Below are 120679 nucleotides of genomic sequence, written 5' to 3' on the forward strand. Positions count from 1 at the left end.
ATTTTTGTTTGTGTCATCTGGAAATGTTTTTCTGGTTTGGTCTTATGCAAGTAGACACCTAAGAATCACATTTCTCTGTCATAATTTTATATAGCTCTATCATATCTCATATCTCATATTGCTAGCCATACAATAAAGCCTCGTGACGTCACGGCGTCAACAAAATCTCTATTTATAATTTTTAACATTTTTTTTCTCACAAATATGACTGGTTTTTACTATAAAGGATGCAAACAACGGAATTTATTATGAAAATACCACGTAATTTTTCATGTATGGAAACTTGATTTTCAGTCGTCCATTTCTTCGAATTTATATCAAAATGGCGGGATATTTTAGCTGTAATAAAACATTGAGGTATGAAAGAAAAATACTCTTTCATAAGTGGATATGAAGGATAGGGATATTCCACCCTCGGGATCACAAAATGTTGCAAAACCCTCGGCAAGCCTTGAGTTTTACTACATTTTTTTATTCCGAGGGTAGAATATCCATATCCTTCATATCCACAAATGAAAGAGTCTTATAATATAGGGCTGTGCGTGTTGTCAGATCCATGTATATTCCATAGTCCGCCTGATTACCTCCATTATGGAGTTGGCCTTGTTGAGTTTTTCAGATATATGAACATCGAAACTATGTTACAAGCACTGTTTTGTGCTTATGTAGATAAAGCTAAATTCACCAAAATGATGTTTTTTGCATGAAAATCAAAACTATGTTACAAGCACTTTCCTTCTTCGTGACCTTCGTGATATGATAATTATTTAAACTGAATATAATGTTTTAAAGAGTTTAGGGATTCCACTGGAACTGGCCCCTCTTATCCAAGAGAGCAACTTCGCTAGCCAAGGGTATTAAGTCCGACTCTCTTCCTAGAAAGAGAATCGGACTAATACCCTTGGCTAGCGAAGTTGCCCAGAGAGGGACTCCACTGGAACTGGCCCTTTTTATCCCAAAGAGGGACTCCACTGGAACTGGCCCCTCTTATCCCAGACTGGCCCCTCCTATCCCAGAGAGGGACTCCACTGGAACTGACCCCTCTTATCCCAGAGAGGGACTCAGTTGGAACTGGCCCCTCTTATCCCAGAGAAGTAAGTCCTTAGACAATGGGTGATCCTTCTCATCAATATCACTAATTACAGCCAGGCACAGTCAGCACAAAATCATTGATAAACATCAGAACATATCAGTAGTATTATTAGTAGTAACAAGTTTCACTCAGTTACTTTATTGGAAGCTAATCTCGATAATTAACTCAGTTACTTTATTGGAAGCTAATCTCGATAATTAGTTAAGTAGTAAAGTTACCCACTAAGGGACAACCGTTACTACAACCAGTCGAGATAATCAAGAGGCATAATCACAAGCTTCTACTATCTTCCTTTGATGCAAAGTTCAGTCGAAGTGTAGTAAGCTTGTGTCTCAGAGTGAGACTACGATACAAATTGTCATATTAGTATATTTATCTATCAAAGTATGTCGATATCGTCCATCAAACCTGTTAAACGAAGTCACTGTCCCAATACATGTATGATAACCCATCAGCGTCTAAAGTTATGCTGACCTTGGTTTTTTTTACCGACTCCACTTCAAAAGTTGTTCAGGACATCCATTTTACCATCCTTATGCCCATCATTAAAGCAAGATCACAGGACTATAATGTTTGGTCTCTGGAAAGTCAAAGTAATTCATTTCAAACCTAACTCAGACATCCTTCCTCCAAACATGGGTTCTATGTTTATGGAGAAGAATCCTTTAAAGATAAGCCTCGTGTTCTGACACCAGCAATCTTTAATGTCATGTTTTGAAGAGTAAAAGTTTATGCCAGAAACAGAATGAATATTACATCATTATTACTAAAAATTGGCCCCACCAGTTGTACAATTTTGAATCTCCATTCCATAAGAAGTGCTATCCAATGCTTGGTTTTTGAGAAAAAGTCAGTTTTATGGGAATAGTCAAATCGACGCTTTTGGCCCCTTCCCCCAGGCTCCCGGGTTTCAGCCCCACACTTTGTACAATTTTAAATCCCCGCCCCATAAGGATGTTTACAATGCAATACGAGTGCATTCTAATACTTAGTTTCAGAGGAGATGCATATACCGTTTATTATAATATAGAAATAGTCAAATGGACACTTTTGGCCGACAATTTGCACTATTTTGAATTCCCACGCCGTAAGGATGCTACCATTGCGATATGAGTGCTATCCAATGCTTAGATTCAGAGAAGAAGTCGTTTATATGGAAATAGCCAAATTGGTCCTTTGGGCCTCTCCCCTCGGGCCCCCAGGGGGTCAGCACCATAACTTGTACAATTTTGAATTCCCACCCATAAGGATGTTACCGATGCAATATGAGTGATATCCAATGTTTAGTTTCAGAGAAGAAGTTGTTTATATGAAAACAGTTAAATTGGCCCCTTTTGGCCCCATCGCTCGGGCCCTTGGGGTCAGTCCAATAATTTAAACAATTTTAGTTAGTGCCCCATAAGGATGCTACCAGTAAAATTTTGTAAAATTCCGACCAGCAGTTATAAAGTAGTCGATTGTTGACGGACGGTTGGACGAAGCAGTATCGCTTAAGCTCACCTTGGTTCTTCGGACCAGGTGAGCTGCAAAATATAAACCAGTACAAAAATTAAAGTTTAAAAAAATGAATGAAAATTGTGTTAATGTAGGGCAATTATTTTTTTGAATTAGCTATATCTATATAAGCCCATAACATGGTATTACATGAACGTATCAACTCCTATTACATAGGTCATCCACCAACAGTATTTTAGATAAACAAAAAGTATTGCTCTCTCAAGTCTTACCAATATCCTGACTGCTAGCCCATCATTTACAAAAATGCTTAACATATTTGAGCTCCAATTGTTTCAAGTATCATGTAATTAGTTACAAAAAAGAAAACAATATATATATTGCTAAGGAAATCATGTTTATTCCTTTATTAAATTTGAAGTCTATTGTATAACCTACATGTAATATCAGATACATTGAAATTGTTTTTCCTATCTTGTTAAACTGAAAAATACATGTAGGCCATAATATTGGCAAAATGACATGAAAAGATTTCATTTACAACGTAAATAACCCCATATCTGTACTTAGATTGGAATATAAGACTCTTTCATATGTGGATATGAAGGATAGGGATATTCTACCCGAGGGTCACAAAATGTAGTAAAACCCGAGGCTTGTCGAGGGTTTTGCAACATTTTGTGATCCCGAGGGTAGAATGTCCCTATCCTTCATATCCACTTATGAAAGCGAATTTTTCTTTCATACCTCGATGTTTTAATTGCAATTTTACAACAATAATTTCTCGCCATTTTGAAATAAATTCGATGAAATCCAAGTCAATTTTTCATACATAGAAAATTGCGTGATATTTTCAACAAAAAATTCGTTGTTTGCATCTTTTATAGTAAAACCAGTTAAGCTTGTGAAAAAATGTTAAAATTTTACCGAGGAAATAGAAATTTTGTTGACGCCGTGACGTCACGAGGTTTTATTGCATAGGTAGTCATGTAATACAGCCTCATGCGGCATGAGAGTATTGCCCTAGACCAGCCAGTATTACACCTGTAGGTATGAAAGAAATATCTTTAGATGATCTAACCTTATAGACTGAGGGAATCATGATTACACTAACAAATAAATAAGTCTATGAGTTTAACTTTACCTGGCTCTGTGGTTTAAGAGTTGTGTGTGTTTGTTAATGAGATTCGACTATTTAATTAAAACCTGATTATGTTTATCTGGCTAACTAAAGAATACCATTGTTATATGTTCCCAGGACATTTATATCTCACAATGCTTTTAAGTAAATAAGATACAAAATATACACACAATCTAACTCAAAACCTTTCTTAACAACATTTGAAAATCAAATCTACGCACCTAGCATTAATAAGCATTTCACAAATTTGACAGACCAAACTTATAAGGCAAATAGAGATACAAGATATTGTATGACCGAATGGGAAGGGTTTTTTGAAACAAGTGATTACATTCATTAGAAAGATTCTGTAAAGCAGCGTTATTCAATTTACTACATGCAGTTTAACATCATTTACTTTATCAAGTTACAGAAAAAGGGTTCAGGTTATAAATTCTTGTATATTTAGTATCTTTTATTTTAGTATCTATTCAGTTTGAATTGAACTTATATATATTTTTCATTCCTTATTTAAATATAATAAATATGTCAATTGTTATACATGGATTTCTTTCTATATGAAGTTTTGAATACCTTTAAATACATGTACTTTTAATACTAAACGAGTTGAGACTCACGCCAACAAATAGATAACACTGTACACACTTTATATCCATGTATACAAATATACTATACTTTGTGTCTTAATTAATCCCAACATATATTCGGAAATATAAATATCCATGTTAATGTTATATTTTATGATAAGTATTTGCCTAAAATGACATGCTTTAATAGTAAGCACCTCCCTCTTATAATATGGTGAACTTGATAAAATTAAAACAACGTTGCAATAAATCTCTAGGGACCAAGAAAACAGCATACTTTGTAATAAACCTATTCCAAACAACTTAACGGAACACATATGGGAATTATAACCACGTTCTACTGTACTTTATTCTGACTTCCTGTACTACAACTACCTGGCATATAAAAACCCTTCCCAGTTTGGTCCCTGTTTACATACTGTGGAATGGTGATGATAAAAGTTATGGTATATACAACGCATTCATAAAAAATGTAACTAATTGTAATCATATACATTATGGGACGGAGTCAATAAATAGAGTAAAACTTTCATGGCATCAAAGAGGTATAAATGTTAACCAAAGCAAGAAATTTGATTACAATATACTAAAAACCACATATATATAGATACATATACACATTCTCTTACTTACAAAATCTTACATACATTTTCTCACTGAACAAGAATATACAAAAATACAAAATCACTCCCTCAACAATATATTTACATGATATGTAGTGAACTTGGACGGTTAATTGTAATCTTATCATCATTGTATACAAGACTGATTAGAAGTACCTCTTATCTATAACAAACAAAATTTATTCACGACCTTTTCTAATCTATCTCTTCATCTATTCAAATTTATGGATGTAAATATCCACAGTGTAACTTGAATATGTAATATATCACATTCAACAGTTATCTTATAATGTAAGACTTCTCCTCTGTATGTGTGGGTATATTGCCATACATCAGTTATCTTATAATGTATGACTTCTCCTCTGTATGTGTTGGTATATTGTCATGCAACAGTTATCTTATAATGTAAGACTTCTCCTCTGTATGTGTGGGTATATTGCCATACAACAGTTATCTTATAATGTATGACTTCTCCTCTGTATGTGTGGGTATATTGTAATAAAACAGTTATCTTATAATGTAAGACTTCTCCTCTGTATGTGTGGGTATATTGTCATACAACAGTTATCTTATAATGTAAGACTTCTCCTCTTTATGTGTGGGTATATTGTCATACAACAGTTATCTTATAATGTAAGACTTCTCCTCTGTATGTGTGGGTATATTGTCATACAACAGTTATCTTATAATGTATGACTTCTCCTCTGTATGTGTGGGTATATGTTAGACTTCTCCTCTGTATGTGTGGGTATATTGCCATACAACAGTTATCTTATAATGTATGACTTCTCCTCTGTATGTGTGGGTATATGTAAGACTTCTCCTCTGTATGTGTGGGTATATTGTCATACAACAGTTATCTTATAATGTAAGACTTCTCCTCTGTATGTGTGGGTATATTGTCATACAACAGTTATCTTATAATGTAAGACTTCTCCTCTGTATGTGTGGGTATATTGTCATACTTCAGTTATCTTATAATATAAGACTTCTCCTCTGTATGTGTGGGTGTATTGTCATAACTGAAATGTGGGATCAGTAATACCGAGCACTAGTTTATTATAATCGCTGAAATTATTTGATATTCACACAAGCTCTTATTTGTATTTAACATCGGGTATTCATGCAGGCCTTAGTTTCTGTAGGTTTTACATCTAGTATCTATACGACTGTGCGGGTTTTTTTAAACAGATACATAACAGTGGTATTGAATTTTGGACTAAATCTTAGCAAGTGTAACAAATCTGATTTCTGGCCTTAAAACAATGCAAATTCTGTAGTCATTATATATATACAATGCTGTAGTTAATTATGAAAGAATGATGAATTTTTTAAAAGACAAAAATCATGGGATTTGTGTGTTTTGTACATACGAGTATACATCATAATACATACCCCCAGTACTTCGTATTTCAACCAATTATCAGGGCAATTATAATCAGATGTATGTAACAACAATGGAAATAAATGTGTATTGTATATCGTTTTTAGTAATAATACTAAAGAGATTTTTTCTTCAAAATAATTTCATAGAAACATAATTGTTTTACTGAACAGAAAGTTATTTACCTGGTAAACAAAAATTCACTTTTCAAAGCGTTTGGGCCATCCCCAGACTCTCAGTCCCATCCAAACACTCTGAGGACCTTCATTCTTCACCAGTAAGACTATTGAATCAATGCCATATTTATGACCACATGGTGCATCTCCACTGACTGGATTATTTGCATCCCTTCTTCAGTATTTCAACATTTATCACTGGTAAAGTAAAGAAAACTTCAAGCCTTGTGTAGCTATATCTTGTGAATCTGGAATCCAGAAATCACAAACCAATTTCCAATTATAGTACAAGATTTATCATTGGTCTTGGTGGACAGGCAAGCTGGGACACAAGTAGGATATTACAAAGCTTTTGATTGGTTTATATAAGGAATCGCTCATCTACTAAAGTTTTCTTGGCCAAGTTCTTTTCTCCTCCACTGCGCCTTATAATGGCAATTATCTGTTAAAAAATATAAAATCAAGTCAGAAACTCTAAGAGTAATCAATGTTTATCTGAACACATGGTATGTATCCGTACCTGTATATATATATATAATAACCCTATTCATTTTTCAGCAGCAAGAATGAAAATTGTCAAAATACCAAGCTTATATTTCTGTTAACTTAAAATGGTAACTTGACTCAATGTTGATTTATCTTTACTGATCTCAATGGTTAATCCTACAATAACTAACATCTTTTATTTATTATTATGATCTGTTTCCATGGTAACACAAACTCATCATGGTAGAATAGTTTCTCACCTCGATAATAATGTATGTTAAGACACCAGCAAGGACAAAGTTGGTAGTGATGAGATCGATGATACAGAAGAGGAGAGTATCAAACAGCAACAAGGTGCCTTCATTGCCATAAAATATGCAGTTGTCAAAGGAATGGCCGTCATCTGAAACAGGAAGAGTTTTCATAGTACTACAGAAGAAATGATACATACAAATCACTAGCTGGTATTCTTCTCTTTTTGTTTCCCCCTCAAGAAGCAAGAGGCCCTAAACATTTATCTGTCATATAGCAATAATTAACACTAAAATCAAAGTGGCAGAAGGAAAATATCTCCACAACTCCAAACCTTATCACTAGGCCTAATATTTATTACGGTACAAATTAGTGCTTTTATATGAATTTGTCCCTACTAAAGCCACAAAAAAGAGAAATTACAGAACTAAAAGCTGTTTCAATATACTATAGTAACACATACAGTACCAGAAGGGTATTTGGTTGGTGGTATTATGATACATTATTATTTCTTGAATATATCTTGGAATTTTAGAGGAAAAGTTTAGATAATAATATGAAATTGCTCCAGTGGCAATTTGAAAGAGAAAAACAAACAATCCAGTAATCACCATTATAAAAGATGCCTTTCTCTGAGGCATCAAAAAACTCTGTGTCCATGATGCTTTCCATCAATGTCTTGTCCTTCACAACATAATCAAGATCTTTCAAAGACTGAAAAAAGTACAACAAAAACATCTGAATAATACATTGTGATCATAAGATATGTAAAATTGGTAAATACTATTGAATGCATTTGTCAGAAAGGCACTCCATACTGCATTATTTTCAAAACTTAAGATTTGACTTCTACAAACTCATGTGATCAGTATATACACAGAGAATAACCTTCAGGACTTAACCTTTGACCTCTGGATACTTACGTGATCAATAAATGCTGAGAGAAACCTATTTATCACAGAGTAGGCCTCCACTTGTTTCTCATTCGCCGAGCTTTTTCCTTTAGGTGCACCCACAGCCCCAGCATTCTGAAAAATGTACATATTTAATCTATGAAGGTTACAATGGGAGAATTGTTTTTTTATCTAAATAAGATGTAACCTATACGGGCCTCCTTGATAAACTACTTATGACCAAGCATGGGGCTACACACAGTAAGTCACTTATACACTAAAAGTACTATTAAAATGACCCTCTTCCTTGGGAAAAATCTGAGATCCCAGGGTCAAGAAATTCACAAAAGGATCCATTGAAATTTAAGCCAAAATGACACAATCTTTTGCCTTTCTCTCACAGTCCCAAAGCGGAATGGACCATCTATCTTAGGCCACAGGTTTTTTTTGAAAATTAATTGAGATTGGTACAGTAGTAAGTTGACAATGTAATTTTTCATTGACACACAGCACACAATGCATGATGACGTAAAAAAATTATTTGAATAGTGACAGGTGACCTCCTAAAGATGAATTGGAAATGCAATTTATTGTAAAAAATCAAATGAAAAAATTGAGTGAACTAGGCAACTTACCTCTAAAGCCACAGGTAACATGACTTGTTCATACTTGAGACGGAGCTTACGTGGCAGAGACATCATAAATGTCTGGTTGTCAGTGTTAGGTACGAGGCCTCTCTGTCCACATAAATCTTCCTACAATCGAAGTAAAATTCACATACACATGTATATGAAACTTTCCATTTTGTTAGAGTTTAAAAAGGGTTTGGCAATAAGCTTTAAGCAATGAAGAACTACAGTACTGTCTTCAGAACAGTGCATTGGGTTAACAAACATTCCAAATTGTTTGGTTAAGGAGAACTCCAAAATGACAAGTTTTTGAAATTAAGAATTCTAGTATTTTCTGTGGTTCTTTCAATTTCTTCTATTCTTCTTTAGTTCAAAAATTATACCTGGTATTCAGTAAAATTTTGTGGACAACTTTTAAAAAAATGTTTGTATCCAATATTTGTGTCTACATTATTTTCAACATATTCGTGAATACATTAATTTGTGTTCAAGGTCTTTTACTGACAATTGTGTATATCATTATTTGGATAACATTTGAATCATGCTATCACAGAATGGCAATATCTATGTCAATGAATATTTCACATGTCATGTAAAAGAGAAGGTAAATATGTCGTTGGATTGTCCTGAAAGTATTGCTATGTCAATACAAGAATTCCACGGAAGTGGATGTGTCGCCTGCACAGCATCACAAAAAATAGTTATTTACAGTTGAAAATATTGATTATAATTTAGGTGAAGAAATCAAGTTCCATAACTCTTGCAAATATTGATGGATTTTGAAAAGTATTGAACCCATCTAAGATCTCATTGATATAAAGCAATATACCAAATTTGGTTGAAATCGGACTATAAATATTTAAGTTATCGAGCAGAAACCATGGATTTTTCTGTTTTGATGATTTTAAAGTCCCGTAACTCTTGAAAATATTGACGGAATTTGACCATTATTGAACTCATCCAAGGTCTCTTTGATATAAACAATATATGAAATTTGGTTGAAATTGGACGATAAATATTTAAGTTATCGAGCGGAAACCATGGATTTTTCTGTTTTGATGATTTTAAAGTTCCGTAACTCTTGCAAATATTGACGGATTTCGACCATTATCGAACTCATCCGAGAACTCATTGATATAAAACAATTTATGAAATTTGGTTGAAATTGGACGATAAATATTTAAGTTATCGAGCGGAAACCATGGATTTTTCTGTTTTGAAGATTTTAAAGTCCCGTAACTCTTGTAAATATTGACGGATATTGACCATTATCAAATTCATACGAGATCTCATTGATATAAAGCTATACACCAAATTTGGTTGAAATCGGACAATAAATACGGAAACCGTTTCCCGGACGCCGACGACGCCGACATAGTGATACCTAAGTGTCGCCCTTGCGTTGCAGGCGACACAAAAATGATTATAAACAATGAACAAACCTCTTCTCTCTTCATCATCTCAAACATCTCCTTCATGTTAGTGTCAGCACGACCATGGACGGATCGGCCGTGGATGTAGTACCCAAACTGGGCATGGGCCATAACAAATACACTGATATTACTCATAGAGCACAAGTCAACAAACTGGCGGATGGAGTCCTCCACGAACCGCTCATAGATAAAGGTGAAAAAGATCCACTGTACTACCCCTGTGTATAAAGATGAGGACAATTTTCAGGACTGTCAAGCAGTTCTTGAATAATATTTATATAATGCATTATTTCAAGCACATCTAAATCTAAAAGAATATATTTCATGATTAAAACATTAGAGATTGATTTATGAAAACAACCTTTATTGATTCAATTGAAAAGAAATATGCAAATTACATAATAACACTTTTGTTTAATTTTTATTCCTCATTATCATTGTTCACAACAAAGTGACTTATATACGTGCACATGTGTATGGCAATATTCTAAATAGTTTATACATATAAATGAAATAGAACAATATTTGTTTTAAATAGTTACTCTAGAGTAAGAGAATTTATGGTAAGTTTTACATACCTACAATGAGGTAGACTGAGGCAGCGATACCATACCGGAACATTGTACTCATCGCAGCCATGTACTCCGACGAGTCTTTGATGACACTTCCATTTGGATCTTTTGTAGCTACGTTTTCAAAACCCACAACATACAGGAAAAACACCACTGCAAAAATCTGGAAAATGTGGTTCACTTTTCTTGTCGTCTGAATTTCATTCCATTCATTTGCAATGAAGTACGTGCGCCAGATTGACACTGTGCCTGTTGGTTTCTTGGTGTCGGACACCTGGCCGCTTCCTCTGGGCCGCTCCCAGTCGATGAAGAATACATCAGCTGTGCACTGGATGATTATCAAGTGGATTATCTGAAGGGCTTTGAGTGCAAATGCCGAACCAAACAGAGCCAGCCATTCTTCTTCTGCCAGGTCACGAAGGTGAAACAGGAACAACACATCCTGGTCCTAAAACACAATCAATACCATATATATATATGCTGTAAGGTTCCCAAATCTCCGATGTGGTGTGCTAACATGATACATTTTATCCAGTTATTTCAACCTTTAATTATTATCAAAATCTACCTCAGGCATTAGTATCTCATTCAATCTGGAATTTAAGAAAAATGTTTCATGTCTACAGACCACATTAAATCATAATATTTCATCTACTTAAGCTGATTTAATCAAAATCAAACCCTAAAATACATATTACCGACTTCTATTTCAATTCAATGTACAGTCTGAATTTTGAGCATCAATTTACACCAACTAAGACTAAAAACATTACAAAGACATGCAATATATATATTTCTTACTTTGTAGAAAACGAGGAAATAGAAAGCGATCCCAAAAGATATGATGAAGAAAACATTGGCCAAGGAGCCAGCAGCAAAGAAGATGAAATTGAGGATAGTTCCAAAGTCAATGGCAAGTTTGCCAGCACGTTTGGACCAAACCCAGGCCCTGTAACCGGCATACAAAACACCTAATGTGGATAGGGTGCCTGTCGCAATCTGGAAGTCTCGTCGGAACTGAATTTGTGTCATCCAGTATGTCACAGTGAAGGTTGGCTGCAGATAAAATAAACATTTCAATAATGGTTGAATATATGTAAACCAGTATATTCCATCAAACTTTTCCATAACATGGCAAAATTCTTTCCCAATTTAGAAATTGTTTTGCATTTGTAATCAAGATATTTTAGCAGCCAATAACTCTAATCATCAATAGTTGGTTTCCAATAATGATGGTTATTATGAATTTCAGAAACATGTTCATGTGCACATGCTCACTAATTTTCTCCCCTAATTTTTGTAAGTAAAATAACAAGAATTCCACGGAAGTGGATGTGTCGCCTGCACAGCATCATAAAAAATAGTTACTTACAGTTGAAAATATTGTTAATGAACCATGTCTTGCCAATTTTAAAGTCCTTTAACGCTTGTAAATATTGAAAGATTTTGACCAGAACTCAATCCATCAATCATCTCATTGATATAAAGCAATTTTTAAAATTTGGTTGAAATTGGACAAAAAATATTTAAGTTTTTAAGCGGAAAACATGGATTTATCTGTTTTGACGATTTTAAAGTCCCATAACTCTTGCAAATATTGACAGATTTTATCCATTATCAAACTCATTCGAGATCTCATTGATATAAAGCAATATATCAAATTTGGTTGAAATCGGACAATAAATAATTAAGTCATCGCATGGAAACCGTTTCCCAGACACCGCCGACGCCAACACCGACACCGTGATACCTAAGGCCACACCAAATTGATTTGTAGTTCTTCGGAAAATTGAAAAATAAAAATGGAGCGAGCGAGCGAATTTTTTTTGTTTTAAAAAAAATTGCAATCGAGGATTTTTAGGAGCGAAGGCTTTCAAAGTCAAGCGAGCGATTTTTTTTTTCAAACCATGGAAGTAAATATTAATAAAGAAAACACTGATAAACCTGTTTACTGTGTTTTTCAATCATCCTGGATACTTCTGTATATATATGTATTCATGCATAAACAAAAACAAAACTGTAATTTAAACAACAATGTATATTTTTGATAAAAAAATAAATCAATGATCTATCTGATCAGTTAAAACAAAAATGCATATCTTGTTAAAAGTATCATGTGAACAATCACACATGTACAATGTATATTAAAGGTACACCAAAGTTGACTAGATTTTATTTCTTTTCCATCAGATACATGTAACATCACCTACCATAATTTTTCAAAGTATAATATAACTATATAAAGGCGTTTTTCTACATCAGAAAAAAACAATACCAATGATTTTCCCAACAATCCAGTAATTTGATGCTTGCACTCATCCATGCATGGATATCAAAGACAAAGCATCAATGTACATGTATGTATTATTAACAAAAATATCAGAATGAACACAAACTTTCAACTGAAAATCTAATTAATACAATTTACCAGGGAAATCATTTATTTTTGCTTAATAGACACAAACTAGAACACTGACACGTCAGAAAGGGCCCCGCTATGTGTCTGACGTGCCAAGATGACTGATTTGCAGACTTTTTGATTCTAATCATATCATGTAGCCATTTTGATTCAAATCATATTGACTTTAATTAATATATTAAGCAATGAATAATTTTATTTATTATGTCATAACAAATTGTTAATAAGTCCAAAAATGGAAAATGTGTCCACAACCTTTGATGCAGTGACCCCATGATCTTAACTTTGGTCAGTCAAAACTTTGGTGAGTTGACTTCTTGTTTAATTCTGAACAACTCTGCTTCATTATAAATGTTGTAGCAAAATGTTCATGAGAAAATAATTTTTTTTTAAATTTGACCTTGACCTTTGACTTAGTAACCTTGGCCCATGACCTTACCTTTGGACAGTCAACTCCTTGTTTAATTCTGAACAACTTTGCATCATAATGTTATAACAAAATGTTTATCAGTTAAGAGCAACAACATTGTGATTTTTTTAAATGTTAAAATCCAAGATGGCCGATTTTTTAATTTAATTTCAGCCTGAAAAATTACCAAGCAGATCTAAGATGGATGGGGAATCATCATGTAAAATATGGGGAAAATACTCCACTCCCTTCCATCATTAATGTGCAAAAGAAAAAAAACGGACAGACGGACGGACGGACAGACAGACGGAAGGACGGACGGACGGACGGACGGACAACCTGATTACTATAGGGCACCCGCATCTCGATGCGGGGCCCTAATTATGTTTCATGAATGATAGAAAGATTGACTGATTGTGAAAAATTCAGTTGTCAGGTTTTGACTTTAGCTTCGCTATCGACTTGCTTTAAGCAAAGGTATGGTTGAAATGAAAAGAAATACCGATTCATGATTTTGTATTAAAAACAATGTTCAAAAGAAATAACACTGCAGCTCATTTGTTACAGAAATTCATACTATTTTGTGAAATTTCAATCGAGTCATGTCTTGGTTTGTGGATATCCTGATCGCTCGAATGTCATCTAATCTCATGTCCGATGCAGCATTATATAGATTTTACTCAAATTAATTTCAACAAGACGTTTAAAAAGATCAACAAATGTTTCACCATTTTCGGCCTCGATAGCCGTGTTTGACTTAAAACATGTTGGGCCTCGCTGAACGGTAACAATCAAGACACTTATAATCGACAACAAAGTGCTGAGAGGGAGAGTGAAGATTACGAGAGTGAACAGATGAATGTCAACAACACGAAAAGGTCCACAAACGTTTCATTTTTGGGCGCGATCGCAATCAAATAGCAGCAAGGATGCTGGGTCACTCCGGACGTTCATCACTCATCGTCCAAAAATTAAACATTAAAAGTTCAAAAGCATGTTGGTAAAACCGATTTTACCCTCAGCGCTTTTCTCCTTACCCGCCATTTTTTGTAGTTAATTCATCTATGTCAGACAAAACCTTCACTGTCTCCCTTTCCGCAATGTAATTCAAGTGTCTCCAAGTGCCAGTAAAGCACTTAGTGACTTGGATGACAGAAAAATAAATCCTGATTTTTATTGATGTGCGGTCACATATTGTTTATATTCTTTTCTCGAACCCGAAAATTTACGTGCGCTGCTCCCGACGAACTACAAATTAATTTGGTGTGGCCTAAGTAACGCCCTTGGGCTGCAGGCGACACAAAAATGAAGATGAAAAGGAAGAAATTGGAGACTACTCACAGAAATAGTTGTGCCTTCATTGGCACTGGTTCGAGAGACCTGATCATACTCTATGTTGAAATACGGTGGATAAACGGTGCCGTCCCCATTCTCTGTCAAACGAACTATTATCTCGATACTCTTTACATATCTCACATACTCTGGAGGGTCAACTGGAAAGGAAACAAGATATCAGTTGTCATTTTACATCATATCATATATACAGCTGTATCTGTGGGGTTAAAAGACTTTGACTAAAATGGAAAAATTTAATTTTTACAAATTAAAATTTCTTGATCTGGCTAGAATAATTCATAATAATATTTACAGTCAAACCCGTCTATAAAGGACTCCAAATGGACAGAACAATAATGTCCTTATAGACAGGCATCATTTAAACAGAGGTCAATTATATAGTAAATTGCACCAAATGAAGTTATTAAGTCGATCTGTCTTTTATAAACAGTTGTCCTTTTCATAGAGGTGCCATTATAGCAGGTTTTACTGTAATTAATCCGAGATCAAATTGAGATTTCTTTTTTCTGTGAAGATATAAACATATATATAATACCTGGTCCAGAGGCCACATTGTCCACCATAAAGAAACGCCTCACTAACTGCCAGTCCTGTGCGTCTGATCCTAAACGATGGTGAGGATGTTTAGACATTTTCAAAAGTCATCTTTCAAGAGTGCATGCATACCATGGGTACCTCCAGCATGGCTTGTATTGAGAGTACAAGTGATTTCTCTTGGTTTTATTTTTTAAGATTTTTAATGAACTCCCTTTTGTCTTAATTACTCTGTCAAAAATTACGGTTGTACTAGTTTTACATCTCTTACTAAGGTAAAGACTACCAGCGATCTTTGCACGCTCTTGGCAATTGTATGATGTCACAGCAATGGTATCATCACAACAACAATGCGAAGATGTCACAACAAAGACAATTCAATCAGATTACATTTTCTTTGCATGCATTGTTGACACGTCAATATTAGATACAATGTGGTGCACTGGGTAAGATCCCCCTCTAAATGATGCTGACACTTACCCCGGTTGACAGTGCTGCCACCACTGACATAGTTGTATATCCGCAGTGGTGTCTTATACATTTGTTCTGCTCCATTCTTTGTGAACTTAAGATCTAGATATCAGTTAAGGACATTTTCTATTCAGCTATTTTTTCATATGAAAAATTTCATCAGATTACTAAGTTAAACGGATGTAAAACCATATGTTAACATTCATTAGAATATACTTGAAAGCTGTTCATCTTAGCATGTTACTGGTCAAATATCCAGTCTAAGAGCTCTTTGGCTTTAGAGTAGAAGGTTTTAAAGCCTCTGAAATGAAAAAGCTAAGAGACTGAGACTGCACAAATATAATGTAACATTTCAGGCAGGAGATATCGTCTGTGTTAGATAGAATTGGAAAATGAATTTATAAGTGTTCCAGTGGATTTGATTAAAGGATACACATGTCATAGAACTCCATAGGGTACTTAGACTGATCCCACAGGTCAATGGCAGGAATAGAACACTGAAATAAACATGTTACAAGGGTTCATCAGGTAGTGGGTCAGCTGCATTAATTATCATACATGTTTACACAATGTATTAGTCTTACAACATTGAACAAACAAAGAGTTATGTTTCAATGATCATTTTGGCCCAAATGAAAGAAATGGAAGCCATTGGATATTGCATGGTTATTCTGAAAATTATAATAAATTACAATTAAAAAACAATTATGAGTAATTTCAAAGCTCAGACAATAGAGTTATTTCTTTTTGATGAACTGAAGTGTTTAATCCCAGGCAGTGGTACTGATGCACTATTACATTATAACAAACTGATTAATTTGACCTTTCACCTGGAGCCTCAGGTTACAGCATGTGAAAACTTACAGATTGTGAATAGTATGTTCCAAACGTGTAGGCTGCGTCTAGTCTTTTTGTTGTATCAGTACACAGCTGTAATAGACCATTTGTGACAGGCGATACGCCGAGGAACTGACCATCAATGCTGTAACGTGCCACTTGGAAGTTGAGGAAGGACACAGGGCTGAAGGTGTAGACAGTGTTCTGTGATGTGTCTTCAAGTATTCTGTCACCATTTCCTTCTTCGTAGTACAACATAGGCACACTGTCAGGCCTAGTAACAATAAACCAACACAATGTCAGGCCTAGTAACAATAAACCAACACAATGTCAGGCCTAGTAACAATAAACCAACACAATGTCAGGCCTAGTAACAATAAACCAACACAATGTCAGGCCTAGAAACAATAAACCAACACAATGTCAGGCCTAGTAACAATAAACCAACACAATGTCAGGCCTAGTAACAATAAACCAACACAATGTCAGGCCTAGAAACAATAAACCAACACAATGTCAGGCCTAGTAAGAATAAACCAACACAATGTCAGGCCTAGTAACAAGTAAATGATACTGCTAGGCCAGAAAACAATAAATTAACACACTTTTTACATCAATTGCAAGAATTTTACAGGCAACTTTTGATGGCCCAGATGAAACCAGAGGAACTGGAGAAATATTTAAAACTAAATGATCGTTTTCATGTCTGTGCCTGGAATCAACACAATGACAGGTCTAGTAACAATAGATCAACACACTGACAGGTCTAGTAACAATAGATCAATACATTGTCAGATCTAGTAACAATAGATCAACACATTGTCAGATCTACTAACAATAGATCAACACACTGTCAGATCTAGTGACAATATATCAACACATTGTCAGATCTAGTAACAATAGATCAACACAATGTCAGGTCTAGTAACAATAGGTCAATACACTGTCAGATCTAGAAACAATAGATCAACACATTGTCAGATCTACTAACAATAGATCAACACACTGTCAGGTCTAGTAACAATAGATCAACACATTGTCAGATCTAGTAACAATGGATCAACACAATGTCAGGTCTAGTAACAATAGGTCAATACACTGTCAGATCTAGAAACAATATATCGACACACTGTCAGATCTAGTAACAATATATCAACACACTGTCAGATCTAGTAACAATATATCAACATGCTATCAGGTCTAGTAACAATAGGTCAATACACTGTCAGATCTAGAAACAATATATCAACACACTGTCAGATCTAGTAACAATAGATCAACACACTGTCAGATCTAGTAACAATAGATAAACTCACTGTCAGATCTAGTAACAATAGATCAACACACTGTCAGATCTAGTAACAATAGATCAACACACTGTCAGATCTAGTAACAATAGATCAACTCACTGTCAGATCTAGTAACAATAGATCAACACACTGTCAGATCTAGTAACAATAGATCAACACACTGTCAGATCTAGTAACAATAGATCAACACACTGTCAGATCTAGTAACAATAGATCAACACACTGTCAGATCTAGTAACAATATATCAACACACTGTCAGATCTAGTAACAATATATCAACACACTGTCAGATCTAGTAACAATAGATAACACATGTCAGATCTAGTAACAATAGATCAACACACTGTCAGATCTAGTAACAATAGATAACACACTGTCAGATCTAGTAACAATAGATCAACACACTGTCAGATCTAGTAACAATAGATCAACACACTGTCAGATCTAGTAACAATAGATCAACACACTGTCAGATCTAGTAACAATAGATCAACACACTGTCAGATCTAGTAACAATATATCAACACACTATCAGGTCTAGTAAAAATAGATTAATACACTGTCAGATCTAATAACAATAGATAAACTCCCTGTCAGATCTAGTAACAATAGATCAACACACTGTCAGATCTAGTAACAATAGATCAACACACTATCAGATCTAGTAACAATATATCAACACACTATCAGATCTAGTAACAATATATCAACACACTATCAGATCTAGTAACAATATATCAACACACTATCAGATCTAGTAACAATAGGTCAATACACTGTCAGGTCTATTAACAATAGATCAACACACTGTCAGATCTAGTAACAATAGATCAACACACTGTCAGATCTAGTAACAATATATCAACACACTATCAGGTCTAGTAACAATAGATCAACTCACTGTCAGGTCTAGTAATAATAGATCAACACACAGTCAGATCTAGTAACAATATAGATCAACACACTATCAGGTCTAGTTACAATAGATCAACTCATCTGTCAGATCTAGTAACAATAGATCAACACACTGTCAGATCTAGTAACAATAGATCAAACACACTATCAGATCTAGTAATCAAACATAGATCAACACACTATCAGGTCTAGTAACAATAGATCAACACACTGTCAGGTCTAGTAACAATAGATCAACACACTGTCAGATCTAGTAACAATAGATCAACACACTTCAAATCACACACTATCAGTCTAGTAACAATAGATCAACACACTGTCAGATCTAGTAACAATAGATCAACACACTGTCAGATCTAGTAACAATAGATCAACACACTGTCAGATCTAGTAACAATAGATCAACACACTATCAGGTCTAGTAACAATAGATCAACACACTGTCAGATCTAGTAACAATAGATCAACACACTGTCAGATCTAGTAACAATAGATCAACACACTGTCAGATCTAGTAACAATAGATCAACACACTGTCAGATCTAGTAACAATAGATCAACACACTGTCAGATCTAGTAACAATAAGATCAACACACTATCAGATCTAGTAACAATAGATCAACACACTGTCAGATCTAGTAACAATAGATCAACACACTATCAGATCTAGTAACAATAGATCAACACACTGTCAGGTCTAGTAACAATAGATCAACTCACTGTCAGATCTAGTAACAATAGATCAACACACTGTCAGATCTAGTAACAATAGATCAACACACTGTCAGATCTAGTAACAATAGATCAACACACTGTCAGATCTAGTAACAATAGATCAACACACTATCAGATCTAGTAACAATAGATCAACTCACTGTCAGATCTAGTAACAATAGATCAACACACTGTCAGATCTAGTAACAATAGATCAACACACTGTCAGATCTAGTAACAATAGATCAACACACTGTCAGATCTAGTAACAATAGATCAACACACTGTCAGGTCTAGTAACAATAGATCAACACACTGTCAGATCTAGTAACAATAGATCAACACACTGTCAGATCTAGTAACAATAGATCAACACACTGTCAGATCTAGTAACAATAGATCAACACACTGTCAGATCTAGTAACAATAGATCAACACACTGTCAGATCTAGTAACAATAGATCAACACACTGTCAGATCTAGTAACAATAGATCAACACACTGTCAGATCTAGTAACAATAGATCAACACACTGTCAGATCTAGTAACAATAGATCAACACACTGTCAGATCTAGTAACAATATATCAACACACTATCAGGTCTAGTAACAATAGATCAACACACTGTCAGATCTAGTAACAATAGATCAACACACTATCAGGTCTAGTAACAATAGATCAACACACTGTCAGATCTAGTAACAATAGATCAACACACTGTCAGATCTAGTAACAATAGATCAACACACTATCAGATCTAGTAACAATAGATCAACACACTGTCAGATCTAGTAACAATAGATCAACACACTATCAGGTCTAGTAACAATAGATCAACACACTGTCAGATCTAGTAACAATAGATCAACTCACTGTCAGATCTAGTAACAATAGATCAACACACTATCAGATCTAGTAACAATAGATCAACACACTGTCAGATCTAGTAACAATATATCAACACACTATCAGGTCTAGTAAAATAGAACCACTTGATCTAGTAACAATAGATCAACACACTATCAGATCTAGTAACAATAGATCAACACATTCAGTCTAGTAACAATAGATCAACACACTATCAGGTCTAGTAACAATAGATCAACACACTGTCAGATCTAGTAACAATAGATCAACACACTATCAGATCTAGTAACAATAGATCAACACACTATCAGGTCTAGTAACAATAGATCAACACACTGTCAGATCTAGTAACAATAGATCAACACACACTGTCAGATCTAGTAACAATAGATCAACACACTATCAGATCTAGTAACAATAGATCAACACATTGTCAGGTCTAGTAACAATAGATCAATTCACTGTCAGATCTAGTAACAATATATCAACACACTATCAGGTCTAGTAACAATAGATCAACACACTGTCAGATCTAGTAACAATAGATCAACACACTGTCAGATCTAGTAACAATAGATCAACACACTATCAGGTCTAGTAACAATAGATCAACACACTGTCAGGTCTAGTAACAATATATCAACCCACTGTCAGATCTAGTAATAATAGACCAACACACTGTCAGATCTAGTAACAATAGATCAACCCACTGTCAGATCTAGTAACAATAGATCAATACACTATCAGATCTAGTAACAATAGATCAATACACTGTCAGATCTAGTAACAATAGATCAACACACTGTCAGATCTAGTAACAATATATCAACACACTGTCAGATCTAGTAACAATAGATCAACACACTGTCAGATCTAGTAACAATAGATCAACACACTGTCAGATCTAGTAACAATAGATCAACACACTGTCAGATCTAGTAACAATAGATCAACACACTATCAGATCTAGTAACAATATATCAACACACTGTCAGATCTAGTAACAATAGATCAACACACTGTCAGATCTAGTAACAATAGATCAACACACTGTCAGATCTAGTAACAATATAGATCAACACACTGTCAGGTCTAGTAACAATAGATCAACACACTGTCAGGTCTAGTAACAATAGATCAACACACTGTCAGATCTAGTAACAATAGATCAATACACTGTCAGATCTAGTAACAATAGATCAACACACTGTCAGATCTAGTAACAATAGATCAACACACTGTCAGATCTAGTAACAATAGATCAACACACTGTCAGATCTAGTAACAATAGATCAACACACTGTCAGATCTAGTAACAATAGATCAACACACTGTCAGGTCTAGTAACAATAGATCAACACACTGTCAATCGATCTAGTAACAATAGATCAACACACTGTCAGATCTAGTTACAATATATCAACACACTGTCTGATCTAGTAACAATAGATCAACACACTGTCAGATCTAGTAACAATAGATCAACACACTGTCAGATCTAGTAACAATAGATCAACACATTATCAGGTCTAGTAAAAATAGATCAACACATTATCAGATCTAGTAACAATATATCAACACACTATCAGGTCTAGTAACAATAGATCAACACATTATCAGGTCTAGTAAAAATAGATCAACACATTATCAGATCTAGTAACAATATATCAACACACTATCAGGTCTAGTAACAATAGATCAACACATTATCAGGTCTAGTAAAATATCAACACAAAAGTCTAGTAACAATAATCAACACACTGTCAGATCTAGTAACAATAGATCAACACACTATCAGTAAAGATCTCGTTAGTAAAAATAGATCAACACATTATCAGATCATAGTAATCAGATCTAAAATAATCAACACACTATCAGGTCTAGTAACAATATATCAACACACTATCAGGTCTAGTAACAATAGATCAACACATTATCAGGTCTAGTAACAATAGATCATCACACTATCAGATCTAGTAACATATATATCAACACATATATCAGATCTAGTAATAATAGACCAACACACTGTCAGATCTAGTAACAATAGATCAACACATTATCAGATCTAGTAACAATAGATCAACACATTATCAGGTCTAGTAAAATTGATCAACACACTATCAGATCTAGTAACAATAGATCAACACATTGTCAGGTCTAGTAACAATAGATCAACACACTGTCAGATCTAGTAACAATATATCAACACACTATCAGGTCTAGTAACAATAGATCAACACACTGTCAGATCTAGTAACAATAGATCAACACACTGTCAGATCTAGTAACAATAGATCAACACACTGTCAGATCTAGTAACAATAGATCAACACACTGTCAGATCTAGTAACAATAGATCAACACACTGTCAGATCTAGTAACAATAGATCAACACACTGTCAGATCTAGTAACAATAGATCAACACACTATCAGGTCTAGTAACAATAGATCAACACACTGTCAGATCTAGTAACAATAGATCAACACACTGTCAGATCTAGTTACAATATATCAACACACTGTCAGATCTAGTAACAATAGATCAACACACTGTCAGATCTAGTAACAATAGATCAACACAATGTCAGATCTAGTAACAATAGATCAACTCACTGTCAGATCTAGTAACAATAGATCAACACACTGTCAGATCTAGTAACAATAGACCAACACACTATCAGATCTAGTAACAATAGATCAACTCACTGTCAGATCTAGTAACAATAGATCAAACACACTGTCAGATCTTATCAACACATTATCAGGTCTAGTAACAATAGACCAACACACTGTCAGGTCTAGTAACAATAGATCAACACATTGTCAGATCTACTAACAATAGATCAACACACTGGCAGGTCTAGTAACAATATATCAATACATTGTCAGATCTAGTAACAATAGATCAACACAATGTCAGATCTAGTAACAATATATCAACACACTGTCAGATCTAGTAACAATAGATCAACCCACTGTCAGATCTAGTTACAATACATCAACACACTGTCAGATCTAGTAACAATAGATCAACCCACTGTCAAATCTAGTAACAATAGATCAACACACTGTCAGGTCTAGTAACAATAGATCAACACACTATCAGATCTAGTAACAATAGATCAATACACTGTCTGATCTAGTTACAATATATCACACACACTGTCAGATCCAGTAACAATAGATCAACACACTGTCAGGTCTAGTAACAATAGATCAACTCACTGTCAGATCTAGTAACAATAGATCAACACAATGTCAGATCTAGTAACAATAGATCAACACACTGTCAGATCTAGTAACAATAGATCAACACACTGTCAGATCTAGTAACAATAGATCAACACACTGTCAGATCTAGTAACAATAGATCAACACACTGTCAGATCTAGTAACAATAGATCAACACACTGTCAGATCTAGTAACAATAGATCAACACACTGTCAGATCTAGTAACAATAGATCAACACACTGTCAGATCTAGTAACAATAGATCAACACACTGTCAGATCTAGTAACAATAGATCAACACACTATCAGATCTAGTAACAATAGATCAACACACTGTCAGATCTAGTAATAATAGATCAACACACTATCAGATCTAGTAACAATAGATCAACACACTGTCAGATCTAGTTACAATATATCAACACACTGTCAGATCTAGTAACAATAGATCAATACTAAGGCTGCAACGATACACCAGTACTCTGATACGATGCGTATCACGATACATGCCTCTCGATACGATTATTTTCGATACGATACGTTTGTTTTCTGTCATCTTGCATTTCCAACAGTTCTTTTTTATATATCTGAATTTTAAAATATACAGCTAATGCATTGATAAGCCATATGTAAAAGAGACTAATTAAAGAGGTGAACATTTTTTATTTTTGATGACAACAAAAACATCAATAACTCAAATTACAAAAAAAAATTTAAAAAAAAAGAAAAGAAAAAAGGTAAGTACCTGTAGCCAATTAAACTAACAAACAAAAATAAAAACTATGGTTCATAAATTCGTATAGCTTGACATATTTTTAAAATAATAATGTCTTATTTAAATTGATTAAACATGGTTCAAAATTGTAAATAATTATCATTATATTATGGACTTATTATCATGACAAATAGGTCAAAAGTACTAATAAATTTAAGTTTATGATAAAAAAAATTGTCTGTATATATAAAATTTCTGTACAAAAATATATTTGTTTATATTTTTACAATTTATTGTGATTGCTATCATTTATATATGATAAATAAAATTTAATGTAAATCCGGATTTGTAATACCTATCCGTCTCCTTTATTACAATTACCAAATGCCAATATGGCGGCCATTACGATTGCAAACTTTATGACTATCTTCAGACAGTATAGTCCTATTAAACACTGAAAACGTGAGTAAATCATTAACTATTGTGAAAAGTCTTTGCTTTTGATGTGATGCTTACCAGCTGTAGTTATAACATTTATTGTAAAGCCGGTAGGTTGTTTCCAAGTCAGCCTCGGCAGACTGACTTCAGCTGTAATCAACAGACACGTGACCAGTCAGACACCAACTCTCTACCAGGCTTAATTCATAAGGCACAGGCTGCTAATCAAAACAGGTTGGGTGATGGTCAGAGAGGGTTTACACCACTTTTAGGTCTGATCCCAGTGTCTGATAATCTAGATATGGCTAAGATTTATTGCTTCAAGTGTGAGTCTAAACACTGCAGATACTGCATCGTATCGAACCGAAACAGCAAGGCCGTATCGTAAAATCGTATCGACATACAAATATCGCGATTCAATGTGTATCACGATGAATCGTCTCAGCCCTAATCAATACACTGTCAGATCTAGTAACAATAGATCAATACACTGTCTGATCTAGTAACAATAGATCAACACACTGTCAGATCTAGTAACAATAGATCAATACACTGTCTGATCTAGTAACAATAGATCAACACACTGTCAGATCTAGTAACAATAGATCAACTCACTGTCAGATCTAGTAACAATAGATCAACTCACTGTCAGATCTAGTAACAATAGATCAACACACTGTCAGATCTAGTTACAATATATCAACACACTGTCAGATCTAGTAACAATAGATCAACACACTGTCAGATCTAGTAACAATAGATCAACACACTGTCAGATCTAGTAACAATAGATCAACACACTGTCAGATCTAGTTACACAATATATCAATACACTGTCTGATCTAGTAACAATAGATCAACACACTGTCAGATCTAGTAACAATATATCAATACACTATCAGATCTAGTAACAATAGATCAACACACTGACAGGTCTAGTTACAATATATCAACATACTGTCAGATCTAGTAACAATAGATCAATACACTATCAGATCTAGTAACAATAGATCAACACACTGTCAGATCTAGTTACAATATATCAACACACTGTCAGATCTAGTAACAATAGATCAACACACTGTCAGATCTAGTAACAATATATCAACACACTGTCAGATCTAGTAACAATAGATCAATACACTGTCAGATCTAGTAACAATAGATCAACACACTGTCAGATCTAGTAACAATATATCAACACACTGTCAGATCTAGTTACAATATATCAACACACTGTCAGATCTAGTAACAATAGATCAATACACTATCAGATCTAGTTACAATAGTCAACCCATCAATGGCTGACTAATAACCTGTTCCCACAACCCATCAATGGCTGACTAATAATCCCTCCCCACAACCCATCAATGGCTGACTTATAACCCTGTCCCCACAACCCATCAATGGCTGCTGACCTGTTAATCAAATGGTGCACCTAATAACCTGTTCACACAGCCCATCAATGGCTGACTAATACTAATCATCCCCACAACCCATCAATGGCTGACTAATCCCTCCCCCCACAACCCATCAATGGCTGACTAATAATCCCTCCCCACAACCCATCAATGGCTGACTAATATATCCCTCCCCACAGCCCCATCAATGGCTGACTAATAATCCCTTCCCACAACCCATCAATGGCTGACTAAATAACCTGTTCCACAACAACTCATCAAGTGGCTGACTAATAATCCCTCCCCACAAGCCCATCAATGGCTGACTAATAATCCCTCCCCAATGCCCATTCAATGGGGCTGACTAATAATCCTGTCCCCAAAAAACCCATCAATGGTCCTGACTTAATAACCCTGTCCCCACAACCCATCAATGGCTGACTAATAACCTGTTCCCACAACCCATCAATGGCTGACTAATAATCCCTCCCCACAACCCATCAATGGCTGACTAATAATCCCTCCCCACAACCCATCAATGGCTGACTTAATAATCCCTCCCCACAGCCCATCAAATGGCTGACTAATAATCCCTGACCCCCACAGCCCATTTCAATGGCTGACTAATAATCCCTCCCCACAACCCATCAAATGGCTGACTAATAATCCTGTTTTCCCCACAACCCATCAATGGCTGACTAATAATGCACCCTTCCCACACAGCCCATCAATGGCTGACTAATAATCTGGGACTTTTCCCCCACAACCTTCATCAATGGCTGCGACTAATAATCCCTCCCCACAACCATCAATGGCTGACTAATAATCCCCTCCCACAACCCAATGAATCAATGGCTGACTAATAACCCATCCCCACAACCCATCAATGGCTGACTAATAATCAAATCACCCCCACAACCCATCAATGGCTGACTAAATAATCCCTCCCCACAACCCATCAATGGCTGACTAATAACCCCTCCCACAACCCATCAATGGCTGACTAATATATCCCCAAACTCAAATGGCTGATAATAATCCCTTCCCACAACCCATCAATGGCTGACTAATAATCCCTCCCCACAACCCATCAATGGCTTGACTAATAATCCTCCCCACAACCATCAATGGCTGACTAATAATCTCTCCCCACAACCCATCAATGGCTGACTTAATAACCATTCCCACACAACCCATCAATGGCTGACTAATAATCCATCCCCACAGCCCATCAATGGCTGACTAATAATCCCTCCCCACAACCCATCAATGGCTGACTAATAACCTGTTCCCACAACCCATCAATGGCTGACTAATAATCCCTCCCCACAGCCCATCAATGGCTGACTAATAATCCCTCCCCACAGCCCATCAATGGCTGACTAATAATCCCGTCCCATCAATGGCTGACTAGTAACCCCTCCCCACATCCCATCAATGGCTGACTAATAATCCCTCCCCACAACCCATCAATGGCTGACTAATAATCCCTCCCCACAACCCATCAATGGCTGACTAATAATCCCAAAACCCATCCCCACACAACCCATCAATGGCTGACTAATAACCTGTTCCCACAAACCCATCAATGGCTGACTAATAATCACTCCTCCCCACAACCCATCAATGGCTGACTAATAATCCCCTCCCCACAACCCATCAATGGCTGACTAATAATCCCTCCCCACAACCCATCAATGGCTGACTAATAACCCATCCCCCACAACCCATCAATGGCTGACTAATAATCCCTCCCCACAACCCATCAATGGCTGACTAATAACCTCCCCACAACCCATCAATGGCTGACTAATAATCCCTCCTCACAAGCCCATCAAGCCCATCAATGGCTGACTAATTAATCCCACCCCACAACCCATCAATGTCCCTGACTAATAACCCACCCTCCCCACACAACCCATCAATGGCTGACTAATAATCCCTCCCCACAACCCATCAATGGCTGACTAATAACCTGTTCCCACAACCCATCAATGGCTGACTAATAACCTGTTCCCACAACCCATCAATGGCTGACTAATAATCCCTCCCCACAGCCCATCAATGGCTGACTAATAATCCCTCCCCACAACCCATCAATGGCTGACTAATAACCCTCTCCCCAAATCGCCATCAATGGCTGACTAATAACCCATCCCCACAGCCTTCAATGGCTGGACTAATAATCCCTCCCCACAACCCATCAATGGCTGACTAATAATCCCTCCCCACAACCCATCAATGGCTGACTAATAATCCCTCCCCACAACCCATCAATGGCTGACTTATAACCCATCCCCACAACCCATCAATGGCTGACTAATAATCCCTCCCCACAACCCATCAATGGCTGACTAATAATCCCTCCCCACAACCCATCAATGGCTGACTAATAATCCCTCCCCACAACCCATCAATGGCTGACTAATAATCCATCCCCACAGCCCATCAATGGCTGACTAATAATCCCTCCCCACAGCCCATCAATGGCTGACTAATAATCCATCCCCACAACCCATCAATGGCTGACTAATAATCATCCCCACAACCCATCAATGGCTGACTAATAATCCCATCCCCACAAGCCCATCAATGGCTGACTAATAATCCATCCCACAAACCCATCAATGGCTGACTAATAACCCTCCCCACAGCCCATCAATGGCTGACTAATAATCCCTCCCACAGCCCATCAATGGCTGACCTAATCCCCTCAGCCCATCAATGGCTGATCTATATTAATCCCTCCCCACAGCCCATCAATGGCTGACTAATAATCCCTCCCCCACAACCCATCAATGGCTGACTAATAAGCCCCCCACATCCATCAATCCCCTCCCCACACCCATCAATGGCTGACTAATAATCACTCCCCTCCAACAGCCCATCAATGGCTGACTAATAATCCCTCCCCACAACCCATCAATGGCTGACTAATAATCCATCCCCACAGCCCATCAATGGCTGACTAATAATCCCTCCCCACAGCCCATCAATGGCTGACTAATAATCCCTCCCCACAGCCCATCAATGGCTGACTAATAATCCCTCCCCACAGCCCATCAATGGCTGACTAATAATCCCTCCCCACAACCCATCAATGGCTGACTAATAATCCCTCCCCACAACCCATCAATGGCTGACTAATAATCCCTCCCCACAACCCATCAATGGCTGACTAATAAAACCTGACTAAAATCCTCCCCACAACCCCATCAATGGCTGACTAATACCCTGTTCCCACAACCCATCAATGGCTGACTAATAATCCCATCCCACAACCCATCAATGGCTGACTAATAATCCCTCCCCACAACCCATCAATGGCTGACTAATAATCCCTTCCCACAGCCCATCAATGGCTGATAATAATCCCTCCCCACAAGCCCATCAATGGCTGACTAATAATCCCTCCCCACAACCCATCAATGGCTGACTAATAACCATCCCCACAACCCATCAATGGCTGACTAATAATCCCTCCCCACAACCCATCAATGGCTGACTAATAATCCCTCCCCACAACCCATCAATGGCTGACTAATAATCCCTCCCCACAACCCATCAATGGCTGACTAATAAACCTGTTCCCACAACCCATCAATGGCTGACTAATAATCCCTCCCCACAACCCATCAATGGCTGACTAATAATCCTGTTCCCACAACCCATCAATGGCTGACTAATAATCCCTCCCCACAACCCATCAATGGCTGACTAATAACCTCCCCACAACCCATCAATGGCTGACTAATAATCCCTCCCACAACCCATCAATGGCTGACTAATAATCACTCCCCACAACCCATCAATGGCTGACTAATAATCCATCCCCACAACCCATCAATGGCTGACTAATAATCCCTCCCCACAACCCATCAATGGCTGACTAATAATCCCTCCCCACAACCCATCAATGGCTGACTAATAATCCCTCCCCACAACCCATCAATGGCTGACTAATAATCCCTCCCCACAACCCATCAATGGCTGACTAATAACCTGTTCCCACAACCCATCAATGGCTGACTAATAATCCCTCCCCACAACCCATCAATGGCTGACTAATAATCCCTCCCCACAACCCATCAATGGCTGACTAATAATCCCTCCCCACAACCCATCAATGGCTGACTAATAATCCATCCCCACAACCCATCAATGGCTGACTAATAATCCCTCCCCACAACCCATCAATGGCTGACTAATAATCCCTCCCCACAGCCCATCAATGGCTGACTAATAATCCCTCCCCACAACCCATCAATGGCTGATTAATAATCCATCCCCACAGCCCATCAATGGCTGACTAATAATCCCTCCCCACAGCCCATCAATGGCTGACTAATAATCCATCCCCACAACCCATCAATGGCTGACTAATAATCCCTCCCCACAACCCATCAATGGCTGACTAATAATCCATCCCCACAGCCCATCAATGGCTGACTAATAATCCCTCCCCACAGCCCATCAATGGCTGACTAATAATCCATCCCCACAACCCATCAATGGCTGACTAATAATCCCCTCCCCACAACCCATCAATGGCTGACTAATAATCCCTCCCCACAACCCATCAATGGCTGACTAATAATCCCTCCCCACAACCCATCAATGGCTGACTAATAACCTGTTACCATCCCATCCCCCCCACAACCCATCAATGGCTGACTAATAATCCATCCCCACAACCCATCAATGGCTGACTAATAATCCCTCCCCACAACCCATCAATGGCTGACTAATAATCCCTCCCCACAACCCATCAATGGCTGACTAATAACCTGTTCCCACAACCCATCAATGGCTGACTAATAATCCCTCCCCACAGCCCATCAATGGCTGACTAATAATCCATCCCCACAACCCATCAATGGCTGACTAATAATCCCTCCCCACAACCCATCAATGGCTGACTAATAACCCATCCCCACAACCCATCAATGGCTGACTAATAATCCCTCCCCACAACCCATCAATGGCTGACTAATAATCCCTCCCCACAACCCATCAATGGCTGACTAATAACCCATCCCCACAACCCATCAATGGCTGACTAATAATCCCTCCCCACAACCCATCAATGGCTGACTAATAATCCCTCCCCACAACCCATCAATGGCTGACTAATAATCCCTCCCCACAACCCATCAATGGCTGACTAATAATCCCTCCCCACAACCCATCAATGGCTGACTAATAACCCTCCCCACAACCCATCAATGGCTGACTAATAACCCTCCCCACAACCCATCAATGGCTGACTAATAATCCCTCCCCACAACCCATCAATGGCTGACTAATAATCCCTCCCACAACCCATCAATGGCTGACTAATAATCCCTCCCCACAACCCATCAATGGCTGACTAATAATCCCTCCCCACAACCCATCAATGGCTGACTAATAATCCCTCCCCACAACCCATCAATGGCTGACTAATAACATCCACAACCCATCCTCCCACAACATCAATGGCTGACTAATAATCCCTCCCCACAACCCATCAATGGCTGACTAATAATCCCTCCCCACAACCCATCAATGGCTGACTAATAATCCATCCCCACAGCCCATCAATGGCTGACTAATAATCCCTCCCCACAACCCATCAATGGCTGACTAATAATCCCTCCCCACAAACCCATCAATGGCTGACTAATAATCCCTCCCCACAACCCATCAATGGCTGACTAATAACCCATCCCCACAACCCATCAATGGCTGACTAATAATCCCTCCCCACAACCCATCAATGGCTGACTAATAATCCCTCCCCACAACCCATCAATGGCTGACTAATAACCTGTTCCCACAACCCATCAATGGCTGACTAATAACCCTCCCCACAACCCATCAATGGCTGACTAATAATCCCTCCCCACAACCCATCAATGGCTGACTAATAATCCCTCCCCACAACCCCATCAATGGCTGACTAATAACCCATCCCACAACCCATCAATGGCTGACTAATAATCCCTCCCCACAACCCATCAATGGCTGACTAATAATCCATCCCCACAACCCATCAATGGCTGACTAATAATCCCATCCCCACAACCCATCAATGGCTGACTAATAACCCATCCCACCCCATCAATGGCTGACTAATAATCCATCCCCACACCCATCAATGGCTGACTAATAATCCCATCCCCACAGCCCATCAATGGCTGACTAATAATCCCTCCCCACAGCCCATCAATGGCTGACTAATAATCCCTCCCCACAACCCATCAATGGCTGACTAATAACCACTTCCCACAACCCATCAATGGCTGACTAATAATCCCATCCCCACAGCCCATCAATGGCTGACTAATAATCCCTCCCCACAGCCCATCAATGGCTGACTAATAATCCCTCCCCACAACCCATCAATGGCTGACTAATAATCCTCCCCACAACCCATCAATGGCTGACTAATAATCCATCCCCACAGCCCATCAATGGCTGACTAATAATCACTCCCCACAACCCATCAATGGCTGACTAATAATCCCTCCCCACAGCCCATCAATGGCTGACTAATAATCCCTCCCCACAACCCATCAATGGCTGACTAATAATCCCTCCCCACAACCCATCAATGGCTGACTAATAATCCCTCCCCACAACCCATCAATGGCTGACTAATAACCCATCCCCACAGCCCATCAATGGCTGACTAATAATCCCTCCCCACAGCCCATCAATGGCTGACTAATAATCCCTCCCCACAACCCATCAATGGCTGACTAATAACCCATCCCCACAACCCATCAATGGCTGACTAATAATCCCTCCCCACAACCCATCAATGGCTGACTAATAATCCATCCCCACAACCCATCAATGGCTGACTAATAATCCCTCCCCACAACCCATCAATGGCTGACTAATAACCTGTTCCCACAACCCATCAATGGCTGACTAATAATCCCTCCCCACAGCCCATCAATGGCTGACTAATAATCCCTCCCCACAACCCATCAATGGCTGACTAATAATCCATCCCCACAGCCCATCAATGGCTGACTAATAATCCCTCCCCACAGCCCATCAATGGCTGACTAATAATCCCTCCCCACAGCCCATCAATGGCTGACTAATAATCCCTCCCCACAACCCATCAATGGCTGACTAATAATCCCTCCCCACAACCCATCAATGGCTGACTAATAATCCCTCCCCACAACCCATCAATGGCTGACTAATAACCTGTTCCCACAACCCATCAATGGCTGACTAATAACCTGTTCCCACAACCCATCAATGGCTGACTAATAATCCCTCCCCACAACCCATCAATGGCTGACTAATAATCCCTCCCCACAGCCCATCAATGGCTGACTAATAATCCCTCCCCACAGCCCATCAATGGCTGACTAATAATCCATCCCCACAACCCATCAATGGCTGACTAATAATCCCTCCCCACAACCCATCAATGGCTGACTAATAATCCCTCCCCACAACCCATCAATGGCTGACTAATAATCCCTCCCCACAACCCATCAATGGCTGACTAATAACCCATCCCACAACCCATCAATGGCTGACTAATAATCCATCCCCACAGCCCATCAATGGCTGACTAATAATCCCTCCCCACAACCCATCAATGGCTGACTAATAATCCCTCCCCACAACCCATCAATGGCTGACTAATAATCCCTCCCCACAACCCATCAATGGCTGACTTATAACCCATCCCCACAACCCATCAATGGCTGACTAATAATCCCATCCCCACAACCCATCAATGGCTGACTAATAATCCCATCCCCACAGCCCATCAATGGCTGACTAATAATCCCTCCCCACAACCCATCAATGGCTGACTAATAATCCATCCCCACAGCCCATCAATGGCTGACTAATAATCCCTCCCCACAACCCATCAATGGCTGACTAATAACCTGTCCCCACAACCCATCAATGGCTGACTAATAATCCCTCCCCACAACCCATCAATGGCTGACTAATAACCCCTCCCCACAACCCATCAATGGCTGACTAATAACCTGTCCCCACAACCCATCAATGGCTGACTAATAATCCCTCCCCACAACCCATCAATGGCTGACTAATAATCCCTCCCCACAACCCATCAATGGCTGACTAATAACCCATCCCCACAACCCATCAATGGCTGACTAATAATCCCTCCCCACAACCCATCAATGGCTGACTAATAATCCCTCCCCACAACCCATCAATGGCTGACTAATAATCCCTCCCCACAACCCATCAATGGCTGACTAATAACCTGTTCCCACAACCCATCAATGGCTGACTAATAATCCCTCCCCACAACCCATCAATGGCTGACTAATAACCTGTTCCCACAACCCATCAATGGCTGACTAATAACCCCTCCCCACAACCCATCAATGGCTGACTAATAATCTCTCCCCACAACTCATCAATGGCTGACTAATAATCTCTCCCCACAACTCATCAATGGCTGACTAATAACCTGTTCCCACAACCCATCAATGGCTGACTAATAATCCCTCCCCACAACCCATCAATGGCTGACTAATAACCTGTTCCCCACAACCCATCAATGGCTGACTAATAACCCTCCCCACAACCCATCAATGGCTGACTAATAATCTCCACCATCAATGGCTGACTAATAATCCCTCCCACAACCCATCAATGGCTGACTAATAACCTGTCCCCACAACCCATCAATGGCTGACTAATAACCTGTCCCCACAACCCATCAATGGCTGACTAATAACCTGTCCCCACAACCCATCAATGGCTGACTAATAATCCCTCCCCACACCACATCAATGGCTGACTAATAATCCCTCCCACACAGCCCATCAATGGCTGACTTATAATCCCTCCCCACAACCCATCAATGGCTGACTAATAATCCCTCCCCACAGCCCATCAATGGCTGACTAATAATCCCTCCCCACAACCCATCAATGGCTGACTAATAACCCATCCCCACAACCCATCAATGGCTGACTAATAATCCCTCCCCACAACCCATCAATGGCTGACTAATAATCCCTCCCCACAACCCATCAATGGCTGACTAATAACCTGTTCCCACAACCCATCAATGGCTGACTAATAACCTGTTCCCACAACCCATCAATGGCTGACTAATAACCCACCCCCACAACCCATCAATGGCTGACTAATAACCCACCCCCACAACCCATCAATGGCTGACTAATAATCCCTCCCCACAACCCATCAATGGCTGACTAAAAATTCCTCCCCACAACCCATCAATGGCTGACTAATAATCCCTCCCCACAACTCATCAATGGCTGACTAATAACCCTCCCCACAACCCATCAATGGCTGACTAATAACCCATCCCCACAACCCATCAATGGCTGACTAATAATCCCTCCCCACAACCCATCAATGGCTGACTAATAATCCCTCCCCACAACCCATCAATGGCTGACTAATAACCCCTCCCCACAACCCATCAATGGCTGACTAATAACCTCCCTCCCCCCCACAACCCATCCATGGCTGACTAATAATCCCTCCCCACAACCCATCAATGGCTGACTAATAATCCCTCCCCACAACCCATCAATGGCTGACTTATAACCCATCCCCACAACCCATCAATGGCTGACTAATAATCCCTCCCCACAGCCCATCAATGGCTGACTAATAATCCCTCCCCACAACCCATCAATGGCTGACTAATAACCCAGTCCCCACAACCCATCAATGGCTGACTAATAATCCATCCCCACAACCCATCAATGGCTGACTAATAATCCCTCCCCACAACCCATCAATGGCTGACTAATAATCCATCCCCACAGCCCATCAATGGCTGACTAATAATCCCTCCCCACAACCCATCAATGGCTGACTAATAACCCGTTCCCCACAGCCCATCAATGGCTGACTAATAACCCCTCCCCACAACCCATCAATAGCTGACTAATAATCCCTCCCCACAACCCATCAATGGCTGACTAATAATCCCTCCCCACAACCCATCAATGGCTGACTAATAACCCATCCTCACAGCCCATCAATGGCTGACTAATAATCCCTCCCCACAGCCCATCAATGGCTGACTAATAATCCCTCCCCACAGCCCATCAATGGCTGACTAATAATCCCTCCCCACAACCCATCAATGGCTGACTAATAATCACTCCCCACAACCCATCAATGGCTGACTAATAATCCCTCCCCACAACCCATCAATGGCTGATTAATAATCCATCCCCACAACCCATCAATGGCTGACTAATAATCCCTCCCCACAACCCATCAATGGCTGACTAATAACCCACCCCCACAACCCATCAATGGCTGACTAATAACCCACCCCCACAACCCATCAATGGCTGACTAATAATCCCTCCCCACAGCCCATCAATGGCTGACTAATAACCTGTTCCCACAACTCATCAATGGCTGACTAATAACCCACCCCCACAACCCATCAATGACTGACTAATAGCCCATCCCCACAACCCATCAATGGCAGACTAATAATTATATAATCCATCACTACAACCCATCAAAGGCTTACTTATAACCTATTCCCACAACCCATCAATGGATGACTAATAAGCTGTCCCAAGAAGAAATCAATGATAGAATATAGGTTTGAAATTAAAATTGTATATACTTTTATTCATACACTTTATACTTACAGATAAGGGTACATTAAAGTCAGGTGTGTTTGTCGAAGCAAAACATAGTCCTCCTTTCTGTAAAAATTAAATCAGGTGTGTAAATAAAACATATATATTTCTATTACTAAATTAATGACTCCATCACAATTTATAAAAATAAACAACTGGTTTTTATTCATCTATACACACACACTCTCTCTACAGACTCTCTCCCCTGAAAAAATACAGGTAAACTAGATTGACTCAGTCAAAGTCACTGATTATTGTGGCTGTCCCATTGTACTTCAAGGTGTACACGGTACACATCTCTTGCTGTCATTAGAAGCTATGCTCTCAGTCAGTCACCATTGAATTCTCTGGGCAAATGTAAACAAGACATCGTGGTCATAATTTAACACTTTAATTAGCATGAGATAATCCACTATAATAGGTGAGGCATTGTTTTTACAATCTTTAATACCATTTATCATATAAAAAGGTTACCATAAACAGAGCGGTACCTGAACATTCATAGATCCTCAGCCCCTCAGAATGGACAGTTTTTTTTCCCCGTAAAATTTTTAAATCTCCTCGATCAATGTAATTTGAGCATCTCCAACATCAAATTTTATTTTTGCACAGAAAAAGTGCGCAAATTACACAAGTTTTTACGATACATGCATGATGCTTTACAAAATGTACATGTCATTGAGACATTAAATCTCACCTGGTTATCAGCTGGGCACTGACAGGAGGTAAGTGTGGGGGTCAGTGACAAATATGCAGTGCAGCGCTCACACCTACAACAAACCATGGCTATCATATTTAACAACTTTGTTAGTTCCATTCAGATATACATGTATCTCAATGAAATTGAGATGTTCTACTTATAATACACATGGCGTTTTTTGATGAACAATAGCTCATACTGGTATACAATTGAGTTGCTCCAGTTACTTATTATAATAAGGATAATGAGCTGGTGCCTTAGACAGAATCCAAATAATGAAATTTTTCAAAGTGTTTACCTGTTACCAACACGAAATGTTGAATCTGTACACACTCTACACTTTACCTGTTACCAACACGAAATGTTGAATCTGTACACACTCTACACTTTACCTGTTACCAACACGAAACGTTGAATCTGTACACACTCTACACTCCTGTCCTGATGCTACAATGCTTCCATCTATTTCACGCTCAACTGAAGTAAACAAATCAAGTCTAAGGTGACATCCGAGTACAGGTTATAGCCTCAATGCCAAACTTTCTCATGTCTACAAGTTGATATAACATTGTTGCACAGATTTGGAACATATATTGTACCTTTTATTGTACATCGCTAAGACAACTCAAAATAGAGTTCCGAAAGCAGTTTCATTGTTTCAATGTTGATATGAATAAAAATGACATTTTTTAAATACCCTTGGTGAACTGTTCATCCATAAAAAAAATCGGCCTAGTCTAAATCTTCATTGAGAAAAGATTTGACTGGAGTTTATTAAGATCAATGAAATCGAAATATTTTCAAATAAATGTGTACATGCTGTTCAAATTGCCATGCAATCAACAAACCTGGCAGGTCAGGGCATGAGTTACACTTTAGAGTGGCTGGGTCAAATACAGCAGTGGGAGGACAGTTAACACACCTCCAGCCATCCTGGGATCGAGCCTGGACAAAAAAGGATAATACATCAAGTCATTGATTCTAAAAAATTATAATGTAAAGATATGGAAATTTAACATCTTAAATGTTTACCCTAGGTATGTTACACATAGAAAAGTGACACAACTGTTTTGCTGCGAAAGTTAACGTTATAAAGATGAACAGGAAAAGAAATGTAGTCCCAAATATGAAGCAAATGGCTAAACATTCCCCTCTTCTCTGGCAATGAGTTTTAAAATGAATCTTTTAAAATAATCTTGTTTCGTAACTTCCATCAACATGATGAGTATTATTTTTTATATTGTAGTTTTAACTCGTTTTGCAGTCGTATAATTATAATTAATTTGAAACATTGTTAATGTGTAATAAGTTTTTTTTTTTTTCAAATTGTCTGTTTCTTGTTTTATCCCCAAAGAAACAATTTGATTACCTGGTTGAGTGGACATTTCTCACACTGTACATTATCACCACCAAAATTTGTGAGGTACTTGAATCCATCCCTACATTCACAGTTCAACTCTTCAACAGATTATAAAGACAGAATATTACTGCATATGTTTATTCGGTTAGTAAAAAATAAGAACTTTTAGAAATAGTCAATGTGTAATTAATTGAAAACTTTTCTTTAGGTAGACTGATACTAATTTGATATGAAATGTTAAATACCAATCTGTCATTCTTTGATTCAGAAATGGCAGGGCCTGTGGCTTTGAATTTGGGAATATATGCGACAAAACCAAGATTTGGTAAAATAATAAGATATGAAATAAAGCATTAAGAATGAGATTTTTGATTTTCAGTGCAATTTATGTATTTTTCTGAAGCTTGAATTGGAAATAAATTTGAGGCTTTGCCGCTGGGAATTGGGGTCGAAATTTGGCCCCAAATAATGCTGAAAAACAGACCTGAATGCTGGTTATATCACGTATGTGGATCCCAGTCCTTGCTCTATGATTGGTTGTATTAGTCTCATAATATTGGACAAACCCAGAATCCTTTATAGAAAGACCCTGATATTGATTTTGATCAATTAAGAGATAATACCAAATTACTTTACAGTCCTCCTTCTCAGACATCACAAGTATAAGACATGGTGTAGATATTATCTGGTTAGGAATACAGTAAGTAAAACTTGGTAGAAATATTTATTTTAATGTACTGAACAACATATCCTGTGTTGTCATTAACTTTTCCTTGTATTTTACATAGTGTCGTTTGTTGTCTTTATTAACAGGTTGGGGACACTCCCGTATATGCAGGATAGTCCTGCATTTGAGTAATAGTCCTGTATATGAGGGATGATTTTGTTACGCAAATGCAGGATTCTGTGAAATGAAAATGAATAAAAAATATAAAGTTCTAAAATTTGGATATTAAAGGGCATCATAATTTTAAGATAGCCATATAACTAATTGAAGACTTTATGTTTTTGTGTATGAACTACTGAATTCTATTATCTTACTTTGTAATAAAGTGACAATTTAGTTGCTCTCCATAGACTACAGTGTATTGTCATGAGGGAAATTTAGTGCAAATGTGAGGCTGATTGACTTTTACCTGTGTTCTTCTATTTTAAGCCCCATAGTAAGCAATAGAGGTGATTTTGTTTGTGACTTTTACAAACATTTAGATAATGAAATTTGTTTCCATTTGAGTTATAATGTGGAAAGTTGTATTAGTGATGATGCCATGTAAAAACTATGACGCCCCTTTTTTTATATATAACAATGTTTAAAACAACTTTAACAGTTTTCATTTCACAGACTCCTGCAGTTGCGTAACAAAATTATCCCTCAAATGCAGGACTGTTACTCAAATGCAGGACTATCCTGCATATACGGGAGTGTCCTCAACCTGATTAAGGGTGACCGAATGAGGGGTTAGATGATACACGATTTTAGAACTTCTGTAGTCCACTAATATAACAAAGAGAAAGATGGCATTACAGGTTTGTTGTTTATTCCCCAATGCTCGGATAGATATAAGTAGTCAGTTTAAACTTGAAGAGATAGCGTAAACTTAACTGTTAACATCTTAAAATAGTAAACCACACAGTGAAACAGTCATGTCCAGACTGGTAAATACTTACGATCCGCGCTCACCGTTGTATTCTCGGGGCACGGTTTACATTTTAGAACTAGTTTATCGTAGAATTGTGTTGTATTACAACTTGAAGGTATCTCATATGGAATGTATTCAGTTTGTGCTACTATTTGTCCGTAATTAAGACACAAAATAACAGACGCAATCAGCAATATGACCGCCATCATTGTTGATACTATTTCACTAGGTCACATCTACGTTTGGTTGTAGAGGAATGAAGTAATATAGAATTCAAGCTTTTTGTGACCTAGATGTATAAGTCATCGAAGTGAATGAAAATTACAAAACTTACATTTTTTAAAATTCGAATAAACTGATATGTTTTGTGCTTTAATAATTTGATATGATATTATTGACAATGATATTAATGTTTGATATATGATTGTTAGACATCTAGACCCTATATACATATTCAGCAGCAAATAGACATAAAGGTCGGCCATTTTGGCGAATGCAATATGATGTTATATCCGGAAGAAGACATTTGATAACATTCTAAGAAGTTATTAATCAATATTGACTGCAGACGACCAAAGGTACGGCAAAGTTAGATTGTTTATGAGATATGCCATTTCACAACGCGCGAGAATGTGGAAACAACGCTAGACAAATTGAGATGCGCGTGGCATGCACTTTTCGGAAGCCAAGAACCGGCGATAAAATAGGTCCTATTGCAAAGTAGAATATAGCGAGTTATACGACAAGTGCAGTAAGATTAATGATTCAATTACATGTTTATAATTTCTTATATTTATACGATGACTTGACTGAATATATAGATTTATCGGCACAGACAATCGTTCCGATGATCATGATAAAAAAAATCCCCGCTAGGTGTCGCTTCGAACCGCGTGTTTACATTCAATGTGGAATACACAGCCCATGCGTTCCATTTGCAGATTTCGTACCAGTTGTATTGATACGAATCTGATGTATCTCAAATGGAACGCACCATACAAGCAGAACTGTACTTCGATCCAAGATGGCGGACTTTATCTTGTCATCAAAATGTTTTCTTTAATTTGTTGACGCAGAATTTAATATTTATTTCAATGTATTTCGAAAATTTTTAGGTATTACTTTCTTATCCATTTTATTGTTAACACAGAAAATATTTGGGTTTTATAATCCAAACTTAACTTTCATATTATGCCGCCATCATGGAAAAATCCAAACGCGTTCCATTAGGCGGTGCCGTATTAATTGGGTACAACTGGTACGAATCCGCAAATGGAATGCACGGTATGTTCCAAGTTTAGCTAACAAAAAAACAGTGTGACCCTCTGACTGCTAAATTATAGAGTGCCAATGTCGTGACAAAATGCTACAAAAAATGGAATACTTAATCCTATTATGGTTAGGTATATGCATAGAAATACATTATTTGAAACGAAACCAGCAGCCAATGGCCTACACAATCTTACATTTGACAAGAGATAACATTCTCACAGATTCTTTCTCTTTCAACATTAACTGGAAACACTTAACCAACCTACTAAACACATAATACATATGCCGTAACCAAATTCTTTACACTACAGGTTCTGCACTATTGCAAACAAACAAAACGAGACTGCCAAAGTTTCTCTACATAAGTTCAAGTTCTGCTGGTTCTCCTATTGCAAACTGCAAAGTAATATCTTCATACAAAATTATTCAAACATCTTTCAATAAACCAGCTATGAACATGATTTCGGCCCATTCCCCTACAGAAATTTAGCTGTATTTTCTCATGTAAATATTTCCCAAGGAAAACCTCTGCTAAATATATGCATTTCAAGGAAGGAAAAATGTAGTATTTTTCCAAGTTGAAAGGTACAGGCCATTAAAATGATCAAATACAAAACTTACTGAATAGATTAATGATGCAGGGCTTTTTCTCACTGGTTTGGGAATGGGGCCTGTGACTTTGAATTTGGGAAAATGTGCAACAAAACCATGATTTGGGGAAAATTATGGAATATGAATTAAAGTATAACAAATAAGATTTTTTATTTCCAGTGTAGTTTATGTACTTTTTGGAGCCAATTCACAAATATTTAAAGTCCTAACCAACCAAGTTCAAGCAATATTTTTGGCCCCAAATCATGTTGGAAAAAAAACCCTGTGATGAATCGATACCATATGGCACCTAATAGGGGACATAATGTATTTGCTGTAACTTGCGCTTATAAATAAAACTGAAAGAGAGTGCATATTTGGGAACTAAAATGTAAGTTGTGGACAAAACACAGAAACCTCTAAAAAGTCAGCCATATTTTAACTCGTTCTGTATTCAAAATCCTACTCATGGCACATTAACCTCTCACTGTAAACAAGTTTCTTTCCTTGACGCACATGATTCTAAAATGTCCAACAGATATTTTTATCAAGTTGCTAAATATAAATTGTGAAGAAAAAACCCCATTGAAAATAATCAATTTTGAAACAAACATGAAAAAACATTATCTATATAATAAATAATCTATACACTGTTGCCATGAACCAAAAATTTATCATTATTTTATGAACCAATTATAATATCCCAACACTTAAATGGTAAAAACTTCCAAATTACCGTAAACTGAAAAACAAACATTTCCTGTACATGTGATGCAGTCAGCTTACCGTATTTCACCGCAAATAAGACCCCCCTCCCAGAGAAGAAATAAAGGTCAAAAGTGGTGGGGGGTCTTATTTGCGGACAACCCGCCTGATAACATCGATCTATGAGGTCGCCATCTTGGATTTTTTTAATGTCCTGTCATTGTTGTATCTGTCATATGACAGATGGGTAATAGCAAGATGTTCAAGTATCAATAATAATAATGAAGACGTGTGAGTAAAATTAAATCAAATGTTATGACAAATTAAAATATAAACAATACTAGGGCAGTTGTAACGTAAGTCTGAAAGGGAAACGCACATTTTTGCAAGAGTCACGCGGACATTCACCAATGAATCAAAACGAAGAAACAGCATCATAAGCAATGTCACTTTAATCCAGAAGTTTTAATAATCGTATAGTTATTTAAAAATATTCAAATTAGGTTATTGTTTACGATCACAACTACATCTCTGTCTTAGTAAACACGTGAATCGGAAGGACGATCGCCGTTCAGACTCAGGCCTATTTAAAATTCACTGCAAACGTTTACATATCAAATTTGTTCATAAACAGAAGAATTTACGTACATTCTTCTCAGCCAAATGAGCAAACGATCGTGATTTAACTTCAACGTGCCGACATCATGCACTGATGCAGTTGTTTGTAACATCGTTACGCACATGTGTAGGAAAATGGCGCCGGGTTGAAGCCATACTTTCACATTTTCACACCGCGTCGTGTTTGGGAATTTGATCGGTATTGCTATTGATACGACGATAGTTTGATAATATTTCAGATCTTAATCCAAGTATTAACTGCATTAAAACATCGTAGCAAGTATTTTTGTATCCAGAGTAAAATACGAAACTTTGCGGCTAATCATATTATACTGACTGCGTAAACAAAACATGGCGGCCGAAAAGTAAAGCATGGTTTCTCCAACTGATCGTGAACTACAGGTACGTTACGTTCACAAATAAACATATTTGAAACTGTAAATGCCTTAAGTAGATATTTTAGGTAATGATTGTATTGAGTTAGAATCCACGACTGCAGAAACGATCTGCATCAATGACGAATATCTTTGCCGATTCATGTAAAAAATGACAAGCCGTACGAACACTAAAACGTGTTGACCATGCCGATAGGAAGTGTTCATAGAAACATATATCGGCGTATTTAGCTGAAAATAGCCTCCAATTAAATATGAGCACTGTTCACAATTCTTATTTATTGATAATTAAATTAAATCACCCGTGAATTAACTTGAATTAAATGACAAAAATAACAAGCACACAAACAGTTGTTTACTACGTGATTTTTCTATGCCGATAAAACAAACAAAAAGAAGTTCCGATACAAAATCATTTTGGTGATATCTTTAATTACTCCATTGCTCAAATCCATCATCCAGTAAACTGAAAAATAGGTGGGGGGTCTTATTTGCAGACATCCCCCCTAAGTCTGAAAATGTGTCAAAATAGGTGGGGGGTCTTATTTGCGGGAGGGGTCTTATTTGCGGTGAAATACGGTAATTACAACTTGACCAGGCAGTGCCTGTTCTATTTGCGAGACTTACTGTAATGATAGACTGAATTCATACAAAATGTCCTGTTGAGTGTTGATCTTAGTAAGATTGTTTTTAGGTGGCCAGTGAAAGTAAATATATCAATACTGGATTTCTAATTGCCACATGTCATGGATGCAAAACATGAGAATTGACCATACGGAACAAGGACATAGCGGACAAATGTGAAGTCGGAATGAATCTGGATCTTTCCAATAGTTCATGTACCCGCATCACAAGCACAAAAAAGTTATTAGTGTAAAAAGTGGTGGTCAAACTTGTTAAACAAAAATTCCTTGCTTTCATCGTACAAATTTACTGGATATCACCAGAGACAGTAAATCATAACATTGTAAAGCTGGAGTTAGGATACATCAGTGTTTATCATACATGAACTACATATACAATTTGCAGTTAACAAGATACAAAAAAGAACTCTCTTCATGACTAGGAATTTATCTGTGAAATATCATTCAAAGATGAAAAAAAAAATATTTTAACAGTTCAATTCAAAAGTGAATGAAGAAAACTCTAGAATTAAAAAGAGAAGACTTTGTTTTCAGTATTCATGTATTACAGACACAAGAAAGCATGACAAATTATATAATTACATGTGTACAATACAAAGTAGCTTTAATTACTTATAAACTAGCAATATACATTCATCAAGACATAGAAAGACCTGTTAAAATGCAAGAAATAGAACCTGTGTCAGTTACTGTTAATTAAATATCCCACCATATCTGCTTCATTAAATCACCAACATATTTTCTATAAGAAGCCTTACAGAAAGAATTATCATGGTTACCATGGTTTCTTACAGAAATTGGATCCAAGATGTATATGTAATCTTAACTTTCTTTAACAATAAACAATTTTTGTGTAGTTTTGCAATTATGAACACATGAGATAAAAAACAAAAACAAAAGTTATGATGGATTTAAAAATGAAATGTTAAAATTTAACCATTTTAACCAAATTGCCCCAAGTCACTTATTATTATTCCAGATGGTGGAATTTATGCTGAATTTTGTTTCATCCATGAATGAACAATTGGTAGTCTTGGTCATTTAAGGACATGTCAGTTTTTTGTGTTGGCAGACCTAGAGGAAAGCTGTAGTACCTGAAGAAACACCAATCTATCAGTAAGTGTATACTAGTACCATTCAATGATACCTTGGTCTCAAACTCCAACCAAGTAATAGATCAATAGATAATTATCATGAACTTATGTCACCTGACAACCACAATACAATGAAAGGAAGAAAATACAGTGGCGTTTTAGTAGAATTCTTAGGCAACTTGCTAAAAAGGAAATAAGATTGAAAAAAAAGAAGATTCATGACAGCATGTACTTGAAATAACATGTACAACTTATTACAATACCACTTTACCATAGTTTGAAAAGAAGTTGAAGTGTATCAGCAAGTTTAAATTGATTAATAAACATGCACCCAACAACCAAGAAATATTTGATACTGCAGGAAATTCGAGAAATAAGGGATGCAAATAATTGGGATGTGAACCGTGAGTCGACTATTGCCACAAAAATCTGTCTTTTCCTTTAAAGATGCGTATGCTGCATGCATGAAGGCACAAGGTGTTCACCTATACAGATCTACAAAAGAAATCCAATCCACACAGAACTTGGTGATCCAGTATTGATATACTTCATTGGTTTGGCTCATGAAAGCAATTTTATTTTGATCATCAATTCTTCCCAATTTTGTTAACGTTGCTCGAGTTCAATATCTGTTGATCGTGGTCTATTTCCGTAGCATATGATGATTGTGATATATTCCGATAGGTATCATGTATTTGATCATTGATCAATGTTGCAATAATGTGTTTGGCAGTTCACTCTAGCTCTGCATTGAAAGCTCTGTTTTAGAAGTTTAACGTTTTGGCAAGCAAATCTTAAACATACACATTTAATGAAACTTCCTAAGAATAAGAGAAAGGTTGGGAAAAAACTCCTTAGAAATTCAAGATATGAAATTTAAGAATGTGTTGAAATCCAAAATTTGTATAAAATTTTAAACGATGTTTATTTTCTTTGAACATGTATATTTTAGTAGTAATTGATAAAACAATGTTTATTTTCTCTGATGAATTTTTAAACTTCTTTGAACCTATATATTTTAGTAGTAATTGATCAGATTTCAGCGCTTTTCACAACTTCCAGTACATATACACTTGCATTGCAAGAAAGCTTTTGTCAAATTAAAGTCAAACGTTTCAAAGGTTAAAGACTGATCACTAAAGTGTCATTGCCATCAGTTTGTTTTAAATCTATAATGCACTAAAATTTGAATGTGTTAAAATATATAGGTTTACAGAATTTCTTGTTTGTTCTGATCATGATATATACATGTATATGGAATGTTTTAATTTTAATTGCTGAAAGTAGACAGCAAATGATTGATGATTACATATTACATCTAACTTGTTACTGGTATATATATATATATATATATATATGTATGTACATTACTTTCAATACACATGTACCGCTATTTATATCTGAGGTTAATTTTCATCAAGCATGCACCTTCAAAATTTGTATGTACCAATATGCAAATTTATGCTAGGAATAATCCATGATTTATTATAATGCAAGAAAATTAATGATTTTGATCAGTTTTACAAATCAAAGTGTATTGCACACCCTTGTAAAATTACCTGTAAATTACCGTATATTATTGTAAGTTGTGCAACTGCATTGTTTCTCATTGTAAATGCATGTATGATTGAAATTATGATCCATTGGACCCTTGCATTGATAAACCGAGCATTTCCAGCGCAAATCGTCCAGATTACGAATTTTCCAAACTACCAGGTTCCGCACGGCGTTTTTTAGACAATGATAAACAAATTTTCAGAACTACTATAGGCTATATCTGTGTTTCAGAATGAGGCTATCTGTGTTCGGATTATCACTGGTCCACTTCATATACAAGCCTAAACTCGTATTGAAAATTCTTCTACGTTAAATGTACAAAAGACAAACAAGTTTGGTAATATTAGCAGTTGATCTGAACTAGATTTAAATGTACAAAAGACAAACAAGTTTGGTAATATTAGCAGTTGATCTGAACTAGATCATGAACCATAATTATGATATGTAGTGGCCATATTAGAATAATCATACTATGTAGAAAAAATCCAAAATATGTCTCCTGGAAGAAACTGGGTGATAATTGAAAGGACATTTGATATCCTGTTAACACTGCCTGGACTGCATGGATTTCAATACCCACATTGACAAAAACGTACGCAATCACTGATTCATTATTGTAACTCGATTGACTTTGACTTTTTCCTGGCTTTGGATATTGAGCTTTACAGTTGAATATATGGGACTGATATATACTTTGATATGCCTCTTTATAAAAAATATTCACATTTTGCATTTTTTAATGTGATCTTATTATAAAGTGCCTTTCCTGCTTTACCAGAGTAGTTATGTATAATAATAATCAAGTTATTGTGATATTGCTAATGTTTATAAGTAAAGAGGACTTTTTGAATTTCTTGTAGACGATCTTGATCAAATATACATGTACCAGATAAATGTTCAAGAAGTTACAGTAATTCCGGAAAAATCTGTCATTTACCGAGATGCTAAAATGTTACCAGTTCTATCCAAATGTGAATTGGACAATTCCAATACATATCTTCATAGATTTAGACAAGAAGAGTCAAACACAGCTCAGAAACTGTTGATAATTGTTTGGTTTTGAGTTATTACACACACAAAAGTCTTATTACATACAAAAAATCAATTATCTTACTGTTTCCTTTTTTAGAGTTCACAAAATTTACATGAAACTCGTTAACAATAAAGTTGGCCATCTACTATTAAACATAATTCAATTATTGTGTCATCATCGGAGGCACTCTGTGGATGTTTCAATTACATTGTATTCTAAAATGTTATCAACACCACCCGGTGCCAAGACATTTCAACGAAAGTTATATTCATGTTTGGATGCCATTGTCCAATATCATTTTCTACACACATTCGAATTGCTTTGAGACCAACAATTAGAATTCAGACCTTGTCCAAATAAAAAATGTTACATAATGTAGCATGCATATGGTTAACTCTAGTTAAAAATTAACTAAAAATCTTCAAGACAGAAAGATCACATCAACAAATGTCATTTTAATATTGAGAGTTACCTTCCTAGGACCTTCATTTCACTTGTCAGTGCAAGCTTGATCGAGTTGTGTACATGTTGGAAAAGTTGTCTATACATTATATAGTTCTATATACTAATATAGGTATGTGTAAAAGCTCCAAAAGAAATCTTTTTACTGGAAATTGAATGTCATCAACTGAAACAGACTATACTATTAATACACTTAGCAGTGATTCGAAGTAGTGATATAGAAATTATTTTTGATTCTCATGATTCTATTGAATATAAAAGTGTTTTTTTTAGATTTTTTACATTGATAAATCTTTCGCTATTTCTAATAACAAGGTAGTCAAATCGTTTTAAACATTCAAATTATGACAATGCGTTAATATAAGAGCACTTCAACTGCGTGTGGAGCTCTCTCTAATGCTGAGAAATGGCACCTCTTGAAAGAGCTGACTTTGGATTCCCTTCTCACATATAATAAGGGACAAAGGACAAATGTATGGTTCTTAACCAAAACCATTTTTCCTATGAAGAAATAATCTCAAAATCAAAGTAATGTTTCGCTTTGAAATCAACAAATGACTACAATCAAATCAAAACATTGCGCTTTCTGTTTTCCTTTCCTTGTGAAAAACAGAACCTTATAATTAGTATAAGGTCATTGTCCAGCATTATTTTCTCATGGCAGCGAGATCTGAATATTGTCAATAAATAGCAGAAATAAATGAGTATGTTGAAAATTGTAAGACCAGAACAATGTTTTGTTATTTTGATAAGTTTTAGAAGAGTTCATAAATTACATGTTATAAATGTATTGTGACATGTAAATTTCCAAAGGTATCAGGGGGGTTGGGGTTGGAATTGCAAACAGTTGGGTAAATTGGATTTACAAGTTATGACAAGAATGTTTGATTTGAATCTTTACTTATTGACTTGACATTGTTTTCAAGACAGCTGTGACCTTGGGCATGTACGCATAAACACCAAAACTTGAAATCTGAGTTTTACAATCAACATATACCGTGACATACGGTACAACAGAAGTGATAAGAATGCATTCTGATTCTGACCATTGATGTCTTCACCCTTGTCACCAGATGTAGAAGAGCGTAAGGAAGAAGGGAGTGGAGACTTGACAGTGACAGGACTCTGAAGCATCATACACGTAGTAACATGTGTAGCTTTGTGTTTGCTGCTGATGCTGTTTTTAATATTGAACTAGGAGAGACTTGCTGGTGTCGAATTGAGTTTGTGATAATGAGATAATCATTCATGATTGCCTATAATTGCTATACAGGCAATTTGGTCTTCTCAATTCTCTTCCTTATTCTGGATTGATTTCTATTTTCTATGTAAGACTTGTTTCCAAAGAAATTGCTAAATGCAATCACACAGTTCTGGGTTACAGACAATTTCTGACATGCTATGGCACTGGTGCTAGGAACTCTGTAAAGGAGGTTAAAATACTTTAAAAATTTGATGGTCAAAACTAAGTTATATAAGTAAAACCAGTAGACACATTGAAAAATACAACTTTATCCTCCACCCCCACCCCCACCCCCACCTAAAAAAAACCCCAAAAAACCTGTCTTACTGGTTGTAAGTTTTTGACTTGAATTTAATTATGATTTGGAGAAATCTGAGTCTAGTGCATTAAAACTTGGAACAGTAGAACAGACCTGTTGATACTTTTAATCTTTTACTATAACGAATTGGTTACAATGCCTTTCATTTAAACAGTATAAAATGAGAAACTTAATAACAATGGAAATATATCTTTCATTAAACAATGATTTATTCTTCATCCTGCTATAGTTCCTGTTTTGTAAATGGAATAAATACATTATAGTGCAGTATTTAAAAATCAAAGCAAGAAAGGGTAAACTTATATAATTAGGTGGATTATATATAATATGATGATTGTTATAGTACTTTAAAGGGACAATTCAGTCTAAGAGAACATTAAAATTTGTATATATATAAGATAAAACAACTTCTAATGGAAATTACATCAGTCAGTTTTACTGTGATATGCCTGAAACGCCTATGGTGGTGACACGTGTGTGAAATATTCAAACTTGCTCGCTGTCCGCCATTACACACTGTGGTCGAACTTCTTGTATGTCGAACCCTGTCCCTTGCTCGTAAAGTAATGCAACTTTTCGCTAGAACTGCTCAAATCGCTCTGACAGTAGTGTGTTTACCTTATTAGGTGAATTGTCTTGCCTAAAAATCATTTTATCACCTTCTCAGTGGTTATGTAGTTCATTTGTTTAACGTGCGTGACTTTGGCTCGGGTATGGGTACAGAGTTAATATTGTACCTGCTTAATCGTATTGTTATAGTACTTTAAAATTAAAAAATAGTTGATCAATAATATCCATTCAACACTGTCAAGAAGTATGTTCTTCATTGAAGAAAACAAAAATGACCATGTAAGGAGAATTAAAAAGGAAACAAAAAAATAAAATCTGCCACACTTGTGTAAATGCATTGAGACATGCATATAGGGAAGATGAGGAATGCTGACATTGAGAAAAGGGCTTTATTGATTTTTACATATCATTTGTTCTCACATATAGATATTAGAGGTTTACATCATTAATCAGAAATCCGTTTTTCAGTGGTGCCTTTGGAAAAAAATCTACTGCAACATTTTAATCAACAAAAATAAGACGGCATGCAGATAACCTCTACCACCTAGTAATAAAATTGAAGAGAAACATACATAAACTTTGATACACATCAGTAATTCTTTGAATTTACTGAATACAAACACCAGTTAAGAAATATTCCATGCAAAGTTTCCATGATCTTTACCTGTGCAGTGACAATATTAGCTACAATTAGCTTTGTGGTTGCAAAGGGAGCCATTAAGTATAGCACATCAAGTATAGCACATCAAGAATTTGGACATTGGTACTGAAAACTTGCATATAACCTAACAATAAAAAATTAATAATAAAAAAATAAATTTGCTACTGATGCTGAATTGCTACTGATTCTGTTGTTTTGATGAGCATGTCTAGTTTATTTCCCTGTGGTTGCAATTGCATTTCATTAACCCCTATATACATATAGCTATTCGGTGAATTCTATGTACAAACATTAAAAATTGAGTTGATTTCTTTCCCGCTGATAAACAGTTTTCCCATTCCTAGAAATACTACAGGAAGAGTCTTCATCACTGTTAACAAAGACATTTCATAAAATGATTTAATTTGATACAAGAAATCATAACTTTGGACTTGCTGACAGTTTTTTGGTACATTAACTTGAAATAAAATATGCATAATTATATACTAATATAAATATATATTATTGTAATAATACAAAGACTTGGTCCAGTAAACATTAGAATAATCAAAGTTAATGCTGTCATCATTGAAATTTATAGCCATGGAATGGCTGCTCCAACATTTGAGAACTGGTATTTGAAAAAAAAAATATATAAAAGAGAAAAAAAATTATTATAAAGTGTGCAAATTTTGTATGTGCACTGGTGAAATGCTATTTATGCTACTGGTCCTAAAGTACTGAATATATATCTTAACTAAATTATGTGGTTGAAAGGAAAATACAGCTGCAGTGAATCTGACCACCCAGGAGCATAAGAAGCTGGACCAAGAAAAGAGTGAAATTTGTTGACAATTATCAATAAAAGCAGCTCAGGTTATAGATTCCAACCCTTTCTCATATGACATGTGACTGCATTTTGTGTAATCAAACAAAATTGTATGACATTTTTTATCAACAGTAAGGCTAAGTGATCATGAACTTGTGAACATATCCATATTCTGAGGGTTTTCATCTACATGCATCATACATAAGAATCTAAATGTATACAAACGCACATGTGTTTAGGCCTATAAACATTGGTTTGTGGAAAAAGCAATAAGTTGCATGAATAAATATGATGGTTACAGACAAGATCAAGAGTTGTTGCCCCTTGTAAACTTATATATTAGACCTTGTGAACACAATGACTAGTAAATATTCACCGAGTTTACTGAAACTTTTTTTATCAATCGTTTGAATTTGAAATTATACCACTTTAACATACAATGGATTCATTTGGCTTATTCTAGTCATACCGCAGTCTCCCAAAACACGCACCTCGCACAACATACACGCAACAGACCGCATACATGGGAGGCCGTCCTTAAATGACCATAGCTGTTAATAGGACGTTAATAAATCAAACAAACAAACAAACAAATTCTTCTAGTATATGTGGACATGATTAAAGAACGTTTTTTGCTCTCTAATAATTTGGTTATATTTATAATCTCAGCTGACCCGGTAAAATCATTGACATAGAGTTAATATTGACAAAGTTTGCAGCTTGAACTTAATAGGATAATCGAAATGTAGAACTTACCGTATTCAACCCAATAAGTGCCCCTCCCCCTTTTTGAGGCCACGATTTCAATTGCCCAGACATAGATAAAGACCAAAACTACACATAACTATATAGATTTGCAATAACTAGCACCTTTTCATTTTTTTAAATGCCCTGTGCGCTTATTGGGTCGAATACGGTAAGCTTCTTACAGAGTTATTGATGCTCTTTGTTCTAATAATATCACTGGTCATTGTATATATGATAATTTACTAGTACCGGCAAGTAAACATATTTTTGAGTGCAGGCTTGTATTGATCATGATATGACCTCTACATGATTTAGTTGGAATTATTGCATATTTTTAAGTACATAGTTTAATTTCTTTGATGGATTTTCAGGAAACATGAAGCACCATGCATTTAAAACAATTGATTAAGATCACTCAAAAATGGCATGGAGTGGATCTTAACAGATGACAGTACAAGTATCATTTATGGCAGTTAAATCCCCTGGTACTCTTTAATATATTCATGTGTACAACTGTTTATAATTGCTATATATTTTAAATGAATGGACAAAAACACTAACCCACCAGCTGGACAGTGCTATGTTGGACATGTTGCAATTGAATTTTTATCTTCAACCATAATCTGTGAGATGACTCGATTATTTAAGATAAAAGTTGATCAGGATTTAACCAAATTACTTGTACATACCATATTGACCGACCTTATGAACAAGGCCCTGTTCAGATTTATAATTCATGGACAGCTCTGCTAAAAAGAACCTTAGAACATATCTAAGGTATGACATCAGTCTGGAAAATAACAATCAATTGGGCCAAAGATGACTCTCCTGACGAGCCAAGTTCTCTATAAAGAACAATACATGGATAGATATGTGTTGTATATCCTCTATATATATAGTGCTCCCCCTTTAAGAAAAGAAAAGACACCTTGTCATGTTATCATTAAAATGGATCATCAATAAGGACTACATATTGAAAAATTGTTTACGCCCAATCTCCATTACCCTTGAAAATTGATAATGAACTAGCCCTAAAAAAGTCAAGAAGTGTATTTGAGAGTGAAGGTATTTAGCAATTATTGTGCCTTTTTGTATTTTAACTATTTATTACTCCCCTGGTCCATGACAGATTTGTATGATTGTAGCTCTTAATAGTAATTGTGGTTATCATCTGAAATATGTCTGAATTTTGTCCCATTTTTTTGTGTATGAAACATCAGAACACAATCTATGTAGCTTTTGGCATTAAGATAATCATTAAGGAGAAATTCATAAAAATGTAGAAATTTGGTCAATTTTGGCTTTATTGCTTTTCATACAGACTTTACAGAGTAGATAATGAACATCAAATTTTAATTAGATTGTATCAGAATTAAGTGCCTGCATAATCACAGTTAGTATTAATTTAATTTGTTCGAGATTGCATTCGTTCTATTGTTTTGTAGACAAAATCTACCAAAAATTGGCAAAAAATGACAAAATTTGCTAATTTATGCAAACCTTGCATTGTATGGTTACTTCAAATTTAAAAGCTGCAAAATTATAAATATTCCATTACATTTAAATCGAGGATGTATTAAATATTTCAAATATAATTTCTCAACATTTAATGTTTTAAAAAAAATCAGGATATGAGTGCAAAAAAGGGTCCGAACCATACATTAACTAAGTCATGAATTACAGCACCATTATATAATACTGATAACCATTTGAAATGGAAAAATCAGTAAACAACAAGTTTAAATTGACAGATTTGGGAGCCAAAAATGGTCATCACCTTGATCTTGGTTAAAATGTACCAGATCTCATGCAAGTAGTTAATTCTTATAATGGATAATGTCATGATGACGGACTGTCCCCTCCACTTTCCCCACCACCACTGCCCACCATCACACACATGCGTGCAAAATGATCAGGACCAGGAAAGTAGACAGATCATTTTTACCTTTTGATGGGCAGATACTCGACAACTATACACTAAGATTATATATAATTAAGTGTCGACCCAAAGACTGTATACAGACAATATATATGTATTGAGAAAATGCCTCGTGGGATTTTCTCAATATGATTTTTACATCTAAACAATATTAAATGCTACTTTTATGGAATAGTTTGTGACTGCTTCAAATGACTTCTGACATTTATAAAATTGGTTTTAATTAGCATAAAAAACCATGCTTGAAATTATTATGTTGAAACCGCAATTAGGCCCGATATTTGGTTTTAAAGCTACTTCACAGGCTGGCTGTGGACTTGTGAAGGACTAGAACTGCTTCAAATAAGTTTGCATGCATATCTCAAAGGACTATCTAGAGAGTTAACGTATGTATACTAAATATTTTAAAAGGCACATACATACTATAATTATATTGGACCACTGAAATGATGAAAATTGGAGACAGTACTTGCATTTCTACTGTATTGTCCATAAACTTTTCACATTTTGAAGTTCTATCAGTGCAATTTAAGAAAATGCCTAAAAATGATCCTGGCAAGTGCTAATATTTTTTGGGTCATTCGAAGATGGCCACAACAGCCAAAATTTTGTAAACACATTTTGAACTTTTGAAGTTCCACAGGTGTGATTTAGCTAAAATTTTCTGATATGGTCCCATTTTTTTGGGGGGTTAAATTTGAAATCTAAGATAGCCGTCAATGCTACTTGTTCCAGTTCTACTTAATTAGCTGAAAGGTGTCTGCAATGTGTTGTTATTTTTCCTTTTAATCCAATGATACAAACTTGGATGGTAACAACCCTCAAAAACTCATTTTTAACTTCTTTATACTGAAATCTGTTAATGATGTATCATATAGACTACTACAAGTACCACCTTAATACTGAAATATGGTGCTCCATTTGTTGTATTTTGACCATCCCAAAAAAAATTTCCGTCTATCCAAAATCCAAGATGGATGCCAATTAGCATGGAAAGTGACCATCTTGTAAAACTTATTTATGGTTCTTTTCTATAGTCTCATCATTGTCATATTACTGTTAGGTTCCTTGCAATTGAGCCTCTTTTACTAAACTAGAACATATATATGTAATTAGTAAGATTTCATGGATGTACATTTTCAACAGGAAATTCAAATTTAAACTTGGATCAACAAAACTGTGTATAGGATGCATTGTGTTTGTACATGTATTAGTAATTATTAGATGATATTTTGGAAACGTGTGACAAAGCGAGACAATTTTATCGTGCCCTATATGACTATATAGGTGTCCTCAAACTCCGGATCTATGGCACTCAATCCCCTATAGCCAAACACATTTATATGATCCATGTTTGTTTCAAGGTTGATTCCTTACTTAGTAAAATATAGAAACAATTAATTGCATTTTCTATGGAAGGCCTAAAATTAGTAAGCAAATGGCCTTAAAACTGGTCAAATCAAATAGCTCTTCAGGAAAACACATTTTTAGCTTGCCTGTTCAAAGGCCAATGCATGTGATCTTATGTCATATTGCGGTGTTTTGTGGTTTGTCTGGAATCAACATTTTCCTTTAAACAACTACTCCAAAAGTAGGAGGCCAAGAGACCTGATTAGGCTTACAGCTTGCTGGGAAATACGCCTACCAAGTTTGTTGAATAAATGACGTTGACCTTGATTGAAGGTCACAGGTTACTCAGATAAAAGAGGACTAGAGACCTGATAGTTGGCAAAGCACATGCTGTGATGAAGGGCTACCAAGTTTTTGAATGAATGACCTTGACCTTCAGGGTGAAATTGTTAAACGACTTATAGTCATCAATAACTACCAAGAGACCTGATAATGGGAATAGCTAGGAAGAAGAGCTACAATGTTTGTTCAAATGAATGACCTATACCTTTATTAAGAACAGAAGTTTCAAATGGGCTAAAATCTTTATACAACTTCTTGTCAGTAACTGATGAAAGACCTAGTGATATTATGTCTGGAATATATAGTGCTAGTCCGCTAAACCTGCCTATATATTAGTTTTTTTGTAATCTGCCTACCTGGTAATGTATACAAATATTAGACAAATTAAAAAAAAACCTAATATATAGGCAGTTTTAGCAGACTTAAATAGTCTTTTCAAATTAATTTACCTTTAAACAACTTCTCCAAAAGTAGGAGGCCAAAATGCAAAAGACCTTATTATAATGATTAGTCCTAAAGCATGCTGGCCTACCAAATTTGTTGAAATGATTTACCTTGATCTTCATTCAAGGTCACAATGGCTAAACAGACCAGAATCTTTATACAACTTCTTATCGATAACTAAAGAGGTCTAGCAATCTAGCATCCTGATATTGGTCCTGGGACATGATAGAATGAAGGGCTACCATATATATATGTATATGTTCCAATGAATGACCTCAACCTTTAATCAAGATCATAGGGATGTAATAAGCTAAAATCTTAAAAGGACTTCTTGTCAACAACTGTACCGCATAAACATCTTATACTGGGCCTGTAGCATGTTACAGTGAACAGGATCCAGCTGTTTGTTTAAATTTAAATTTATCATAAATAATCTTATCGACTCCTATGTCTTTATAATTAGTATGCACCGCATGATCATCAGGTGGCAGGTGAGCGATTTGGGCCATTTAACTCTGGTTTAGGTCATTGGATATACAAGCCTATAAATTGCACGTTCGAAAGAAAATTTAAAACGGATCAACAGTACCATACTAACTACATGTAATATATTAAAACAGTTACCATTAGCTCACCTGGTACGAAGGACCGAGGTGAGCTTATGGGATACCATGGCGTCCAGCGTCCGTCAACAATCAACTTCTCCATAACCACTGGTCGGAATTCAACAAAATTTGACTGGTAGCATCCTTATGGGCTACTAACTGAAAATTGTACAAATGATGGGTCTGATCCCCCAGGGGCCTGAGGGGCGGGGCCAAAAGGGGTCAATTTGGCTATTTCCATATAAACGACTTCTTCTCTGAAATCAAGCATGGGATAGCACTCATAATACAATGGTAGCATCCTTATAGGATGGGGATTCAAAATTGTACAAATGATAGGGCTGACCCCCTGGGGGCCTGAGGGGCGGGGTCAAAAGGGGTCAATTTGGCTATTTCCATATAAACGACTTCTATGAAACTAAGCATGGGATATATAGCACCCATAATGCAATGGTAGCATCCTTATAGGGTGGGAATTAAAAAATGTACAAATGATAGGGCGTACCCCCTGAGGGGCAGGGTCAAAAGGGGTCAATTTGACTATTTCCATATAAACGACTTCTTCTCTGCAAGTAAACATGATATTATGCTCATAATGCATTGGTAACATCCTTATAGGGTTGGGATTCAAAATTGTGCAAATGATGGGGCTGACCCCCCGGGGGCCTGAAGGGTGGGGTCAAAAGGTGTCAATTTAGCTGTTTCCATATAAACGAATTCTCTGCAACTAATCATGGAAGAGCACTCATAATGCAATGGTAGCATCCTTATAGGGTTGGGATTTGAAATTGTACAAATGATAGGGCTGACCCCTGGGGCCTAAGACGGCAATGGACGCGGGGCCAAAAAGGTCAATTAGGCTACTATTTTCATATAAATTACTTCCTCTCTGAACCTATGTATTGGATAGCATATTTGTATGGTATCAATAGCATCATTATATGGTTGTGATTCAAAATTAAACTTTTGGAGTCCATTTTGCTAATTTTTGTAATTGTAAGAGTCTTTGTGATAATTAATAAAAAAAAACCAGGTGAGCGATACAGGCCCTCTGGGCCTATTGTTAACATATAAGTAACCTAGTTATACAGAATTATTGTAAAATACCTGTTATTGGTTCATTTAGAAAGAAATTGGATCAAATATGATATTTAGGTCAAATGCAGCATTTAGAAAGAAATTGGATCAAATATGATATTTAGGTCAAATGCAGCAGAAATGTTTATAAGTACATTAGTAATTGGGTCGGCCCCCCCGTCCAAGTACATTTTCAGAGCATACTTAGGTCAGATACCAGGTATAAATGTAATACATTATCATTTAAGTAATATGTACTCTAATTTATCAGAAATTAGGGACAGATACCTTATCGAAATGGGTCACAACTTGACAGCAAATGGGTCTAATATTACAGAGTTGTACAGGTAATAGATGGTAACCTGCTTAAAAACACTTTCTTAGAGTCCTTGGGTAGATTCCCTTGAATTCTCTGACTTCCTGAGGAGAAATTACATGCACTCAAATATGAGCTGTTTGAGTTCCCAGAGAAAAACTACTTACCAGCAGTCGGTACCAGGAAACTGCATGCACACCCTAGGCCCTATACACATGGGATTCAAACTTGTGACCCAGAGATAAAGGCCTATGGCTTCAGGGTTGGGGTCAATTACATTGCAATGTAATTAATTACAATTACAATTACTTGGTCTAAAGTCAATTACAATTACTACAATTACTCAGTTTTGTAAATGTAATTAATTACAATTACAATTACATTCAAAAAGTAATTAATTACAATTACACATTACATTTTCCTAATATGTTTATTTTTGATAACGTCATACAATTTAGCATTGATACAGATATATAAGTCAATATCAGTAAATTCTGACAGAACACATGTTCACTTCACATAAACCGCAAGTTACAATTGAGTACTGGTAGGGTGTATTAGTTTTACATGTACATTTTTATTGGACCTAGCAGTAACATTGGCAAATGTGTCAACTTTAGGTACCAGGTATTCATGTTTTTGAATTGCATTTTATCATCATCAGCTTGAAAATTATCATCAGACAGTCTGATTATGTGTGATCGGAATACTTTGGCAGCAGCACTAAACAATCTCTCTACTGGAGCAGAAGTGGCTGGTATAGCTATAAATGCTTGCTAGCTAAAATAGACGAATTTGGATATCAGCAAGGATTATCTTTCCAGAACTTTAATGGGTCACAACATCTCTCATTAAAGCATTGAATTTAAGACCCGAGTTGTGTCTCTTCCGTGGGGGTGTAATGGGAAGAAAACTGAAAAAGACTTCTGTTTTAATTTTCTTGGCAGGGGGCGGTGAAGACTAATATGAGCTATCATTTATACTTTTGCCTTCATTAGATATGCTAATTAGTGATCAACAGATGTTATATAAGCAAGACCTTTGTGAGTTGTAATCACAGGCTATGTGTTCACACCCCACACCTGTGTAGTGCCTGAGGGGTAAACTACAGGTAAAAAGAGGTACAAGTGTAGTGTATACTATGGTCACTGCCTCACATGTGTTACTTAATTGTTTAAATTTCTATATAGCCAAATATATGTCATTAATTAATCTTGGTATTAGACATTAGTAAATATGTATTATGTAATTGAAAAGTAATTGAAATGTAATTGTTAATTACACATTTTTAGAATGTAATGAATTACAATTACAATTACATGTAATTGAAATATTTCTTAATTACAAATTACTTTCAATTACTTGAAAAAATGTAATTAATTGCAATTAATTACAATTACATTTTTAATTACCCCAACCCTGTATGGCTTGTGGTAATGATGTTGGGACATCTTATAGACTTAAACACATGCACTTGGCCACCATAGCCCCTATATTGCATACTTATAATATACCTGGTAAAACTCGAATGGGATAAGGTATAAACTTAAAAATATCTTTCATAAAACATGAATGATGGTATATATGTTTGGAAGTGTATAAGGCTCACATAGGAACATATTTTGCAGGATTTTTAGCCCACCGTCATCAGATGATGGGCTATTCAAATCGCTTTTCATCCGTGGTCTGTCCGTCTATCAACAATTCTCGTTACCTCTATTTCTCAGAAAGTATTGAAAGGATCTTTCTCAAATTTCATATGTAGGTTCCCAATATGGCCCTAGTACTGAAAGTACTGAAGTGATCTTTCTTAAGTTTCATATGAGGTTCTTCTAGGGCCATAGTTGTGCATATTGCATTTCAGGACTGATCGGCCAACAAGTTGCCGACGGGCAACCTTCTTGGAGTTTGATAGTTGAAGTTTGTTACCACTATTTCTCAGAAAGTACTGCATCTGTGTTGAATTCAATTTGTAGGTTCTCTTAGGGTCCTAGTTGTGCATATTGCATTTTGTGACCGAATGGTCAACAAGATAGCTGACATCTTGGATTTGGATAGTTGATATTTGAAAAACAGAGAAAAGATCCCTCTTTCAATTTCAATTGTCAGACATAGATCAATCTTTGGTGAGTGCAAAGATCCCTCTGGGATATCATGTTTTATCTTGGTGGCTGCATAGATATTTTCGTAATCCAGTCTGGAAAATATATTCTTATGTTATCATGAGCCTTATACATATATAACCACAAGACAATCATAGTGCAATTTAGAATTTGAATCATTTCAATACCATCATATGGTAATTATATATAGTTTAGTTTTCGAACTATTTAAATACCATGGTGATGATTAATGAACCATTTAAAGATGCTCCACCGCCGACAGAGCATAAATGATACTCATCATTTGAACAATAGGTAAATTATATATATAATCGTGTATATGTATATACGTATGTCTAATTAACACAAAAAATAATATAAAATGATTTATTTTGTTTTCGGTGCATGCACAATCAGAATTTCATTCCATATAGAACATAGTGCCACAGAACTTTTTTGGGATGCAATTAATTATTTTCAATGTTTTTATCTTGAAATAAAATTAGAAGCTCAAACTTTTCAATGGTGGTAATGGTGTAAAGTAAGTAACTTTTGTAACTGAAGAAAAATACCTAATCGTCTGCTCCTGTTTTTGATACAGAAAAAATGCCATTTGTCAGCAGTGGAGAATCTTTAAAAATCATGGCGATAATTAATAAACCATTTAAATACCAATATGGTAGTAAATAATAAATCATTAATAACCATGGTGATCCCATTTGAATACAATGGCGATGATAAATGAACCATCTAAATATTTTATATACAATGGCGATGATATTCAAATGAACCATTCAAATATAAAATACCATGGTGATAATTAATGAACCATATAAGCAACTTGATGATAAATTATGGATTAAAATGACGATGATTTATGGACCATGCGAAAGCTGTTGATATTACCTATATGTGAAATGAACTATTTTGCATCTTGAATAATACTTGCACCTTGGTGATAATTATGAAAAAAAATAAAACACAATGATGATCATATAAATGAACCATATTTACACAATATCATGATGATGCTTATTAAACCAATTATCACATATACATGTACAATCACCATGAAGATGGCAATTCCCATGTGGTCGCTATGTCGTACTAGAGCATTTGTAATCTTTGTACATTTTAGACACCATTACACCTGATTTGTGAAATTTACAATATTAGAGTGTATACGTACAATAACATGCACTTCAAACACCTTATATGCAATATGACCTTAGTGCAAACCTAATTCAGCATGGAATTGATTAACATATTACGATTCATTATCCAAAATGAAGCTGTTGAATATTGTCATCAGGCACCGTCCATTGTCGTGCGCCATCCGCTGTCTGCCGTGCATAGTTAACTTTTCATTCAAACGACTTCTTCTCAATAACCGAAAGGCATAGGGTACTGAAAAGGGCTACCGAGTTCAATTGATATTGGGGGCCTGTGGCATGCTGGAATGAAGGGCTACCAAGTTTGTTCAAAAGAATAGCCTTGACCTTCATTCAAAGTCACAGAGGTAAAAAAGGCTAAAATCTTTAAACGACTTCTTCTCAAGAACCAGAACGCCCAGGGTACTGATATTTGGCATGATGGGATGAAGGGCTACCAAGTTTGTTCAATAAATGATGTGAATATTTGGCCTGGGACATGCTGGGATGAATGGCTATCAAGGTTTTGTTCAAATGAATGACCTTGACCTTCATCCAAGGTCACAGGGGTCAAATAGGCTAAAAGCTTTAAACAACTTCTTGTAAATAAGTCCTAGAGACTGGATATTGGAGTTGTAGTATAGTGGGGATCATGGTCTAATTCATCAAATATATATCAGAACATGAACTTCTATTTAAAGGGTTCTTTGCATATCCTTCATTGTTTGCCACTACTATATTTTTAAGTGTTGTACTGTGCCAATTGTCAGATGACCGTTAAGGCCCATGGGCCTCTTGTTTTTACATTGTATCTAACACAAACCATGTTACACGTATACCATATTTGACACAAAGCAGTTATTTAAGCACCACTATCCCTATAATAAGCGTCCCTCAAGCTAGCGCTTTAAATTTGCGGAACCTATATAATATTATGAGGGGTTTACTTTCACACTTGCTACACAAATTCCTCTAAATGCAATATTCACAGATCAATTAATTTCTATATAAAACGGATTAAACCTCTGGGGACCAACAAAATCACTTCGTTATAAACACTCAATACAGACATCTTATAGGAACATTGACGAGAATAAAGAGTACTATGTTATAACCAAGACTTTGTTATAAACATGTTCGTTATAAATGTTTTTTACTGTGCAATCGATAATGTAGCAATTATTAAGAGTTTTGAATTCACAGATTTTAGTACATAAAACCGCGAATAAGTCTGCTATGAAGTACCTGGAGTTTAAAACTGAAAATATTGCTACAATAGTTTTTTTATTGTATTTGTTTTGTAAATTGATTCATAGCTGTCTCTAAAATTTTGTGAAAAGTCTAAATTTGATTATCAATTATCTAATCTTTTGAAGTTTAGCTGATTATGGTAACTGGAATACACCTTTGGTTCATTATATGATTCTATTCATCCTCAGTTTGATGTGTATATTTACTGTGATCTTAATTTTGTGTCGTTACAGATGTCTGTGATAATCCGCCTGCAGGGCCTGCCATGGTCAGCCAGTGCCATGGATATCAGGAAATTCTTCAAGGGCATGAGTATACCACCAGGGGGCGTGCACATCATTGGTGGGGAACTTGGAGATGCCTTCATTGCCTTCTCCAGTGATGAAGATGCTCGGCAAGCAATGATGCTGAACATGCAGTATCTGGACCAGGATCAGATTAAGCTTTTTCTCAGCAGTAAAACAGAGATGCAGAATGTGATCGCTGCAGCTAAGACATCAAGTATGGCAGCTGCACCACAAAGTCAGCCACAGATAGCCGCACAGCCACCGTCTCAGCCAAGCATGCCCATAAATCCACATATGCAGGGCTACCCAGCAGACCAGCAACAGGCAGCATATCCTAGAGGGGGACCCAACATTGATCCTGGTAGGGCACAACAATTTCCAAACCATCCTTATGAAGGCAACCAATATCCTCAATATCCGGAAGAGCAAGCAGCCACAGACATGAATAGATTTCCCCAGATACATCAAGCAAGGGGCCAGCACCAATCTGGCTTTGCAGACCAAGCAAGAGGTGGACAGCCTGGAGCTGCACCATTTGAACAAGGAAGAGCCCCTGACCAAGTTTTCTATGAAAGGGGCAATGCTCCACATGCAGATCCGTTCAACCAAGCAAGAGCTCCACAAGCACCAATGGATCCAGCAAGACCACAAGCACCTTTTGAGAGAGGTTCCCAGCAAGCAAGGGGTTCACATCAAGAACCTTTAGATCCTTCTAGAGGACAACATCCTCATTTTGACCCAGCAAGAGGCCCACAACAAGCTGATCCATTTGATCCTTCTAGAGGCCCACAACATAGTAGTCCTTTTGATCCAGTTAGAGGTTCACAAATTCCTATGGACCAAGCAAGAGGTCCACATCATGGTCCAATGGATCCAGTACGAGGGCCAAATCAACCTCCATTTGATCAAGGGAGAGGACCAAATCAAGCTCCCTCTGAAGGAAGGGGGCCTCCGATACCATTTGAGCATGGGAGAGATGGAAGACATCAATCACAATTTGAATCAGGGAGAGGTTTTCCACCCACACGGCAAGAAAATAGAGACACATTTGGTCATGGGCGAGATGGTCCTCCACCTTTGTATGAACCTGGTAGAGAGGGAAGGTTTGAACATGGACCAATGAATCAAAGACGAGGGGAAGGCATGCCACCATCCGACTTTGAACCAGGCCGAGGTCCCCCACCTCTGTTTGAACCAGGACGAGAGGCAAGAGGTCCTCCACAGTCTGAAGGAGGGCAAAGACCAGGGTCCTATGGTCAAAGTCATGATGGAAGAGGTCCACCTCGATCCTCTGCATATGGTCAAGCAGGAGATCAGAGGCAGTCTTTTGAGGCTGGTAGGGAATCAGGCAGAGACTCGAGATCAGAAAGCATGCCTTTGAAACCTGATCGACCTGAACGCACTTCAGTGGATAAAGTAGATGAGAGACGTTTAAATGAAAGAAGTGATCGTCGTGATTCTCCTCGCAGTTCATCAAGTAGGCCAGATCGAGATCGTGATCGGGATAGAGAAAGGGACAGAGATCGTGATCGTGACAGAGACCGAGACCGTTACAGAGATAGAGACAGAGATCGAGATAGAGATCGTGATAGGAGTGATCGAAGGGATAGAGACAGAGACCGTGATAGAGACCGTGAACGTGATCGAGACCGAGATAGGGATCGGGATAGAGATAGAGATCGCAACAGAGATCTGGACAGGGACCGATCCAGAGACTGGTCACGATCATCAGACACTAGAAGATCTCAATCAAGAACAAGTGATAGTGACAAATCAAAACCTTCCACTTCTACTTCTGTCAAATCGAAAACTACAACAGAGCCGACTTCCACTACCACCAAGATATCTACAAGTACTACTAATGCCCCAAGTGGTCACGCTACTGCCTCAACCTCAGTGACTGCTAGTGCTGACAAAATCATGGCTGCACTGCCAAATTTGAAGGACATACAGTTGCCTCCAGGATTAAAGGATATAAAGCTACCACCTGGACTGAAAGATATTAATCTAACATCAGTGATGACATCCACTGCTGGATTACCGACTGCAGCTAGTCTTCCAGGCAAGTCTGAGGCTAGTTCTGATCCTAAAATGTCTGGCTCCATTGGACAACTGCAGGGAAGACCATCATCAAGTAGTATGTCGAGTCTTGGAATGAAAGATACAGTGCCACCAAAAGGTGCTCTTCCTCCTTCTATGATATCTCCAGGGCAACCTCCAACATCTCAGCAGCAATTCAGAGATCAAGGACCACCATTTAGAGAACAGGGTCCTCATGGCCCTTCACCTCATCGAGACCAAGGTCCTCCATTCAGAGACCAAGGACCGCATGGTCCTTCTCCGTATCGAGACCAAGGACCTCCTCAATTCAGAGATCAAGGTCCCCATGGTCCTTCTCCTCATCGAGATCAAGGTCCTCCATTTAGAGACCAAGGACCACATGGACCTTCACCTCATCGTGATCAAGGTCCTCAATTTAGAGAAGCTGGGCCTCCTCATGGAGAGAAGGGACCTCCCCCATTCAGGAATCAAGGCCCACCACATTTTGGTGAGCATGGACCTCCACATGGTGATCAGGGACCTCCATTACTTGAAGATCAAGGACCTAGATTTAGAGAAGGTGGACCTCCACCATATAGGGATGGACCAGGAGGACCACAATCAAGAGATGGTGGACCTCCATTTAGAGAGGGTGGGCCACCAATGAGAGAAGGTGGGCCTCCATTTAGAGAAGGTGGACCACCATTTAGAGATGACGGGCCTCCATTTAGGCAAGGTGGACCTCCATTTAGAGATGGCAGACCACCAAACCAAGGACCACCATTTAGAGATCAACGACCGCCACAGTTTCCTGGAGACGAGGAATATGGAGATGGTCCAGGTGCATTTGGCCCAGGTGATGAAGAAATGTTTCATGGTGATAGACCATTTCCTGAACGACCTCCCATGGTATCTGAGAGAAGACCAGACAGACAAACTCAGGGTTTACTTCCACTCCCTGATATGCCCCCTCTGTCTGCTCGTAGAGGCCCAGGAGGTCCACCAGGTGGACCAGATGGGCCAGGAGCACCAGCTGGAGACCGTTTTGGCCCTCCATTTGGTGGACGGCCTCCTCATGATGTACCACCATTTGATCCAAATTTCCAAGAAGAGCATTTTCCTGAGGAGGGTATCCCACAGAATATGGACCATGAGGGTCATCATGGACACCGACCTGGCATGCCTCCAATGCCCAATGGGCCTCCAATGAGACCACCTCTTGGAGGACCTCATGGACCTCCTCGACAAAGGATGGGGCCACCAATGGATCATGACGGAGGTGGAGATTACCATGAGTTTCCTCCAGAAGAAAATCAAGGTGATTTTGATGAAAGATCTGGACCATTTGGACCACCAGGACCACATGGACCTATGAATCAGAGATTTGGGCCTCCAAGAGACTTTGACCATCGAGGACCACCAAATTTTGATAGAGATAGACCTCCTAACAGAAGGAATTTTGACCGTGATGTTGGTGGGGATTTTCCACCAGAAGACAGAAACTTCAGGAATGACTTTGGTCCTAATGATGCAGACCATCGACCACAAAGAGGACCACCTAGATTTCATGATGGTCCTCCACATGGGCGTGATTTTGGTCCTAGAGATAGACCTTTTGGACCCAGAGATGGACCAGGACCTAGAGACGGGCCAGGACTAAGAGATAGGCCAAGAGATGGGCCAGGACCAAGGCCGAGAGATGGGCCAGGACCAAGAGATGGTCCTAGAGATGGGCCAGGGCCGAGGGATGGCCCTAGAGATGGGCCTAGAGATGGGCCAGGACCAAGAGATGGCCCTAGAGATGGGCCAGGGCCAAGAGATGGCCCTAGAGATGGGCCTAGAGATGGGCCAGGACCAAGAGATGGGCATAGGGATGAAAGAAATTGGGGAAGAGAATCTGATCGCTACCAACCTGGAAGAGGCAGAGAGTCTAGAGATTTTAGAGATGATAGCTCAAGAGATAGAGGGGATAGTGATAGAAAAAGAGATTCAAGGGGAATATTAGGAGAGGCTCCCCCAGGCTTAAAACCTTTAAGACCATATGGTGAAAATCGCTCTTCTAGGCAAGATGAGGATTCACGACAAGGTGATTTTAGGCACAGTGATTCTAGGCAATCTAGTGAAAGTAAGGACAGTGATTTGAGGGGACAAAAACGTTCATACACACCAGGATCTGCCTTCGTCATTTCGGTTTCTAATATGCCTTTAACGGTTTCCTTTCGGGATGTTAGACATTTCTTAAGTCCAGCGGAGATACCATGGGATGGTATGAAACTTATAAATGATGATAAAGGAAATAGAATCGGCAAGGCTTACATTCGATTTGATACTAGAGACAACTACAGGCAGGCTTTAAGTAACCAGGGAAAATTCATGAATGGCAGGAAAGTAGATGTTCGCCCTTGTTCTCTAGAAGAATGGACTAAGGCTATTGACTCATATGTTCCTAATAGATTTGAGAACCAGTCATTTGATTCAACAGACCCTAAAAGGCCCCGTCTAGAGGAAAAGACGGGAGGAACAGATTCGAAAGCGACCTCTTCCGATAAGTCTTCAAATTCTGAGAAAAAAACAGACAGCATTGAGAAAAAGGTCACCTCTGAGACAAAACCAGATAACACAGAGAAAAAGCCGGAAAGTACAGACAAAAGTAATTCTAGCAAGGACAAAAACACAGTATCTTCAACAAGTAAGGCTTCTTGCTCAGAGACTAAGAGCATTGTGCAGCTGAAAGGACTTGGTATGAATGTTATCAAGGAGGATATTCATAATTTCTTCAAAGAATTAAAAGTTGCTGAGAATTCAATGACAATACATATAGAGTATGATGTAAAGGGTCGAGCAACAGGTATAGGTTTTGTGGAGTTTAAAAATGCAGCTGATCAAGAGAAAGCTTTAAAATTGGATGGAAGGAAGATAAGTCAGCGAATAGTCAGAGTGTGTTTAGCAAAGCGAAGTGAACTTGACCAAATGACACAACGGCAACAGGACCAACTCGCTAAGTCAGCAGAGATGGACTTCTTTGATTCTCCAGACATGGGCGGGAAACCTACAAGTAAAACAACAAATAATGACACTACAGTGAATGGCAAAAAGGAAGAGACTAAAGGTAAAGATGGGACGTATGCATTGTTTCATTTTTACTGTGCACATATGCAAGGCCTTCCAGCTTATGCAGGTGTACAAGACATACAGCAATTTTTTTCTGGGCTTGAAATTGTCCCACGAGGAATTCAGTTTGTCAAGGACTCTAGTGGAAAATCTTTAGGTGAAGCTTTTATTGAGTTTGTTACCAAGGGCGACTGTGAGAAAGCTGTGAAGAAAACAAACCAGAAAATGAGTAACAATACAATATCTGTGAAAGGAATCTCCAAGTCAGACATGAATGATTATCTGCAACAGACGCGCACTCCAATGTCACGGCATGGTATAAGCCCGCGATCCTCAGGACCGCCTGCAATGTCAGGAGCTCCTTCACCTCATGGTTTACCGTCGTTGATTCCTCATGGACAGTCACCTCAGCACGGACCACCACAACACGGTGGTCCCCATGGCCCACTGCCACACCAACTACAGAGACGACCTGCTTTCTTCCTAAGAGCACAGAATCTTCCCTTTACTATGTCAATACGAGAAGTGCACGGCTTCTTCAATGACTTTGATCCCATCTATGAGACGATAAAGGTACAGATAGGAAATGACAGTAAGACTGGAGGAACTTCTGCTATCGTTGGGTTCCGTTCTCCTGAAGAGAGGGACAGAGCCTTCAACAGTCTCAATCAGAAGGTTTATCGCAACAAGTCAATTGTGTTAGTGCTATTATGAGCCATACAGGTAGGTGTAGTAGTCGTAAAATTACTCGCTTTTTTCCCCAAAATAATTCGCTAAATTCCAATTTAATGGCAGCACTTATAAAGCAAGCTAACATACTACTGTAAACTATCTTTCCTTCGCAAAGATGATTAGCAGAAATGGAATTAGCTTTGTGTATATAAATGACGAAGAATAAGATTTTAATTTGCGGAGATTTGCGAATTCACAAAAGTAAATCACAAGCGAAAGAATGTTGGTTTACAGTAATCATTGATGTAATGTACAAATGTAATCTGTTGATAGACTGTAACATGAGTGCTATTCTATCTGTTAATACTAGTAGGCTGTTGTGTAAATGTGCTTTTATACAAAAGTTTGTTGATATAAGTGTTATAGTACATTTCTATAAACAGTCCTACTTCCATTATAGTTAGGAACTTGCGCTACTACAATTTACTTTTGAAAGTATAGCTATAAAGGTTTATCACTGAACAAATTGGTGAAAAGAAAGCGAAATAATATAAACAGTATTACAATATTATATTGATAAAGAGCTAGCAAAAATATTCATAATAAATCTCAATAATGATGTATTTCTCTTTGACAGGGCTGAGTACTGGAAATCAAGAGGCAGGGTTTCTGTCATTGAGCACTACAGATGATGAAGACTCCAGCTTTGAATTCTACAATTGTGTTGTGTTACAATGGTTGTGTGACTGACCTCGCCTTTGGAACTGCTGGCGAAAGGTTCAATAGTGCTCAAGGAAAATATTCTGCATTACTGACTGATGACCTTCAGATTAAGTCGATTAACTTTGACCTTGAGAAAGGCCATGCTTATTTTACCTTTTAAAAAGGTTAAAAAAAACTGAAATCATTCATTCTAATGTGTTCAAGAGACATATACATTGATACATCTTGCAGTCCTAAAAGGCTGTTGAGATCTAAAATGTAACTTCAAAAGGATCATTGTGTGCTGTGAAAAGCTAATGTTAGAATCACGAGATCTAATATGTATTGCAATATTTCTGTGACCCCCAGCTCTGTCTTTAGATAATTTGAGAATTGCCATCCAGAATTTTTCTTAGAGGAAACTTTAAGGATAAAAACTGTTTTGAAGATTTGTGTTAATGTTTTTCTAAAGTTAACTTTTTTAATTCAAGGAATTACAAAATTTCATACAGACAGACTTGTTAATACGATGTAAATAGTAATCATAAACTATTTAATAGGACTACTTTGTAAATGTCAAGTCATGTAAGGAACTCAAAATAATTTTATATATGTCTCACTGAAAACTGTTTTAAAAACATCTCACTGAAAATAGTTTTAAAAGTTTGTCTAATGCGATACTCCAAGTATCTGTCATGGATTCTATAGCATTTCATTAACATTACTCTTTTAATTTCATTAGTGATTTACCATAGATGCTGCAGTATGTATTTTGATGTGTACATATAATTGTTCGGACAGCCAACAATGTAAATTAAAAGTTAATGTTTAAATCTACATATTGTTTTACATACAAAATATATTGTAAATGTGGTAGGTAAAACATTGTGCTATATCATTATTTCATACTGGTACGGATTTCATTCGCTTAGAATTTTTTTAAAATCTTTTTATTGCAATATTGAATCTTGAAAAGTTTTATTTAAAATTTTCAAGATTTATCGGACACATGTCATGTGTTATGACAAAGAATTGCCAAACTTTCTCTCCTTTCTTCTGAATGATTTATTTTCCACCAAATATAGTAGACATCAGATAAATAAAATTCCTTACATATTTGACATTGTAACTTTCAATTCAGAATTTTCCACATCAAGTCCTTATATCGGCTTAGTCTTTTATCTTAAAATTTTTGTCAAGAAAGTTCAATTGTCTGTGCTTTCAAAAGCTATAACAGGAAATGTCAATTTGTTGAAACCAAGTTTCATACAGACACCAAAACAATAATGGTCAAATCCTACCTGATAGTAAAATGCTTTAGTGGTTTCTTGAGCAGTGCAATTTTACTGAAGTTCTTCTTGCAGTTTTCATAAGGTATTTAAAGTTACATTGTCATGTAGGCGATTGTTAACTTGTTACCAATAGTTTATGTTACCACATATTCTTACCATTACATTGCTACATTTTGTCTGTGAAAATTGTTCCTTAATTTGTTGTTGTCATCCTGTTAATTACTGTTTTATCATGTGCGACCACGTTATGTGATCATTAAATTTATACAACAATCTATTTCTTGTTATTTTGTTGATGATTTGAGATTTGTATTTCAATGACTGTTAAACAGTTTTGAGATTTGTATTTCAATGACTGTTAAACAGTTTTGAGATTTGTATTTCAATGACTGTTAAACAGTTTTGAGATTTGTATTTCAATGACTGTTAAACAGTTTTGAGATTTGTATTTCAATGACTGTTAAACAGTTTTGAGATTTGTATTTCAATGACTTTAAACAGTTTTGAGATTTGTATTTCAATGACTGTTAAACAGTTTTGAGATTTGTATTTCAATGACTGTTAAACAGTTTTGAGATTTGTATTTCAATGACTGTTAAACAGTTTTGAGATTTGTATTTCAATGACTGTTAAACAGTTTTGAGATTTGTATTTCAATGACTGTTAAACAGTTTTGAGATTTGTATTTCAATGACTGTTAAACAGTTTTGAGATTTGTATTTCAATGACTGTTAAACAGTTTTGAGATTTATATTTCAATGACTGTTAAACAGTATCATCAAAATTTTGAACAAGTTATCACAATGGTGAAAAAGATCCATTCTTTGGCAATAATTGTTGCACCAACCACAACAAGTGGATTATGGACAGTCATATTATAGTAATAGCATTAAGGAGAGTAATAGTTTAATACTAGATCTAGAATCTCTGAGGTGGGGTGCTGTATCTGTATTCGTGTTAATACATTTCCCCATTATGTGAACAGTGTTCTTGTAAGACTGTTGGATCCCTATAATAAACTACTAAAAGATAGTTGTATACAGTAAACATACTTATTCTATAGGAAGTTTAGTGCTATTGCGCAGTCTTTACAAGAGATCCCAGAGTGATCTTGGCGCCCACCAAAGAATGATCTACTTCTGACAATGGAAAGAGGATTTTTTTTCTGCTTTTCAAACTTTTACTACATATTACATAAATGAAATTTGAGAAAGATCCTTTCAGTACTTTTTGAGATATATAACAAACTTCAATTATCAAAATCCAAGCTGGTTACCTGTCGGCCATCTTGTTCACTGATTGGTCCGAAACTGCAATATGCACAACTAGACCCCAAGAGGAACCTGCACATGAAATTTGAGACAGATCCCTTCCGTACTTTCTTAGAAAAAGCGGTAACAAACTTTAACTATCAAAATCCAAGATGTCTGCCTGACGGCCATCATGTTCACCGATCAGTCCCAAAATGCAATATGCACAACTAGGGCCCTAGGGGAACCTACATGTGAAATTTGAGAGAGATCCCTTCGGTACTTTTTGAGAAATAGCAGTAATAAACTACAACTATCAAAATCCAAGATGGCTGCCTGGTGGCCATCTTGTTCACTGATCGGTCCCAAAATGCAATATGCACAACTAGGGCCCTAGGGGAACCTACATGTGAAATTGGAGAGATCTCCCTTCAAAACTTTCTGAGCAAAAACGGTAACAAACTTTAACTATCAAAATCCAAAATGGCTGCCTGGCAGCCATCTTGTTGACCGATCGGTCCCAAAATGCAACATGTACAACTAGGGCCCTAGGGGAACCTACATGTGAAATTTGTGAGAGATCCCTTCAGTACTTTCTGACAAATAGCGGTAACAAACTTTAACTATCAAAATCCAAGATGGCTGCCTGGCGGCCATCTTGTTCACTGATCGGTCCCAAAATGCAATATGCACAACTAGGGCCCTAGGGGAACCTACATGTGGAATTGGAGAGAGATCCCTTCAGATCTTTCTGAGAAATAGCGGTAACAAACTCCATCTTGTTCACTGATCGGTCCCAAAATGCAATATGCACAACTAGGGCCCTAGGGGAACCTACATGTGGAATTGGAGAGAGATCCCTTCAGATCTTTCTGGGAAATAGCGGTAACAAACTTTAACTATCAAAATCCAAGATGGCTGTCTGGCGGCCATCTTGTTCACCGATCAGCACCAAAATGCAATATGCACAACTAGGGCCCTAGGGGAACCTAATTATGAAATTTGAGAGAGATCCCTTCAGTACTTTCTGAGAAATAGCGGAAACAAACTTTAACTATCAAAATCCAAGATGGCTGCCTGGCGGCCATCTTGTTCACCGATCTGTCCCAAAATGCAATTTGCACAACTAGGGCCCTAGGGGAACCTGCATATGAAATTTGAGAAAGATCCCTTCAGGACTTTCTGAGAAATAGCAGTAACAAGAAATGTTAACGGACGGACGGGCGGAAGGACGGACCACGGACGAAAAGCATTTTAATGCTAAAGAACAGCCACTGCTGAAGAGCATGCCATTTTCAACTAAAACACAGGCTATATGAATGTCTATCTACTAATATATGTGTAATTTAATGCAATACAGAAAATTTCTAAATGGATGTTAACCAAATATGACTAATCATTAGAGTGATTTTCAGCAGATATGGATAAATACTTTGAGAATGAAGGATACCTGTATTTAGTTACAACATTTTTTTCCTCCATAAAAATCAATTAACAAGTTAAGGAAGAAATAGCAGACTTATTTTACATATTTTCAATCAAAATAAACACTCAATAATTCTTCATAAAGATTTATTACATTTAGACATATATTGTTGGCATCTTCACAGCTACATCAAAATTTCAATAAATAAGAATTCCTTTGATGATCTCACAGTTATTCGATCAGATGTTCGACACTCTGGTAATGGTCTCCTCCACCAATTCCTCTGTGTCATTTTTGATTTGTGAAGATGTCAAACACTCGTAATTATCTCCCTTAGTTTCCTTTCATGAATACTTTTGCATCGCCATCACCACACTATCTTCCTTTTGTTTCCTCTCTCCATGCATACATTTTCATCACCACTCTTCATGAATACTTTTGTGTTGTCATCTCCCTTTCGTTTCCTTTCCACCGATATTTTGGCGTCGCGTTTCAACATCAATCACCTGGAAATGAAAGCAAGTCAAATACATAACAAGGAGCCGCAAAGCTTTGAACTATTCCCCGCACCCTGCAGTTGGTATGAAAACCCAAATACATATTATATTAAAGTATAACTTTAAATATATGATTTTTGACTAAGTTTCCATGGTGACAGAAACCAGAGACCCCAGAGGGATCTTGGCGCCCACCAAAGATTAATCTATGTCTGACAATTGAAAGCGGGATCTTTTCTCTGCTTTTATAACTTTAACAATCAAAATACAAGATATCGGCCTATCGGGCCATCTTGTTGACCAATCAGCCCCAAAATGAGATATGTACAACTAGGGCCAAAAGGGAACCTGCAAATGAAATTTGAGGAAGATCCCTTGAGTTCTTTCTGAGAAATAACGGTAACAAACTTCAACTATCAAATTCCAATATGGCAGTCTGTCCGCCATCTTGTGCACCAATCAGTCCCAAAATCGTTATGCACAACAAAGGCCTTAGGGAAACCTACATGTGAAATTTGAGAGAGATTCCTTCAGCATTAGAGAAATAGCGATAACAAGAAATGTAAATGGACATAAGGACGCATGGACCACAGACAAAAAGCGATTTGAATAGTTCATCATAAGATGGTGGGCTATACCGAAAATGGAAGGTCTGCAATAGCAAAAGGCACAACTAGACAGTTTCAAGGAGCTGCATTGAACGGTTTTGGAGTAATAGCCCAACAAGAGGCCAAGAGGACCTGTATCGCTCACCTGGTTTGTAATGCCAAGTAATCTTCTGAATACAGGATCATTGTTTCATTTCGGAAGGAATTTAAAGATTTACCCCATGCAGAACTCGGAAGGAATTTAAAGATTTACCCCATGCAGAACTCTAAGACTAGTAGCGATTTAAAGGATTTACCTATTAGTATATTGGGCCACGCCCCTCCTGCCCCCGGGGGATCAGAGCCAAAATTCATACAAACTCTGTTCTCTTTTCCCAAACGATGTTTCTGGCCAAATTTGGTTAGAATCCATGCAGAACTCTAGGACTAGTAGCGATCTAAAGGATTTACCTCTATTTCCCCTATTGGATCCAGCCCCTCCTGCCCCTGGGGGGGTCAGAGCCAAAATTTATACAAACTCTGTTCCCTTTCCCCCAAGGATTTTTCAGGCACAATTTAATTAGAATCCATGCAGAACTCTATGACTAGTAGCGATTTAAAGGATTTACCTCTATTGGGCCCCGCCCCTCCTGCCCCCCGGGGGTCAGAGCCAAAATTCATACAAACTCTGTTCCCTTTTCCCAATGATGTTTCTGGCCAATTTTGGTTAGAATCCATGCGGAACTCTATGACAAGTAGCGTTTTAAAGGAAATGTTGATGGACGGACGGAAGATGGACGCCGTGCCATGACATAACCTCACCGGCCGCTATGTTTAGAACTACTGATCTTGATGTTACTAATGCTGAACTATTGACCCTGATTGGTGTAGCTAATGATGAACTATTGACCCTGATTGGTGTAGCTATGCTGAGGTATTGACCCTGATTGATGTAGCTATGCTGAGGTATTGACCCTGATTGGTGTAGCTAATGCTGAACTATTGACTTTGATTGGTATAGCTATGCTAAACTATTGACCCTGATTGGTATAGCTATGCTGGACTATTGACCCTGATTGATGTTACTAATGCTGAACTATTGACTTTGATTGGTATAGCTATGCTAAACTATTGACCCTGATTGGTATAGCTATGCTAAACTATTGACCTTGGTTGGTGTTGCTAATGCTGGACTATTGACCTTGATTGGTGTAGCTATGCTGAACTATTGACCCTGATTGGTGTAGCTATGCTGAACTATTGACTCTGACTGGTGTTACTAATACTGAACTATTGACCCTGGTTGGTGTAGCTATGCTGAACTATTGACCCTGATTGGTGTAGCAATGCTGAACTACAGTGGACCCTCGATAATCCGGACACCTTCGTTCCCAGTCTAAACCGTCCGGATTACGAGTTTTCCGGACTGCCGAATTCCGTGCTCTTAGTCAATTAAATTGTCACGTACGAGTTACTCCCCTTGACCTTGTAATCGATGACAGGCTTTTATGTAATATACGTGTATTATAATCAATACTTCGTTTGTTATGTTTTATAGGTATTTATATATCATTACGTTAAGAATAATAAATAAACGTATTTCTTTTTCAAAATACGAAACCTAAAGCCATAGTTAATTATATGCTATGTATGCATATAGCTACGTATCCAACTCTTGATCTGTCGTATGGCAAATTGCCTAACCAAAGATCAATGTCATCTACGTTCTTGGCATAAAAAAACTATGATAACAATAGTTGTGAACACTTTAGGAACTCATATAATTGTTATTTTGGATAATGTGTGTTTTAATGACAATCTCTACAAGTCTTTGCTTTCTGACTTACAGACGTATGTAACAACCACGCGCCCGTTCACGTCTAACTTCGTGCACAATGTCACACACTTTATGGCATACCCGTACCCAAGCTCAAACTTCATGTTTAAAAAGCGTGTGGCTAAAAATATATATTGCGTATCTCAATCAACACTGAAGTTTGATCTCCTATAGAAAACCAATGAACCGTTACATGACTGCATGTACCCGTGTGAAAGGTGTTCAGGTAAACGCCCGTGGCTATGACCTGGCAGCCGTCGTTATGACAACACACTCAGTGTCAAATGATAGTGTGTATTGTACACATGACTGAGATGGCCTTGGATTTTCTCGGCACGTGGCGACAACAAATTGTCCGGATTATTGCGGGAATTTATTAACGAAAATTACGTTCCGTTCCCAAAATGGAGTTCCGGATTCGGACTACGAATTTCCGGACTAGTTAGTATAAATAACGTTACGGAAATCCGTTCCCTGACATTTCTGTCCTGATTGTCAGTTTTCCGGACTATCGACGTCCGGATTATCGCGGGTCCACTGTATTGACCCTGGTTGGTGTAGCTATGCTGAACTATTGACCCTGGTTGGTATAGCTATGCTGAACTATTGACCTTGGTTGGTGTAGCTATGCTGAACTATTGACCCTGATTGGTGTAGGTATGCTGAAGTATTGCCCTGATTGGTGTAGCTATGCTGAACTATTGCCCTGATTGGTGTAGCTAATGCTGAACTATTGACCCTGGTTGGTATAGCTATGCTGAAGTATTGATCCTGGTTGGTGTAGCTAATGCTGAACTATTGGCCCTGGTTGGTGTAGCTAATGCTGAACTATTGACCCTGGTTGGTATAGCTATGCTGAAGTATTGATCCTGGTTGGTATAACTATGCTGAAGTATTGATCCTGGTTGGTGTAGCTATGCTGAACTATTGACCCTGGTTGGTGTAGCTATGCTGAACTATTGACCCTGGTTGGTGTAGCTATGCTGAACTATTGACCCTGGTTGGTATAGCTATGCTGAAGTATTGATCCTGGTTGGTGTAGCTAATGCTGAACTATTGACCCTGGTTGGTGTAGCTATGCTGAACTATTGACCCTGGTTGGTATAGCTATGCTGAACTATTGATCCTGGTTGGTGTAGCTAATGCTGAACTATTGGCCCTGATTGATGTTACTAATGCTGAACTACTGACTCTGGTTGGTGTAGCTATCCTGAACTATTGACCCTGGTTGGTATAGCTATGCTGAAGTATTGATCCTGGTTGGTGTAGCTATGCTGAACTATTGACCCTGGTTGGTGTAGCTATGCTGAACTATTGACCCTGGTTGGAATAGCTATGCTTAAGTATTGATCCTGATTGGTGTAGCTAATGCTGAACTATTGACCCTGGTTGGTGTAACTATGCTGAACTATTGACCCTGGTTGGTGTAGCTATGCTGAACTATTGACCCTGATTGATGTTACTAATGCTGAACTACTGACTCTGGTTGGTGTAGCTATGCTGAACTATTGACCCTGGTTAGTGTAGCTATGCTGAACTATTGACCCTGGTTGGTATAGCTATGCTGAAGTATTGATCCTGGTTGGTGTAGCTAATGCTGAACTATTGGCCCTGGTTGGTGTAGCTAATGCTGCACTATTGACCCTGGTTAGTATAGCTATGCTGAAGTATTGATCCTGGTTGGTATAGCTATGCTGAAGTATTGATCCTGGTTGGTGTAGCTAATGCTGACCTATTGACCCTGGTTAGTATAGCTATGCTGAACTATTGACCCTGGTTGGTATAGCTATGCTGAAGTATTGATCCTGGTTGGTGTAGCTAATGCTGAACTATTGACCCTGGTTGGTGTAGCTATGCTGAACTATTGACCCTGATTGGTGTAGCTATGCTGAACTACTGACTCTGATTGGTGTTACTAATACTGAACTACTGACTCTGATTGGTGTAGCTATGCTGAACTATTGACCCTGATTGGTGTTACTAATACTGAACTATTGACCCTGATTGGTATAGCCATGCTGAACTATTGACCCTGATTGGTGTAGCTATGCTGAACTACTGACTCTGATTGGTGTAGCTATGCTGAACTATTGACCCTGATTGGTGTAGCTATGCTGAACTACTGACTCTGATTGGTGTAGCTATGCTGAACTACTGACTCTGATTGGTGTTACTAATACTGAACTACTGACTCTGATTGGTGTAGCTATGCTGAACTATTGACCCTGATTGGTGTAGCTATGCTGAACTGAACTACTGACTCTGATTGGTGTTACTAATGCTGAACTACTGACTCTGATTGGTGTAGCTATGCTGAACTATTGACCCTGATTGGTGTTACTAATGCTGAACTTTTGACCCTGATTGGTGTTACTAATACTGAACTACTGACTTTGATTGGTGTTACTGATTGGTGTTACTAATGCTGAACTACTGACTCTGATTGGTGTAGCTATGCTGAACTATTGACCCTGATTGGTGTTACTAATGCTGAACTTTTGACCCTGATTGGTGTTACTAATACTGAACTACTGACTCTGATTGGTGTAGCTATGCTGAACTATTGACCCTGATTGGTGTAGCTATGCTGAACTACTGACTCTGATTGGTGTAGCTATGCTGAACTACTGACCCTGATTGGTGTTACTAATGCTGAACTATTGACCCTGATTGGTGTTACTAATGCTGAACTATTGACTCTGATTGGTGTAGCTAAGTAAAGTTAAGTAAACACCCCATACACAGCCAGACAGGTCCCCTTTAGTAACCCAGCCCATCTGTCTCAAGCAGTTGGACTCATTGATATGACATATCATTGTCTCTCCAATGACTTTTCAAACCAAGTCTTGTAGTATTCCACACAAGAATTTAGAAGGAGTATGAATTTAAAGCAAAAATTCAATTAAGTCCTTCTATTTGAGTCCTGCTTCTTTGGGTCAGACCAGCCTCCTTTAACTCAAATTTGCTGTATTTTCCCCAAATGATGTTTCAAACCAATATGGTTGTAATCCACATAAGGGTAAGGATGAGTATGATTTTAAAACAAATGTTCAGCAAAGTTCCCCTTTAGTTTAGTGTGATCGGGTGGTGTAGTGGTTAAGACACTTGCCTTTCCCCTAGCTGGCCTGGGTTCAATCCCTTGCATGGACGTGAACAGGTTAGGGGTCACTTGCCCAATCACGTGGGTTTTCTCCAGGTACTCTGGTTTCCTCACACTAAGACTCCTTGTATGTTTACATCCGGCCATCAAAAGTGATTTGTATAATTTTCATAACTTGTTTCGCAATGGATGTAAAATAAATATATTTTTATGTTCATATAAAATTTCCCATTTGGGGCCTCGCACCTCTGCCCCTGGGGGTCAAATCGGGTTCATTTATATAAAACAAGACAGCCCTCCCAAAATTATTTTTCAAAACTAAGGTAGAAAAATGCCTAGGCATGGAGAAGTAGCATTTAAAATGCAAAATTTTACATGTGACGTACATTGGACGAAGACGGACAAGCACAATGACTATAGGTTATCCTTATCCTTCATGTCAGGTTTTACCTAGAAAAGTTGGACTAACCTGTTGAACTTGTCCCTCTGCTATCCTCCTCATCTCCTGTCTCAGATTCTCTGACGTTGGCAGGTCCTGAATCAGAGTAGTACACACATACCTAACATCCTCTCAGTGATTTTCATTTAACACTACAGTCATTGGTATATCTATTTCTCAGAGATTGTTCTTTCACATAAGTTTGTAGATGGTCACTTTATGAACACATTTTGTTAAATTTATATACTGGTAATTCTTTCTTGTATAACAAACATTTTGTAACGTCGCCTCGAATTGGAAGATACAATGATATAATGATTTCATAGAAAAAAAGAGTTTCTCAAGAAACTTGGGATATCAAGTAATGTTATCAAATTATAAGAGTAACTGGAATAGATCAATCTATGTTAAATGATGAAATGTTGAGTTGATAGGATGATAAGATGGCAACTGTTTTATCCCTTGCAAATCTTTTTTTTATTAAATCAACATTTACAATCTGTGTTTTAGTTCTTACTTGCTTTTTCTTATCCTGATCTTTTAGATGCAATCATTGTTTATATCCTGATAATAATGCCTGACTTATAGTTGGTCCTAAATGACCTTAGTTGTCGATGGGCAGTAAAACTCAAACAAACAAACAAACAAACAAAAAAACAAACAAACAAGCAAACAAACAAACAATTTATGTTATCAAGCGATACACAAATTGTAACTACCTACCATTACATATAACTTGGTCACTTTGTATAGTCTAGTAGCACATGATGCATGGATGGGTGAACTTGGATCAACCCCCTTTTCCTGCAGCACATCCGCAACAATGTCCAGCAGTTTCTACAAGTCACAGATAAATCAATGTGATTAAACAAGGTACTCATTTGTACAGCAAAATGTAGTGGCAAAGTGGTTAAGGTGATCTGCAACTCTACAACTCATTTTCCTTCTGAGAGATCTTCTTAGATACATGATGTACCAATCATATATTTATTCTTGGAACATTTGAACTCACAAAATCAACAAAATTCAAATTAATAGCATTCATACCTGTTTATGTCGTTCAGATCGTGACAAACGCAGTTTTTCTTTAGACTCATCACCAGATGCCAAGCTTTTCCTTCTACTTTCTGTTCCTGACAATGACAGTCTGCTTGCTTTAGATGCTGTAGATTCCTTTAAGCTACCTCCCCTGAGAGCAGGCTCGTAAAGTGAGTGGCGTCGCTGAGTAGACACCAAGTGAGCAGACTTACGAGGAGACCTCCGTAAGGATAAAATATCTGTATTCGGCGGACATGGGGACTTCTGTGAATCCAACTCTGCTCTAGTTCCAAGAGAGGAAGTTTTTCTTGGAGACCGTCTGATATTCAAACTAAGAGAGGAAGTTTTTCTTGGAGATCTTCTAACATTCAAATCTGTTGAGTGTTGAGCCGTTTTTCTAGGTGATTTGCGTAATTTCCTTAAAGGGGACTTCACTAAAGGTTTTAACCCAACTGGGGACTTCAAACGTTTTCCACTTTTCTGAGGACTTGAGACTTTTTTTCGTTTTTTTCCTAAATTGAAAGTTGGTACTGAACATGAGCTGTTGGTTTCCTCCTTGATGAAACGCTCCTGTAACCTCTGCTTATGTATGTCCAGTCTCTCACCTTTCTTGTCACGATTTAAACTGTAACAGATAACATTGCAACAAACTCAATATCAACTGAATCAGTTTTTTGGATCTTTTCTATGCTTTCATTCATAGTATGAATGAAAGCATAGATGTTTCCTCTCACTTAAAAAAATGTAACCCATATCTACTATAACAAATATCATTATACTTGTCTTTAGACCAAATTCTCATGTGTGTATATTATCTATTTCCCAAATAAAATCCTAAAAAGAATAAAAAACAAAAGCCATACTATATATCATGACAACAAGACTGAAGATATGTAGGAATGGTCTCCTGTCCAAGGTCTTCTGGGTTTGGTACAACTGACTTCTTACATCTTCCTTTCGTCTGCAAAGAAAAATACCGGTAGGTAAATACATCAGATTAAACACAATGACTGGAAATTACCTGTCTGAGGAGACAGCTGAGGAGACAGCCAGTAAATAAAACTGGATGATTAGCCCTATGTTGAGAAGGTTATCATTAATGAATTGGTAAAAGATTGTCTAATGATCAGTCATGAAATTATTCCATTATTGTATGAGGAAATGGGAACAAAGTTACTGTGAAATGGTGTGTATGTGTCACACAGTGATTAGGTAACACCACTTATGACCTTTTGGGTAACCAAGAAACACATCAATGATAAAATGTAATCTCTTGTCTAACAAGGCAACACATCCAAGTCTGCATCTCATAGCCTTTTGAGTTTAAAAGCAATAGATTAAGTGATTGACCTTTGGTGCTACTAAGCAACTTACTGACCTTTTTCCTTATAGGAGATAAGTTTTCAGTGCTGGGTGTACCATCAGGTTTGAAGAGCTTTAGTAGATCTTTGATATCGATGGATGTTGGCTCTGTGAAAACATATAGCATCTTTGTAAAGACTGTATCATACTGTAAATTCACTAAATTGTAAACCAAATAATTTTTGTGGTAGATAATCATCTATTTCACTGAAAAATTAATCATCAGCTTCAATCAGAGGCAAAGTAAAATTATTATTAAAAACTGTTATTATAATATATGGTGAAATTTTATTGTCATATAAATTATGCTAACCCACAATTGCAAATTTAAGTCTCCAAAAAAGTCATTTGATTTTGTAAACTATTAAATTGCCATTGATTACATGATTAGGATTACAGCTATTTACCTTGTGCCGGCTGTATAGGTGATGACAAAGCAACACTTTCTGTAGATTGAAGACGACTCAATGTTCGCTTTTGTGATTCACAGTAAATCAGGAGTTGTCTTTCCTGCCATTCAGTAGGATTGATTTCCAATTCTAGAAAAGTTTAGTAAAAATATACAATGCTCTTCAATTGACTTTTTGACCCCCAAAAATACTTTTCTTGGAATTAAATCACATCACATTATATATTAAATAGTTTCCAACAAATCCATCAGAATTAAATCACATCACTTTATATTAAATAGTTTCCAACAAATCCATCAATCTTTTCTAAAGTTACTACATGTATTGTCTTGAAACCAACTCCTGGGAAACAGTGACGAACCGTTAATTCTCCAGTGATTTTCTTACACTTTAATTTCAGAGGCCTGTACCTTTTCAATTTGGAAAACACTGCATTGTTTCTTCCTTGAAACAGAATTTTTCTTTATTTGGGAAAATATTTACATAAAATTGAGAAAATACAGCAAAATTTCGATCTCTAGGGGAAGGGGCCTTTATTTGACCTCAAATGTACCTAACGAACTTGGCGCCCACCAAAGATTAATCTATTTCTGACAATTGAAAGAGGTATCTTTTCTCTGCTTGTTAAACATTATCAATCAAAATCCAAGATGGTGGCCTATCAGCCATCTTGTTGACCAATAAGTCCCAAATTGCAATATGCACAGCTAGGGCCCTAGGGGAACCTACATGTGAAATTTGAGAAAGATCTTTGTGAGAACTAGCGATAACAATAAATGTTAATGGACGGAAGGAAGGAAAGAAGGACGGACGGACCATGAAACATGGACGAAAAGTGATTTGAATAGCCCACCATCTGATGATGGCGAGCTAAAAATCACTGGCCTCCCATGGTTTCAATGGCATGTGGCATAATTACCCACTCCAAAAGAATGTCAAATCAATATAACAGATATAAGTTAACCAGTTTATTATAGGTGTTATTTGAAGGGTTCTTGAGTAACTGAAAACTGATAATTATACTATAACTTTAAGGAACACGGCTGAATATTTACATTACCACTGCACAGTACCATTATGTTGCTGCTAAGCCCATTGTATGATATTTTTCAATATCAACATTGTCAGTTAGGCTCTGTCGTACTAATACCCAAGTCAGAGTTCAAGAGATCACAAAAACACTAGATTTAAGTCACTGTGAGAATTCATTGAAGAAATGTAAGAATTCACTGAAAAAATGTTAAAATGTTAATATGATATGCTAGAACACCCAATGTATGTTACACACCAATGCATGTCAAAAATATGACAACCAATAGCTCACACAAGGTAGTTCTTACACAAGCTGCCAGTGAGTGATGAAAATTTTCAGAACTTAACACCTTTGACTTTAAAATATAATAAGGAACATACCTGATAATACAGTTTTTGTTTGAGGTATCGGTGGGCATTCACAGCTTTGTTGGAACTTTGGCAATTCACCCCATAAGTTCTGCCTCAGTTGAGTATACACATTTGTGAAGAAATCGTTGACCTCACTTAACATGACCTTTTGTCCTTGACCTTGGTGTATTCTTTCCCCTTAAATCAAATGAATGTTATAATAGGACAATAATTGTATCATAAAGTTAATTAACACGGGTTCAGGTTTTATTAGTTTAATGTTCTATTAACAGCTAGGGTCATGTAAGGATGTGCCAGGTTTACTGGTGGAGGAAAACTTGAGTCCCCGGTGAAAAACCACCGACCAGCAGTCAGTACCTGGCGACTGCGTATGACACACATGAGATTCAAACTCGCGACCCAGAGGTGGAGGGCTTGTGGTAATATGTCGAGACATCTTAACCACTCAGCCACGACCAGTAATTTAACACAAATAGCTAATGAAGGCAAATATAGTAAATAGAAACATGAAAATGTGACACAATAGACCAGGAGAGAACATAGGAAGAGGATAGACACAAGGTATACTAAATCCATTGGGAAGGTCATTACAACAATGAATTGGTTTACAAATCATTAAGTCTAAACTTCAGCTTATTAACATGAATGCATTTAAAAAACTTGGTAGTTGTTCATTGTTCAATAATTTGAAATATTGTAAGGTTAATGAAAATTAGACCAAATCATTGTCATAACTAATGTCATTCAACTATTGTCATGGTGATTGGCAGGGTGTCTTGTTGTCATGAAGTCAGTCCATTTTTGTGAGAACATACTATCTGTTCTACTATCTGATTGGAGAATATATCATTGTTATTAACATAAATAACTCCATCTTACGTATCCACTGGTGAAGTAATTCTGTCTGCTTCTGCCATAAAATCTTATTGAATTCTTCTAAAGCTTCTGCATCAAGGGTGGGTAACTCTGACAACATTTCACAACAGTTCTTATCAGCATCAGCTGGACTTTCCTCTTCACAGGATCGTACAGCACTCTTCATGAGTAAGGACATCACAGAGCCGTTTAAAGCCTCAGTAGGACACAGCCGGGTCACAGTCAAACTTTGTAGATCTGTTGATGGTTGTCGTGGTGATGTTATGAGGAAATGGTGGTAACTGTACCCACTCAATAATTCTTCCTCTGGTTCTAAAATAAAAAAACAATGGTTTTGTGTACAGAGCATAAACCTGCTGATGAAAAGTGCGGAAAATTTGAAGTTGAAAAGAGATAGAAATATAGAAGATAGAAATTAAAAAAAAAAAACAATAACAATGTACATTGTACAAGTAATTTTTTTTTTCTAATAATACGTTCTTTGAACTGGAAATGACAGCTTTGTGGAACTTTATGGAAATACCTCAGTTATAATAAAGATTTTTCCTAAACCTACCCTGGACAAACATTAGATCAGCCATGATACTCTCCTTCCAGGTGGCACTGTTCAGATAGTGATTGTGATTGGCTGAAGACTCGTCTAATGGCTTTCTATAGCAGGCCAATCGTGCCACAATCCCGGTCTGAAATATAAATGTTTTCGTTTTGTATAAGACAGCAGTGGATGAATCACCTTAAGGAATAAGGTTGTCATTCACTTGCAGTAAATGAATACTGCATTAAGTTTGCATGTGTCAAACCCCAAAAAAGTAGCTATTGCACATTACCTACCTATTACAGACACAATGACCTTGACCTTTTACCTTTGTCTTCAGACCAAACACAGTTTCAGGAAAGCGCTTTTGATAAACAAGCTCTGCGTGAAGTTTGAGTTTGATGAACCCAAGTAATGTCATCGCATTTCTTATTTTTCAAGTGACCTTGACCTTTCGTGTGAAGACTGAAAACATTAGATTTTCCTTTATTTGTAACAGTGATTTTGTCCTTTGACCTTTGTATTTGAAAAGGAATCCAAAGCAAACTCTTTCAGCAAGGTAGATTTGCATCAACTTTGAGCTACCGAAATAGATTACGCTGATTTCGGGGTGCAAAAATGTGGGTAAAGTCCAATTTATCGCAGATTAATCCCATATTTAGACCTGATTTATGTGATGTCAAAATCACTAGATGGTGGTATAATCAAGGAAATTAATTTTTAACTCTTGTATTGGAGTTATCACACAGGAAACTCTCTGGACACTACTATATGTACGATGCTGTTGGTAAATACTTTCATGATGGTAGGATGTTATTGTAAATTCTTACATGATGGTCAGATGCTGTTGATAAATACTTACATGATGGTCGGATATTAACTGGTCCATAAAGGCCAATGAATGAGAATGTGTGTCAGCCAGATATCTGTATACAACACTAAGGAAATACAACAAGCCCACATAGCCCGTAACACTCACTTCAAATGGCAGTGTTTAAATAAAGAGAAAAACCTCAGGTTTTTATACATTCTGGCATGTTTCCGATCAAATCATTCTATTACTTAATCAGAAGAATTTTAAAATACAAGAATTCCACGGAAGTGGATGTGTCACCTGCACAGTATCACATAAAATAGTTATTTACAATTGAAAATATTGTTAATAATTAGTTGAAGTCATCAAATCCCGTGACTCATGCAAATATTGATGAATTTTGACCAGTATTGAACCCATCTAAGATCTCATTGATATAAAGAAATACACTAAATTAGGTTCAAATCGGACACAAAATACTAAAGTTATTGAGTGGAAACCATGTTTAAGTAAGTACTTTTTGTATTCCAGTAATTAATCCTTCTGGGAATGTTTTCCTTTAAAGCATTACCTAATATTTGGGAGAGATCTCAAATGTTTCTAGAATAATGGGATAAATACACATACCACATGATACCCAATAACATTTGTGTGGGACTAGTATCTCCAGTGGTGATGGAATGTAATTATTTGTACTCTTCCTGCTGAAAAGACATTAGCGCAGGATATCATTTTTTGACGTCATTCCAATACCAATAGAAACAAAACAATAGGCTCAGTAGACAGTATTAACTATTAATACAGCTACCACTGGTGACTGATGGTTCAGTAGACAGTATTAATACAGCTACCACTGGTGACTGATGGATCAGTAGACAGTATTAATACAGCTACCACTGGTGACTGATGGTTCAGTAGACAGTATTAATACAGCTACCACTGGTGACTGATGGATCAGTAGACAGTATTAATACAGCTACCACTGGTGACTGATGGTTCAGTAGACAGTATTAATACAGCTACCACTGGTGACTGATGGTTCAGTAGACAGTATTAATACAGCTACCACTGGTGACTGATGGATCAGTAGACAGTATTAATACAGCTACCACTGGTGACTGATGGTTCAGTAGACAGTATCAATACAGCTACCACTGGTGACTGATGGATCAGTAGACAGTATTAATACAGCTACCACTGGTGACTGATGGTTCAGTAGACAGTATTAATACAGCTACCACTGGTGACTGATGGTTCAGTAGACAGTATTAATACAGCTACCACTGGTGACAGATGGATCAGTAGACAGTATTAATACAGGCTACTACTGGTGACTGATGGATCAGTAGACAGTATTAATACAGCTACCACTGGTGACTGATGGATCAGTAGACAGTATTAATACAGCTACCACTGGTGACTGATGGATCAGTAGACAGTATTAATACAGCTACCACTGGTGACTGATGGTTCAGTAGACAGTATTAATACAGCTACCACTGGTGACTGATGGATCAGTAGACAGTATTAATACAGCTACCACTGGTGACTGATGGATCAGTAGACAGTATTAATACAGGCTACCACTGGTGACTGATGGATCAGTAGACAGTATTAATACAGCTACCACTGGTGACTGATGGATCAGTAGACAGTATTAATACAGCTACCACTGGTGACTGATGGATCAGTAGACAGTATTAATACAGCTACCACTGGTGACTGATGGATCAGTAGACAGTATTAATACAGCTACCACTGGTGACTGATGGTTCAGTAGACAGTATTAATACAGCTACCACTGGTGACTGATGGATCAGTAGACAGTATTAATACAGCTACCACTGGTGACTGATGGTTCAGTAGACAGTATTAATACAGCTACCACTGGTGACTGATGGATCAGTAGACAGTATTAATACAGCTACCACTGGTGACTGATGGATCAGTAGACAGTATTAATACAGCTACCACTGGTGACTGATGGTTCAGTAGACAGTATTAATACAGCTACCACTGGTGACTGATGGATCAGTAGACAGTATTAATACAGCTACCACTGGTGACTGATGGTTCAGTAGACAGTATTAATACAGCTACCACTGGTGACTGATGGATCAGTAGACAGTATTAATACAGCTACCACTGGTGACTGATGGTTCAGTAGACAGTATTAATACAGCTACCACTGGTGACTGATGGTTCAGTAGACAGTATTAATACAGCTACCAGGAGTATACATATTATACAGCTACCACTGGTGACTGATGGATCAGTAGACAGTATTAATACAGCTACCACTGGTGACTGATGGATCAGTAGACAGTATTAATACAGCTACCACTGGTGACTGATGGATCAGTAGACAGTATTAATACAGCTACCACTGGTGACTGATGGATCAGTAGACAGTATTAATACAGCTACCACTGGTGACTGATGGATCAGTAGACAGTATTAATACAGCTACCACTGGTGACTGATGGTGGTATCAGTAGACAGTATTAATACAGCTACCACTGGTGACTGATGGATCAGTAGACAGTATTAATACAGCTACCACTGGTGACTGATGGTTCAGTAGACAGTATTAATACAGCTACCACTGGTGACTGATGGATCAGTAGACAGTATTAATACAGCTACCACTGGTGACTGATGGTTCAGTAGACAGTATTTATACAGCTAACACTGGTGACTGATGGATCAGTAGACAGTATTAATACAGCTACCACTGGTGACTGATGGTTCAGTAGACAGTATTAATACAGCTACCACTGGTGACTGATGGTTCAGTAGACAGTATTAATACAGCTACCACTGGTGACTGATGGATCAGTAGACAGTATTAATACAGCTACCACTGGTGACTGATGGTTCAGTAGACAGTATTAATACAGCTACCACTGGTGACTGATGGATCAGTAGACAGTATTAATACAGACTACCACTGGTGACTGATGGTTCAGTAGACAGTATTAATACAGCTACCACTGGTGACTGATGGATCAGTAGACAGTATTAATACAGCTACCACTGGTGACTGATGGATCAGTAAACAGTATTAATACAGCTACCACTGGTGACTGATGGTTCAGTAGACAGTATTAATACAGCTACCACTGGTGACTGATGGATCAGTAGACAGTATTAATACAGCTACCACTGGTGACTGATGGATCAGTAGACAGTATTAATACAGCTACCACTGGTGACTGATGGTTCAGTAGACAGTATTAATACAGCTACCACTGGTGACTGATGGATCAGTAGACAGTATTAATACAGCTACCACTGGTGACTGATGGTTCAGTAGACAGTATTAATACAGCTACCACTGGTGACTGATGGTTCAGTAGACAGTATTAATACAGCTACCACTGGTGACTGATGGATCAGTAGACAGTATTAATACAGCTACCACTGGTGACTGATGGTTCAGTAGACAGTATTAATACAGCTACCACTGGTGACTGATGGATCAGTAGACAGTATTAATACAGCTACCACTGGTGACTGATGGATCAGTAGACAGTATTAATACAGCTACCACTGGTGACTGATGGTTCAGTAGACAGTATTAATACAGCTACCACTGGTGACTGATGGATCAGTAGACAGTATTAATACAGCTACCACTGGTGACTGATGGATCAGTAGACAGTATTAATACAGCTACCACTGGTGACTGATGGATCAGTAGACAGTATTAATACAGCTACCACTGGTGACTGATGGATCAGTAGACAGTATTAATACAGCTACCACTGGTGACTGATGGTTCAGTAGACAGTATTAATACAGCTACCACTGGTGACTGATGGATCAGTAGACAGTATTAATACAGCTACCACTGGTGACTGATGGTTCAGTAGACAGTATTAATACAGCTACCACTGGTGACTGATGGTTCAGTAGACAGTATTAATACAGCTACCACTGGTGACTGATGGATCAGTAGACAGTATTAATACAGCTACCACTGGTGACTGATGGATCAGTAGACAGTATTAATACAGACTACCACTGGTGACTGATGGATCAGTAGACAGTATTAATACAGCTACCACTGGTGACTGATGGATCAGTAGACAGTATTAATACAGCTACCACTGGTGACTGATGGATCAGTAGACAGTATTAATACAGGCTACCACTGGTGACTGATGGTTCAGTAGACAGTATTAATACAGCTACCACTGGTGACTGATGGATCAGTAGACAGTATTAATACAGACTACCACTGGTGACTGATGGATCAGTAGACAGTATTAATACAGCTACCACTGGTGACTGATGGTTCAGTAGACAGTATTAATACAGCTACCACTGGTGACTGATGGTTCAGTAGACAGTATTAATACAGGCTACCACTGGTGACTGATGGATCAGTAGACAGTATTAATACAGACTACCACTGGTGACTGATGGTTCAGTAGACAGTATTAATACAGCTACCACTGGTGACTGATGGATCAGTAGACAGTATTAATACAGGCTACCACTGGTGACTGATGGTTCAGTAGACAGTATTAATACAGCTACCACTGGTGACTGATGGTTCAGTAGACAGTATTAATACAGACTACCACTGGTGACTGATGGTTCAGTAGACAGTATTAATACAGCTACCACTGGTGACTGATGGATCAGTAGACAGTATTAATACAGCTACCACTGGTGACTGATGGATCAGTAGACAGTATTAATACAGCTACCACTGGTGACTGATGGTTCAGTAGACAGTATTAATACAGCTACCACTGGTGACTGATGGTTCAGTAGACAGTATTAATACAGCTACCACTGGTGACTGATGGTTCAGTAGACAGTATTAATACAGGCTACCACTGGTGACTGATGGATCAGTAGACAGTATTAATACAGCTACCACTGGTGACTGATGGATCAGTAGACAGTATTAATACAGACTACCACTGGTGACTGATGGTTCAGTAGACAGTATTAATACAGCTACCACTGGTGACTGATGGATCAGTAGACAGTATTAATACAGACTACCACTGGTGACTGATGGTTCAGTAGACAGTATTAATACAGGCTACCACTGGTGACTGATGGTTCAGTAGACAGTATTAATACAGCTACCACTGGTGACTGATGGTTCAGTAGACAGTATTAATACAGCTACCAGTGGTGACTGATGGTTCAGTAGACAGTATTAATACAGCTACCACTGGTGACTGATGGTTCAGTAGACAGTATTAATACAGCTACCACTGGTGACTGATGGATCAGTAGACAGTATTAATACAGCTACCACTGGTGACTGATGGTTCAGTAGACAGTATTAATACAGCTACCACTGGTGACTGATGGTTCAGTAGACAGTATTAATACAGCTACCACTGGTGACTGATGGTTCAGTAGACAGTATTAATACAGCTACCACTGGTGACTGATGGTTCAGTAGACAGTATAATACAGCTACCACTGGTGACTGATGGTTCAGTAGACAGTATTAATACAGCTACCACTGGTGACTGATGGATCAGTAGACAGTATTAATACTACAGCTACCACTGGTGACTGATGGTTCAGTAGACAGTATTAATACAGCTACCACTGGTGACTGATGGATCAGTAGACAGTATTAATACAGACTACCACTGGTGACTGATGGGATGGTTCAGTAGACAGTATTAATACAGCTACCACTGGTGACTGATGGTTCAGTAGACAGTATTAATACAGCTACCACTGGTGACTGATGGATCAGTAGACAGTATTAATACAGCTACCACTGGTGACTGATGGTTCAGTAGACAGTATTAATACAGCTACCACTGGTGACTGATGGTTCAGTAGACAGTATTAATACAGCTACCACTGGTGACTGATGGTTCAGTAGACAGTATTAATACAGGACTACCACTGGTGACTGATGGTTCAGTAGACAGTATTAATACAGCTACCACTGGTGACTGATGGATCAGTAGACAGTATTAATACAGCTACCACTGGTGACTGATGGTTCAGTAGACAGTATTTATACAGCTACCACTGGTGACTGATGGATCAGTAGGACAGTATTAATACAGGCTACCACTGGTGACTGATGGTTCAGTAGACAGTATTAATACAGCTACCACTGGTGACTGATGGTTCAGTAGACAGTATTAATACAGCTACCACTGGTGACTGATGGTTCAGTAGACAGTATTAATACAGCTACCACTGGTGACTGATGGATCAGTAGACAGTATTAATACAGCTACCTGGTGACTGGTGACAGTATTAATGATGTGACTCAGTCAGTAGACAGTATTAATACAGCTACCACTGGTGACTGATGGTTCAGTAGACAGTTTTAATACAGCTACCACTGGTGACTGATGGATCAGTAGACAGTATTAATACAGCTACCACTGGTGACTGATGGTTCAGTAGACAGTATTAATACAGCTACCACTGGTGACTGATGGATCAGTAGACAGTATTAATACAGCTACCACTGGTGACTGGTTCAGTAGACAGTATTAATACAGCTACCATGGTGACTGATGGATCAGTAGACAGTATTAATACAGCTACCACTGGTGACTGATGGAATCAGTAGACAGTATTAATACAGCTACCACTGGTGACTGATGGATCAGTAGACAGTATAATACAGCTACCACTGGTGACTGATGGTTCAGTAGACAGTATTAATACAGCTACCACTGGTGACTGATGGATCAGTAGACAGTATTAATACAGCTACCACTGGTGACTGATGGATCAGTAGACAGTATTAATACAGCTACCAGCTGGTGACTGATGGTTCAGTAGACAGTATTATACAGCTACCACTGGTGACTGATGGATCAGTAGACAGTATTAATACAGCTACCACTGGTGACTGATGGTTCAGTAGACAGTATTAATACAGCTACCACTGGGTGACTGATGGATCAGTAGACAGTATTAATACAGCTACACACTGGTGACTGATGGTTCAGTAGACAGTATTTAATACAGCTACCACTGGTGGACTGATAGGTATTAATACAGCTCCCTGGTGACTGATGGTTCAGTAGACAGTATTAATACAGCTACCACTGGTGACTGATGGATCAGTAGACAGTATTAATACAGCTACCACTGGTGACTGATGGTTCAGTAGACAGTATTAATACAGGCTACCACTGGTGACTGATGGATCAGTAGACAGTATTAATACAGCTACCACTGGTGACTGATGGTTCAGTAGACAGTATTAATACAGACTACCACTGGTGACTGATGGATCAGTAGACAGTATTAATACAGCTACCACTGGTGACTGATGGTTCAGTAGACAGTATTAATACAGCTACCACTGGTGACTGATGGTTCAGTAGACAGTATTAATACAGCTACCACTGGTGACTGATGGATCAGTAGACAGTATTAATACAGCTACCACTGGTGACTGATGGATCAGTAGACAGTATTAATACAGGCTACCACTGGTGACTGATGGTTCAGTAGACAGTATTAATACAGACTACCACTGGTGACTGATGGATCAGTAGACAGTATTAATACAGCTACCACTGGTGACTGATGGTTCAGTAGACAGTATTAATACAGCTACCACTGGTGACTGATGGATCAGTAGACAGTATTAATACAGCTACCACTGGTGACTGATGGATCAGTAGACAGTATTAATACAGCTACCACTGGTGACTGATGGTTCAGTAGACAGTATTAATACAGCTACCACTGGTGACTGATGGTTCAGTAGACAGTATTAATACAGCTACCACTGGTGACTGATGGTTCAGTAGACAGTATTAATACAGCTACCACTGGTGACTGATGGATCAGTAGACAGTATTAATACAGACTACCACTGGTGACTGATGGTTCAGTAGACAGTATTAATACAGCTACCACTGGTGACTGATGGATCAGTAGACAGTATTAATACAGCTACCACTGGTGACTGATGGATCAGTAGACAGTATTAATACAGGCTACCACTGGTGACTGATGGATCAGTAGACAGTATTAATACAGACTACCACTGGTGACTGATGGTTCAGTAGACAGTATTAATACAGCTACCACTGGTGACTGATGGATCAGTAGACAGTATTAATACAGCTACCACTGGTGACTGATGGTTCAGTAGACAGTATTAATACAGACTACCACTGGTGACTGATGGATCAGTAGACAGTATTAATACAGCTACCACTGGTGACTGATGGTTCAGTAGACAGTATTAATACAGCTACCACTGGTGACTGATGGTTCAGTAGACAGTATTAATACAGCTACCACTGGTGACTGATGGTTCAGTAGACAGTATTAATACAGGCTACCACTGGTGACTGATGGTTCAGTAGACAGTATTAATACAGCTACCACTGGTGACTGATGGATCAGTAGACAGTATTAATACAGCTACCACTGGTGACTGATGGTTCAGTAGACAGTATTAATACAGGCTACCACTGGTGACTGATGGATCAGTAGACAGTATTAATACAGGCTACCACTGGTGACTGATGGTTCAGTAGACAGTATTAATACAGCTACCACTGGTGACTGATGGATCAGTAGACAGTATTAATACAGCTACCACTGGTGACTGATGGATCAGTAGACAGTATTAATACAGCTACCACTGGTGACTGATGGTTCAGTAGACAGTATTAATACAGCTACCACTGGTGACTGATGGTTCAGTAGACAGTATTAATACAGCTACCACTGGTGACTGATGGTTCAGTAGACAGTATTAATACAGCTACCACTGGTGACTGATGGTTCAGTAGACAGTATTAATACAGCTACCACTGGTGACTGATGGATCAGTAGACAGTATTAATACAGCTACCACTGGTGACTGATGGTTCAGTAGACAGTATTAATACAGACTACCACTGGTGACTGATGGTTCAGTAGACAGTATTAATACAGCTACCACTGGTGACTGATGGTTCAGTAGACAGTATTAATACAGCTACCACTGGTGACTGATGGTTCAGTAGACAGTATTAATACAGCTACCACTGGTGACTGATGGTTCAGTAGACAGTATTAATACAGCTACCACTGGTGACTGATGGTTCAGTAGACAGTATTAATACAGGCTACCACTGGTGACTGATGGATCAGTAGACAGTATTAATACAGCTACCACTGGTGACTGATGGATCAGTAGACAGTATTAATACAGCTACCACTGGTGACTGATGGATCAGTAGACAGTATTAATACAGCTACCACTGGTGACTGATGGATCAGTAGACAGTATTAATACAGCTACCACTGGTGACTGATGGATCAGTAGACAGTATTAATACAGCTACCACTGGTGACTGATGGTTCAGTAGACAGTATTAATACAGGCTACCACTGGTGACTGATGGTTCAGTAGACAGTATTAATACAGGCTACCACTGGTGACTGATGGTTCAGTAGACAGTATTACAGCAGGTGACTGACAGTAGACTACAAACACTACCGGTGACTGATGGATCAGTAGACAGTATTAATACAGCTACCACTGGTGACTGATGGATCAGTAGACAGTATTAATACAGCTACCACTGGTGACTGATGGTTCAGTAGACAGTATTAATACAGCTACCACTGGTGACTGATGGTTCAGTAGACAGTATTAATACAGCTACCACTGGTGACTGATGGTTCAGTAGACAGTATTAATACAGCTACCACTGGTGACTGATGGTTCAGTAGACAGTATTAATACAGCTACCACTGGTGACTGATGGTTCAGTAGACAGTATTAATACAGCTACCACTGGTGACTGATGGTTCAGTAGACAGTATTAATACAGCTACCACTGGTGACTGATGGTTCAGTAGACAGTATTAATACAGCTACCACTGGTGACTGATGGTTCAGTAGACAGTATTAATACAGCTACCACTGGTGACTGATGGTTCAGTAGACAGTATTAATACAGCTACCACTGGTGACTGATGGATCAGTAGACAGTATTAATACAGCTACCACTGGTGACTGATGGTTCAGTAGACAGTATTAATACAGCTACCACTGGTGACTGATGGTTCAGTAGACAGTATTAATACAGCTACCACTGGTGACTGATGGTTCAGTAGACAGTATTAATACAGCTACCACTGGTGACTGATGGTTCAGTAGACAGTATTAATACAGCTACCACTGGTGACTGATGGATCAGTAGACAGTATTAATACAGCTACCACTGGTGACTGATGGTTCAGTAGACAGTATTAATACAGCTACCACTGGTGACTGTGACTGATGGTATTTCAGACTATGGACAGTACATTAATACAGCTACCACTGGTGACTGATGGATCAGTAGACAGTATTAATACAGCTACCACTGGTGACTGATGGTTCAGTAGACAGTATTAATACAGCTACCACTGGTGACTGATGGATCAGTAGACAGTATTAATACAGCTACCACTGGTGACTGATGGATCAGTAGACAGTATTAATACAGCTACCACTGGTGTGATGGTCAGTAGACAGTATTATACAGCTACCACTGGTGACTGATGGTTCAGTAGACAGTATTAATACAGCTACCACTGGTGACTGATGGTTCAGTAGACAGTATTAATACAGCTACCACTGGTGACTGATGGTTCAGTAGACAGTATTAATACAGCTACCACTGGTGACTGATGGTTCAGTAGACAGTATTAATACAGCTACCACTGGTGACTGACTGGTTCAGTGGTATTAATCACTGGTAGACAGTAGACATTAATACAGCTACCACTGGTGACTGATGGATCAGTAGACAGTATTAATACAGCTACCACTGGTGACTGATGGTTCAGTAGACAGTATTAATACAGCTACCACTGGTGACTGATGGTTCAGTAGACAGTATTAATACAGCTACCACTGGTGACTGATGGTATCAGTAGACAGTAGACAGTATTAATACAGCTACCACTGGTGACTGATGGATCAGTAGACAGTATTAATACAGCTACCACTGGTGACTGATGGATCAGTAGACAGTATCAATACAGCTACCACTGGTGACTGATGGTTCAGTAGACAGTATCAATACAGCTACCACTGGTGACTGATGGTTCAGTAGACAGTATCAATACAGACTACCACTGGTGACTGATGGTTCAGTAGACAGTATTAATACAGCTACCACTGGTGACTGATGGTTCAGTAGACAGTATTAATACAGCTACCACTGGTGACTGATGGATCAGTAGACAGTATTAATACAGCTACCACTGGTGACTGATGGATCAGTAGACAGTATTAATACAGCTACCACTGGTGACTGATGGATCAGTAGACAGTATTAATACAGCTACCACTGGTGACTGATGGATCAGTAGACAGTATTAATACAGCTACCACTGGTGACTGATGGTTCAGTAGACAGTATTAATACAGCTACCACTGGTGACTGATGGATCAGTAGACAGTATTAATACAGCTACCACTGGTGACTGATGGTCAGTAGACAGTATAATACAGCTACCACTGGTGACTGATGGTCAGTAGACAGTATTAATACAGCTACCACTGGTGACTGATGGTTCAGTAGACAGTATTAATACAGCTACCACTGGTGACTGATGGTTCAGTAGACAGTATTAATACAGCTACCACTGGTGACTGATGGTTCAGTAGACAGTATTAATACAGCTACCACTGGTGACTGATGGATCAGTAGACAGTATTAATACAGGCTACCACTGGTGACTGATGGATCAGTAGACAGTATTAATACAGCTACCACTGGTGACTGATGGATCAGTAGACAGTATTAATACAGCTACCACTGGTGACTGATGGATCAGTAGACAGTATTAATACAGCTACCACTGGTGACTGATGGATCAGTAGACAGTATTAATACAGCTACCACTGGTGACTGATGGATCAGTAGACAGTATTAATACAGCTACCACTGGTGACTGATGGATCAGTAGACAGTATTAATACAGCTACCACTGGTGACTGATGGTTCAGTAGACAGTATTAATACAGCTACCACTGGTGACTGATGGTCGTAGACATATAAGTCCAGTGATGATGGATCAGTAGACAGTATTAATACAGCTACCACTGGTGACTGATGGTTCAGTAGACAGTATTAATACAGCTACCACTGGTGACTGATGGATCAGTAGACAGTATTAATACAGCTACCACTGGTGACTGATGGATCAGTAGACAGTATTAATACAGCTACCACTGGTGACTGATGGTTCAGTAGACAGTATTAATACAGCTACCACTGGTGACTGATGGATCAGTAGACAGTATTAATACAGACTACCACTGGTGACTGATGGATCAGTAGACAGTATTAATACAGCTACCACTGGTGACTGATGGTTCAGTAGACAGTATTAATACAGCTACCACTGGTGACTGATGGATCAGTAGACAGTATATTAATACAGCTACCACTGGTGACTGATGGTCAGTAGACAGTATTAATACAGCTACCACTGGTGACTGATGGTTCAGTAGACAGTATTAATACAGCTACCACTGGTGACTGATGGTCAGTAGACAGTATTGGCTACCACTGGTGACTGATGGTTCAGTAGACAGTATTAATACAGCTACCACTGGTGACTGATGGTTCAGTAACAGTATTAATACAGCTACCACTGGTGACTGATGGTCAGTAGACAGTATTAATACAGCTACCACTGGTGACTGATGGTTCAGTAGACAGTATTAATACAGCTACCACTGGTGACTGATGGTTCAGTAGACAGTATTAATACAGCTACCACTGGTGACTGATGTTCAGTAGACAGTATTAATACAGCTACCACTGGTGACTGATGGATCAGTAACAGTACTGGTGACAGTAGTAGACATTAATACAGACTACCACTGGTGACTGATGGTTCAGTAGACAGTATTAATACAGCTACCACTGGTGACTGATGGATCAGTAGACAGTATTAATACAGCTACCACTGGTGACTGATGGATCAGTAGACAGTATTAATACAGCTACCACTGGTGACTGATGGACAGTAACTGGTGACTGATGGATCAGTAGACAGTATTTATACAGCTACCACTGGTGACTGATGGATCAGTAGACAGTATCAATACAGCTACCACTGGTGACTGATGGTTCAGAAGACAGTATTACTACAGGCTACCACTGGTGACTGATGGTGTAAAGGATACAAGTTGTACCGCTCTTTTGTAAACATGTAGGCAGGAATAGTTCCAATGTCCACCTCATCCAATACCTCCAATGTGCGACCAAACACTGTTGTCTCTTCAAACTGAAAAATCATTCAATAATGACTTAATATGATTTAATGGTTCCCATAGCAACCGCATTTATACCTCAATTGAGTGAGCAAACACTGCCGTTTCTTCACCATGGAACCCTGTTTTCATGTATACAATTAGTTTCAACTTAATATTAGTTTGTCTTCTTTATATTTTTGTATCTCATAATGCAGGAAGGAATGCTTTCTGTAAGTAGTACCACAAATGTGTTTACAGGGTCCTTTAATACATGGCTGATTTATGGACAGAAATCCCAGACTAGTCAGCACAAAGATTGCCATCAGTTTTTGAACTTATAATGAGTACAAAATCTGATATTTCAAGTATTCCTCATGATACATGCTTACCAGATTATTTCCATCCCTCTTCTTCAGTACAAACCCAGGCAATACATATCCTCTGTGTACCTGTTGGTAAAATGAGACTACACAGCTGGAAAATTATCCTATACAGCTGAAAATCAGACTACACAGCTGGACAAGAGATCCCAGAGGCGCCCACCAAAGAATGATCTATGTCTGACAACAGAAAGAGGGATCTTTTCCCTGCTTTTCAAGCTTTTACTACAAACTACTACTATGAAACTTGAGAAAGATCCTTTCAGTGCTTTCTGAGATATGTAGCAGTAACAAACTTTAACTATCAAAATCCAAGATGGCCACCAGTCGGCCATCTTGTTGACCGATTGGTCCCAAAATGCAATATGCACAACTATGGTCCAAGGAGAACATGCATATGAAATTTGAGAAAGATCCCTTCAGTACTTTCTGGAAAATAGTGGTAACAAACTTTAACTATCAAAATCCAAGATGACCGCCGGTCGGCCATCTTGTTGATTGATCGGTCCCAAAATGCAATATGCACAACTAGGGTCCAAGGAGAACATACATATGAAATTTGAGAAAGACCCCTTCAGTACTTTCTGGGAAATAGCGGTAACAAACTTTAACTATCAAAATCCAAGATGGCCACCAGTCGACCATCTTGTTGACCGATCAGTCCCAAAATGCAATATGCACAACTAGGGTCCTAGGGGAACTTACATATGAAATTTGAGAAAGTTCCCTTCAGTACTTTCTGAGAAATAGCGGTAACAAACTTTAACTATCAAAATCCAAGATGGCTGCCAGTCGGCCATCTTGTTGACCGATTGGTCCCAAAATGCAATATGCACAACTAGGGCCCTAGGGGAACCTACATGTGAAATTAAAAAAAAGATCCCTTCAGCACTTTCTGAGAATTACCGGTAACAAGAATTGTTAATGGACGGACGGAAGGACGGACGGACGACGGACCACGGACGAAAAGCGATTTGAATAGCCCACCATCTGATGATGGTGGGCTAAAAATCAGATGGTGGGTTAAAAATCAGAAATGTTCAGAACCTTACATATAAGTGTTAACTATATCAGGTGTGGTTGGGCTTATTACCAGGAATGGAGTGAAATATCATAATTACCAGGTACGGACAGACTTATTACCTAGTATGGAGTGAATTTCTCCCATACTTGACAGGGTTATCCCACAGTTGCTAGGGAAAAGATAACTGTCTTTTACAGGTGTAGGGAAAAGACAGCTCACATGCACTAGACAATGACGTGATGTCATCTTTACATGTGGTGACTATTGTTGACATCATTAATTTTGATACATTGCAATGTTCCTATGATGGCGTCGCTTTGGAAATGTTTCTATATGACTGAATTTTTATAACGTTTCTTTAAGGTATGGAAGAAAAAGAATCAAACATGGGTCTGTCAGGTAGACAGGTATGTCTCAACCCTCGTGAAAGATTTTGGTTGTCAACCGTCGGCAGACTTCGGGTTGCCAAGACAAAATTTTTCACTTTGGTTGAGATATCCATGTCCGACTTACAGGTCCATGTAAGATTCCATTAATCATAATTACCAGATATGGACAAACTTATTACCTGGTAAGGAGTAACTTGTTACAATGGTTCAGGGTCTAGTTTGAGCATGCTTATTCTAGACATAGATAGACTTATTGCATACCTTGGTTTATCATTTGATGTGAGAGATTGGGATTTAGGAGTTACAGACATGGACAAGATTATTACACTTCACTGTTAAACGTGGCCCATTACCAGCCATGAACAGAGTTAAGGCTTAACGTAGACCGTCCCTTCTGTGACGTCATACGTTTGTTACGTCGCTATCCGAATCCCGGCAAACGTATTTTATTTCTCCGTACCCACGTATTACAACTCGCTTCTGAAATCGGCATTCGAGCAAGTATTTCGTCTAGAACCTTTTCGAGTGTTTACTTGAAGTGTATAAATATAAAGGTGTGCCAATCGTTAAAAACTAACAAGGGTAGATGAATAACATAAAACGTTGAAAAGTGCTACAGATTCGCCTATTTTTTAACATTTTCAGACCAAAATTTAAGGGGTTGTAGGAAGCAAATCGGTCATAATTTGAAAAATAATGCGATGAGGTATACTTTTTATTGGCTTTTCGTATTGCAAATAAGCCAGTCTTCATGGAAATTCTAAAAAAATCGACTTTTCCTGAGATCATTTTTTCAGAAAAAATAGAGAAAATATTACTATTTTTATGCAATTTTTCACTAAATTGGGTCCGGACTTAATTTTAAAACAACGATATTTCGTTTTATTGTGGAAAACCCAGCTTATTGGATATAGTACTGAATTCTATATCACCTACTGAAGGTATGAACATGTTACAGGTATATTATTTATATGTTAAGGGATGCTACAGGGAGGAAATATTATTTATTTAAAAAATCCTTAAAATCCGGATTATTAAGTCATTTGTACATATCTTTAAGCAACCCTGGAAGAAAAATTAACCCGGTGACATATGATTTTTATGCGGTTTTTGTGATCAGGGTATACCTAAAATCAAAATATCAAAAAATGAACGAAATCGATGAGAGGAAACCAGAAGGGACGTATTACCAGCCATGAACAGAGTTAAGGCTTAATCAGATATGGACACCCTTATTTCAAGTGATGGCTGGATGTATAACAAGACATAAACAGCCTTATTACCAAATATGAAATGGGCTAAATCATCAGACAATAATATAACTTACAGTTTTATCAATCACAGAAACTTTCCCTCGCCACACAATGTTCCAGTTACTTTCAAACTCCTCAAAGCAGCCAACTGTTTTGGCTTTTACAAACTGGCAAAGCTGTTGGTGGCAGTCTGCTAAAAGTGGGTCAAGGTCACACAGGACTGTAGGATGTATCACTGTGGTAACAGACGCATTGAACCACTCTTTTAGATGTGCCAGGGCCCCACACAAAGACAGCACACTCCCAGAACTACAAACACCACAATAATTTGTATTATTTACAGTAAACCCCAAAGGCAGGGATCAATAGTTTGAGGCATACAGGGTATTCAACTCATCTGAGGTTGGTCACGATTGATCATCAACAGTTAAAGTATTTGCTCTCAAACTATGACAAACAATGCATGTCAATGACATTTTAATTATCGTGATTTTCAGCATTTTGAACTTTTATGAAAGTGGTTTTTGATAGCAATATAAAGTTGAAAAAAAAAAATATGTATTACATAAAAATTTCTCAATGGCCAAACACATTGACAAATACATGGTTTAATACTATGTATTTGATGAAATGGAGATATATTTCTATTCAACGAATAAGGGGTTTTTGATGAAAAGCTGTTCTAGCTATCTGGGGTTTTGTAAGAGGAAATATATAGGGACACAGACCTGACCATGCGATCAGTTCAACGAATGAGTGGTATTCGAGGAATGCGGGTTCGAGTTAGAGAGGTTATACTGATTTGTCAGTTATATGCTAGCATCTCTTCTCTGTTCGAGTTTGTTGCTGATAGCCTAATCACGAATAAAGTTGTTATATGTATTGACAAATAAAAATAAGCAATAAAAACCCCAGTCTTGGCTTTATATCCTTGAAAGCCGAACTTGTTTGAGAAATTAAGATTTGCTGTGATTGTGTGATAAAGAGAGCTATTCGAGTGGTGATAAACTCCAGTTACAACTAAAAGGCATTAAAGTCAGACGTACCTTCCCCGGAGTTCCTGAGGAATCTCAAGTATGACATCAACCAAAGTTCCTGGAAAAAAAATGTCAAAAAATAAAAACTGGCAACTTATCTAATCAAATTAACAAGAGGCCAAAGAGGCCTTAACGATCACCTGAGTGATGATACGAAAAGAGCGTTCCAAAATCGTTCCAAATCTGTAAAAAGCATATATAAATTAAAATGAATTTTAAATTTGAACCTTCATATCAGAATTTTTATTTTTTGTTTTTCTTTATGATAGTTTCTGTATTATTGTAATGGTAAAAATTAGAAGAAAAAAAAAATGTTACCGAACAAAATGCTTAAAATTCCAATTTGCTATGCCAACATTAAACAACAAAACCAAAATTAGCCTTCCTCTATATCAGGAATACTCATCTGACCTAAAATATGTTTTCCCTACATACACATTAATTATATGCTTGATCCCCTCCCCATGGGGCAACACCAAACCCTGGGGCCATTTAATTGACAATTTTTTTGTATTTGAAGAGTATTTGTTCATACCGTTCTGGAATTTTAGAAGATTTTTGAAGTTTAAACGGTTAGATAATTTAAAACCTAACGGAGACGAAATCATCACAACTACCACAGTTGGTCATGGTAAAAAAACCTCAGTCTAATTCCAATCATGAATAATTTGAAATTCAATGTTTCGAAGATTTTCTGTTAGTCCCTTAAACTTTGATACATCGAGATTTGACTGTATAGAAAACTTGACCCCCTTCCCGGGATACCCTAGCTTTATATAATTCACGATTTTTGTAAAGGACCTTAAGACTTTGCCATCTATGAAGAGTACTTGATTCTACCATTTCTGAAATTTCAGAAGAAGATTTTTGAAGTTTTAGCCTATTTGACCACGTTTGGCCCCACACCTCAGACCTCACGGGGGCTGGGACCATATATCATTCACAATTTTGGTTGACCTTTGGCCATGGAACATTTCTGCAAAATTTCAACAAATTTGGTTTTGTGGTGCTGGAGAAGTCGAAAATGTAAATTGTTTATCGTTGCGTGGCAGACGGCGGACGATGGACAAAAGGCGATTAGAATAGGTCACTTGAAACTTTGTCTTAGGTGACCTAACAAGAGATCCCAGACAGAGGGATCTTGGCGCCCACCAAAGAATGATCTATGTCTGACATATGACAGAGGGATCTTTTCTCTGCTTTTCAAACTTCAACTATCATAATCCAAGACAGTAGCCGGTCAGCCATCTTGTTGACCGATCAGTCCAAAAATGCAATATGCACATCTAAAGCCCTAGGGGAACCTACACATGAAATTTGAGACAGACCCCTTCAGTACTTTCTGAGAAATAGCAGTAACAAACTTTATATCAAAATACAAGATGGCCACAGGTCAGCCATCTTGTTAATCGATCGGTCCCTAAATGCAATATGCACAACTAGGGTCCTAGGGGAACCTACATATGAAATTCAAGACAGATCCCTTCTGTACTTTCCGAGAAATAGCAGTAACAAACTTTAACTATCAAAATCCAAGATGGCCACCGGTCAGCCCTCTTGTTAACCGATCGGTCCCTAAATGCAATATGCACAACTAGGGTCCTAGGGGAACCTACAAATGAAATTCTCAGGGAACAGTTATAGATTGACTAGGGACCACCGGGTACTTCTCAGGGAACAGTTATAAATTGACTAAGGACTACCTGGTACTTCTCAGGGAACAGTTATAGACTGACTAGGGACCAACGTGTACTTCTCAGGGTACAGTTGTAGACTGACTAGGGACCACCAGGTACTTCTCAGGGATTAGTTATAGACTGACAAGGGACCAACGTGTACTTCTCAGGGAACAGTTATAGACTGACTAGGGACTACCTGGTACTTCTCAGGAAACAGTTATAGACTGACTAGGGACTACTGGGTACTCCTCAGGGAACAGTTATAGACTGACTAGGGACTACCGGGTACTTCTCAGGGAATAGTTATAGACTGACAAGGGACCACCGGGTACTTCTCAGAGAACAGTTATAGACTGACTAGGGACCGACGGGTACTTCTCAGGGAACAGTTATAGACTGACTAGGGACCACCAGGTACTTCTCAGGGAACAGTTATAGACTGACTAGGGACCACCGGATACTTCTCAGGGAATAGTTAAAGACTGACAAGGAACAACCAGGTACTTCTCAGGAAACAGTTATAGACTGACTATAGGGACCATTGGGTACATCTCAGGGAACAGTTATAGACTGACTAGGGACCACCGGATACTTCTCAGGGAACAGTTACAGACTGACTAGGGACCACCGGATACTTCTCAGGGAACAGTGATAGACTGACTAGAGACCACCGGATACTTTTCAGCAAACAGTTATAGACTGACTAGGGACCATTGGGTACTTCTCAGCAAACAGTTATAAATTCACTAGGGACCATTGGGTACTTCTCAGGTAACAGTTATAGATTGACTAGGGACCATTGGGTACTTCTCAGGTAACAGTTATAGATTGACTAGGGACCATTAGGTACTTCTCAGGGAACAGTTATAGACTGACTAGGGACCACCGGGCACTTCTCAGGGAACAGTTACCAGTATAAACTGACTAGGGACCATTGGGTACTTCTCAGGGAACAGTTAAAGACCGATTAGGGACCACCGGGTACTTCTCAGGGAACAGTTATAGGTTGTTTTCGTGTGACGTCACACCATTCCCGGCATGCCTTACCGGCGCCATATTGGAGGACAAACACTACCGGGGGCGAAGTTCAATCACTGACCCGTAAACAATCACAATGGTGAATTTCTGTGCGATCATTGGCTGTTCAAACAATGCTAAGAAGTCAGCTGTTTCGTTTTATCGTTTGCCGGCAGTTATAACAACACAGGGCGAAAGAACGTTGGAGTTATCCGAGAAAAAACGACAAACTTGGCTATCCCGCATCAGCAGAGATATTCCTAAAACATCGCAGAAATACACCAGAGTATGCTCCGAACATTTCGTATCAGGTATTAATGTCGACTTTTTAATGTCTTTATTTATCGACTCTGGATATGGATATGTTTACAAAAATGACTAAATAAGCTTAGATCTACAAGATAAACCCCGTGGACGTTGAATTAAGAATGATAATTACTGCACTTACCCTTGATCGTAAATAAATAGTTGTCTCTCATATTGTATGTTGTGCCTATAGGCCTACATATCTATGTTTTTTTCTTCTGAAGATCATGATTACACACCTAACCATTTAACTACTAGTGTTGAAACTATTTTTTTTCAATGTGACAAAAAATATATTGACCTAACAAAAAATGTATTTGTATTGATGAAGGTCTAAGTTTTACTAAATGAGCAAAACGTACTAGACTGTAGTAACTAGATCAATATCAGTTTTCATCTAACATGATAAAAGAAAATATATTTATATATATATATAAATATACAGTATAAAGTAGCTTTGACTAAAATCAATTTAAATAAAGAGAAAGATAATTAAAATAGTCTATACAGAAAAATAGGTGTAGGTTATTTTGTCAATATTAAGAAATACACATTCTTGCAATAACATTTTCACCTAGCATGTAACTTTTATATATTAACAGGTTGGCCTGATGTATGTTTTTATTAACATGTTAAATATCTGTTGCTTTGTAACAGTATTAATATAACAAATGTAAAAAAAAAAGTACAGGATGTATTTTTTAACCATACATATTTGTGTGTTAAATACAAAAGTTTAACTTGCCTGCTAGGTTCTTATAATTATTTAAATTATTTATCATTCACAGGAAAACCTGCTGACTTATACAATGAGAGTGATATTGACTGGGCTCCTAGTGTAAACCTTGGACACACCAAGAAAATTGCTCAGCAGACTCCAGATAGAGGACTTAGGAATAGAGAGAGACATAGTAAAAAGAAAAGGATGGAAACTGCACAATCACTGATCTCCCTTAGTCTTTCAACAAATACACCTAGCCCAGAACCAGAATGTGAGCTGGAGGAACTGGATCCTGTACAGGATGAGACAGAGGGAACAGCATCTCAGACAGATCTAGAAGGTGGGCTTATGTTTTCAATGGAAAATGAACTGAACCGCCTAATTGGTGAAAATGTTGATTTGAAAACCCAGCTGACAGCCAATCAAATTAGTGAGGACATGTTCCGCCATAATGATGATAAAGTGAAGTTGTTCACAGGTCTACCCGGTTTTTCTGTGCTGATGACTGTGTTTATGTTGATTGAGCCACATTTGCCCTTATCACACAACAGTGCATTGACAAAATTTCAACAGATGATGCTGGTATTCATGCGCCTCAAGATGAACCTTCCAGTGCTGTATGTGGCAGATAGATTTGGGATTTCAACTGGGACAGTGTCGAAAGTATTTGCAAATACTCTAAATGTATTTTATAAGAGACTGAAGCGTCTTGTTTATTGGCCAAGTACGGACGAACTTAGAAAAACAATGCCTGTGGTATTCAGAAAGGACTTTGGGTTGAAAGTAACAGTCATCATAGATTGCTTTGAAATATTTACGGACAGACCCTCTAACCTGATGGCCAGAGCCCAGACATGGTCCTCCTATAAACACCACAATACTGTTAAGTACCTAATTGGGATAGCACCACAGGGATCCATCTCTTTCCTTAGTAAGGGCTATGGTGGCAGGGTGTCAGACAAATTTGTTACCAATGACTGTGGTTTGTTGGACAAACTTGGCTATGGGGATATAGTATTAGCAGACAGAGGATTTGACATTGCTGATAGTGTGGCACAAGTGAGTGCAGAGGTAAAAATACCAGCATCTACCAAAGGAAAATCCCAGCTAGCTGCATTAGATGTAGAACAAACCAGAAAGATTGCACATGTCAGAATTCACGTGGAACGTGTTATTGGACTTGTACGTAACAAGTACAAAATACTTCAAGACACATTGCCATTAGACTATTTCCATTCCCATGACAATTCAACAACTACAATCGACAAGATAGTTACAGTGTGTTGTGCCTTAACAAACTTGTGTAAATCAGTTGTACCTTTCAACTAAAATACAAAATACTACTTGTACATGAATATATACTATTTCAATATTCATGTTGTTTGCCGAATTGAAAGCAAGACCAAAACTTTTTGTTCTAACTAATCAACTTATGAAATTGTATATACACAATTTGCAATCAGCATACAACTTCAATTTATAAATTTTGTTAGCAGCTGTTATCTGCTTATAATTGGTCAGTATTCATGTTGAGTAACATTTTCTGAAGACATATCTTTTTGTTGTGGAAAGACACAAAAATAATTATGTGTTTTCATATTAAAACTTGTTGAAAGAGATAGCAGTGTTGTGTTTTGAATGCAAAGAAACTTTAATGGCTGTTTTCAGAAATAAATATGATGGGTAATTCAGTCACATAGAAATTGTCCTCATTTATATTCCTATGAGGCCTACCTATAAAAAAAAAAAATTCTTCCCATCCATATTTGATTCTGGAACATCACTTAGAATTTCTTTTAACTTATAATTCTATATTGGGAGGAATTCGAAACAATATTTAACTTAACTATACCATAAATACCATAATTTGGGATATTAAGGATGTGGTCATATTTGGCACAAAAGCAACAAAATTTATCATTATTTGTTTATAATTTTAATATTTGGTTATGATCAAGTTATGAAGAAAAAAAAGCAGTGCAAATTGGGAAACACCAATTTTAAACACCAAAATTTAACCCTTCTTTTCTGACACAATACAAAAAAAAAATCCAGATGACCAAAATATCCCAATTTATGATATAAGAGGTTTTGGTTTTAATTGGAGATCTCGTCTTAACTTTTTGGGGCTGCGGTGACTAAGTAGTTAAGATATTTACAAATTATAGATCATCATATGACGATTCCTCGTTTTTTTCCCGGGTAATCTAGATCTACTTAAAACTCGACACATCCTTATAAATGACCCTGTCTGTTATAGGGGATTATATATTATTCCATAAAATATCTTACACAAACCTAGGACTCCTATATGTTCTGTTCAGTATGTAATTATGTATCAAATGTTCACTGATCACATGCAATTAGTTATAATCATCAGCTGATCATAATAGCATAATTTTCCACCAGGAGTCCATGGAGTGAGGTTGATATTTTACCGGAATAAGGATATGTACCCTTAATATGAAGAAATTGATACTGGAATCATGATACCTGGATTACATTGATTGGAAGCTCATGATCAACATGCATGATTTCAGTATTTCAAGAAATCAAGACTAGAATACAACAGTGAATTAATTGATTTACTTTAATTTTATGAAACAATTGCAATTGATGCAACTTAAAATATTCAATCAATTCAATCCATAAACACTCATAGCATGCATTTATAAATCAAAACAACTCGGAGCATTTTTAAATTAAAGAAAACATTTGCATTTAAAGTGTGTGAAATTGTGGCCTCAAAATTAAAGCTGAATTATACTAGTTGGTCCTTATTGGGTCTAAAGCAGTAGCTATGGCTAGCTTTTAGTACATAATATACATAATGTTAACAATGATATGATAACTCCTCTGTGAAAATTCATTACATGACATGTACAGTCAAATAGAATCTTGTTACAAATCAGTTGTCAACATAATTACTGATATCTATGAGCTATAAATAATAAATCATCTGACCTAGCTAATTTTGTACCTATAGCTATGAGCAACTGCAGGGTATAATAATTGTGAAAGAAATATTCTTATATAACCTATAAATTTAATTACAGTAACAGTCCATAAGAAACACTTTCATAACATCACTATAAACATGATTGATATAATCTATAAAATTCAATACTGTATACAGTCAGTATCAAAGAAACACGATGCAATTGACATCACTACTTTCTATGTTTTCTCCTCTGGTGATTTGCACTCTTATTACAATCAGGGCAAAACCATTTTCCTTTCGGCAACTTTGATTTAGATAGTCTCAAACATTCCAAATGAAACCACTGATAGGGACAGTTTTCATTGTCACATGCAACCATAGTTGTCGCTGGTGTATCCTCTGCTGGCTTTCGACAAATGCAGTACAATGGTGTTGTGTTGTCATCATTACTTGTGGTGTCTGAGTTCGTTGAGTCCTGAAGAGGTACTGGCATTTCATTTCTTGAGAAAAACTTTGCAGTTAGCTCGGGCATAACTGCCATCAAGTGAAAGTTTGAAGCTTTCTCTGCGATGTCATTCCAGAAGGTTTGGTTGAGCTCAATCCTCTCGATGTGTACCTCCTTAGTGGTCCAAACAACGAAATCACAAAACTCCTTCTCGCAGACCTTGATCTGTGTTTGAACTTGGTAGTAATAGGGATGGTTGGTTTTCAGGCGATTTCCCTCATTAGTTTCCTCCAAGCAAGAATTCTTTCCGGTGTAGTCTTCAAGAAAAGAATCATGCACACAGTATGGGCATTTGATTTCGAGTAGCCCCGAACCACAACAGTCACATGACACAAGGGCATCTGGTGTTGCACCGATAACTGGGATGGTTGGACTGATTGTGAATCCGGCATCTTCAACAACAAAGTTATCATGCAGGAGCATCATGGCCTCCTTGTACGTGTCTCTAGCCTTTTTTTCATGGTCACATCCCCAGGTGGTGGCTGCTGATTTAAAACGTGATACTTCTGGATGGCATATAGACATAACTAGGCTCTGTGATGGTGCAATGTGACTGCTGTGACAAGCCGCGTACATTTTTGATGCAGTTATACGTCCGCTCCTAAATCTGTGCCACAGTTTTGAGTCATTCTGATTCTTTATTGCTCTCTCCACACTTGCAGACTCCTCGGGTGAATCGGATATATCTACAGTCTTGCAATGGTGTAAGACTTCTGAGTAGCTTTTCCAAAAGAGGTCTTCATTCCTAAATCCGTCAGTATCATTGGAAATTTTTCACTTAACACTTCCGGTACATAATTCTCATTAAATGGAGAGGAAACAGTCAATATGGCAGAGTCAGCACCAGTCAAACTCAGCTGGGTAAAGAAAGATGCTAATTCCTCATCTGTAGGTTCTGGAACCTCTCATGGTTGTATGTGGCCTCTCTTTGGTGCAGGTGTACCAGCTAAGTTGCAGTCCAATGCTTTCTTTTTGGATTTCACCGATGTAAAGTCAATATCCTCAATTCTGCTGTATGTGACGCATTTCACACTAGCTGGTAACCAATAAGCTATCTCGTCTGTCACTGTCCGTGAATTGCGGATTTTTACCGTTGCCTCAATTGAAAAAAGCATTGCAGCTACATGGGTGCAAGTCTCTCCTAAACCGGCCACGCAGTTACAGTGAGCTGCTAAAACTTCCCATCTGTCTGAAGATAATCCATGGTGTAAGTGCAGTTTCATTCAAACGCTGTGAGTGAAGCACCTACAAACAAAAAATCAGTAATTGTAAGGGAAATGGTATTAATCAAAATCAAGGTTTCACTACATATATAATTACATTAGAGTATCATTTATCTGTCGACGTCAGTCACATGGATAGAGGCATTGTGTTATATATAAAATAAAAGAAAATATTTAAAACTAAATTATTCATTTAAATAATATTATATAACGTTACTCTGGATTCGCCTATCTCAGCATATAAGATAAAAGCAATGTCATTTATTTTCCTTCTCTAGATTGTGATTTGTAGAATTTTTTTTATCAAATATTGAAAAAATAGTCTTTGTCCTAGTTTATAGCCTTTAACTATTAAATATACTTGGCAAAGAAGTAAGTCTTGCAGTGTACATGTGGACAGATTATTGTCACAACACGAAAAGAACAAATGTAACTGTTAATTCATAAAATATGTACTGTATTTTCAATATAAAAACAAAATTGTTCATCTTTTCAGTATACACCAGACAATCTAGAATCTATGCATAGAACACCTACACATGCAGATATAGCTATCTATCATTAGCCTAGGTACACACATGTTATATATACAGTAGATATTCTACCAGTTGTCTCACATACATATTTACAGGTAGGCAGTCTTGCATAGGTAATCTGTTTAATGTTATATATGGCCGTGGGGGGTTAGATGCCTGTACAAGTTTATATAGCTATATATTAAGATATGTGTACATTATTACACAGACACCATTACGTTAAAACGTGTTAATTTATCTCATTTATTTAACTTTATACTAGTCATTATTCAGTATTATGTTACGCTTACCCGGCCAATGTGAACGTGATGTTGGTTGATAACACAGACGGATACATCGCGAACCCAGCCACTCACGAATTGATTGTAGGCTTCCAATCCCTTGTACGATCGTAGTTCGTCTAAAGTGTATGCACTAGTGGAATACAACAGGAAATAAATAATGTCTGTATAACTAATATTCGCCCAATTATCGATGTCCTGTGTCCAGTCACATTTGGGAATTTTGTAGGGATCTATGGCGTTGATCAGCTTAACTTTCTCTTGGTATCTCCCTCGGGCAACTTGGTCCAGTGATTCAGCATAGTTGGAAACATTCTTTGCAAACATCTTTCCGTTTCAAATTGTGTTAGACAGATATATATTGTAATACAAAGTACCGCTTCAGCCTACTACCGTGGGTACATTACGCTTGGCGTGGAGGATAGCTCGTTCTGTTTATCCTCCAATATGGCTGACGTGCGCGGAATGCTGGGAATTTCGTGACGTCATCGAAAACTACCTATAGACTGACTAGGGACCATTGGGTACTTCTCAGGGAACACTTATAGACTGACTAGGGACCATTAGGTACTTCTCAGGGAACAGTTATATACTGACTAGGGACCACCAGGTACTTCTCAGGTAACAGTTATATACTGACTAGGGACCACCAGGTACTTCTCAGGGAACAGTTATAGACTGACTAGGGACCATTGGGTACTTCTCAGGGAACAGTTATAGACTGACTAGGGACCATTGGGTACTTCTCAGGGAACAGTTAAAGACCTGTTAGGGACCACCGGATACTTCTCAAGGAACAGTTATATATTGACTAGGGACCACCGAGTACTTCTCAGGGAAAAGTTATAGACTGACTAGGGACCATTAGGTACTTCTCAGGAAACACTTATAGACTGACTAGGGACCATTAGGTACTTCTCAGGGAACAGTTATATATTGACTAGGGACCATTGGGTACTTCTCAGCAAACAGTTATAGACTGACTAGGGACCATTGGGTACTTCTCAGGGAACACTTATAGACTGACTAGGGACCACCGGATACTTCTCAGGGAACAGTTATATATTGACTAGGGACCATTGGGTACTTCTCAGGGAACACTTATAGACTGACTAGGGACCACCGGATACTTCTCAGGGAACAGTTATAGACTGACTAGGGACCACCGGATACTTCTCAGGGAACAGTTATAGACTGACTAGGGACCACCAGGTACTTCTCAGGGAACAGTTATGATGATAATAAATCTATAATATCGAAGTGAATTATTTACCTGTGACTTGTAGAGTATCTGTGATCTGGAACAACTTTTCACTTAAACTGATACCATTCCTAGAAAACAATTTTAATCTAATGGTTAATCAAATTAACAAAATAATAATGAGGTATAACTATTTTGATAGAGAAATTCCACATATTTGAGAAACAAAGATATTAAATGAAGATCAAAGTCATTAATATTATATTTGTAAAAGTTTGACAATTATATTTACAGCCCCTCAACCTCTGGCCATGGCCCCTTCTTTAATTGAGAGTATGTTACTGAGGGACATTCCAAATTAAATGTTGTCTTGTTGTGAGGAATAATAAAAATAAAAATGTACCGTTTGAGTAATAATAATAGTAAATGGTTGGCTATATTTGTGAAACTTTTTACATACCCAAATAACATCTGTGCTATATTGTACAATATAGTTGTCAGTCACAAACGAGATGTGGTCCTGGTTACTCAGTTAGATTATATAGAGAATACATGGTTAGTATCTTACAGTACAAGGTTTATTTTGGTGCGAGATTTAGGAAAGCCAAGATAGCTTTCCGTGTCGAGCACCAAAATAAAACTTATATTGTAAGATTCTGTTTATCCTGCAACCATTTCCCTAGGGATGGCGTTCAAACCGGATTCAAACAGTCCTTTATTTACTTGGTTTTGCTCGATGCAAGATGCTTCTTTGATGTGCAAGAAAAGATTCATTCACTTAACTGAATGAAAGTGTACTCCTTTTTACTGCCATGGGAAATACATTAGCACCTTCACAAACAGTTTCAGCAATTTTGTTCATTGTTCTGTTCACATACTTTTGCCATGAAACAAGGAAAAGACAGCACCGCCATACTAAAGTTTCGATATCGTAAAAATGACGTCATTCTGGTGAATGTGACGTCACTTTTTAGGGGGACTGAATGAGGTTTCATTTATTGGAAGGTTCAATTCGGGGTCAAGTTAGAAAAAATTTCAGCAGATGTGGAACAAATTCCTGAGATCATATTGAGGGATAAAGCATTTTGTATTGACATGTAAACCTCAAGTTTATCTGGCAGTAGTTATCAGTCAATATGTGCGGCAGTTGCAGGATAAAATGTATACAGCCTCATTTCATGTCAGAAACATAGATTACATTACAGAGGTCCAGTAAATAGGACGGAGGTACTTATATTGCTAGCTACAGAACACTTGGGCCACTTCGTATCCTAGTCTCATCAAACACCAGTTAAAACCAGAATTGTAAGTCAATGGCTAACTCAAATACCCGCTTACCTTAGCCTAAATCTGACACCATACCAACCAACTGTTCCTCCTTTATGTTCCCATGGTAACTGTTATTGAAGCATGTGATGTGTCCAATTATAGACATCCATATGTTACAACAATTGACTAAGTTTGAACATAATTGATCCATTTTACAAAACCAGTGTATAGTGACCTGATTATCATGGCAACCAAACTTTTGGTAAGCCAATACATGCACTATACATGGTCTGTAACATTGCTGTCAAGTTTCATTGAATGTAAACCAGTAGTTAAGGAGGAGTTGTTTGTAAAATTTCTTCTATGGAAAGACAGATAGATAGTTTATCTTTGTCTGCACAAACTTTAATTTGTCTGAGAACAAATTAATGTTAACAATCCAGCATCAAAATAGAAACCACTGTAAATACTGTATAGTCCATCACTAGGGTTGGACGTGTGAACCCACTGTAAATACTGTATAGTCCATTACTAGGGTTGGATGTGTGAAACCACTGTAAATACTGTATGCTGATAGTCCATCACTAGGGTTGGATGTGTGAACCCACTGTAAATACTGTATAGTCCATCACTAGGGTTGGATGTGTGAAACCACTGTAAATACTGTATAGTCCATCACTAGGGTTGGATGTGTGAACCCACTGTAAATACTGTATAGTCCATCACTAGGTTGGATGTGTGAACCATAATACTGTATAGGGTTGGATGTGTGAACCCACTGTAAATACTGTATAGTCCATCACTAGGGTTGGATGTGTGAACCCACTGTAAATACTGTATAGTCCATCACTAGGGTTGGATGTGTGAACCCACTGTAAATACTGTATAGTCCATCACTAGGGTTGGATGTGTGAACCCACTGTAAATACTGTATAGTCCATCACTAGGGTTGGATGTGTGAACCCACTGTAAATACTGTATAGTCCATCACTAGGGTTGGATGTGTGAACCCACTGTAAATACTGTATAGTCCATCACTAGGGTTGGATGTGTGAACCCACTGTAAATACTGTATAGTCCATCACTAGGGTTGGATGTGTGAACCACTGTGAATACTGTATAGTCCATCACTAGGGTTGGATGTGTGAACCACTGTAAATACTGTATAGTCCATCACTAGGGTTGGATGTGTGAACCCACTGTAAATACTGTATAGTCCATCACTAGGGTTGGATGTGTGAACCCACTGTAAATACTGTATAGTCCATCACTAGGGTTGGATGTGTGAAACCACTGTAAATACTGTATAGTCCATCACTAGGGTTGGATGTGTGAACCCACTGTAAATACTGTATAGTCCATCACTAGGGTTGGATGTGTGAACTCACTGTAAATACTGTATAGTCCATCACTAGGGTTTGATGTGTGAACCACTGTAAATACTGTATAGTCCATCACTAGGGTTGGATGTGTGAAACCACTGTAAATACTGTATAGTCCATCACTAGGGTTGGATGTGTGAACCCACTGTAAATACTGTATAGTCCATCACTAGGGTTGGATGTGTGAAACCACTGTAAATACTGTATAGTCCATCACTAGGGTTGGATGTGTGAAACCACTGTAAATACTGTATAGTCCATCACTAGGGTTGGATGTGTGAAACCACTGTAAATACTGTATAGTCCATCACTAGGGTTGGATGTGTGAAACCACTGTAAATACTGTATAGTCCATCACTAGGGTTGGATGTGTGAACCACTGTAAATACTGTATAGTCCATCACTAGGGTTGGATGTGTGAACCCACTGTAAATACTGTATAGTCCATCACTAGGGTTGGATGTGTGAACCCACTGTAAATACTGTATAGTCCATCACTAGGGTTGGATGTGTGAACCCACTGTAAATACTGTATAGTCCATCACTAGGGTTGGATGTGTGAACCCACTGTAAATACTGTATAGTCCATCACTAGGGTTGGATGTGTGAACCCACTGTAAATACTGTATAGTCCATCACTAGGGTTGGATGTGTGAAACCCACTGTAAATACTGTATAGTCCATCACTAGGGTTGGATGTGTGAACCCATTGTAAATACTGTATAGTCCATCACTAGGGTTGGATGTGTGAACCCACTGTAAATACTGTATAGTCCATCACTAGGGTTGGATGTGTGAAACCACTGTAAATACTGTATAGTCCATCACTAGGGTTGGATGTGTGAACCCACTGTAAATACTGTATAGTCCATCACTAGGGTTGGATGTGTGAACCCACTGTAAATACTGTATAGTCCATTACTAGGGTTGGATGTGTGAAACCACTGTAAATACTGTATAGTCCATCACTAGGGTTGGATGTGTGAACCATTGTAAATACTGTATAGTCCATCACTAGGGTTGGATGTGTGAACCCATTGTAAATACTGTATAGTCCATCACTAGGGTTGGATGTGTGAAACCACTGTAAATACTGTATAGTCCATTACTAGGGTTGGAGGTGTGAAACCACTGTAAATACTGTACAGTCCATCACTAGGGTTGGATGTGTGAACCACTATACTGTAAATCACTGTATAGTCCATCACTAGGGTTGGATGTGTGAACCCACTGTAAATACTGTATAGTCCATTACTAGGGTTGGATGTGTGAACCCACTGTAAATACTGTATAGTCCATCACTAGGGTTGGATGTGTGAACCCACTGTAAATACTGTATAGTCCATCACTAGGGTTGGATGTGTGAACCCACTGTAAATACTGTATAGTCCATCACTAGGGTTGGATGTGTGAACCCACTGTAAATACTGTAAGTCCATCACTAGGGTTGGATGTGTGAACTGTAATACCATCACTGTAAACTGTAATACTGTATAGTCCATCACTATGTTTGGATGTGTGAAACCACTGTAAATACTGTAAAGTCCATCACTAGGGTTGGATGTGTGAACCCATTGTAAATACTGTATAGTCCATCACTAGGGTTGGATGTGTGAACCCACTGTAAATACTGTAAAGTCCATCGCTAGGGTTGGATGTGTGAAACCACTGTAAATACTGTACAGTCCATTACTAGGGTTGGATGTGTGAACCCACTGTAAATACTGTATAGTCCATTACTAGGGTTGGATGTGTGAACTCACTGTAAATACTGTATAGTCCATCACTAGGGTTGGATGTGTGAACCCACTGTGAATACTGTATAGTCCATCACTAGGGTTGGATGTGTGAAACCACTGTAAATACTGTATAGTCCATCACTAGGGTTGGATGTGTGAAACCACTGTAAATACTGTATAGTCCATCACTAGGGTTGGATGTGTGAAACCATTGTAAATACTGTATAGTCCATCACTAGGGTTGGATGTGTGAACCCACTGTAAATACTGTATAGTCCATCACTAGGGTTGGATGTGTGAACTCATTGTGTGTTGTTGATTTTAAGGGTGACCCTATAAGGTTAATTACATATGTAAACTTACTGTGTTTTGTCAGATTTAGGCAGTGAAGCTAAATTACACTGTTCAATCTGAATCCACTCCAACAGCATGTCACTACATATCAACTGCAAAGTAAACAAAAAGTATATAATAATAGGAATTTTACTGCTTGTGTTAATATGTTTATGACAATCGTAAAACAAAAATATAATATACCAGTACTAGGGCATCTATGACTGTTTAATTTCTGATATATTTGATCCTTTTTGCTCTAATGCAAATCTGTCCTTGAAATGTAGCTATAAGTCAATAACAGAGACCAATAATTTTTCAGTATAAGTGTATCACATTATCACATAGTATAACATAAAAATTATGTATATTCATTTGAATAAACCATTATCCATAAAGGATATATTTTATAATCTAATTATTGCTTCCTTTGAAATTGTAACAAACAAGAGGCCCATGGGCCTTAACGGTCATCTGACTCATTGCACAAAACAACAAAGTCACAGTATAAAGTATTGGTTAACGATTAATATAAACAATACAAGGAACTCCTTAGTTGAATA

The 120679-nt window shown here is 37.7% G+C and overlaps 4 protein-coding genes and 1 pseudogene across 4 annotated transcripts; 2 read left to right on the forward strand and 3 right to left on the reverse strand.

Annotated features, from left to right (window-relative positions):
• Positions 1 to 2928: 2928 nt before the first annotated feature.
• Positions 2929 to 40988, reverse strand: LOC138316742 (meckelin-like). Its single transcript, XM_069258402.1, has 20 exons — positions 40723 to 40988; positions 39064 to 39152; positions 38543 to 38639; positions 38087 to 38171; positions 37692 to 37764; positions 37004 to 37060; positions 17509 to 17516; positions 16778 to 17024; positions 16347 to 16410; positions 15923 to 16015; positions 15444 to 15512; positions 14894 to 15045; positions 11526 to 11780; positions 10731 to 11172; positions 10162 to 10370; positions 8726 to 8845; positions 8121 to 8225; positions 7809 to 7911; positions 7206 to 7348; positions 2929 to 6901 (listed from the first exon to the last, which is right to left on the reverse strand). Exons 1-20 carry the CDS (start codon positions 40901 to 40903, stop codon positions 6821 to 6823), a joined length of 2673 nt encoding a protein of 890 aa, XP_069114503.1. The 5' UTR covers positions 40904 to 40988; the 3' UTR covers positions 2929 to 6820.
• Positions 40989 to 41155: 167 nt separating this feature from the next.
• On the forward strand, positions 41156 to 72369 carry LOC138316050 (uncharacterized). Its single transcript, XM_069257526.1, has 3 exons — positions 41156 to 41272; positions 64224 to 70151; positions 70738 to 72369. The coding sequence occupies exon 2, from the start codon at positions 64224 to 64226 to the stop codon at positions 70140 to 70142; it is 5919 nt and encodes a 1972-aa protein (XP_069113627.1). The 5' UTR covers positions 41156 to 41272; the 3' UTR covers positions 70143 to 70151; positions 70738 to 72369.
• Positions 72370 to 74899: 2530 nt separating this feature from the next.
• Positions 74900 to 120291, reverse strand: LOC138316052 (mdm2-binding protein-like). The gene is made up of 17 exons (XM_069257527.1): positions 120147 to 120291; positions 115466 to 115524; positions 104993 to 105041; positions 104021 to 104255; positions 101290 to 101349; positions 100832 to 100932; positions 87718 to 87781; positions 86877 to 87003; positions 86324 to 86632; positions 85454 to 85621; positions 84038 to 84169; positions 83647 to 83738; positions 83132 to 83229; positions 82278 to 82893; positions 81954 to 82067; positions 81261 to 81326; positions 74900 to 75276 (listed from the first exon to the last, which is right to left on the reverse strand). Exons 1-17 carry the CDS (start codon positions 120212 to 120214, stop codon positions 75217 to 75219), a joined length of 2418 nt encoding a protein of 805 aa, XP_069113628.1. The 5' UTR covers positions 120215 to 120291; the 3' UTR covers positions 74900 to 75216.
• On the forward strand, positions 107777 to 110035 carry LOC138317034 (uncharacterized). The gene is made up of 2 exons (XM_069258663.1): positions 107777 to 107990; positions 108774 to 110035. The coding sequence occupies exons 1-2, from the start codon at positions 107777 to 107779 to the stop codon at positions 110033 to 110035; spliced, it is 1476 nt and encodes a 491-aa protein (XP_069114764.1).
• Positions 111387 to 113375, reverse strand: LOC138312852 (uncharacterized; annotated as a pseudogene).
• Positions 120292 to 120679: the final 388 nt, after the last annotated feature.

This window comes from Argopecten irradians, chromosome 2 (genome assembly GCF_041381155.1).
Source record: "Argopecten irradians isolate NY chromosome 2, Ai_NY, whole genome shotgun sequence".
NCBI classification, from domain to species: domain Eukaryota; kingdom Metazoa; phylum Mollusca; class Bivalvia; order Pectinida; family Pectinidae; genus Argopecten; species Argopecten irradians.

Bases quoted from the DNA above. Each gene is read 5' to 3' on its own strand.
- LOC138316742 (XM_069258402.1), bottom strand. From the start codon at position 40,903: ATGATGGCGGTCATATTGCTGATTGCGTCTGTTATTTTGTGTCTTAAT. The intron at 38,640-39,063 runs GTAATCAAATTG...TTTTTTGTCCAG, and splicing joins AGAAATGTCCACTCAACCAG to GCTCGATCCCAGGATGGCTG. The intron at 11,173-11,525 runs GTAAGAAATATA...ATTGTGTTTTAG, and splicing joins ATTTCCTCGTTTTCTACAAA to GACCAGGATGTGTTGTTCCT.
- LOC138316050 (XM_069257526.1), top strand. From the start codon at position 64,224: ATGTCTGTGATAATCCGCCTGCAGGGCCTGCCATGGTCAGCCAGTGCC.
- LOC138317034 (XM_069258663.1), top strand. From the start codon at position 107,777: ATGGTGAATTTCTGTGCGATCATTGGCTGTTCAAACAATGCTAAGAAG. The intron at 107,991-108,773 runs GTATTAATGTCG...TATCATTCACAG, and splicing joins CTCCGAACATTTCGTATCAG to GAAAACCTGCTGACTTATAC.
- LOC138316052 (XM_069257527.1), bottom strand. From the start codon at position 120,214: ATGCTGTTGGAGTGGATTCAGATTGAACAGTGTAATTTAGCTTCACTG. The intron at 84,170-85,453 runs GTATGTTCCTTA...AAACTTTTCTAG, and splicing joins AACAAAAACTGTATTATCAG to AATTGGAAATCAATCCTACT. The intron at 75,277-81,260 runs GTTAGTCCAACT...TTTCATTTCCAG, and splicing joins CAGAGGGACAAGTTCAACAG to GTGATTGATGTTGAAACGCG.